Below are 131,880 nucleotides of genomic sequence, written 5' to 3'. Positions count from 1 at the left end.
GTTCTGTCGAATTTTCCGCCACTTTTTTTATATTTGATAGAACTGCCGTACTTCTACGAATCATATAATCGTAAAAAAAAACCGACAAATTCGCCATCCACATCAGTTTTTAAAGCAAAATGCGTAACAACAATCGTGCACTTCATTTTGAGCGGCCATTCTAATAAGCGACACGTCGACGGAAAGTTTTCTTAATTCTGTTTAAATCTTTGTTTATATCAATTTCTGTAACCGCTTTTCTAATCAATTGCGTACTATGGACTGTGAAGCATTAATATTACGTTTTATTTAATCTGAAAATGCTAATTTAAATCAATAATTGCCGTTGGTAAACTACTGGAACACGAATTGAATGATTTTCCAGTAATATACCATTTGGTCTACAACTGGTGATTTAGCTTTTTGATATTTTTTTTCTTTTTTCTCTTACATGTAGGTTTACTTTATGTTGCAATAAGATATTATAACAAAAAGAATACCATTATTCACAATGTTCCAGTTGTAGACCAGTGGTTTACTACTGGTAGTATCCGTACCACGGATTTATTCCAGTAACTGACCACCTACATTTTTTTATACACAATGCCACCGAAAAGAACATTTTTTAACTATAAGGAGAAAAATGTGTTAAAAGCGATAAATGAAATAAATAAAGGTGCAAAAATTTGAGAAATATGTCAAAAATACAACATACCCCACACTACGGTCATAAATAAAATAAAGTTAATACAATAATAAATAATATTTTTTTCCGAAGTACTTTCATGGTTTTCTATTTATTTTAATTTATTTTATATTAATTTTTTGATTCATGTTAATTCATAAATATTGTGTTATAACTATGACACTTGTGTAAGTGATACAAATTTTTGTTAATTATCTAGTTCTTAAACTAGTTAACAACATTATGAGCCTTGTAGCATTTAAATATTACTTGAAACTTGTAAACTGATTAAAAGTTGTGATGATTACTACATAAAAAGGAGTGGTTCACTATTGGCTCAACGTCTGGTCTACTGCTGGTACAGTCTGGTCAACCTTAGGCACATTGCGATTTTCCACATTTATTGTTAAATAACCAAAAACGTAACAGCTATTAAGAAAATTTGAATAAGCTACATGATTCTATGGTAGACAAGGAGTATGTAATCCTTTTTTTTGCAATGATTGTTGTAATAATTGAGTCACAATATCAAAATTACTTTCAAAATGTCGCTTAATTGGTTTGTTACTGGTGCAGTCACCCTACCTGTTCATTTCTCACTTAAGAAGATTCTAACCGACATAAATCATTAAACAAAACAGGCACACATGCCCATTGTAATTATTTTGCCGATGGCCGAAAGAATATACGACGATTAATCCAATTAAAACCTCAAAACGCGTGGCGATTAGAGAGGCACGCTTGCGGACCACGCGGTGAAACAACTGCCGTGTGCGTTGCGCGTAGCCGGGTGCAAGGCAGGTACGCAGCGATATCACGCGTCAGTCGAACAAAAAAATTGTATATACACAAACGTACTGATAAACACATTGTTGAGAAGATGAAACTAAACATTCACAATGTTGAATTACACATACACGAAATTTACTTTTACTTTCAATATTTCTCGGCATACGAAAAGAACTTATTGGTTTTGGGATGTAATAAGATTGAGTCTTCGTAAAAGTTTACTATATACCTTAATTAATTAAATAATTGGTGTTCACAACACTACTAATTTAACTAATTTAAATATTCACTGCAAGATAAAGTATTAAAATCGGAAAAATAAAAGGAGAAAAGAAATCATAACAAAAAAATGCATTAAGAGATGCTTACGACGTGCTTATTCACACACATACACATAAGTATAAAATTATAAACAACAACATATTACAGCATTAAGATATAGCAATTAATACATTGATATCTTTTATATCAATAAAACACCATAATGAATTATATTGCATATTGACATTTACTTTGTGGCACCTGATATGGTACAAACATGGAAAAGTGCCAGCCGACGGCACCGCACACAACCCCGCGACAATGACGATTTACATACATTTCACAGACTTTAATTAATTCTCAAACTAATAAACGAATCAACGGGACTACATAATTTTGAATGCAGAAGAACAATGCGAGCTGAGAATAAGATTTTAAAGCGAAACTAAAAAAACATCCGTCAGCACGCGACAATTTAGACGACGATTACGGTATATCGTCACACGCGACTAAAGATTTGTTGGTTGCTATCTCTTTTAGTTTAAGAGATATTAATATTTGAAAATCGTCGAAAAAAAGTATCACGCACCCCCCCTTGGCAATTTTTTTCTTAAGAATTAAAATTTCATCTCTCAGATTTCCATTTTCACTATACTATCTGATAGAGAATAGTCCGTAGATTAAGACGCTGCGATCAGATCTTAAATATCTCTTTTAGTTTACGAGATATTCGCGATTGAATAAAATGGGCAAAAATTGATAAATGTCACTTTTTAGCACTTTTAGTTGCGTTTTTCGACCTTTTACTGTAAGAAATATAATTATTTTAGATTTTTATCTGATAGAGAATTTTCCAATCTTTCATAATCAACAATTCGTTGGTAGCTATCTCTTTTAGTTTAAGAGATATTAATATTTGAAAATCGTCGAAAAAAAGTATCAAGCACCCCCCCTTGGCAATTTTTTTCTTAAGAATTAAAATTTCATCTCTCAGATTTCCATTTTCACTATCCTATTTGATAGAGAATAGTCCGTAGATTAAGACGCTGCGATCAGATCTTAAATATCTCTTTTAGTTTACAAGATATTCGCGATTGAATAAAATGGGCAAAAATTGATAAATGTCACTTTTTAGCACTTTTAGTCGCGTTTTTCGACCTTTTACTGTTAGAAATATAATTATTTTATATTTTTATCTGATAGAGAATTTTCCAATCTTTCATAATCAACAATTCGTTGGTAGCTATCTCTTTTAGTTTAAGAGATATTAATATTTGAAAATCGTCGAAAAAAAGTATCAAGCACCCCCCCTTGGCAATTTTTTTCTTAAGAATTAAAATTTCATCTCTCAGATTTCCATTTTAACTATCCTATCTTATAGAGAATAGTCCGTAGATTAAGACGCTGCGATCAGATCTTAAATATCTCTTTTAGTTTACGAGATATTCGCGATTGAATAAAATGGGCAAAAATTGATAAATGTCACTTTTTAGCACTTTTAGTCGCGTTTTTCGACCTTTTACTGTAGGAAATATAATTATTTTATATTTTTATCTGATAGAGAATTTTCCAATCTTTCATAATCAACAATTCGTTGGTAGCTATCTCTTTTAGTTTAAGAGATATTAATATTTGAAAATCGTCGAAAAAAAGTATCAAGCACCCCCCCTTGGCAATTTTTTTCTTAAGAATTAAAATTTCATCTCTCAGATTTCCATTTTAACTATCCTATCTTATAGAGAATAGTCCGTAGATTAAGACGCTGCGATCAGATCTTAAATATCTCTTTTAGTTTACGAGATATTCGCGATTGAATAAAATGGGCAAAAATTGATAAATGTCACTTTTTAGCACTTTTAGTCGCGTTTTTCGACCTTTTACTGTAGGAAATATAATTATTTTATATTTTTATCTGATAGAGAATTTTCCAATCTTTCATAATCAACAATTCGTTGGTAGCTATCTCTTTTAGTTTAAGAGATATTAATTTTTGAAAATCGTCGAAAAAAAGTATCAAGCACCCCCCCTTGGCAATTTTTTCTTAAGAATTAAAATTTCATCTCTCAGATTTCCATTTTAACTATCCTATCTTATAGAGAATAGTCCGTAGATTAAGACGCTGCGATCAGATCTTAAATATCTCTTTTAGTTTACGAGATATTCGCGATTGAATAAAATGGACAAAAATTGATAAATGTCACTTTTTAGCACTTTTAATCGCGTTTTTCAACCTTTTATTGTAGGAAATATAATTATTTTATATTTTTATCTGATAGAGAAATTTCCAATCTTTCATAATCAACAATTCGTTGGTAGCTATCTCTTTTAGTTTAAGAGATATTAATATTTGAAAATCGTCGAAAAAAAGTATCAAGCACCCCCCCTTGGCAATTTTTTTCTTAAGAATTAAAATTTCATCTCTCAGATTTCCATTTTAACTATCCTATCTTATAGAGAATAGTCCGTAGATTAAGACGCTGCGATCAGATCTTAAATATCTCTTTTAGTTTACGAGATATTCGCGATTGAATAAAATGGGCAAAAATTGATAAATGTCACTTTTTAGCACTTTTAGTCGCGTTTTTCGACCTTTTACTGTAGGAAATATAATTATTTTATATTTTTATCTGATAGAGAATTTTCCAATCTTTCATAATCAACAATTCGTTGGTAGCTATCTCTTTTAGTTTAAGAGATATTAATTTTTGAAAATCGTCGAAAAAAAGTAGCAAGCACCCCCCCTTGGCAATTTTTTTCTTAAGAATTAAAATTTCATCTCTCAGATTTCCATTTTAACTATCCTATCTTATAGAGAATAGTCCGTAGATTAAGACGCTGCGATCAGATCTTAAATATCTCTTTTAGTTTACGAGATATTCGCGATTGAATAAAATGGGCAAAAATTGATAAATGTCACTTTTTAGCACTTTTAGTCGCGTTTTTCGACCTTTTACTGTTAGAAATATAATTATTTTATATTTTTATCTGATAGAGAATTTTCCAATCTTTCATAATCAACAATTCGTTGGTAGCTATCTCTTTTAGTTTAAGAGATATTAATTTTTGAAAATCGTCGAAAAAAAGTATCAAGCACCCCCCCTTGGCAATTTTTTCTTAAGAATTAAAATTTCATCTCTCAGATTTCCATTTTAACTATCCTATCTTATAGAGAATAGTCCGTAGATTAAGACGCTGCGATCAGATCTTAAATATCTCTTTTAGTTTACGAGATATTCGCGATTGAATAAAATGGGCAAAAATTGATAAATGTCACTTTTTAGCACTTTTAGTCGCGTTTTTCGACCTTTTACTGTAGGAAATATAATTATTTTATATTTTTATCTGATAGAGAATTTTCCAATCTTTCATAATCAACAATTCGTTGGTAGCTATCTCTTTTAGTTTAAGAGATATTAATATTTGAAAATCGTCGAAAAAAAGTATCAAGCACCCCCCCTTGGCAATTTTTTTCTTAAGAATTAAAATTTCATCTCTCAGATTTCCATTTTCACTATCCTATTTGATAGAGAATAGTCCGTAGATTAAGACGCTGCGATCAGATCTTAAATATCTCTTTTAGTTTACGAGATATTCGCGATTGAATAAAATGGGCAAAAATTGATAAATGTCACTTTTTAGCACTTTTAGTCGCGTTTTTCGACCTTTTACTGTAAGAAATATAATTATTTTATATTTTTATCTGATAGAGAATTTTCCAATCTTTCATAATCAACAATTCGTTGGTAGCTATCTCTTTTAGTTTAAGAGATATTAATTTTTGAAAATCGTCGAAAAAAAGTATCAAGCACCCCCCCTTGGCAATTTTTTTCTTAAGAATTAAAATTTTATCTCTCAGATTTCCATTTTCACTATCCTATCTGATAGAGAATAATCCGTAGATTAAGACGCTGCGATCAGATCTTAAATATCTCTTTTAGTTTACGAGATATTCGCGATTGAATAAAATGGGCAAAAATTGATAAATGTCACTTTTTAGCACTTTTAGTCGCGTTTTTCGACCTTTTACTGTAGAAAATATAATTATTTTATATTTTTATCTGATAGAGAATTTTCCAATCTTTCATAATCAACAATTCGTTGGTAGCTATCTCTTTTAGTTTAAGAGATATTAATTTTTGAAAATCGTCGAAAAAAAGTATCAAGCACCCCCCCTTGGCAATTTTTTCTTATGAATGAAAATTTTCATCTCTCAGATTTCCGTTTTAACTATCCTATCTGATAGAGAATAGTCCGTAGATTAAGACGCTGCGATCAGATCTTAAATATCTCTTTTAGTTTACGAGATATTCGCGATTGAATAAAATGGGCAAAAATTGATAAATGTCACTTTTTAGCACTTTTAGTCGCGTTTTTCGACCTTTTACTGTAGGAAATATAATTATTTTATATTTTTATCTGATAGAGAATTTTCCAATCTTTCATAATCAACAATTCGTTGGTAGCTATCTCTTTTAGTTTAAGAGATATTAATATTTGAAAATCGTCGAAAAAAAGTATCAAGCACCCCCCCTTGGCAATTTTTTTCTTATGAATTAAAATTTCATCTCTCAGATTTCCATTTTCACTATCCTATTTGATAGAGAATAGTCCGTAGATTAAGACGCTGCGATCAGATCTTAAATATCTCTTTTAGTTTACAAGATATTCGCGTTTGAATAAAATGGGCAAAAATTGATAAATGTCACTTTTTAGCACTTTTAGTCGCGTTTTTCGACCTTTTACTGTTAGAAATATAATTATTTTATATTTTTATCTGATAGAGAATTTTCCAATCTTTCATAATCAACAATTCGTTGGTAGCTATCTCTTTTAGTTTAAGTGATATTAATTTTGAAAATCGTCGAAAAAAGTATCAAGCACCCCCCCTTGGCAATTTTTTTCTTAAGAATTTAAATTTCATCTCTCAGATTTCCATTTTAACTATCCTATCTTATAGAGAATAGTCCGTAGATTAAGACGCTGCGATCAGATCTTAAATATCTCTTTTAGTTTACAAGATATTCGCGTTTGAATAAAATGGGCAAAAATTGATAAATGTCACTTTTCAGCACTTTTAGTCGCGTTTTTCGACCTTTTACTGTTAGAAATATAATTATTTTATATTTTTATCTGATAGAGAATTTTCCAATCTTTCATAATCAACAATTCGTTGGTAGCTATCTCTTTTAGTTTAAGTGATATTAATATTTGAAAATCGTCGAAAAAAAAGTATCAAGCACCCCCCCTTGGCAATTTTTTTTTTAAGAATTAAAATTTCATCTCTCAGATTTCTATTTTCACTATCCTATCTGATAGAAAATAGTCCGTAGATTAAGACGCTGCGATCAGATCATAAATATCTCTTTTAGTTTACGAGATATTCGCGATTGAATAAAATGGACAAAAATTGATAAATGTTACTTTTCAGCACTTTTTGTCGCGTTTTTCGACCTTTTACTGTTAGAAATATAATTATTTTATATTTTTATCTGATAGAGAATTTTCCAATCTTTCATAATCAACAATTCGTTGGTAGCTATCTCTTTTAGTTTAAGAGATATTAATTTTTGAAAATCGTCGAAAAAAAGTATCAAGCACCCCCCCTTGGCAATTTTTTCTTAAGAATTAAAATTTCATCTCTCAGATTTCCATTTTAACTATCCTATCTGATAGAAAATAGTCCGTAGATTAAGACGCTGCGATCAGATCTTAAATATCTCTTTTAGTTTACGAGATATTCGCGATTGAATAAAATGGGCAAAAATTGATAAATGTCACTTTTTAGCACTTTTAGTCGCGTTTTTCGACCTTTTACTGTTAGAAATATAATTATTTTATATTTTTATCTGATAGAGAATTTTCCAATCTTTCATAATCAACAATTCGTTGGTAGCTATCTCTTTTAGTTTAAGTGATATTAATATTTGAAAATCGTCGAAAAAAAGTATCAAGCACCCCCCCTTGGCAATTTTTTTCTTAAGAATTAAAATTTCATCTCTCAGATTTCCATTTTAACTATCCTATCTTATAGAGAATAGTCCGTAGATTAAGACGCTGCGATCAGATCTTAAATATCTCTTTTAGTTTACGAGATATTCGCGATTGAATAAAATGGGCAAAAATTGATAAATGTCACTTTTTAGCACTTTTAGTCGCGTTTTTCGACCTTTTACTGTAAGAAATATAATTATTTTATATTTTTATCTGATAGAGAATTTTCCAATCTTTCATAATCAACAATTCGTTGGTAGCTATCTCTTTTAGTTTAAGTGATATTAATATTTGAAAATCGTCGAAAAAAAGTATCAAGCACCCCCCCTTGGCAATTTTTTTCTTAAGAATTAAAATTTCATCTCTCAGATTTCTATTTTCACTATCCTATCTGATAGAAAATAGTCCGTAGATTAAGACGCTGCGATCAGATCTTAAATATCTCTTTTAGTTTACGAGATATTCGCGATTGAATAAAATGGGCAAAAATTGATAAATGTCACTTTTTAGCACTTTTAGTCGCGTTTTTCGACCTTTTACTGTAAGAAATATAATTATTTTATATTTTTATCTGATAGAGAATTTTCCAATCTTTCATAATCAACAATTCGTTGGTAGCTATCTCTTTTAGTTTAAGTGATATTAATATTTGAAAATCGTCGAAAAAAAGTATCAAGCACCCCCCCTTGGCAATTTTTTTCTTAAGAATTAAAATTTCATCTCTCAGATTTCTATTTTCACTATCCTATCTGATAGAAAATAGTCCGTAGATTAAGACGCTGCGATCAGATCTTAAATATCTCTTTTAGTTTACGAGATATTCGCGATTGAATAAAATGGGCAAAAATTGATAAATGTCACTTTTTAGCACTTTTAGTCGCGTTTTTCGACCTTTTACTGTAAGAAATATAATTATTTTAGATTTTTATCTGATAGAGAATTTTCCAATCTTTCATAATCAACAATTCGTTGGTAGCTATCTCTTTTAGTTTAAGAGATATTAATTTTTGAAAATAGTAGAAAAAAAGTATCATTGCCCATTTTTCCAATGAATTAAAATTTCATCTCTTCGATATCCACTCTAACTAGCTTATTTGATAGAAAATTGTTCGTAGATTAAGACTCTGCGATTCGTTTCTTTCTATCTCTATCATATTAAAGTTTTTAATCATTATAATACGTCCTAGACTCTTAACAATGTGTTAATTTTGTGCAAAAGTTGATCATGGAAGGAAATATCACTTTGCCTGGAAAATACATCATATATCTTGTACCAATGGAGCAAATCACAACATCTTGTGCTCATATGATACTATGAGTTCCTTAATAACTAACACATTTTCTAACCCTTTCAACCTTCTACAAGTGTTCTAAAAATGCCTTGCAAATCGATATTATTTTCACATTTCAAAAAGTTGGCTGAGATAACAGCCTGTATCTTGTGAACTAATACACATTTAGTGCGTTTCTAAAGACCATGTTATAGTTTAAGGAACAGCTCTGAATGTTAAGTTTCAGTTTTGACAAAGTTGAAATCAATTAATCAAACTAACTTTTTTGTGGAGTTCTGCATTCAAATACATTTAGATGATTAATTTACTGATGTATCTATTATTTTGAATAATAATTGATTGTTTCGGAGCAAAAAACATACAAATGCAAATGACATAACTTGGTTAAAGGGCCGGCGAGAGCCAGCGTGGACTCCTGAGAAAATCCGCGGGCCCCGGCAATCGTTAATTTTTCGCTAATTTTTTTGTGTTTGCGTTTTAAGAGCGATCAGCCGGGCCCGGGGAATTTACCTCAGTTGACCCCACCCCGCTCTCAACGGCCATGCAGGTAGGTAGTACGTGATAAATAGAAAACTATAAACGGCAAATGTAAATTTGACCGTAACATATAATTGAATTATAAACTTACCAGTGTACAGCTTATCGGCTCAACGAATGCTGTAACTAAATGAAAATATAAATTAAAACAAAAATATTTCATACAATTGAATTATGTTATAATTAACAATCAACAATAAAATAAACAATGCTGCAAAAACAATGCAGTGCTGTTTAGTTAAAAAAATACATACACGAGCCTGATGGATCTTTCTTAATGATGAGAATCAAAATAGGGGCGATATATATCCGATAAATTTGGTAACCGACACAAAACACAACGCCGAGTGAAGAATGTTATCAAATCCATTATCACGTGACTTGTAATATACAGAACAAACGCGATCAAAAACCGGCATTTCCGAACATTAAACAAATTACTATAGTCGCAAAGTACAAATACATAGTCGATTGATCTTCGTGTATAACACAAATTTAGAATATTGAAGTCCGAATAAACGATATAAGTCTCTCAAAACACGACTGGATTAACTAGCGACCGGTACGAAACTGGCTGCAATCCGCCGATAGTGCATGCCGAAACTGCGTAAACAACGACGGGACAGTATACGATAAGAAAGCAAGAGATACGCAAAGACACGCGACCTTGTGCGCGAATTTGCAATAGGCACATTACCTGTGATCTAAACTAAACTAGACTTCACTGCATGCTGCACGTTGATGCGGCGCTAGGAGACAGCGCGCGGAACACATGCGTTAAAAACGTTATTTACACCGAATCGAAGATAACAGCATTACATACAAAACAATTCTCGTTCTTCCACGTTTGTCGATAAATATAAAAATAAGCCGTATAACTCAATTTTATGATTTTTAGTGCATCCTAGTGCCATCTATGAATGCGACAGATACTAGTTCCACAATTTACACTATTATAATCAATAATTAATGTTTCCATGTGTTTCCACTTTTGTATGCAGTACATATAGTCAATTAATGAATAATGTCACCAAAACTCATAACTATTTCTTCTCGAGAGTACTTGGATAATATTTCTGCACCTGCCATTTTTGCAAGAGTAATATTGCACCCTAATTTATCTAACCTTCCTTGCAGTGAGCACAAGAGGAAACTCTCATCATAGCCATATTTGCTATGACTATAGCTGTAGACATTCTGGAGTCTCGTATTGCATTCACGTTAGTTGCATTCGTTAGCCCAGCCGCCCCCTCCGACATTTTGCAATATCACGTGCGATGTGTTGATGTGCAGACGCTCTTGTTCTTGCACACCCTTGCACACGATGCTCATGCCCACTCGCTCGTGCTCACCGAATTTCATTGTTTGAAGCCAACGCATTGTTTTCTATTACGAGTACAATTTACTGTTCGCTGATGATAAAATATAATATGGCCGCTCCGACACCAGGCACTACTACTACTAGTTCTCCTGGTGCATTATTGCATGCGTGGTGGGAGTGCTGTAATACACAGCATTGTATTTAATACTAGGGGATGTTTAATATCAGGAACACTGCGAATGTGTACTGTGTGGTGTTCGTGTGGTACTACCTGTTTCAAATTGGTGGAAATTGTTGGAATTTCAGGCTTGTGTTTGTGGGAACGTAGCATAAACAGAGGATTTGCTAGCATATTATGTTTGTTACCACGGCAAATATGACGGTTATGAATCAATTAGTACGCAAATTGGTGATACGAAATTCATTGTTTGCTCGCTGTTCCCGGTAACTGTTTACTATCCAATGCATCCATTGCGTCAAACATCATATGTGCGACGTACAATTTTCAACAAAACTAATACCGAATGAAAATAAATACTTTTTTAACGAATTTCATTTTGTAAATAAAAATATATGCAATTTTTAGAATTAAAGCAAACACAAATTAATAAAAACTCTGAATTTACATTGAACAAACTATAAATTCATAAACCTCACAAAACTTACATTACCATGAATATAAAAACAAAAAAATTAGTTGAAATAATTCAATGTATGATTGCTAAGTGCCAACAACAAGAATTTCCTATAATAGAAATCATTTTTCTATTTTTCATATAACTTTTTATTTAAATCACTAAATTCAACTTGTTATATTCCCGACAGCTGCAAATGAATTAATTTATTCGCTTTGAGTAATTTGCTACGGATGTAAGCACACGCGGGTTGGGGGGCGGCATCTTTTAAACTGGTTAGTGTCGTTCATAACTCAAACAAACCGAACGAAGAAGGTAGAACTGCTGGTCCCATCCATGAAATAAGAAACAGAGGGAAACAAAATTGTACAAACGCTCCGAGGCTGTGTGCGCGCCTACAACGAGGGTAAATCTATTTAGTGCGTGTTGCAAATATGAGGGTTGTAAAGATACACAAACACCGCTGAGATAAACACCAGGTTCACTGAAGAAGTAACTAAATTTGGACGTGCAACAGACCTAAAAACGTGAACATCAAAAAGAATCACCCTCATAATTAATTAATCGTCCCTTGATGATGATATTAAATAAGTAGAGAAAAATAAATTTTATGCTTATGGGAACACACTGTATATCAATAACTAAACAGCGCAAAATTACCATCTGCTTCGTGTCCTGCTAGTTTATGTGGCGCGCGTATCCCAGACTAAACAAATTGTACCACCCTTCGTCATCGCCTTTTGCCCAACGTTAGAGGAAGAAAGCGAAATTGTATATTGTCTAGCCGGAGATTCTAGGGGCTTTATTCGTGTCTGGCTGGTGCAAATGGTGGTGGATACAAGGATAACGACTCTCGCACGCGCTATACGCACCTCGGACGTATAGTGGCAAGATGGTAAGACTATCTCCTTTTGGGGCTGTAGAGGGTCGGGCCCTGCTTGCTCTAGATATAAGATATTCACGCAAACGCAAGAAACGATAAGATGTGAACTGATAAAGTTCCCTCGGGCCTGCTAGCAGCCTGTGCGCGGTTGGGTACTAACAAACTGTCCGAAACCACAGAATACATACTCCCTGTGTTCGCAGGCTTCAACAGTGCTCAGCAAATCAACACCCTCCCGACAGACAAGCCACGCAAAGCCTGATGTGATGTACGCCTCCTAACTTTTACGGCTTTCAGCGTGTAAAGATAGAAGTTGAAGACTTGAAGAGATGGACGTGGCGGTTGGCGTTAATGCAATTGCTTCTTTCGCAATATGATTGTGTCAATAGACCACGAGCAGTGAACGAACCATGTCAATATTGTTTCCGTATTTTATAAAGAAGCGCGCTGTACTTCTTTGATAAAATCATCGAACTCCGGAAGAAAGCAAAATATTTTTATTATTAATAAAAGTCAATAAGGAACCACCACGAGTGGACGTCAAATATTGACAGCAAGAGGGCAACCAGGGCAAGAGGTTAAACTAATTATTATCATCTCCCAGAGGAAAAAAATGTGAATTCCGAAATTCAGAACTAAAGTCTGTTTTTTCAACTAATTATATCACATCAATGCTACAATATGTCTATAATTTTCTAAGAAATTCCCCAAATTAATTTTCTTCAAGGACATTCCCACCCCCCGAATCATCCTTTTCATTTCTGTTTAACTTTCCCTTTCCCTTGTTGAGTCTCGTTTTAATTCCGGCCTCAGTGCGTTCACTGCTTCGACTGCTTCATTCCAAGCGAGCATTGCTCGTTTTCTTGTTCTTTAATCGCTGAAACTCCGAGAAAGCCCTGGCAGCAAATGGAATATCAGGCGTCGTCTCAAAGTCTGAATGTTGGAATGTCTGAATGTGTCTACTGTTACTCTCCGGGGCTTCGCGAAAAGGAGATGAGGAGCTCTAAGCATATATCTTCCGAATTCACTCAAATATCCACTCGTTTAAAACGTTTAAAACGAATTAATCCAATTTTACTCGGCGACTCTACGAGGGGGCGGTCGAGTTTCCTTTGATCGTCGCGGAATTTCCAGCTCTTCAGCGCAACCAACCAACCATCCAACGAACGAGCGTCGCGATGCGTTAAATGCCAAAGTAGGTATTTAGAGTAACATGGAAAATCTCTTTAAATTCGCATCTTAGAGCGGTTAAAATAGAATTAAATAAATAAATACCGTTAAAGTTTTAATTAATTTCGGACAAGTTTTAGGGTTTAAAACTAGTTGTAAACTCCGACCGACTGGTGGTTCCCCACATTTTGCAATAAATAAACCGAAAACATGAAATATAAGATATCAAACACATAAAGTGCAACTTGTGCATAATAAAAATCCACACAATTCACATTATTTAATGGCCCGTTAAGAGAACGAGATTAAAAAGGGAGAAAGAGACTTCCATATGCAGACCAACAACATACTCATATTTGTACAAAGTAGAATGTGCAGAAATAGAATGGAATTCTCATCGATTCAACAAAACAACTTGCAGACGCGGCGACAAGGGCTTTGTGCATGCAACATTAAACATTTCGCTGCCGACGTGATTGAGCTATCACGAAATGACATAGCGGCTGCAACTGCAATCGCGATTATGCGCAAATGTAATGAAATATTGTCACGGCTTTCGCTCCACTCACGCGCTCGTATTCTATTTTATCCCCAGCGTCGACGTTGTGCGAAAGTATAATAACTGTAATAAGTAACATCGTCCGTGCGAATAGCAACTACAACTACAAATATACATCAATTCATACGTGTAATACACCATACGGTCGCATACTTTAACAGTTATTCCATTATCCAGTGAATAGTTGGCGGCCGGTCAAACTGAGGGTTGATATTTCTCAATTACTGCATTCCCCTCGAATGTCCGCGGCTGCATTTCGACGCGTTTCGGTTAATTCCGACGCTGGTACTGGTGTTATTGTTATCGTATAACACCATAACTATATTTGCATTCACGGCTGTTTGGGTCTTGTGCGATTTACTCGTTTGTTTGTGGGATTGTCGAGGGGGTGCTTGTTTGTTTGTTTGCGTTGTGACTTCGGTGGACTTTTGCCGCGATTCTGCATTGGCGAGACAAATCGACGGGCGATTTATGTTCATGACTTCTTGTTTGTGTTGCATTGTTATGTTGTGTTTATTGCTTCGAGGCGAGGTTTCGAGCATTCGCTCTGATAAATATTATCGGAAATATAAAGTCACACAACAAACAAATCCTTGAATATAATATATAGTTCCATGTCATTGTTAGAGTAAGAAATGTTTTAGATTGTCGGTTATTGCAAGATTTTATAGAACAAAAATTGAATATTATTTCAAAACGCATGAGTACTGCTATCTGATGGTGTATTAAATAAATATTTAACTAAATTTTGATCCTTTTGGTATTGGTAGTGCCATCTGTGAAGCCGCAGACAAACCTAACTCCCTCCAAGTAAAGATGACTACATTTAAAATTGTGAAACAACTCCTATTTCTGTATAAACTTATTTATAAAGCTGTTTAATTGATGACAATAAATTTATTATATCTCTTTCAAAAGAGATTTAAACATTTTAATTATTATATTTCAAATTATAAGCTATTTTGACTTTATGTACTCAAAGTTGCCTATAATAGAATCCCTAACGTAATAAAATGAGCTACTCGGAGAGTAGCTGCAGCATGTCATTGTCAAACGTCATTTAACATTATTTGACAAACCTGTAAGCAGCTGTTTTGTGTTGACATCGTGTTGAAATCGCCTGTTACGTTCGAAAATTGCACGTTAATGAATCTTCGGTTGATCGCCCTATTCCTACAAGTTGCCGTCGACATCTACAGTACATGTAAGTTCATTTCTTTACTTTCAATGTGCATGTCCTTTTATATAACCTTAACTACGACTTAATTTGTGCAATTCTGTGTCAATTGTGCAATTACACAGAGGTGTATTATTAGAAAATTAATATATGCAATGATATTACAAGAATATTTGGAACAAGAATAATTTTCATTAAAAATCTATTTGATTGTCGTATTATCCCTTCGCGATTTTAATCAGTTTCCCATTCTCGTGTTAAATTTTTGAAATTTGAATTATAAGAGGTTAGTTACTTTCGTATTTGCCTCAAGATCGGTGGCAAATGTGACAAGCGCCTCCGTTCAACATTTGCATATTTTGAGGTCGCGCCGGTTATGGTCAGAATTTCGATCGTACCCGCCGATTGCATAAATACACGTCCATTGTTATGGAAGTGTAGCAGGGCCCGCCGGCCGGCGGCCGCACGAGCGGCATGCTACGGAATTCAGGAACTCCGGGCGCCCGGAATGCCCGTTCCGATCTCCAAATGATCCTTATCACACAAGATAGCGCCCCGAGAGATTGCAAGCATGCTACCCATTGTCAGGAAAATTGCGCATTTCTTTTCGGTCGCATTGCGATGACGTTGATGGACTCATGACAGTTGACAGTAATGATATGACATAGGATGACCACTAGCGGCATCCACATTTCAATAGCTTTCATTTGCAATTTATTTCGAAGATGTTGCAAGATATTCGGATATCATTGGCTATGCGCTTATTCTTTGTTATGGCTCATTAATTAAGGCTTGTGATTCGGAGTTGATGCGATCATCTTGTCAACTCGATACGTATCACACACTTGCACGCATTAGACGTGCATTGTCATCGGCATTGAATTGTAAATTATTGCAACACGTTCCGATTGATTATAACAAAGCACCATTTATGGTGCGCACAAATATTCTTATGTGTGACGCTGCATGAGGCCTTGTGTACGAGTATGCTCGCGATCACATCGTATGTGCACACATTGTTATTCATATTTACAATCAATCCGGCTGATCATCGGGCTGGTCTCGCCGTCGGCCAGCGTTTGACGCGCGTTGACGCTCGAAATCAATACGAACTCAAACTCGAAATACGAATAAAAAGGTGTACGAGTTGTCCGCATACTTAAGCTCGTTAATATTCCATTCAGACCGCGACGAGCTCATCACAGTGCGAACTATTGTTGTAAAAATTGTTCTATTGTTATGGCAGAATATCCTTCAACGCTCTACTCCTAAACCAGGCATTTGTAAACAGAAACATAAACCATTCTACAATTTCGTCTTTTACGTATTATCTCTTTTGGTTTGTGGATCTAACTGGACATATGCAGCCTCAGTGTCACTGCACACATTTATTCTAATTAAGGTCTTATTAACGATTCATCACATGCTTAAACGAGCCGTATGTTGAAGCACATTAAGTTCTTAAGTACGTTCATGAAGGCACCCAAGAAATGGTGCACAGTTGTGCACCAATTGAGCGTTTCTTGCCCACAATGTTCATATATATTCGTGCAGCCGCTACGGGCACGGTGCATAATTTTATTCATCATGTGCGCCATGCTTGGTTATACTGGTCAAACTCGGCTCTTAAGTGACCAAGTTTTTCGACGTGACTTGGCCGCTGTCATTTTTTGTCTGTGTGGTTGTTTTTTTTCGCTCAGGCCGAATAAAATTAACTGCTACACATTTCCGAGGCGAAGAGACGCCAAAGACATTGAAGAGCTTCAACGCGCACAAAGCGCGCCTGGTGCACTTACAATTCTTCAATCTTGCGCACGCATTCGTTATTTGGCCATTTGCTGGGGCTCGCGTCGCTCGCGGCATTCTCATGCTTATTAAACAGCCTGTAACCATAATGGCCCCGTCTGGTAGTAAACTGGCTCGCTCGAGGGCTCCACCGAAGACTCGCTTGCGCACCTAGATCGCGCGCGTTGACTGCTCCGAGACAAGAAGGAAATGCCTCGCACACAAGTTTGAACATCCTTTCGTTATTACGATTATCACGCGTTATTACAGCTGAGCATACGGGGTGTTTACAAATTCAGTCTGTCATCTACAGGCACCACAGATATGCACTGCAATTTCATGCACGTAGTTGTAGGTTTTCGGCTTCGCCGCTTGAGTGAGCGAGTTATGCGATGATATTATGACGCCTCGTACAATTGGTTTTTTCACGTCGGCGGTCGTTTCGCGCTCGCTGTACTCATGCATATTTTGCGAGCGTATTTTATTTAGAAGTGCATGCTCATGTTCTTGTTCACTTACAGGCCATCTTCGAGAATGTGGCATATTTACGTAAATTCGTGCCATTTACGCGCATTTCATCCCATCAAACCGAAACATTCTCTTCTCATACACTTCGCATGAGAACCAATATGGACATAGACATTTTTGCAAAAAAATTTTAATAACATTAAACAAGAAAACAATCAAGATGGTTTTGGTAGTGGTGTTACTAATTCAGATCCGCATCGTCTCGACAGCCTCTTTATGGGCATTTAAACGACTCTGGGTTGAAAATGTGCCTCGTTTGTGTTTGTGTCAGGTGAACAATTGCGTAGGAGTATGTTAGTTATTGAATCGCTCCGAGCATTAAACCAGTAAGACTATGAGCGCGGAATCACGCAGCCCAGCCATCTGAAAATTCTATTTTAGTTTGATGCGAGGAACGCTCGTAGTACGAAGAGTTTCGGACGGCGGGCGCTCACGACACGCCGCACGAACAATTCAACAATTTGTATTTTATTATAAATGTAAATGCGTATAAATGCATTGCCATCGCGGATAAAATAAGCACACTCGAGGCGATGTATTTATATCCAACAAGTGATTCTCTCAATGATTAATGGATATTTCATAGACTCATATGAATGAAACCTGTTATTGCAGTGTGTGAAATTGGTCTTTGACATCGCGCTAAATACTTAGTGTATTTTTGATTAGGTCTATGTTTTAGGGTTGTAGTAATTGCAATTAGTGGTTTTCTTGACCGTACAAGTTTGGAAACTTTATACTCACTAGTATTATCGATTGCTATTAGCGAGACGCCTCGATTACACATTTGCGGCTTGTGGGCGGTAGCAAAGCACCTTTGAGACGACGTAATTTCTTGGTGAACCGTGTCGGACCTGAGCGGTCAGTGTCTCATTACTGAGGGTGGTCCCAAGAAAGGCAACCCTTCACCGCCTTCAGCATCGGTCAGCTCAAGGTGAAATTTGCTTACAAACTTCCTATGTTTCAGGAGGAAGCAAAAGCTCCGAACCACTTAATACAGGATGTTTGATAAATTATGTTGATGGTAATAAATCTTTTACGCGAAATTTATAGTTGACTGATGTGATATAATGTGTAGGAGAAAGTGTGAAGTAAAAAAGTCTCATTTTGCTTTTCGGTTTTTAGTACGACATTGTGCTAACATTGGTCTAACACCTTCCGGGTGCCCGCTGGCAAGGCGAAACGGTTTTCAACGGCTACCCGCCTCCGTGGTCTTATCTGGACTTGAATAATTCAAACTGTTCGTGTAATGCCCCGGGTAACAGTTGTGGTAATGTTTCGGTTTAAGTAGCCGAACGCCACCGCCGAGCAGCGGTAGCCGGTGGTCATCCATTTCCTTCGTCTTTCCCTAAGGACAACCGGGATTTGCGCGCTGGCTGGACATCACTCCAGCGCGCTTACATCCTTCCCGTCCAAGAGGAAAACGATCGTATTAAATTTCCCCATCGGCTGTGAGCATCATGCGAAGTAGTTTGCATCACCTGTCAGCTGCGCTGATGGGGTTGGACGCGAAGGGTGCGTCTTTCGGATGTCCGACGCGAGATCACAATGAGAAATTGTTTAAGATTATCTGCGTAATGTCGAGCCGAACGTTTATGAATTGCTTTTGAAATTGTTACAATTTGTTTTCGTCTTAGCAAAACCCAAATGTCTTAGGGGGTGAAACATTGAGATGTCGACATTGATACCGAAATGTTTTGCATGCATTCATTATTTGCATTGTGGGAACCTTGAGCGATGCACAATTCGCAGTTAGAGAATCGGTCGGCCTGCGCGATTATGTAAAGCGGAACGTCGGCACGTTTGTTTGGAAATCAATTGACACGCCATGACTTCGGCTTTGACTTTGGTCACGTTTGTGTTTCAGTGCCGAATAAACAGCGTACCAATTACAACAAAGGTTCAAAACAACAAGTGTAGAAAAAGTAATTTCAAGCCATTATCGTCATACAATAAAACAATTAATCAGTAAAGTGATACATTAGTTTAAGGAATGCGGCACGCATTTGTCGAATTAGTAAACGCCATCCAAGCGTATTTAAATGTCGTCGAGACGACTAGAATAATTTATCAGAATCGTTTCTAGGTACACATCTCGGGAATTCGAGAATTATTTGAATTTTATGAAATCGTTAGGTCGGAACGATAGTATCGCGTTACATATTAATAATCATCGTTCCACTGATTAATTTTTAGGTGTAGCCATACACGGAACATATCTTGATGATTCTACGCGCATTCTCAGGACTGCTGTTGTCCGATAAAATGTGGTCTCAGGCAGAATAATCCGCGATCGCACGCTCAACTTTATAACCCATTCATAAATGTGTATTAATATGAAGAGACGAAAGGAAAAACGTGTAGCATTAAAACGCACCGTTGTAATAAACGTACGCTTAAGTACACACGCACGTAAGTGTAGGTACTCACATGCGTTAAAAGTCCTCATGGAAAGAAAAGTGAACCCGCCGAAAGATACGCAACTAATTAAATTATGCTTTAATAATACGCGCTACGAGCGTAGAATTTATTTCGGTAATAAATATATAAAATAAACGATTTTTGAGCGGCCGAGCACGCACAGGTTCTTGTGTGTTTTACATTGTTGTTAATTCTCAGTTTACAATAGTAATAAAATGTTTAATGGCTCGGTGCGTTCTAGGTCTAGGCGGGTACGAAATTACTTTTACAGGATGATGTGTGTGCACTTGTAGCCGCCTGGTAGTTGCATTATTTAACATCAGAGTGTAAAAAATAATAAAGTAATTTAATTGTTTGGACAATGTAATTAATTATCGTTGAATATATTTATCGTTTTATTTACGAATTTTAATTGCGCATCACTCTAACAAATTAAAACATTGTTTTATTGAGGATATTTCTAATTTACTGTTAATTTTGTGAGTGAAATCGTATTGTGACGGTAATTTATTGATGCTCATTGATTTTAAATAATAGTTAAAATCTCGCTTGAATCGTTTCTATAGCGTGTGTCTAGCTGTGGAGGAAATTATTAATGACATCTATTTATTATTAAATTATTTATTAATCGTCGATGGATTGCAGTTATTAATTATTGTAATTTGAATATTGGAGATTTCCGTCTTTGGAACTTCAGTGATAATTAAATATTCAAATGAATCCCACGGCGACGTTGATCGCCTATTCAAAATATTTTTGCCCACTTGTTTCTATTCACATAATTAATTAATGATCATCTGTGGTAGTAACGTACAAGAGTTTTCTGACGTCTGACAAGTTGTCAATTAAGTACTAGCATAGATGATTGCAAATTTGGTCGCAAAACATTTTTACCATAAGTGAATTAAAAATGATTTATACTCTACTGTTTTCTTACTGGGAGTTTAAAGAAGCTAAATTTAAAACAATACTTGTGTTTGCCCGATGGCAATTCGCGCAAGACGAGAAGATTCTCGGAGGTGTGATTTTATTTATTGTTTGTACGCTGCATATAAGGAATAATATAGTTATGTTTATTACTTCATTAAACATTCGGCGTCGGGCGAAGGCGTCGCCTGCGCATCCCAACCAGCGCGGATGGTAACACAACGAGACACCGAAAGAAGACAAATCGCTCTTTAAAACGAGTACGAAATGTGTGTAGTGATGCGCGAGCACTCACAACCAATCCGGCGGACGACTTGGGAATCCAATAACAATAAATATGAATTATGATTGACACGAAACACTGACATGCTGTACGTCGTACACCTCCTAGCTGCACAACTATGACCATCTTACAGTTTTACGCTGCGGTATTTGGGAAGTAGCTTAGAATTTAGAAAAACAAATAGAATTTCTCTACAAGACAACAATTATCATCAATCTTACAAAGTGGCAGATTCGCACACCTACGTCTATAAATTAACATGCTCATAATTTCATACGTTGTTTCTTCACCGTTCATACGTGCAACTTATCTTTGTTGAGTGTAATCGCAAATTCACAATTGCGAATTTAAATTTGATGCTTACAGCTCTCGAATTCCGCGGACTGTCGGTACCTGGGGGCTGAATGAATAAATAATCGCCGCGGCGGTTAATTAATCGAACACACATTCGATTTATGTGCTCGCGCGCTCGCGACTTTCCGATTTGTATGCTGCGGCGTGCGCGCACTGGGACACGATTCGCTGACAAACGAGTTGTGAAATTCGCGTTGGCGTTCATGCGCAAAGCGAAGCGTTTCCGTAAAACTTGTACAAAATAAACAAAACAACAACAAAAAATTTCAACCAAATATAAAAGTTAAATCAGTATAACTAGCACCACCTATGAATCTCTCATGTAATTATCAGTCAACTTATTAGAACTGTTAGTATACATACTCATATTCCCTGAAACAGGAAGAGTAAAACTTCTTTGATGAGACTTTTAAAACTTTTCGAATGATTTGTGTGCGCCTCAGCCCGGATGGCGTCCGCACGCGATGTGTTTTATAATCGAGCGTGAAGGAAGCTCGCGGGTGGTATTAGAATATACACGGACCCGCTTTATTTTATTGACAAGCGTGCGGAAAGTGTGAGGAGGCAATCAAAAATGTTGATCCGACGATGGCGCGTGGTTTATTGGCTCATTGGGCCGTCGGTGTGATTGATGTGTGCTCACACGAGCGAATGTTTCACGTTTTAATTGCCCGTGTGGCGAATCACTAGGGCGGGCGGTATTGTAAAGTGATTTATGAAAAATGTACACCTTTGAGGAAGTAACTTTGCTCTCGCACTCCACCGAGTGTTGCAGTAATTAACACTGAAGTTAATTTATAGTAAAATTAAATTTTTATACCAAAACAAGTAAAATTTGATTGATTTTATGTATGTCTTTGAGTTGTATATAAAATACATTGTAAATGTTATATAAAATTGTCTGCTAATTTACTGTTTGCAGCGCCTCCCCGTCCGCACATTTGATTTGCACCAATAAAAGATGATATACTGTTGGTGTGTTACATATTTCATGGCGGCGTGTGTAAATTTCGCGTCGTGTGCTCGCGGCATACGAGCAATCCTGCTCTCCACACATCGACACACCGGTTTTATAGTCCTTCTCGTGGACCGCGGCCGCTGCACACACATCGATGGTAATGCCGCATTATACGCGTACTTACTCATAGTTAGTTAAGTTACTAAACGTTGTAAATTGCTGACTCTACTCTTTCTCTCCTCCTGCTTAAAGCTAAGAATCAAGCAGAATGAAGAAAAATAAAATAAAAAACGCCTCGTTAGTTGACCATCTCGAAATATTTACGTTCTTGCCTGATCATTTTCTTCGCTGTTTTTCCTCGTATAAATACACAACATGTTTACAACCTTAGACTAATTAAAAATGCCAAATTGTGATCTTTTGTTGCATGCCGAGCAGACTTGAAAAAACGTGCGCATTTGATTGAAAATTAACCATAGAATTGCGTATCGTTTAACCGTAATTAGATATTATCTATCGAGAACAATCGACAATTACGGCTTCCCATGGCCTTATACGACTGCGGACGGCTGGCCTCCTGCTCCACCTTCTCGACATTTCTTCTTTTCTCATTTCGCGTTTCGTGCGCGCGCGATCGCCGCCGCTACTCTCTTCTTCTTCGGATAATTATAATTACCTCGCTTCTACCAAATTATTATAGTTTTCGCTCACGAATATCACAACCTGCGTCTAGCGCTAGTTTTCCGCGGCCGCGTGGTAATCAGTAATAGCTCCATTATATTTCTCTCCAATGATCATTATAATAATAATATTGCAGTCAATGAAGTTTTCTGCTGTCGGACGCGCGACCGACAGACCAGCTGGTTTGTGGGTGAGATGCGCGCTATGGCTTTGCAGAAAAGTATCACTCTTGCGCGCGCCCGGTCGTCGCTAATTATAGTACGTGCAATCTGATGTTCAGGTCCCAACTACAGTTAGGCATGTGCGCGTTTCATGGCGAAAAGTTTCAAATGCGCGAGCATCCAGCGCAAGTAGGGCTCTCGCTCACAGTCGGAGGTATCGGCGCGCATTCGAAATGCCGTTCGTAATTCTACCACAACGTCTCTTCTGCAGCCGAAACCAATCACGGCCTTCTGCGGTGGAGACTCGTGAGTGAGATCTTATTCTGCGGCGGCCGAGCAAGGCAGCTACTCCACATTTCACCGACGTGGTTACGATTTTTTCGCGCTGCTGTACCATTGGTTTCACCATTATGGGAAACTAGCAGATAGTCGCTTAAAATGTCTCGAATTCGAGCACTAACACTAGCTTCAGCTACAAATTAGTTCGATGCTCACTCGCAATTTACCTTCGATGATGTTATCATCAGCTTTATGGTGTTTTTATGTTGAAACTAAAGTTGCAATTTAATGCGGCGCAGAATCGGAACCAATTGATTGGATGCAAGCAATTTCACACATTTCACACATCTATGTGTGATAATATAATCGTTTTACAAACTTCAATATTGTTCGATGGTATCTATGTGTACTATCGACACTCGATACGGTATTATTAAATTTTCTCACATAATCGTTCGTGTTTGGCGTCGATTTTATGCTCGTGCGGCTATCGTAAAGTGTAACTGATAGACACCCACGGCCCGGCCGAGGAAACACGTCGTCTAATGAATGGTCATCGCGAAATATCGCCTGCATGGCTTCAATTTCATCTTCCCGATAGGCTTCCACGCTGATGCCTAAGGTGCTTAGATGCTAGATTTAGATGGCTATAAACATGCAGATCGCGATTCTTTTTTTTGCACCGCGTTTGTTTGTTTTTATACCACCTACTGACATGTGAAGCGCATTCCAAACATCTCCAACGGCGTAGAAATTCACGCAAACAATGCTGTAATAAAAATATTTTTATGTGTGCTTTATAGCAAATCATTAACATTTATTTTCATATTTTGTGAATTCGTCTTGTCTTAGCCGCTTTCGATTTTGAGCTAGATCAGACTGATCAGTACTTTGAAGCTTCTTGTAAGTGATGGAAGGCGTTTTGTTCGGCGTTAGATTGAAGTATTTATCATGCTCTCGTTTGACCATCGAGTGTTTGCTCTCGGCGTAATCTCAAGTACAGATCGGGTGGCAGCAGCCATCCTGTGATTCATTGCCGAAGGGATACAAATGGGATAAGACTGTCGGAGAAACCGCTTAATAATCGCCTTCTCCTCGCCACTTCGCCGGCGATAAGAAATTTTCTTCAGCCAGTCACAACTTTTCGACTTGAGAATTGTTTTGAATGCAACACACCAAGGTAACTGTTTAAGTGTTTAACTGCGCGTACGCGAGTCATGAATTGAATGAGGCGCGCTTTAATCGTTTAATTTATTTCGGTGCGTGGGCAATGCGAACGCCACGCCGCGTCGCGAGCGAATATCTGTGACGGGGCAATTAAAACCGAGTAACGAATTAATCCGTGGAGCCGCACGCATCCGAGGAGCAATAAAAATACGATTGTAAACTCGAGGGAATCACCATTCAAACAGGGCACACACAAGATACACACACAAGTCGTAAATTCCAAACACACATTCTTCCACAACGCATCATAATACAAACATTTTTATGCGTTAATATCTTCACCGATGATGATGATACTAAAATAGCAAAATTTAGCATTTTGACTTAAGTTGTGTGGAGATAATTGGTTCCACGCATTGTTTTTGAGCGCTGCGGTAGAAATGTATGGCTAAGTGCAATGAGTGTTTGTGATGGACGGGCCGTAGTCAAAGGTGTCAGAACCGTTTTCTTCAGATGAGCTACAAACACATCAGGCGCAGCTGAAGTAAGCTCATCTAGCCGGCGCTCGACATGACATACGAACATATTTGTTGCACGTGTATACACATGAGTTGCGCTCATGCCTAATAAGTTGTAACGAGTTTTTTACGAAAATAGCAGCGCGAATAATTTCGCGCCAACTTGTAGGGATTTTATCGGAAACTGTTAAATTTCTAAGGAAGTTTGCTTATTAAGGATGTGCAGGCAATTAAAATTTGCGTCGATGCGCGGATGTGTGAAGAGGAGCGAAATAATGAAGCGATCCGTAATTGGACACCTTTCAACTTGTTACACGTTCGCAAGTGCATGTGCGAAGCGCATCGCCTCATCATCATCATCGGCCGTAATGATCATCATCGCGTTTCGTTTCGCCAGTTTCGACTAGTTTTTGCAAAGTGCCACATTGTGACCGCTGCTGCGCTAGGCGGTGAATCACAGCGCTTTGGCCAGTCCATCAGTTTGCAGCCGCAGCCAGCAGGTTGGCGTACACACGACCGCGAATTAAAACATAGTTACTTCATTTATTTATGCATCCTCGGCGAGAATCTCCCGCTCTCGAGTCATGGCATGCATATATGAGCATATGCGATGCATTATTATCATGTGAGTCATAAAATTTTATATAGCCGGGCATCGACCACAGGCTCCTCGGCCGGTTTAATCAAACGTGCGATCTGCAAAGCTGCAATGCGACTAGAAGACCGAAGCTCACAACAAGATATAATTTAATGAGATGACGTCATTATGCTGGAACTAGACTAGCAGAAACTATGGGGGTTGTATTGTTTGATCTTGTTCTGGTTGTTGTCATGCGTAGCGCGCGGTAGCAGCTTTCCAAGTGTCGAAAATAGAAGGTGGCAGGCGAGAACGCACATAAAACATACCGAATGGAAATGCAGGAGAATGGAGGTTGGACGCTGGCTACCAGTGTACGCGCATGGTGAGCATCCGGCTCCGGCATCCGTGATAATTCACTGAAACCACTAAATCACCAAAGTCCACAACGGAAAAACGAAGGACAACGAAAACATAATCGATTGGTTTGTGTACTTATGCGCTCGACGCACTCGCCGGTTGTTGTTGTCGGTTGTTCATTGCCTACTTGCTGGTGCGAACGAATCGAAGCATTTTCGAATGCAATAAGCAATAAATCACCGCATCGTCGAGTCGATAGGCTGGTTGGTAGGCATATTGGGCTTATTGGCTTCCATTTCCATTTCGAAAACGAAGCAAAGCGCAATGCAGCGCATCAACGCGTTTGGTTAACCGCGGCGATTACATTCCGACTCGAAACTCAAACAAACTCATCTTCACCCAACGCGAGGCGAGAGAGATGATGCGCTTAACAAGCTGTAAAAGGTGTGAATTTGCTTACACGCGCCTCAATAATGGACAACAAAAAAATGATTTACCGCAAACGCGGTGAACCTGGCCCGGATTAGGAAAAGCTCCGGCTTTTAAGCTCGCGTTGTTGCACGTGCAATCGACGAGGAAGTCAGCAAAGAAGTCTAAACATAGCCCTCGCCAATTGGACGAGCACGATCAAGACATTAATATTTCATATTGTTGCCAATGTGAGAATTGGCAATTGAATCGAACGATAGATGAGGTTATGTACACTACACACTGCACACGTAGCAAAACATCGCCGCAAAAGAAATAAATGGGAAAAATTTGATAAAGAACTCAGCGCGAATAAATCACAATCAGTAATTTCGACTCGCACAATAAATCTGAGCCGGCCGACCCCGATAACGAATTTATATATTACCCACCCGAAAAGTGTGTTGTGGGTTTCCGTTTCATTACCATGTCAAGCATTTCAACGCCGATCTTCATCTTTAAAAATGTTGACATTGGTGTAAAAATGTGCACCGATTAAGTTATCACCACAGCGCACATTCACGCCGAGTTGTGTGCAAAATGTGATTTACGGATTGTAATGATCATGAATTAATTACATTCATCTTGCGGCATGAATCTTCATGTGTAATTTAAAAAGCTGATTATTTCCTATTTCGCAATCGGTTTTATACGCGCGAACCGCGAACAAATAACGAATGACATACCGGTCGAAAGATTTATGGTGTGTCGTCGGCGTTTCACTAACAAATAAATTCGTTTCTTCCCGCTTATAAGTTATACTCTCTTCCATATCCATATATCACAAATATGGGAATGAATACATAAATAAATAAATAGTCATCTAGTCGTAGAGCAGCGAAATAAATACTGAAATGTGAAATACTCAAATTTGAGATTGAAATAAAAAAAAAACATACATACCGCTGTGATTTAGTGCGCATTGTGTTAGTTTTTTGCGAATTTTATTAATTTTTAGCCCACCTGGTCGGACATCTAATTTTACGGTTGTTCATCGTCTGTATTGTGAATAACATCTTTAAAATATCTTAAAATATCTAAGGATATAATTAATTTCGAACTGTAAACTGCAATTTCGCTGGCTTTTCTCCAACAACTCAAACTGAAAGCACTAATTCCAATCGCGCGAAAATCACGACTCAAATTTAAGACTCGCAAGCGCGGTTTCTGCTCGTCGTCCACTTTTCTAGTTTCTTCCTCAACATGCCCAACATACCTTTAACCGCGCGCCTAATTAAAATAATAACTTTCATTATGCGCTAGCGCCGAAATAAATATTTGTTTATGTTGCGCCTGTCGATTATCTATTTTATTATGGTCACGACGTTCGTTACTCACTCGCACAGGCCGGCGTTGTTCCGCGCGCCATCGTCCGCCCTTCGTCCCGCGAGCGTCCCTGGATATTTATAGTTTTGGCGCAAACCGCAAAGGAGGAAATTGCCTCGGATCATAACTAACTGCGCGCCCGAAGAATGAGCCTCGTTGTTGTTGTTGTTACTGTTGTTGTTGGTTGTTGCAGTTGCGCGCGACCCCAAAGCCAAGTGCAATGATGTGCGCGCATTGTACGCGCACACATAATTGAGTGCTTAGGATAGACACTTACGTAATTAAAGTCGTATTTTGTGGCGATTTATTCCGCGTCGATTGTAGTTTACTATCGTTCGCCAGTGGGCACGTTTAGAATTATGTTGATTGTGATTTTGAGATGAAGAAAGTTTTTTCTGTGTTGCTTCAAAGATTTCCATCGGTTTTATCCGTGAAGTTCGTAGTAGTTGACAAGAGCAAGATGATATCGAATGAGTTATCGCATCGGTCCGGAACATTCTTCGAGTGCGAAATAGTTTTATATATGCATGCGAAACCGAACGGGACATTCTTCGCGTCTTCGCGTTTTACCTTGCTTTATATTCAACATGTCGTCGGTTTAGTTTTATTCGGATCTTTGAAATTGCGCGCTTCTTTTTTGCGCGCGCGCCGTTTTACACACTCCCGAGCGCATGTTACAAGTAGCATTAACAATAATATGTTCACGTATAATACGATAAATTGTGGCGCTGGCTGTGGTGTGCGCACATTTTTGTAACCGCCTCTTTTAACACCTATTGCCAGCACGACGATAATAATCATGTAGTTCTTTGTGAGCAAGCCAGCAAGCAAGTCTGCAGCAGTGAGCAACTTTTATTTCTCCACATGCGCTCGCGCTGCGCTCTCGTATTTATCGTCGCACGCGGTACGTGTATATAAATATCACTGAGCATGCGCGCTAGCGCAAGGCGACAATAAGAAATCGTCGAATGCACAATAATTTCAACATTTTCGTGTGCGGCTCGTCGTCGTCGCGCAACATGCCACCGTTTTTCCTCCAGGCCGAGCGCGAAATTTATACCCGCCTGTGCATGCGATACGTTATGCTGTCCTTTTTACTCCTGCGCGACATTTTGGCTTCCTGAAACACAGCGCACCCGCGCCGAGGACAGGTAAACAAATGCTTTATGAGCGGTGTGCGCCAGAAGAAGGAAATAATATGTAAATGCATCAGCGGAATAATAATGCGCGCATTGCGCGCTCGATCTGAATTCGTTCGATTTATATTCGCTCATGCCACCCGTACGTGTTGTTTTGGTGCACTTGGGGCGATCCACGGACGACATGAATTGATGTCGTGAACGACGAGTTGACTACTCCGGACCGGGACTTTGTTTGTTTCTTGCTTATGCCTGTGTTTTCTTTTTATACATTCCATCGTCGGCGATATTAATTATTGATATGATTCTGTGCATAATCGCGAAAAGTACGGCGATATTAATTGAAACATGGTAAACGTGATGGCGGAGTCAACATCCCCACATATTCCGAGCACGATTTAACTTTGTTTAATTTAGCGTTTCAACGATTACACGCGATGGGCGCATTAATCCGACGCGTTGCGCTCGAAATATTTATTTATATCAGCAGTTACAATTAATCGGCTGTTATTTATCACTTTAATGGCACTTACGTTTAAAATTGTATAAATACTCGGCACGTTTATGCACATGCACTCATCTGTTGACTGGACTTGTCTCTTGACGTGATTCGCCTCATAATAAAGTCATAAATTAATTACTTATGTTCATTTTTATCGCTGGATAAAAGTCTTAGCCAGGAAGTAGAGGTCAGTGCTATTAGCAACCAGAGGGCGTTGAGTCAGGTTAAGATCTTTGGGAAAGTTGCAGATCTTACCGCATAATACGCGCGCTAACTAAGAAAAATTCAACACTCCCTCTTTTGCATTGTTATTAACCGATGCGCTATCGGTTGCTCATATCACTATCAGCCATCGCTAAACGGTCTGCGAGAGCTATGCACTTTAGCGCAACGTACGCCTGACTAATCTCCTCAACTTATTTGTCACTTGCAACGTAACATCATTAATCAGCACCACCCAACATTGCGGATTTAAGCTTTAAGCACTACTCGTATTTGAAATTTTCTATTTTCTATTATGTTAGATACATTTACATCGGACATTTTGGAAGAAATAAATCTCGATTGTAGTTTCACTTAGCAAAGGAATGAATAATTAGTTTCCGCATACCTTGCGCATAATTTAACATAAGAATTTCGAATAAAATGCTGAAAATTTTCCAAAATTCCTAAACTATAAGTCGTAATCAAGTGACATCTAAATCAATGTCAACGTTTTTCTGCTGCCTCATAACTGATTAATTTCGACAAACAAAAATAAAATTATCACGTTGATAAACAAATCTGGAATCGTCCAAGGCGTGCGTACGATCGTAAAATGAAAAAATTATCATTTCAAGATAAAATGTTCAAGGAAACGCGTTAAATCTTCATAACTATTTTTATCTCGTTTTTTATTCGATTTTTTTATTGTTGTTTTCTTCTCTTCACACCGCTACTAAACTGGGCTGGGTCTTTGGAAAGCATCAACCGAAACGGATAGGTTACGGGCGTAACTAAGTAAACGATATGCCATATAATTGTTTTATCGTCGGGCGAACACGATTTGTCAATGCGATTATCCGTGTGAGAAATGAGAGACATTCGATATCGGGTTACAACGAGTTTCCAAATCATCTCTGTGAATGATATGAATGAAGCTTTTATTGCTTTTTTACCAACATCCCAACGATTTTCGTTATTTTATCTTTTAGTTTTCTTTCGAATGGAATATTTAATTATTGAATTACTTCATTCGGACGAAGGTGAAGATGAAGAATCGCCGAGGTGAAAGCATTGTATGTTTTAGTTACGTGGAGGCAGCTTCCAAGCATGTCCGACACGTGCTTGTTATAATTTATAACGCATGTAAATGAAAATGATCAAAACGCTAAACAAACTACCAAAATTCGGACGGCAGGTCAATAAGAACGATTTGTTACTCACAACAACAATAAATCACAAACGCAGCCAGTTATTCATTGGACGGTATAAATATTGCCATAAAACGTGCGCATATATTTCTTTATTACCATCAAATGTAATTATAATATTTTAATGCGTGGCTAACTAACGATGGCCGGCAACAAAATAAAAAAATATATATGAAAAAGTCGGGATGCTGGATAGAGAAACAAGTGGACGTCGGTTGGACGTCTTGTCTGTGCCGCTATGGAAGCAATATTCATGTATCTATGTCATTTATAATAATGATTACACTATAGATGGAGATTATGCCGTGTACATTGCTGCGTGCGTTGAAATCGCCATAAATAAAATTCATCGGATCCATATTTGTAAACTTTTTATAGGCGACTCAGCATACATCTCTACTGATAACGAATTTATTGTGCTTTATGGAAATGCATCGTTTGATTTATTCAACTGTTTTCCTATGATAATTCAACAAAACGCTTAAATGCGTTTTTAATTCGTCGGATTACAGCGATAATGATAATAAATTTGTTTTATTGATCAAGACGATTCACCACACGAAATGTTTAAGCTATTATGTTACAAAATTGTAGTTTATGCGTTTTTTTTTTCGTTCGAGCGCGACGGATGCGCAGTCATCGATGCCATCCAAGTCAACCATCATTTACACTACAAAGGAAAAACTCGCAGCGGTCATAGATTGTCACGATAGGTTTTTAAACCACCAATGTTATGTATATTTGTCAATGCATGTAACAGTAGTTAACAACTCATGCTGATGCCACTGAGTAAAAAATAAAAATAAAAATGAAAGATGGATGAGTATGAATGAACAAACAAACTACGACTATTCGAGGGAATATTCGTTGAACGCACGGAAGTTGACTTTACATTTATTTTTTTCGATGGTTATCTTTTTGGGTACAAAGGTAAATTATGTTAATTTTCATTTTTATACCAAAGAGTAGATTTAGAGATAACTCATAATGTTGAGTTTAATGATTATTGATTAGAAATGAAATATTTTTGTTAATTTGTCATGAAAATGCGTAAAATGCTTGAAAAATTAAGAAAAACATCGAATATTTTCAATAACTACAAACTTCCCATGATGATTCATCAATAATTATTTAGTTTGTTCTAAATTTACTTGATTTTGATGCATACAGCTACTGCACAGCTAAATATAACTTCATAAGAGTGCAGAATTTTCGTAGATGCTTAACTCTCCGGCAGTTTATTTTAGGGAAAAACGTCTAATGGCAATACAGTTTCATGTTTTTCACAGCGGCGCGGATCTCGCCAGCTCGTCGGTTCGCAATCTCGGTAATTTATGGTGCATGTAACGCATGTTATATAGCCTGGTGCTGGTGAGGCGGTGCGGCGTATAAGGAAATTGTTCGCCGGCCACGCCGCGTTATAGAATAACGAGAATAGGTTAGGACAGTTTTCCGTGTCTCTCTCATTGCGGCAGTTGGTGCGCCGCTCGAAAGAAGAAAACGAAAAAAAAAACGCGCCACGCAGAGCCACATAACACATAAAATCCGGCGGGGCTGGAGCTGGTACTGATGCCGTATAATATGGAATTCAGAATTTATTGATAGATAATGGTGGAATCTTGTACGCGATGCATAATTACGCGTACTAAAACGTAATTAATACACGTTATATTGCGAGATGCATACAGCGGTGAACTTAAACTGAAAGAAATATTTTACATCGTTTTTGAGCTCTCGCACAGCGTTCAATAATGATTTTAAATGTTTGATTATTACATTCGCCATTCGTCATACGATTTAAAATTTAAATACTCAGCTTTTATGCATCAATCATTCGCGCGATTCGTGAAATGGTGAAACACACACATTGGGGGCTCACGCGGGCGCCGCGCATTCGCCGATATGAACCCGTTCCGAAAACGGTAACCGGTGCCGGCCGGCCGGCTGATATCTCTCTGCCCACATAAACTCAAATTCAGGCTGCGGCTCAAGCTCAACCAGCTCAACTCTCAAGCTCCGACGGCGCCCACCGCCACCACACCGTGTTGCTCCTCGCGGTTAGTCAGTCGATCGACGAACACCGCGTTGTGCGCACCACTGCTGCCGAAGCGAGCAGGTAGTTGTTTGCGGGCGGGTTATATACGTAGAAAGCTCGAGAAAGCACGCGTCGCACGCTCTCAGCTGTTAGCGACGCACGAGCTACGAGCACGTGTACTCGTACCATTCATTTAAGCTTCGATTATGTAGTTTAATAGCCAGATTTTTCAACTTTTCAAGAAGAAATTTTGTGTTTAAGTGTCGCAAAAACTTTGAAAACATCCAACAAATATTTTGTAATCAACTTCAACGTATCAAGTAAGTTATCACTATTGAATATTTAATGTTGATTATAAATCTGCAAGTAATTTTATTCCAATGTGCGTAGTTATTGAATAAATCAACAAAAACTAAGATAAAACATACCACCATCAACCACTTGTAAACAAAGTTTTATTAGCGCTGTGGCATGCGTGCACAACCCAGTTAAACAATGAAAATGAACGACCGCGAGTAGAAGCAATTGCCGCAAACATCGGTGATGACTCGTACTTACCACTCGTGAGTTGAACAACAAGACGACGTGTGATGCGGCCGTCTACGACGTCTGCCCGTCGGTATCATATATATGTGCTCGTAATTTAACGCTACTGGTTCCCCTCGGCGACAGTCCAATAACATGTGCATTACAGTCAATTAAACGCACGCAGCCGCGCACTCACACACCGCACTGGAAATTAAAACCGAAAATTTTATCAGAAATAATCGAAAAAGAGCTGGAAAAAATTTACAATTGAAATCGCATCGATAAATCTACATAAAACGGCGTGAATTCGAAAAAAAAAAACACGCGCCACAACATAAAATTATGCTAATTTCGATTCTTTGTAACCGCCGTGATTCTTCAACTTTTCACGACATCGCGCGCTTTCCGTGACATTAACGCACACACAGCGCCGGTAGTTGTCGGGCTGCATCCGCTAATGTATGCAAATTCGAAATTCAAATTCAAATTATTCCATTTTCGAAATTCAACCGCTTGTATATGTATATTGTAATATTTGGATCGAATACGCACATAACCTGTTCGCGAGCCTAATACGTGCGTGGACAATGGTCGATAAGACACATTCGCGTTCATAAGTTTTAAGTCGGTATAAAATGGTCATAAATGCCATTTGAACATCGATAAAAAACCTGGGTGTAGCATTTATATTCTGTTTAAGATTACTATTACTATTTTAGCGCTTTCTACCTGTGAGACTGATTAGAAGAGATCAAAACGTCCCATAAAAGTGGCCAGTCTCGACAGATATCGATTTGTAATGGCATTCTAGTACTCACATAGCAGCATATCTTAGTTTGTTATTTTTTTCCTCTGCTGCAACCTGCTTCTTCATCATTCCCAAGACCTGCTGGTCTCGGAGAGTTGTGGGATGGTCGCACTGCCAGTTGCAAGGACCACACACATTCAAGCCAAAAATTTTACACGATTTATAATCATTCGCATATAAATTTCCGTCTAATCTCTCTTTTGCGTTTGTGGAAATTTTGAATCATCCAGAATATTAATGTTTATGACACATCTACAGTTTATTTCACTGATAAGTGCTATCAGTCTTGTTTACGCGTTTTTATCCGCGTGTAAATAGGTTAATACTGAGCGCCAGTGGTGTCTATCATAGTCTATTAGATGAATAGCAGCAATTAATTACGCGGCGATCGTTTGAAACTTCCATTCAATGTGGAAGCGAAGATTAGGCGCTTATTCATTAAGCGCAAAGAATGAGAAGAATGCGTACGCTGTGTTCGATGTTTGGACCTTTAATGCGCATCGTGTTGTGTTGAAGCGTCGGGGAAGTATTTGCAATGTTTCTTCCTGCTGATATGTACGCGGCGCACACACAAACACAGCGAACATACGCGTGCTTGTTAATTTTTTTTCGAACGCATTTACGACACGCTCGCCTTCGATTCCGGCCTTTAACGTCAATTCTTTTAAACACCGAACATGTAATTTAGACGTTATTTACGACGCGCAGACACTAAACGTCTTTCGAAATCTGCTAATTAGATGGTTAATTACTTTTATATACCTTAACACTTGCTTTTTGATGGGTGTATTTGCCTAGTGTTGTGTTTACCATACTTGCGTTTGTTTAACTTGCAATTATAACTTGACCTTAATGGTTTAATGTCTGTTTTAAATTTAAACAAAATACATTTGAAATTTTAGAAAAATGTCGAAATTTATTTAAATGGGCTGTAACTTTCTATGAAACAATGTTACTAATTAAAACTTGATATTGTTCGATACATAATTTAATTTTGAATAAATTTGCAAAGAAATGACTTAAATTCAATTGTAACTTTTCGTGTAATTGCTTAAAAACTGCAAGAATTCAATAATCTGCACCATATGCGCGCGACGCGACGAGAAATCTTAAATAAATTTTTATCTCATGTGAAATAAACTGGCTGGATGTTGAAGGTATGAATGTAAATGATTTTAATTAATAACCTCGTCGCGCATAACACAATAAATTCCAATAACTTAATAATAAAGCGTCGACCGTAAATTTCGTGCGCCGTGTGCGATGCTCCTTCGACGTCTTGTGATGCTTCGCATCTCATAAAGGAATTTTAACTCGACTTGCACACACAACAACACAACCCCGGCACCAGAACGCGCATAAAGCTTCGAACGACGACGACGCACGTAAACCATACACATATTATTATCATTATTACAATGAAAAGCGCAGGCATGTGGGTTCCATCTTCTCCACCCATCAGCGGCCTAATAAAATATAGTAATTTGCTGCGCAAGAAAAGAGAGATTCGGTAACGCACGCACCCAGCACACACTCGTCACCGTCTGTGACAAATTCAACAAGTGGAATATTGTGATGCTGGAGCTGGCAATGACTTGTGCACTGTTTTATTTTACACGCGCTTGTGTCTACTTGGTTCACACGACGTTCAAACAGCATGAAATTATAGTTCAATAGGAACAAACTATGCGCACTATGCAACATTGTAGCGCATCGCAGCGACACGCCGCGAAGATGCCGATGCAGGAGAAAAACGAAAGCTTTGAAACACCCAGCGAATGAAAAAGCGAACAACTGAACGAAGTGTGTACACGTACATCGAACAACCTGCGTCTCTGTAATAAACGCTTGAATAATATTTAGCATCGCGGCCGCGTATTATCAGCTTAGATTTTTCTAACGAAAGAAAAAAAAATCACACACGCATATTGCATCTTCATATATGCTGGAGCATTGTCTAAGAAATGCGCGTTGGGTACCTCCTTGGTCCGTGGCGGGACCTATTATAATCCGCCATAAAGTCCAAGATTTGTGGATTATTATGTTGCGAACGTTATGGGCGTTATCGACGCGGCGCGATCTCGGCCGTAACCCGTTAGATTAATCTTCGCATTGCGGCGCGTACTTTTCTTTTAATTTTTAATTTAATTATCATCACACCACTAAAAAGTCATGTTTAGTTCGTTTTGCTTGGCGCGTAAATATCTCTCGCCGTCCCTATTGGCGCTATCGATTAATATACGACGCTATAAACAAACAGAACTCATCACGAAGTTTAAAGATATCCTCAACAAAGCGCTTTGCAACAAAAGTTACGAAAATATTTTCGTTATTTAATGCTATGAATTGTATTCGTCGAACGCGCGCCTAATGACTTGGTTGCGCGTGTTGTTTTCGTTTCTTTTCTTCTCCCGAATAATATTTCAAAGACGTCAATACACATCGTGGAAATGAATGATGCTTTGTACGCCTGGTCTACTAGTTGCTCTCTAGCCGGTCTCTCTAGCCCATATGGGACGTTTCCAACTGTCGGTCCCATTAAGCCCCCAGCACGCGCCCATTGTTCCTACAACTCAATCGAAACGGTGCCGCGCCGCATGCCGAAGCGTGCTGGACATTTGCCTGTCAATCAACTACAATACGTGTGAATGTGGACTAAATCTACACGTGACCAGTTGGTAATTTCAAACAGTTGACGAAAAAATCGCTAAGGAATCTTGTATAATTGCTTAGAGTAATGTTAAACTTAATGGTTATGTGCGAGGATGGGCTGAGAACGCGCCCAGCCCACCGAAGCCAGTAATAACGACGCTAATTACAAGTCGACTTGATTTAATTAGCCTTCAAATGTATCATAACATGTTACCGATAATTACCACTCAATTATCAAGCAATGTTGTGCGCTGTAGGAGGAAACTTGTGTAAATTATAGGAGATCATGAACATCATTAGCGGTAATATAATCATTTTCTTCGAAAAAAATGTTTAAAACTTGCAGTTTTTCATACTTAAAAAATATTGTCACTCTTGTCACCTGATTAAGATGATTTATGCAATGAACCGGAATTTAATCTGCTGAATTTAGCACGCGTCCGAAATTAATTGCATTTTTCTATATCCGCGTGTGGGCTGGAAAGCTACAGCGCTTTCGTCCGCATTGTTAGCAACGTGTGAACAAACTCGCGCACGCTCGCGCCGTTTATAGCTGTTTGTTATTCATTTGCTATTCGCATTTGTAATTTTCAATTAGTCTTGACGTGCGGAATAATTAATCGTACTTTCGTTTGTGTATCGCGAGTGCGTTCTCGAAGTGCACATTTATCAATCTTGCGTCGTCGTGGTCGGCGCGCGTCTCCCGCGGAATATCTTCACACCCTATAAGCGATAAAATAGAGAAGATGGACGCGACACTCCCACATTTAACTGTTCAATGATGATGACGAGAGGCGCGCGAGGCTTAGTTATTCGCGCGCGACCGCCTGATGAATCCTCTGCCCGACTGATTAATCTACACTTACAGCTTATTGAACTCGCGTATGTACTTATACATTATTCTTTCTCACGTTTTGTTATAATTCCGTCGTGTGTACTTCATGAATTGTGTACGGCTACTGTAAGAGACAAATATCAACCGTCCAACAGTCGTGCTGTGGACATTAAAGCCTGTTGTTAATTTTTCATCTCGAGTTCTACATGAAAGAGTAGTCTCTGTACTCTCATTGTTTTCGTGTATTTCATTTGGACATTTAGTCGTGCTTTCATTGATTTGCTTTTATTGCCAACCGCAATGTCTGATCTCATTTCTTTTTCGTTTGAATTATTACAGTCACGAGATGATTTTCCAAATGATTGTCCACCACATTGTTATAACGCTTATCTTCAACTTGTTGCAACCACAGCTTCCAATTGCGTAGTATTTCTGTTGTAAGATGTCTGCGGATGATTTTCACAGCTCGTGTTTCAGTTTTATTTCTCGTCGAAGTGACCTAACAATTGTTCTTGGACCAGAAGCCTTCTGCAAACTGGTTAGATCGGAACGATTGGTCATGTTTACTTGTTTGCTGCGCCATGGTGAGAATAACAACCGATTGGTGTCGATAAGCTCAGCCGGATCAAAGTGGCATCTCCATTCTGCACACCTCGTTTCACTGCCATTACATTACCAACGCGTCGTGTTGATAGTTTAACGTCTACCTTCTCCGTTCGTGATCAATTCTCAAATCTATTAGTTCTAACAACTCAAAAAATAGTGAAACCTCTTTCGAAAATAAATTTATACTTGGTTGAATTTGTCCTGTCATTAACATGAGTGAGTTTAATTGTTCGCAAATGTAAATATTGGAGAGTCGAGATAAAATCGCGTCATGTTTACGAGTTGTTTAAAGTTGCGTGCGTAAATTGAGATAATTGCACCCGCAGATGAATAAATCGCCTTTGTGCCTACACTTCAACTTACCACAACTCATTTCCATTTCAAATCAATTTCGTTTTTCCGCAATCGCACGTATGTGGTGGTGTTATTAGAGTGAAGAGTTGGAAGATGAGAGCGAGTTTATCCGTCGACCATCGCGGACGTAAGATACTAATACAATAAAATATTATAAGTACCGCGGCTGTAACTAACGGACCGGCGTATCGATAGATCGATCTCGCCCGAGGAAGAAGAAGAAACGCAAACGTCGACGTCGACGGATTTTTCCGCGATATTAATTGCGAACGTAATTAAACGGTGCGGGCCATGCTCGAGAGACGAGCAGCGGCAGCCGTAGCGCAAAATGATGCGCTTTTCATATCATAAAGCACCGGCGTAACGGCCGGCCGCGATCGTTAAATTAATCTAATAGAGATGCGATTTGCTTCTTCAAATTAATTTGCCAAGGCTTGTATGCTCGAAATGCAATGCGCGCGCTGATGTTGTTAAACAGACAAGTTCCGGGTTCTCATCACTTTTTTTCCGTTCTATACAAGTAAATAAACTAATAGTGATCTCCCTCGGCGAAATAATAGTGGCTAATGTTTAGTCATTCTGCAACTTATTTGAATGAAATGATGGCGATGAGTTGTCGTTTGTTTATTCGAAACAAATCGCTGGCGCGCCGCAACTCGATACAGATTTATCAACGATCAGACTTGTTTGTGACATTATCGAAAACAGGACTCACTCGAGCAATAAATTGATCGGCGCGGTTGCGAGAAATTATGCGGCGGGGCAGTCGCGAGAACGCTTTAGTTATTGTTCTAATCGGATAATATCTTTTTCCGAACGGTTGCTTCTTCTCGGGCACATCACGGTGCGAAGCGCGAATGCTTGTTAAACAAGGCCTCATCGAAGCAACCTACACGGAATTATACCCCGATTATATTAGATGGCTATTGCGCCCGATGCATTGTGCGGTGTTTTTCTCGTGTCGTCCGCGTTGGGAAAACCGATCGCGATGGCGATTGCGATCTCGCGAGATACAAGTCGTGATTTCCGAGCCCGAACGCGCGCCGCCTAGGTATCTAAATCGAGATAAAGTAGGTCGATAAATTCGAAGTTCGAAGCTTCGATTCCGATTTCGTGATGGTCTGCGAGCCCATAATGCATTCGCTTATTCGTCGCGTCGTGTCCACGAACCGCACTGATTCTCTTGTGTTCATTTGTTATATGGCCATCAAGTCCAAGTCCAGAAAAACAAAGCCAATAATTAGCCTTTCAGAAAGCCATTTTTCCTTCGTCATTATTTAAATCTTCATATGTCTTGCTTCGGGCTCGTCTTGTTAGAAACGGGTTCGATAACAATACCAGTACTACCAAACCACCTGTTGGCACATTCCGAGCTTTTGTCACCGAACAAAGCCATTGCTTTCCTTTGGATTTCCTGTGCCGTATGTGCACACGAGAGACCAATTAGTTTTTGTTACTAATTATGAGTATTCTATTTCACGCATTTCAACCTAACGACGAACAGATTGTGCAAATTACAGAGAACTCTATTTAAAACGTAATTTTAAGCTATTTTTACACGATAAACGTCAGAGAGTTATGCCAGAGTATTAACTGCGAAGATAATCGCCTATACTAAACCGTAGATTGAGTTGATAAACTTTGACGATGTGTTGGACATTTTCAGCGCACAACTGGCGAGTTATTAAAATAATTACTTGTGCGTTAAACTATTTAAAATGAAGCTTTGTCAATTATCGCCGCTTTCAACTTGTAATACAGAATTTTCGCATATCCTGGCGCCTTCTGTTCAAAATCTTCTGTTTAAAATCACCTGTCAACCTACTTTGTGTTCAGTTATGTTGTTTTTACTGTTTAGCTAAAAGTTTCCCACGATATTTATCCAACACCCAAGCAGGAATTAGTCAAAAAGATGCAGAGCGTTCAACTTTCTACGAATTTGTTATTCACGCGCATCGTACAAATTGCGTTTTATCACTGAATGATTTCCAACACTCTCGCGGACGCTCATTCCGCATTTCATTGAAGCCAACTTAAAAAGCTCTCTGAATGAGAACACACACAACGCGTACGTACGTACGGACAAGGATGATGCGTGCGTAAAACTTGTTTGCTCGCCTCTAATCTCGTAAGCAGCTTTCGCGCCCGGCGTCGACGACTCAAAACGCCTCTAATGGCGTGTTTAAATCAACAATAAAAATGTAAATTACGAAATCATTACACGATAATCGAATTAGTAACGTTCAATAACACTCCACGCGCGCGTCGCGTCGAGGAGAAATGTAAAACGGACACGAAGCCATCAATAAATTTCCGCTCCAAGGAGGAGTTTAAATATTCATTCATTGGTCGGATTAGATTCTTTTTAATAAAACGCTTGTGATATGTAAATATCACGACACAAAACACTATATAAGTGGATGGTGATAGTCACGCATAGTTAAACCTTTTTTACTTTGCATGGTTGTTGTTAGCGAGGCGCGACGGTGTACCAACAAGCGCGTTGATCTGTTGATCTGTGAACATATTCACATGTTGATAAATCCCTGTAAGAAATGTAACGCCAATGTTGCATAGGTTTTTGTGGCGCGCCACGCCGACGGAATGTTAAATCCTGGCGTGCAACGCAAAGGACTTGATGGATCGCGGCGTGCCTGGTCGGCAGTTGTTCGACATGGCGCGCGCGAACCGAACACCGACACGATATCCATTGATGGGACGTTTGAATGGTGCGCGCGTCGTTGCGTCAACGTCAAAACACATGCATTATGTATGTGTACATCTCTTTGTGTTACCTGCAATTGTATGCAGGTATTTAGGCTTTTACCTGAAGAGATATTTTCATTTAGAGTTTATTTTTTATGTTGAATTATTACCCAATAATCGATTTTCTAATATAATCGCATTTGATAAATGCATGTACCGAGTGCGTTTTGCTAGCGCGCTGCAAGCCAATTAGAAGTTTACCGCGTGAACTTCAAAGTTCAGTTATCGGCGAAGCTAGCCGGAATTTTCGTCCCATCCCGCCGCGCGTAACATGACGATAAGTTATGTTACAACAGCAGCCAGAGTGCTGCGCTCTTACTTGCCGCCGAGCCGGGCGGCGGCGGCGTGATGATTTAAACGCTTAGCAACGGATAGTCCCGATAATATGCGAACGCATTGGTTTATAAGTTGCGAAGAGATAACGATATAATTAAACGCCACGCACACATACACCACCGTGTGCACACGAATAACAACTCGACCGGCCCGTTATTAATTATTGCTCGTAGACAGATAAATTGTTTACGAGGCCATCGCGACCATTGCGTTCTCTCCTGCAAGATGTTCACGCTTATATGTATACCGGGATTTTAAGGATGTTGTTATTTATTAATTTATTTCTTGTTTAAAATTTCTATTTAAAATTTTAAATGCTTCGGCTTGCTGCAGGAATGTTTACTGGATTGAATTTATTTGCAATTCTAATCAAATTCAAATATTGCACATGTTGGCTACTGAATAAATCGTTTCGACGTCGTTCGCGCGCTCGGTTTGTTGCTCGTTAATAATATTTACGACCATTTGTGGCGCTTTATTATGTATTTGCACACAAACGTCAATATTATGTATATTAAATTATTAACACTACTTCTGTGCGTTGGCACATTCTTCGTAACCGATATTTTGATTCGTTAATTTGCACGAATTGATTGATTTATCAGCGGTTTTTTAACTTCTTAGAAAGTGCTATGAGCGTTAAACTTTTATTTACATCGTTAAATACTGCCAGTAATCGGTAATAATGATGATAAGTTGAGTTAAATATAGCATGATGAATATTTGCTACAAATATCAATATCAATGTGATTAAAATATTCTCACATACGATAAATAATTAATATCGTGTGTTGCGATGTTGATTTATTGCTTACCCCACACGAGTTCATTTTTATTAATATTTATGATGTTTACTGCGAAATATTTGGAGATAGTTTCAGCCGGTTGTTGTAAAATTTCATAAAGGCGTGGTACTTCAATGGGCGGTATGCGAACCATCCGTGTAAAACTTTTAATTAATTTCATTTCGACGTATTGTTGCCACGAACAAGCGAATTTGCTTGATTGTGTGCACCGCGTTCGATAATCGCGAAATGGCGTAATTAATGGATTCATCGCATACGCGGCACGCACCGTGCAAGATTAATGGTCTCCGGCTGTTGTTGTTGATTGCAATCATTTTGATATCGCGTGGCGTATAATTATCGCCGCCCGATTGATGTGTTGAAATATTTTTTCACTCAAAACTTTTCATTTCGCAACTGCCGCAAAAATTAAATAGCCACAAGGTATAATTTTGCTACACTGCATTAGATTTTGCACCCACGCTAAGACACTTGAGGTGAGTGCTTGTAAGTACACTAAACGCAAGAAGTGCGAGAGCGCAGTTGAGATTTCATGGCGTTTCGTGGCTCCGGGTAACATTTAAAAGGTGCAGGTTAATATTCACTTTACTCCATCAACCTGACAGATATAACGTATAATGGCAATTTATCACCGCGCGCGCGCGCGCATTGCGTGCGGTGCGATATTGATACCTGGATATCCGGTTTTGATTATTCGCTATTTAAAAAGTGACACGCCCATTAATACACGTTCATGAGATGGATAGTCCCGGACGATATTTATTGATTAATGTTAGGTACCGACTATACGCTCCGATTGAATTTTTTTCAGATCGCCAGTATGGAAATTCACTCTTGTGGCGTGAAAAATGAACGCTAATTATTCAATATTTAATAACATCAAATAATGACACGGTTTGAATTTCGATTACCAGCGATTACATCGGACGTTGATTTAGCGTCGATATCATTCAATATCGAATTTAATATCGCCAGACAAAGAATGCGGCTGCTGGTGGTGTGGCAATTTGACAAGTTCGAGACTACCGCAATCCCCATCCGGTGAGAGGTGGTGTGGTGGGATCTGTTATGTATAACCCCGGCGAGATATTTAAGACGTGCCGGCAATAAATTAACTCGTCATGATTAATTCGTTCGTGAATGCATCGCAACGTGCATTATATGCGATGTGCTCCGAGACGCCCGGAACGGTCCGCCAATTTGTCTTTACGCTGAGCAGTTAATAACCCGCGCGCCTCAATTGCCCGCAAACTGTAAAACTGCTAAGCTGGCAAGCACGAGCACGGGGAGTGTTTGTGCGCGAAATGTAGGCGCGGATATGCTCGCAAATTATACACATTTGAAAAAATCTGCCGTAAATGAGTACATTCTCATTCATTGAACCTCAAAACATTAATTTATTATTAAGTTATGCGTGCACGTCGCGAATCTTACGAACCTTACAAGTTATCTGACTAATTCAATGCATTACTATTCATTATACTATATTATGTTTATATTATTTAGATTTAAAATTGCTTAATTGAGAATCACAGCGTGACCTGTTGATGAACCTGTTTCAGAGTTAAAACAAATGCGCATTGTCATACAATAACTTGGATATTTTAGTGATAATCTTCTAGTATTTTAGATTTTTTCGACATCTCTCTATCGGTTCCTATTCCTACACAATCCGGTTACTTGGGAATTGTTTGCTGTGTCGCCGCAGCTGGACGTCCACGTCTACGAATCGGGGAGATTTTAATTTGTTACTTATTTACATTCACTGCGCGCGCGCGCACGTAGAATATTATTATATTACGTATTCGACTTCTTGTTGTGTGGAAGCGAAGCACGAACAAATGATGTACACACAACGCGCAACCTATCAACCTACCAGGTAGTAGGTAGGTAGGTAGTTGGTAAAATACTTCGTGTATTTACGATGATTATTAATAATCATCGTTTAGTGTTTATTCACGATTAATGTGGAATTTGCCATTGGACAAGTTATCGCGATGTAAAAATTATTACGGAAATTGTGGTATTGTTGCAAATGAGTGGTATTATTAGCACGCTAATGGAATCAGAAGTTTATGGCATACATAATGCGTGCTAATACGGCTAAAATGTTCGATTCGTTCCGCGAGAGTGCGCCCGATTGCAAAAAGCTAAAAATTTTCAGCGCTGGGCCGGAGCGCAGTGAAGTTTTCTTCTCCCGCAATAAATCGACGAGCAATAAAATGCGGATATTGGATTTTCTCCCGGCGCTTTATGATAAATCACTTAATGCCATTCTAATCCCGCTGTTCGGCGGTAAGACAATGTTAATTTATTCATGCCCGTCGGTCATGATAAATGGAGTGTCCGAGCGCCAACCGCGCAGACTCTAACGTTGTCTTGCAGCACGCAGGTGGATTGGATTATAAGCGGCTATTAACTTTATTTCAATGCGATGCAATTTTGCGAAGCGTTCATTTTTCTACAGCAAAAACAACTTTTCACATAATTTAATATGTCCGCGAACAAAATCTAATAAATTTCAAACTGTTTTACAGCATGGTGCTCGTGTTGAACGGCGTGCTGCAGAAGGAGTGTCCGCCGGACACGCGCTCGCTGTACCACGCGCATCCGGTTTATCGGGACACCGCCGCTCAGCTGCTTGCCATCCCCAATAAAGTCATCGGTCCGGTGGGACTCCTGTACGTTCAACAGCGTGAACTAGCCGCCACTGTACCAATGGACAGTAAGTTTCACAAATTGCATCTTTTTTTATTAAAAAACCGGAAGTGGTTAAAATGTGATTCTTAACACTGATTTTTATAGAGAGTGTCAGTATACTTGGATCCGACGATACCACCACATGCATAATCGTCGTTGTGAGGCATTCCGGTAAGTGTAAATAATAAATTCATGATGAAAAGAAAATTTACGATGCCATTAAAAAATACTATAGAATTTTCGTTTATGCGCTATAAAAATATGATCGCCAGCGTGAAATTGATTGCGATTTATTTCTGTGGTCAGTACCAGTCCATTGTTTGTCTGATAAACTGCAATGAATGTTTTTTAACACCCTGAAAAGTATTACTAGGTGCTGATTTGTGTACCACATAAATATCGTTTAAAGCTTGAGTTATATTATGAGCTTTTAAAGTGCTTTTGAAAAGTGACCCTTGAATTATGCTCACTTTTCTACATAGATAAAATATCCTCCACCTTTTCGAGTCAAACCGATGATTATTGATTCTGCAATCAATTTTATTGCCCGAGACAATAGAGCACGCACAAATATTCCGCACTCGAGGTTAAAACACAACCGGCGTGGATTATAAAGCTCGCACGCTGCGTGAAAGATGAAAGCGGAACAATGCAGCGCGCCGATGAAAATAATAATATAATAATAACGAGCGCAGCGGGCGAAGCGTATGGGATGTCGTCGCGAACCCAGAATTAAATCTAATTTTATTTCGCATACCTTGCCGATGCTAACATTATAATAATAATACCTGCAAGTGCAGCGTGGAATTTTCGAAATTGTTTCAAAATACGACTACTCGCGAGAATATTGCATGTGACAATATCGCGGTGCATTAAATTGAGTGATGTAAATGTTAGGCAATTAATGCTGTAATTGAATTTTAGGTTCCGGAGCAGTAGCGTTAGCGCACTTGGATGGAAATGGTACTGATGAGGCAGTGTCCACGATGGTGCAGCGCGTCCAGGAGCTGGCCCTCGGCTATCCCGAGGGACGCATCGAGCTGCAGCTTGTCGGCGGCTACAGTGACCCGCATCACTACTCCGAAGAGCTCTTCTACAACATCATGAGTAAGTTACGACCGAAAGTTTAAGTCCGCTCAAAGTGAATAATGCTTTATTAGCTTGAGATAGCCCCAAGTTCGAAACGCGGAAATTGTAGATATTCATTTGACCGTTCGGCCTTTAAAAGGGCCGTTCTATTAGGCAGATCATTTGTGCGCGAGGAATTTACAGTTTACAACTTTGGCACAACTTGGGATTAATCTTGCCGAATGCAGGCGTCACAAGCAATGCAGTTGATTTATGTACCAGTTAGAAGAATTTAAATATTTCCTTAGTACCAAATCTAGGTTTAGGCTTGGTTGTGTTATGATGGATGTAGAAATATAGTTGATATTTAGTAGGACGAATTCGTGTTGCTAATATTCTCATGATTGTGGCTGCATTTTACAGCATCCTTCCACAAGCAGCCGGTGGAGATCGACCTGACGCTGGCGTGCATCGGCGAGTTGAATACGACGATACGCGGCGGTATACTCTGGCCGATGATCTACGGCGTCGGCGTGAACGTCAAGACGGGCGAAATATTTCCGGCCACGTTTCCCGACAAGGGCCCTGATCTTCCACTCCGCTGCGCCAAGTTTCTCACTGGCGTCACACAAGTAAGCTATTTCCTCATCTCTCCTCGCACGCAAGTCCTTAGAGATAATCTAAATGCGTCGACTTTTAGGTGTTGGACATTTATGACAGCAATTTGGGCCTCTTGCGAATCGGGCCCTTCAACTACGAGCCGCTGCGTGGCGTAGACCTGTGGCTGGAGCAGTCTGACGACTTTATTCTGCAGCACCTCTCGACTTCGCCCGAAGTTGAACCGCCACACTTTGTTATGCAGGTAATAATGATTGTAATAAACCGACTTTACAACTTCATCATCAATATCAATTTCAGATTCGCGCCACATTAAAGTACATCCAAGATAATCAGTTTCCAGCTGTGACTGTCTTCAGGGATAATCGTCCGCATTATTACAGGCGGGACGAGCATTCGGGAACGTGGCAACCTGTTCGGTACTGAGATATCGTAGCAAGAAAGAAACCACACACAGAAACACACAGTGAAACCTTGAATTGTTTCAGCTTACTTTAAAAATATATACGTACGATACGAACAGATTTATTGATATTGTTAGTAGAAATCTTTAAATGTACATAGAACGTTTATATATTTTGTGTTGGACCACGAGAGCGTAAGTGAGAAGGCCGGATAATTGTTACATGAAATTTGTGATTTTACACTTCTCAACATTATACATAACATTAGTTAGGTACATTTTTATATTGCGTGTGTCTCCTTCATATTAAACTGGTGATTGTATCATCATTTGCATCACAATATCACAAATCTATGTGCGAGATACCGACAGAGCGTTTACTTTCGAATTTTGAATGCGAATACACCTTGTTTTTGAATGTTTATAAGTGCATAGTTACAAGTTACAATTTACAATGTAAGTCATATTTTATTGTTGTTTAGAGCATTTTGTTAATTTGGGTTGTTGATTATAATTGAACGATGAATAAATATTTCATTGCTTAGCCATGAATTACTTATTTCTCTACGTTGTATCTCTATATTTGACTATTTTTCTGCGATAATCTCTTCGACAGAAATCATTTCAATTCTTTTACTGTACAATCAATTTAAAATTTGTATTAACTACTACTTTCTACTTCTAAGTCTTGTACTACAAGAAGTTTTCAATTATTCCATGTGTAAATAAGCTTTCATTTCTTTTATTAGTATATTTTATTAGTTTTGCCATAGTTTTAACGGTTTTTTCATTTTTTATGCTGTGATTGTTAATACTTGTAAGGTTACCATGAATTATATCTTCGAATTCTTTGCGCATCACATGATTTATAACAATTGTGCTTGTTTGAGGACTTACCTACACCACACGAATTCATGTTCTTGGTGACATCAACTTGTTTCTTGATAATATCGTCTAATTAAGTCTTAATTTTAATAAAACCGACGCGCACTTCACTTATCACTTCTAACACATTTGCCGCCAAATTTGATGCAACGCTACAATCAGGCAGTACCAACTGCACGTGTTGTACTAGCACGTACCAACTGTTCTTTTTGTTTCTTAAAAAACGCGTGCATTTTTAAATATTCAAATAACAAAACATGTTTGTTCTGTGCTATTACAAGCGACAAACACTACACAGATATATTGATTTAAGCTTCACTCTTCAAATAAACATTGAATGTACCTGTACATGACCTAGTGTGCATTTCACAATCACGTTTAGGACCAACGTGATGACAATTGGTAGTGAACTTTGTTTGTTAAAGCTGCACAAATGCGCAATTGGAATAGAATAGGTCGAAATTGAAATACGGAAATATACGCGTCCTCAAACAACAAACAAGCGGTAACCAGCAACCGCAGGCAATTCCATTTGAATCTCATTTTATCCATCAAACTGCAAAAATCTAATTTACGCCCACAATTCCCACAAAAACTATTTAATTTAACCCCGATCACAAACTCAAAATTGGATAATTTTGATGGCGCAAAAGTTAAAAGTTAACCGAACTAAATTGTGAATTGTTTTCGGGTTTATTCCGGAAAGTTTATTTTTGTATTTAACTCGAGTGTCCAAAGTTCGCGCGCTCGGCGAATTTTTGCCCGTATTGGAAGTTGTTAATTAGTCGGCGTTTCTTGCCGAGAAGTGCGAACACTTCGGGAGTAATTTTTGCATAACTTGAACGCGCGTATCTGATAAAACTTGTGCAGCGATACGGCACGTTTGCTTGAATGTTATCTTTCGATCGAACAAGCCAGTGGAGGAATTTTCGTCGACGTTGAGACCAAACATTTTAATTAATGCACCAAAAATAGCTGAAGTGAGTTTGTTTTACATTCGTGTACAATTAAAAGCGTGAGTATCTTGTTAAAAATCTACGTGACACCATTTTTCTAAATTGTAAATGTTATTTTCGCAAGATTCCAACGATTTTGCCCAAAATAAGTCATTAATGTATTTATAGTAGCAATTTGGTCGTAACGTTTGACTTATCGAACCAACAAAACGACACTTAATGGATCGTAAACTGAAACGAAATAGCTTTGCAATATTCGCAAAAAAATCTATACAAGTGACGAGTAATAAAATGCAATGATGGCTTCCGTCGAGCGGATGTGAGGACAGACGATCAATGCAAATAGCGCACGTTGACAAAACACGCTGCTATAAAACGTGGTAGATCTAAGCACAATTTGTAAGCAAGTGAAGTAATGAAATTGATAACAAAAGAGAGAAAGTACGTACACAGGAAGTCACAAAACGGCCATCCTTGTGGTGTAGTGACGTTTTCCGGTTTTTGTAGTACTGCAATGCAGGTGGTAAAGTCGAAAAGATAATAAAAGCAAATGGAAATGCAAACAAACATTGCCAGAAAGCAACCAGAAAGGAAAAACAAGTGTTTACTAAACAAATATACTCAAATATAGATTTTTATAAAAATTAAACCACAAACCACAACAACATAAAAATCGACCTTTCTAGTCAAGCTTGAATTTATGTCGAAGACTAATTAGTCTATTGATTTTTTAGATAAACAAAGTCGCTAATGAATGAATAACTAAAAAAAAACACGTCTTGATTTTCTTTCAAAGCTAATATTTAGATAACGTCTGAAATTATTACAATAACTTTAGAATTTTGTTCAAGATAAAACATCCTGACATTTATTATAACTCCCACAAGAGTTTGTGATTTACATATTAAATTCTATAGAAAAACGCCTAAAATCTTGACATTTTTTGTACATAATGAAATATTAATTAGCAACCTCCTGTATAGGTGACCTTTTAGTTACATTTAAAATAGGTATTAAAGTTGCGATCACAAAGTAATCAAACTGAGACGTGTTCGCGACGTCCTTGCGAATTGCTAACCAGCCGAACGAGCGCAAATTAAACAACTCGCAATTAAATGCGTTGCTATTCCAGCAATTCGCCAAACGCAAATTAGAATCGCTAGAGCTAGCAATTAGACTGCGGCCGTGTGCACACGTCGAAGTTATGCGCCGGCAATCGATCGAAATTGTTGCAATTTGCACATTTCGTCGCGATCGTGCGTAGAGAGAAGTCTCGGCACGTGTTTTACATAAACGCCGCCCTTGGAGAGGTCCGAGAGGTGGAGGCGCTGGGCATTCACGCTCATTGCACACTTCACGCGCACACCGTCTGGTAAATGATCGATGTTTTTCACCAGATGGTCAAAACTTAACTTAAAATAAATTAATAGTGCTGATATTTATGTATGCGAGACGTATAAACAATGTAAGCGACAACCACAAGGTAATAGTCTATAAAACCAGGTAATAAACGTACGCGTAACGTGAATTCAGTTAAAATAGCGCAGAAAATTAAATTCGCTTCGGGAATGAATATTCAAACATTAACAAACAGCGCTACACCACCTCAAATGCTTTTTGATGCCTACGTGTTGCAGGAATAGTACACCTGCAATAACATCAATTCCTCTCACGCTCAAAGGCTAGTTCTTTGAAATTCAAACTTAAAATATTCGTACAACTTCCTAGTATTTTTAATTCGGGCAATCTGGGGAATTCGTAGAAATTTTTGTTAATAAAGGCGCTGACTAGGAAAATAATTAAAGTGCACAGGGTCAGAATACACGAATAAGTTGCTTCTTTGATGTTGAGTCAGAAATCGTGCGTGTCTTGTCGCCAAAACGCCATTAACATTGCGCACCTTCAAGACTCTAGGGGTTCAAGACGTTCGCTTTGTGCAATATTACGTTCTGGATTGTTTTCTTCTTTTGCCGCTTCGTCGAACGCCGGCGAGATCAAAGCAAAACTCTTATTTGCAAACTGCGCAAATAAATTCTATACATATCAACTACATTGTTAATTTTTACATAAATAAATGACATTGATTACATCAGTCATTTGCAATGGTTGGATCTAAATTCTGCGCCCTGGAGATTGGTTTTCACTTAACTCAATTTACTGAAAGCATTTCAAACGTGATTGAACAGCTGAACAGTTGCATTCCGCCCTCAATTTGATTATTATCGAACTCGACTTGGCGACTGGGTACAATTAAACGTATTATCATTATAGATAACCACATGCTACGACTGTAAATTGATTTATTTCTTCAATTCCAACACAGAATAAGTAAATGGAAAGTTTTACTTTGTATCGTTGTTTAATGCACTTTTAGACGTAGACAGTTTTTCGATAAAAACCTTCATCAAATTCCCTTGCTGTTTGTCGAATCGTATCTTATGAAACACTATGTTCACTATATTTTCTGTTCGGGTGGTGTTTTCGCTTGTCTGCGTTTTGTTTTAGAAAAAGTTTTTAACTATGTTCAAATTGGTCCGCAATGAAATTTCTAAAAGGTCACTCACAAACGAAAAAATACCTCGTGCGATTTAATATTACACGTCAAGTATGCCTTTAGCTCCCACTGAGGTCAAACGTCTGAGCTTTTTGAGCTTTTTTTTGAAAAGCATAATTTAAAACACCCGTCTGCCCGTCGGCTTGTTGTTGTATTGTTTGTGCCAGTTTTTCCACATTTGATAACGACTCGCCTCATTATTGAACATGTAATATGGCATGTTTGCAAATGTGGAAAACAGCGTCGCGTGTGTGATGCTCAGAAATATCTTCATACCTGCACGCGCCGACGGCGAACGGCGAGAGGGAGAGATGATGTGCCCGTCTGTTTTGCGTGGAAATTTCATACCGAATGCGAATGTTGGCCCGCGGCGCAAGCGGGCGCTTGAGCTTTCGGCTGGCAAAAGCTGTGAGCCTGCTGCTCTCGCGCGCTCGGGGGTGCGCTCTCGTCAGTTGTGCTTTTGCTGCGAGTAGAATAGCACTGGCTCGGAGAGCTGCTCTCGCATCGTGTGCTCGTTTCATCCCTTTCGCGCGCGCGCTTTTCAAAAAAACATACAAAAAACACAAACTTTGCGGCGTTCTTTTTGCCACCAGCGATAACATACTCTAATTGAATGTTCAAACATTAAAAATCGTCATGTAAGTACTTTTCAACCAATCAATAAGCTTCTACGTAACAAATAGCACGTGTATTCAGAAATGTCACTTGCAAATGTTTACGCCTGCAGCAGACAAGAAAAGTGAACGCAATCGCAGACGGAAATTGCTTTAAGAAAAACCACCAGCAAGGATTTAATAACACGCGTCTTATGCATAATATAAACGTCCAAACAAAAATGTGGGACGTTTGATGTGCCGTAAAAGGTTTCTACCTTTCTGAAGCAATCTCGACGAAGGGTTTTTTCTTTTTTTTTTCATCCCCTAGAGGCGGGTTACCTGTATTGCACTGAATATAAACCACATCGCACGTTTAAGTACTGAATATTTAACTAAACATAAAGCTTGCAATAATTCACACCGCAAACGTCTGAGATGCGTTAGAAAACAACAAAACAATGTTTATAGCATTTTTTTACGGGCTAGAGCGAGTAAACGAAAGAAATCTTTGAAAGGATGTGTTAATAATGAACAAGAGCGAACATTAATCACGCAGAGTTTGTTCCTCAAGTTTCTTTCTGTCTGTCTTTGGTTCTACTTTGTTTGGTTGCGTTTATTTTTCCAAGTTTTCGCGAGAAAGTGCTACTAAAACAGTTAGGGCACGCTATAAAACACTCCTTTGACAGTTATCTATAAATAAAGCGTCTCATACCATGGATTAGGTTCCAAAGAATTTTCTTGCGAAAACTTTTTGAAACACACATAAATATAATCTTTAGGTTTGTATATGATTGCATCTTTTTTCTGCTTATATGAAATTTCTCCAGCGTTAAAAAGGTTTTTCAGTATCGTGTTGTTACGATGAGTTATGTGAGCTTGGTTATTTTATTTTAATTCGACATTTAAGGGTCACGTTTCACGCACATCCCTAAAAGTGTGCTTTGAATTTCGTGCGCGTAAAGTTACGCAAAGTATGCGAATGTCGGTGGGTTTTATTGCTGTTTGAAATTTTCATTACGTGACAATATTTTCATAAATATTTCATATTTTACGCAAATAATCGGATGAAATCAAAAACAATAACTGGTTGTTGAAATATCACTGGTTTCAAAATTCACAATCAATTGATTTTGGTAAAATGTTGAAAATTTTGTTGAATTTTTACCAATCGAATTTATAGTCTGTGGAAATGCAAACAAATTAAAAATCCGCGAGTGAAAATAACAAGTGAAAATCCCATGTGCACCGGATTGCGCTCCAGTGCTTCTCGACACGTAGTCAGAGTCCGATTTCGAACGTGTTCGATGTGCAATTCCAATGCGAATGCGTAAAAGATCCAATACCTAAAAAAACACGCTTGTCATACTCGGTAACACTTACAAAATTTTCAACCAGAACTGTGGTTGTGTATTTTGTTTGCAAATCTCCAACGCGATGAAATTCCATGAATTCAGAATCATATTTTCAATTTGCGAAAACCATTTTCGGGAATGGACATCCATACCCATGTTCGCAATAATATCGTCGGCCTGCGACACAGTTTGCACAGTCCGCAGTAAGTAATAACTGCTTACTCGCTTTGGCGCAAACTTTGTAACTCGGAGGTTTCCATTTCTAGATTTCGATATTTCGATGGGAGTTGTGTCCAATCGAAGTCCCAGAACGCTCAAATGAATTGCTTTTGATTTTGCAAAACCTTTTTGTGGTCGGTTTGGGTTTCTAGGTTACATTTAATGATAATTTATGTTAACCATCGCCTAGACAGGCGTAGTTTTTGTTGACGCAGACGTTTTTTCCGAAATCTTGCACTAAAGGCGTCGAAGATGAACGTTGAATTATTCATGAACACCGGCAACACCGTCATATCCTTCCTAATTGTTTTAAAAATAGTCCCAGCTGAATTTCGCGCTGATCTAATAAAGCGCACAAAATGCTTTTGTTCAATTTTCAAGATTTACAAGCTAAGATTTAATTTTATTACAAAGAAAATAATTCTGAATATATTTATATTTTATACCAAAGCAGTATTTTTGTACCAATAAGTTTTGATGAATATTTGCTTTATTAAATTACGCGCAAAGTGGAGCAGCGCTATAGAAGAATGTAAATATCTGCGTGTGCAAACTGCAGCTTGAGAACAAAGGCGTTGGATTAAAAAAATCATCGTCGCCACTCTAACCTCCCTCGCCTGCTCTTAACTCTTACTGCTGACTTATTTCGCGGTCTAGAGTGCCGCCTGTGATGACGCTGGCGACGACAAGTCGGAATGCGTATATCGATTCGGATGTTTCTACCGTATACTCAGCTGCGCCACGCGATGAAGAGTGCATTGTACTCGCCGATATCGTTTTAACCCCATCTTCACCCCGATTTTCGTTGCGGCGTGTCCTCTTTCTCAACCTAGTTTCGATGATTTATCCCCTGTTTTCATTTTAGGCCACGCAACAAACACACCAACACCGCTGTGCATGAAAGAGGGTTGGCGACGGCGCCGGGCTCCAGAACCGTGAAACAAAGCAATTATGTTCGCGTTTAACTAGCGCATCGTCTGCCGCCCCACATGCGAGTCAAAGACTTGAAAAAGTTCACAAAAACAGGCGCCGGACGCCAGCAATTGGAAGACAACGGAAGCCGGAAGCTCGCGTTAATGAATTATCCTCGACTTAGGAGGAGGGTTGAATGTTAAAGTCATGAAAAGCCATGAAAATAGGTCAGGTTAATAGCCCGCAAACTACTAAAAACGATTAGTTTTTTTACGAAAAAAATGTGTTATTCTACACACTAGACACGCTAAAAAATCACTTTATCAGAAATATGGTGGTCTTAATGGTGTCGGATGACTAAAGCATGTTCGACTTCGACCAAATATGGGAATCACGTTCGGTAAGAAAGCTGTTTTCGGATTTCACCACTCCTGGAGCTCAAAAATACACAGCTTCGGTGATTTATTGCCTAACAAAGTGAAATACACGGGGCGCTTGCTGAATCCGAAATTTGTAGGCGGATTGCAATCCTGCCAGCAGGATTGGTTCAACTCTATTGACCTCTGCAAGCTTTTACTTTAGTTAGACTTTCTGATCACTTCAACATTCCTTTGATCTTTTTTTTTTAATTACTCGCCCGGAGTTTTGTCATTTCCTCTCCAAGAAAACACCGAATTTTATCTACAACATCTAGGTCATTTGTCTTGTCTTGTGTAGTATAAAAATAAAAACTTGCAACGCCGACAAATCGGAAACGTCGCTCCAAATCGCAACAGTAAAACTAACAGTTAATTACTTGCGTCAGCTCGATAAAATGCGTCTGGCTTGGTCCGGAAAAGCAAAGCGACAGCAGGCCCGCAGAAGGATAACGACGATGCGACGCGAATGAAGCGTAACGAATCCAGAGGTCTGCACTTTTGGGATGCTCACTTCCAGAAAGCAGAATTACGAGCACCGCAATAAAAAAGAACGTTTGCAAAGACCATCAAACGAAGATGGTTGGCAGACAGGCGTAGAAGATATGAACGGATATGAGGCAAGGACCTCGTAAAGACAAAATCGGTTGCACGCGCTACTTATTGTCATGAAAACGACGCAGAAAATGAGTTCTCGCATGTGCTTCAAGACACATTAGAAAACTCACAACGACATTAAACAGAAAAGAGAGTTTTGACACATTGTAAACTTAAAAGTTAATTATGAACTACTTTAACATCGTGGACATTTTAGAAGTAGGTCAGGATTCGTTCCAGTTATAAGTGAAAAACAAGTTTAAAGTTATGCATTTTAGCAAGAAGCGGTTGAAATGTCAAATAACAAAGTTTTTGGGAACATTTATGACAGAACTTTCGAAAAACTTGGGCAATATTTCATTTTAAAGTTGTTTATTATTGTCTGTGGAACAGTGTGACTTAATTGAGTTAATCAAGTTAATCGCTCGGTCCAGACTCTTGTTGAACAAATTGCCTGTGAAAAACGTGCGCCGCTAATTCAAATGGATCACGAGGAGCGATTAAACGCGCCCATAATGTATGAATTCGGCGATATGCACGAACGACGCAACGCGCGCAGATACGTAATCCCGAGCGATTATATTATAACGTTATAATGCCGCGCGTAATTATATAATCCATTAAGACATCAGCGCTGATGCTCGCGACCCGCCGTCGCGATCCAGTCTAAAGCCGAAATTGCCCTCGCAACATTGTTCCAACATTGTGAACGTCATGTTTGCATCACGGGCGCCGTCGCCAAATATTAACCTAATCAAATTTAGTAGTCTTCGCGCACAATAAAAAACAATCAAGAATCCATTAAGTCATCAGACGCAAGGCAATTATAGTATCGATAAAGTTTCATGTATCATCATATATTTATTTTATTGCATGTTGTAAATAAATTGACACATGGAGTGACATCTTGTGAGTACAATGGGTACCGTTTTTATCTTTCTAGAGTGAAAACATGTTTTAACTGGTTATAAACACGTTAATTCACTTCCTTTTTGTGCGAATTGTCGGAATATGATTGGGTATTAATTCCGGTCGATTATGAACTGCTGTCGATGCCTGTGCACATTGGCTGTTATCATTTTTACGCACCGTTTGCGTTCGATGCGATGCTCAATCGTTCGCGAGCGTGCAACGCACGAACGACTCGTGTCACGTTTCACCGCCGTCATCGTCGCGCAAATACTTTGTGTCTATTTGAATTGATTTTCAAATCCGATACGGTACTGCCCTAAATAACCGGAGGGCGGATAAGTGTGCAAACACAAACAATGTGACCCACTTCACTTTTTCGATCTGTTTTTTATCGTTAAAAAACATGTCATGTGGGTTTTTTCATTTCATTTTTATACAATTTTTTTTAGTTGAATATGTATTTGTTTTCAGAATGTGTACACATGATTGTTTTCATAAACTTTAAGTTTTCCAATACTCAACAACTCCGCAGTATGTTACCTTGATGGTCGTTGATTAAATCGACGAAGTTGACGAAACTTGCATGGCGTATTGTTGGTGTTGCCCGCTTGTGTATAGAATACATTCTATTGCTGTACCAATTACTTGCGCAGACTGTTAACAAGCAAAACGCTCCGATAGTTACCAACTCGCCAAACTTCTCACCGCAATTCTGCCATTTTGCTCCCGCAAAACACACACGGAGCGCACATGCCCGGCAATAACCACCCTCACGGCCATCTTGTAGACCGGATCTTACATTACGTTACATTATCACTCGAGCATGTCTCGCCTGGAGGACAAATACTTAGATGCGAACTTGGACGACTTCCGGCTCATCTAATTAATTTTTATTTTTTACTTTTGTGTTTTTTTTTCTCTCTAATGAACACTTCACTATATTTTATACCCGCTTTAGAAGAAAAAAAGAATCGTCCTTTATACCAAGTCCAATTTGTGTTTGAATTCAGTGATGCAGAAAGATTGATATCGCACAAAACAAACATTCGTCATAAAAAAATATCTCGCGTGGTTTGTAGTTCGAGAGCAATCACCAGAAATGTTTTCCTACGCTGCCCCGACTGCTTGGGGATGGTTATAAATATTTTTTGTTAGTTATGTTAGTTACGACGCAGCGGCGCAGAGATGGAAAACAAGATGAGGAAATTGGAAAACGTTGCAGCTACTCGCCGTCGCGTCGCTTTGATGCGCGCGCGGCGGTATGAATGTTGAGGAAATGAAAATTGAGACTGATTTATTTCGCAACAGGGTTGGCACGCATTCGCAATTATTCAACGAATGCACTTGGCAGCTGCGCGTCGCGACAAACCAGCCAACAACGATGGCATAAATTTTCACTAAGGTTTCAATTAAATTGATAATTGGGCCATTAATCACCAACGAAATTGATTAACGCACGTTATATTCAGATTATTCCTAGCATTTGATTCAATTAGACGTAATATAAAAATACGGCGCCAAATTTTCAAAAGGTGAGCTTTCCACGCCACAGAAAACGAATATTTATTGTTCTGCTCTCGAACGTGACCTAATGCATTTAGGAAACCATCAGCTGCACAGAATTACGAATTCTCAATAAAGAGCTTACCTGATTCAAACAGTTAAACCCAAATAATTATTAGTTTTAGTTTAAATAAAATATTAATAACAAAACACTTAGTACTGGATTAAATTACTCGGCTTTCAACTATACTAAATTAATCAAACTAAAACAGGATTTTCAGATTAAACGCTTAATATTTTCGTCCGAATTAATGAAAAACAAAAACATAATTAGTGCAAAATTAATCAAACGTGTATCTAATTATTGAATATTGAACGAGTTACATACACAGTGCAATATACACAAAGGCTGTTAATCATATTATACCTATACCGGTAGATAATTGCACAAATTGAATAAAATTGCAAATTCGTGCAGATATTTAATTAAATGAATATTTTAATTTTGTTTTATTTTTGTCAACCGCAGTTTATACCCAATTTTTTGCTAAAAACAAGCACAAACTGTTGTCTTGGACAAGAATAAAATAAAACAATTACTAGATGACGGCAGAAGCTTCCTCGATATCCTGAAATGATGGATGGTTGCAACCTGATTGTAATTTGAGCCTGCCTCAACAAAACAAAGCGAAGAATACCGACATTGAGACCGGAGACATACACAGACAACATGATGGAAGAGTAGAGTAGTTTATAAAGAATGAAGAAGGAAAAAGGATCTCGTAAAGACTATAAAAGCGCATTATCATTCGATCGAGTTATTTCATGCTATGGATTTTCCATTTGTCCCCTTTTATCGTGCGCGGCGGCGTGACAGCGTCAGCCGGCGATCGGAAAATTGACGGCGAACTGAAGCCAATCATCAAAACTACCCCTAAGACGTATTGAGCTGTCGTCCTCTCGACTTTCAATTATTTATCCAGTCTCGGAAATATATCCAACACAGACTGTACAAATGTAACTGTAAATACTCGTAGATACGGTGAAACGGCGAGAAATTGAATTTCCAAAGATTTTAATAAATACCTAATCTAGACATGTATGTGTTTACGAGAACTTGTCTGCAAGGACGATTGAGTTCATCTACGTTCACACAGGCAAACAAACAGGGATCGATTGCATTTGCCTTCGATCAGGTATTCGCAGTATTACACTCAGTTATTGAGCTGCTGCGCTTAAAGTGCTCAACATATTTATCCTCACGGACGTAGAAGCTACAGGAAACCTCACGGAATCGAGCTCATAACGATGCGTATACATCTCTGACAGAGAGCAACATGGTAACACCAAGCAGACGTGTTACACGACGCCGACAAGTTAAACAACGAAACCGACAAAGTCGAACACTGTGCCTTTACACCTTTGTGTAGTGCCTGCACGTCCTTGTACGAGAAGCCGTGCGACGTATACATCAATACCTCTTGTATTGTCAGAATACCGACGAGTAGATAAATATTCCAATGGAAAAGCATAAATTTACGCAGTTTTGTTTAAAATATGAGGTAATTTCGTACGCTATTGAATACCCCTTGAATCTGATCTTCCCATTCTGCACTCATGTTATGCTGGAAGACTAATAAAAATGTTGAATAATATTCTTTTACTTTTAATGGTTTTCCGCATTTATAGCGTCGTAAATTAATTGTACAAACGGAAAATGAAAGCTGACAAGCATTGAAAGATGTGCCGCACCCATATTAATAATAAAATACATTCATAATAAATTGCACAGGACTGTCATCCGCTTGTCAATTAGTAGAAACGCCGAGCTGAACACTATTTTATTCACATCACGTGCAGGAATACTGCAACTGCGTGTGGAACTGAACTGAAAGGCTGCACATTTGCGGGCGCACACGAATAAACAAATTAAATGCACAATCTGCACTCAATGTTTACTTGTCATTATAATTTAGAACTAAAAATCTGCGTACAATCGCCGGTCGAATAACAACTCCAGCGGGATAAATCAATATTGACATAAACATGTTTTGTATGTTTTATAGGAGCCATTCTGTTGCAATAATAGATGAATGTTGACGCACTGAGAGTTTTAAAATGAAACTTGATTTAGTTAATATAAAGTTCATAAATCGCTCAGCCTTGATTTAAGTTTAAGATTAAGTTTCAGTTGTAAGTTTAAAGGAAAACTATTATAAGCAGTGAAAGTGGTGTGGTGAGTGCGGTTAATGGACGCAACGGGCGCGAAAACGAAGGCCTGACATTTACGGAATTGCTTCTGTTTGCATTCACGCTTTGTGTGAATCGTTAGGGCGTGAATCTCAATTTCGCGGATGCTCACGTGCTGAAATTGAACCTCTGGAGAAGCGCGTGCGTGTGTATAAACCCTGCAGCTTATATAGATGGCACTACATGACAACACCTGCAATTCTTAGCCGGGTTGCCTAAGTAATTACATCGAGGTAAAACTAGCTGCCTACACCACACATATTCTTATTTGCATCATCCACGTCGTACATGTTAGTAGCTGTAGAACTTAATCAGCAATAACCCGTGTGCACGAAACGGGCGCTAAAATCGCATCGAATCATGGAAGCAATTACGCGTCTTCGCAAATTACTTTACCTGCGCTCGCGCGTTAATTGCGTTGATTGTGCTCGTGTTAATGCACACCCCTGTTTCTATCAAAACAGGCCATAAACGCGAAACATTCACGTCGAAACTAATTAAGCGTGATTCGTTCGGGGAAAAGAATAAATTGAATAAATTCGGCGTACTGGAACCGCCTTGAAGGTTGAACATCAACAAAAGCCTGGATTATTATCCCAAAAATAAAATCAATTATTTTCGACTTTGGAAATTTGTGCAATAATGAACGAAAATCTAAGCGCGCGTTGTACTTATTGGAAAAAATTAATCTCCGGTTCTGCGTTGAGAGCAGATTCGTATTAGAACACGGTCCATCAGGAGTAAGTCGAGAAGTTAAACGAAAGAAAATGCGAATTTAAAAGTGAACATCATTTTGCAAACGCAAACTTTTCTTTGAAATTCATTTTTCTCATTACCCAGTTGGAAAGTTTCGAGCTTATCAATTTTATTAACACAAATTTTCAAATTACCTACTCAATTTACTTGTCTAAGTTAGGGGAAAGAATATTAATTTCATATTTGTTAAGCTCAAATAACTCAAGGTTTCGATTTGGTACAAAAGAACCCTGGGTTTGCCGGACAACTCGCAAGGGACATTTTCGAGCACCGTTTTGGCGCGTTTACATCCTCGGCCCAATGATCAAACACAAGTACTGCCTACCTGGATGTTGGGGATGTTGGGCGTGCGCTCGGGCGGAAGTCCAAAGTGATATGATACACGTAGAGGGAGCTGCCGCGGTATATTAATTACACACGAGCTGTAGTGAACAATTTCCCTTCGGCCTTTCCATCAGTGAGATGACAAACTGGCAAAAACCCTCACAAAATGTGAAAAACATTTCATTTCAATAAGTAACATTTTTTCCTACGTGCAAAAACAAACATAATACATTTTCATTAAATCAAAACCAAAATGAATTTACAATATTAGCATGTAAATAAAATCGCAACTCTACCCTTATGACACGTAACGAGTAAACGCGTAGGTTACCACCTTTTTCTACCCCTATTCATATTTTACATTCGCAGCGCCCGGAGCTTTTCACTCGTTGTTTTTTATGTTGCGCTTATTTTCGCTGTATTTATCGAGCGAATAATAATATTATGCATACGCTGTTGCCGTCGTCAGTGTTGTCATGTCTGTGTGCTACGCTGCGAACGTATTTTTCCACTCATGTATTTTACCAGTACATGATCACACCGCAGCGTTTTATACATTTTCTTCGCGTGGAAATTATGCACGAATGCCAACGTGCGTTAACGCTGTGAGCATTGTGCGACAGTGTCACTTTAATAAACTCATAAAATCTGTATGAAACATTTTATTCATGATAAAAATATGCAAGAGAAAATCCCACGCAAAAATGTTAGAAAAATACTCTTTAAAACACATTATGCTGTAAAATTAATCGAAGCTTGCAGTATCTTATGCGTTTTAAGCTTGGTAAGCTTGGTAATATATAACAATTAGGTAAGTGCACGGTGCTTAGCGTAGAACGACGTCTTAGATATATAAACACATTACTGCAATGTGCATACATTTGTGTGAGTAGCGTTGGGCGTCATTTGGCAGTCTACAAGTGTGGTGTTTCCGAGTTACCGCAAGCTGCTCACCGTCATAAACCGCCTCCCGCGACAGCCGAGTTAAACGCGCTTCCTTGATTTACGCCGCTAAAATGATGCCAGTGGTGCGGGTTTTCACTCGGTCGAGGGTAAACATGAAAGACAAGCTCAAGTACAGCAATCAAGCACACGGCCCTCCCCATTTACCACCAAACTCACTTCTTGATATCAGAATATTAAGTGTTGTATTGAAAATTTAATCAAATTCACTTTACATATTGACATGCAGGTAATAATAACATCTCGTTTCACATTATTCAAAAATGATGTTAATTTTAATAAAAATGAGAAAAATAAATCATTCATAATCGGAATAATGTTAAGCAAATTATTTTTGTTTTTAAAAAAACTGGAGCGCATTTACAGGCGAAAATAAAACTTTCAAAAGTTTTGATCTTGATGAAATAGTTGCATGTGCAGTGACTGATAAATTACTAAGGGTACAAATAAAATTTTAACGCTTTCGTGAGTTTGGCAGTTGGCGTTCGTGCCGAGAATCGCAAAGAGTGAAATTTGAAGAATCCAGCTCGGTGCATTCCGGAGACAAGTTTTTGTAAAAGAATGCGCCAAGTACGTACTTCTCAAAGTACAAACAGTCTATATAAGTATCGTGCAGCAATTCAACATTCGGCATTCGCAGTTTTATTACCATTTCTTATGCACCATGAAATTATATTTTTCGTCTCGCAAACCACGTCTTCAAGCCATACCCATAATTTAACGTTTAATTAATTCTTCCACAAGTCAAATTTTCGAGACTCCTTTACGTAGGTATATGGTTTATGCATGCAAAGTTGGTTCAATTTTAATTTGAATTTGAATGTGAAATAAATCTACAGCTACACAATTCTCTGAATTATTAATGAAATTACAAACGTGTGACTGTGTGTTGTGCAGACGAGCTTAAAGAGCTTTGAAGGGCCAAAGTCAAAGCTTATTCCGTGTGTCCGTACAATAACTTGCTCGCTGGCATTGTAAACACGTTGTGGTCGTGAAGTAGGGAAAATTATGCCGGCCACGAAGCCGCAGGAAAGTCTCGTTAAATATAAATGAATCGAGAGGCGTTCGAGCGTTGCAAAACACTTCTCACGAAATTTCTCGTCGCTACCGCTGCTAGTTTGGTTGCCGACTACCGATTAAATTCATTTTTAATTAAATAATACACTAAAATCCAAGGTAAACCTCAAATTAAAACATTTAGTAATACCGGGAAATTCATTTCATTGAAAACTAATACTTTTGCTTTTTAAAACTTTGACTGCATTCGCTAAAATGTAAAATTTTCACATATTGAGTTTCAACAATTCGTTAGTGGGTATTATAAAAGTTTTCCGCTACGGATTCATATATGATTCAAAGAAGGAAAACACACAAACTTTGAATCATTAAAAGTTTAAAACAATGAGCTTATACGTTAGTAATATTCACCTAAATCCTCAAACGTTACAAAACGGTTGACCTGTTTTTCACGACGCACTCTAATCGGAGTTGAAGCTGGCGTTTACAATTCTAGGAAAACTGAATAAACGCAAAACGAAACGTTTGTAATATTCAGCAAAACCCTTAAATTCTGTGATCATCATTACAGCCATCACAAGTGAAGCGTAATTTCATCTTTTTTTCAGCACGTGCTGTTTGCACGAATGTTAAACAACTGACCGTTTCCACGTCGGCGCATTTTAAATGCAAATTCGAGTAGCAATTTAGCGAGCGGCGCAAACAGAGTGGAAAAACTAGAGTGCAGAATGAGCATCGAGTAAATTTGAAACAAGTGCAGTCAAACATTTAAAACATTCGAGGTTGTTTCGTCTATCATCAATTTATCCTAAATATGCATTGAACCAGCGAATGCTTTGTGTATTAATATTTAATTAAATATATTAGAGAGTGCCAAAAAGCACATAGGTACTAATTAATATCAAATATTTGTTGGCAACAATAGAAACAGGTATGTTTGTAGATGTAAACATACAAATTTAATCACATTTCTAACAAATGCCGAACTTCGATGTGCCTGCCAGCGGCAAGTATTGTTCCAACTGCTAATTGTAATATGCTTTCAATATAGCTAGGTACAGTTACACTCAAATGTAAACAATTGAAGTTGTACGTTAATAAATTAATATAAACTTATACACGAGATGCATTGTGTGCCATTCGAAAACAATTCTTGCGAAGCTGATTGTTTTCCTTGTGCAAGGATGCAGAAATGGGATTTCTAAAGGATAAATTCAAATATTCAGAGAAATATAAAATATAAAGCAGAAAATTTAAAAAAGTAGAAATATTAATTTTATTTAAACAAAGAAATCTTTTGATTTATTGCAAATTTTTGTTTTTCTGATTTTATAATATTAAATTATTCCTGTTTACGGCTGTTTGAACTTCCTGCTTAGGAAATGATGAAAATTAAATATATTAAGAAGCTCAGGTGGCGCCGTCACAAGTATCCATGGATACATCTAGACGTAATCATCGCTCCGGCAAAATAACGAAGTGAGAAACTTCATGTGTCGTAGATGAGTTTCTCCGAAAAGCTATGCAAAATAAAATATGCAGATTCAATGTTATTTCATTTTGCAATTCAGAATATCAAGAAACACGATCGATTGCACTTTAACAATATTTTTTTCTTCTTTGTGACGTTGAAGACATTCGTAGAACAATAACACACAGCATTACGTTGTCGTAATGGTTGATTCAGTTGCGTTTGTGTGAGCTTGCGTGCATAAAAGTTGCGACAATGTGCTGATGCAAGTGCACATGTTCTTAAGGCCGCCTGGGGAACCACAACAGCGACGAAAAACGTTCCGGGAGCTTTTACAGCCCGACGCCTCGTAATATGTGCACCAGTTAATGGTGTTTTTCTTTTAGCCCCCTTCGACCGTGTGCTCGTTTACTCTCGCAGTGAATTTTTTTCTTCATCCACTTCATACATACTTATAGCGAATTATTACGTTAGGATTATATCCCAAAACCCACCAACGGAGTGTGCTGTCTTTTTTTCATTGTAGGCGTCGCGGGTTATTGATTCAAGGCGATGGATTGCTTAATCCGAAGTAAAAGCCTGCTGTTCATCCAAAAAGAACAAGAAGAAAAAAAGTAAAGGAATTAACTGATAGACAATAGAAAAATTCAACAAGGATTATTACTACTTCTTTTTTTATTTAATCGTTGGTAATTAGTTAACAAATCCCAATGTAATTTTGACCTTAATACTGTTCAAATACTAAAAATTTCAGACAAAGTTTATTTAAAGCTTTGAGAGTAAAATCAGCAAAAGAAACCTTTTAAGTAATTAATTAATTAATGAAATCTATTAAGCTTGCATTGTTGAGAAAGCAGCATGCGATGTGCAAGCACAATGAAACTGAAAATTCCGGTTTGCACGCGGTTTGCTAAAATAAATTAGAAATTAATTGAATTTGCACGCCGGTATCCGATGCACATGGCGCACTGCGCTTAAATATTAATTATTTACAGATAGCACACGTCTTCGAAGAGTTGTGATTAATGAAGTCTCATAGTTTTCATTAAAACATAAATTTCAATTAAAATCGGTGGAATTTCAGTTTCAGTTAAATGAAGTACTTACTTTTAAATGCAATGCGGCGTTTTCATTGACCCGTGCGGTACATAATCCGGTTCCGGATGTTAATCCGCGTTCGTTTGACCTCATTTATTAAAATCCGTTCGCGCATCATTATTTGCTCGCGTAATTCGTAATTATAACGGTGTGGTGGATACGCGTGTGGTTCGGGTTGGTTTACGCTGATAACGCCAACGGCCATTACACACCAATGTGCTAACCTTCCTACCAACCATGTTATTTGGTAATACTGCTTGTGGAAAGCATTTTTTAGAGTAATTTTTAATTAAATCAGCTTTTCTGCTCTATTTAATGAACAAAAAATGCAAGTTTTTTATGTTTTCTCAGAATCTTCAATCTGGAGCAGTAATTTTTTAGTTTTTCAATACTGATACCTCTATAATTTTTTGATAAACATTTGTTATGGGCATTTTAGGACACTTCCTGTGAATTTACAAATTGGATAATGAATAGACCCTTTTGCAACCGGAGATATAGAGTGTTTTTGATTATAAATTCACGATAATTACAAAAATATCACTTTAAATGATTTCAAGTCTTTAAATTCACAAAACTCAAGAATAGTCTAGACAATTCGCTGATGGTCTAGAGATACGCGTAAACCAAACACATCTCAACCTTTACTTTTGCTAAATACATAACCCAAAGTTCAAAGTCATTGTCGTCGTTCCTCGACTCCACACCAGCTCATAATGGAATTATAACAGTGACAAAAGTAAATTAGCACAAAAAAGAGCATAATTCCACCCCTGAATTATGCATGGTACAAAACCACCACCTTCTGGCTGTATGGTTGAAGCCTAATTTCACATCATATTATAATTGTCTACAGAGAGATATACCTCTGAGCGCTAATAGAGCTGGAGACTTTAGCAAAGCCGACCGCGACGTCGACGGCGTAGTCATGTATTAAGGGATGAGGGTTGTGAGGACGAGACGGACGGATTTCCCCGTTGTGTTTGTGAAGCTGAGTGAACGATGCGATAATGTTCGCAATATGTATTCGCAATGCAATTTGTAATTCGCTTAGTTGATTCTGTGCGCACCGGCCTCGGAGTAATATAGTTTAATGAGCGACCGTGCACGTATACACCGCCCAACTAGTCCCAATTGCTCTGGTGGGCTTGTTCTCGCTACAATGTGTTTGCAAAGCAACGCTGTTCAAAATTCCAGAATTTTCATTGTGTTAAAACAATTTTTAGGTACTTTTTCAGTGTTTTTAGAATTTTTCATATTATAATTAGAAAGTGTTACAGTTTAATACATCCAGACACTTTATGTCTTAATTAGAATGTAATAATTTAATATTTAACATTTTTATGACCTAGACTTGAAGTTAATTACTGGATTCTTTTATATCTTTTTAATACTTCTACAGACACTCTCGGCGTCTCGACCAAAACTAATTCTTACCGAATTTTATTACTTTATCAATGTGACTTTGCGATTTGGACTAAAACACAATGGAAAATGATGTGACGAGAAATGTATTTTGCGTATATATGTGATTGTAGTTGACTTTTGACGTCAATGTCGACGTCGTCAAATCGAAACGGACGATGAGAGCCGTCCGAAGGGTTGAAGCAAACACACCTGATGATGCTAAATAAACACCGCGCTCGCAATTCTCAGCGTATCGCGACGAGAAAATCGCGATATTTCCGACAGCGAATCAATTCCCACACGTTTGCCTATTTATCTATTTATGTCTCCTACGCAAACTTTATTCAAGTTAACAAGAAAATGTTTATGGCACTTATCAGCGAATGGAGTTTTATAGCTGAAATTTTTCAACGAAAACATAAAAGCCAATTATATTTTAATCATCAGTGATGTTCACATTGGAAAGCTTTCATTTTAAAAGTTTCGCCCTTAACATCGACCAGTTAAAACTCTGCCCTATAGTGGTGTGCATAAAATGTTTCAAGTTTACGTGCACTTTTTAATGAACTTTATTATACAATATTGTATTGTAACAAAAAACCATAAACATGTTCAGCGTTCTCTAAAAGCTCATAACAAAATGGAATAAAATACCCTTCATTGTTGGTTGTATTACGTTCGCAAACGAAAATTCATACTCGCTTCACTTCAACATAATGTTATAAAAACATTATTAATTTAAATTTTGTGGAGAGCTGTGATTTGAAAATATTTACATTCTACATTTCCTGGCAGGTAATTTATTTTTGCGCAGCGTGTTTGCGTAACGCAAATAATGAGTTATTATACGCATGCATAATAACGCCGTGGAGCGTTCGCCACTTTGTAAAGTTGATCAACTCGTCGTTAGATGCAGGTTAGAAAGGTCGAGGAGTTGGAGCGGCATGTTTCGCGGCGTTCAATCATCGCCGCCGCGTCGTGCAAAGGCAGGCGCGGTGGGTGGAGAGAGAATAAGTGGAAATTTAGTCGTTGTCAAATTAACGGCGTAACGAGATTGCCGTTCGTCTTTGGGGCGCGCGTCGATGCTTCGACAAGCATCTCGTCCTTAACATGCTCCGTCGCCCCCTCTGGCCCAAGTCGTTGTTTGTGTCTGATCGACTGGCGCTAACTGAATAACGTGCGGGCTGCCCGCGCGCCCGTTATTAATAATAATAACCCGGGGCGTATCTGCAAGTGATATGCTTCGAACGTGACGAGCTCGCAAAGGATCTTAAACTCTGAAGGTATGAGGTTTGAAGGTTACCTGTGTGGAAATGTTGGTTTTGTACAAATTTCACGGGTTAATTGAAGGTGATCAGTTATATTATCCAGCATAAAATATAGAACGCCCGGTATTTAACCTATAAATTCCGCTATTTGATAAGCGAAAAGTCCTTAATTGTTTTTTACAATAAAAAAAGTTTTAAGTTCTAAAACAGCCCAAAGACTTTGGAACAAAGGAAAATAGTTTAAATGTATTTTTAACCGGCAAACACAAAGTTTCTATCCTTTCTTCCTTCCTGAATTGAAGAGTAGGTACAAAACTGCAGAGCAAACACATCAGCAGTGACTAAAAAAGTTTTAACTGGAAACGAAACTTGTCCGCACACGTTTCACTAGTGTTGAACGAAATCATCGAGATATAAGTTCTAAGATATGCTAAATTCTTTTTCTATTGTTACAGATCCGTACAGATCAATCGGTGAGGATTAATATAACAACGAAACTCTTAGGCAGTGATCAACCAATTGCAAATCAACATCTTGATGTGATTGCCAATTAAATTTCCACGTCTCGCGCCCAATTAAAGTGAGCAGTGAACTAATCACCGGCAGTGCGCATTTCTTCGTATCCAGCTGCAGTGTAAGCAGCAATTAAGTTTTGTGATTGAACTTCAGGTTCAGGCATCACAAAACGGGTGTCTAAGTTTTATTGGTGTGTGTGTGTGCGCGCACAAGCTCGCGATCGTTTGCATAAATGAATAACAACGGCACAACGATGTCTGACTATGAACGCATCCGCCTGGTGATTCTAGGCGGTGCAGGTGTTGGCAAAAGCTGCATTGTCAAGCGTTTTCTTACCAATACCTACTCGGATAAGTACCGCAGTACAGTCGAGGACTTATACAACCGTGAATATGATCTTGGGCACATGACTCTGAAGGTGGATATATTGGATACGGCTGGAGATATGCAGTTTCCTGCAATGCGGCGATTGTGTATGGCTACCGCGCATGCGTTTTTGTTGGTTTACGCTGTCACATCAGCGCCATCTTTTACATGCGTCAAGCAGTGTTTTGAGGAAATTCGGGAAGCGCGGGCTGATTTTCAAGAAATACCGATTGTCGTCGCTGGAAATAAGCTGGATCTTACTTCTACACACAGAGAGGTTAGGATTGAAGATGTCAGCGAGTGGGTTTTCTGTGAATTACCAAAATTGAGGTTAGTTAATGTAATATTTCCTAACCCGGGTACAATTAATCAAATTATTTTATCTTTACAGAGTAAAAGTGTTGGAATGCTCTGCTAAAGATGATATTAACATCAAAGAAATTTTCCGTACTTTCCTCACCCTCTCCCGGATACTTCCCCGAGACGCCGACGACAGTGGCGGGTTGAAAAGAAGATCGAGCGCATATTTATCTTCATCCAAAGGTAACCGTCGGACGGTGAGTCCTGCACCTGATCGCGCTGGAGGCGAAAGCAGCGGTAGTCAAGAACCGTCACGAGCCAAGCCACGCTCCAGGTCGCTGATACGACGCGCTAGTCGTAAGACTAAACAGCAGATTCGTGATGCACACAGCGCCGTCGAAGAGTGCAACGTTTCGTAGACAGCGACACACTGCACATGCGCCCTAGCCCAAAACAAGAAAACGCCCCGACCACGTTTGCTCCATCGATGACGCTTACTCGTTTATTAAGCTACACGTGTACAAGAAAATTACAGTAAATTAACTTAGCGCTAAGTAAGCAGTAAGTAAGTAAGTACCTACACGTAATACTCGTTAGGAATTTAGGGTATAAGAGGGTGAAAGTTAGCTGCCTGACAAACAAGATTAAAATTTTCGAACAAAAAACACAACACAGAAATAATTTTGCCGCGGAAGAAAATCATTAAAAACTTTTCCAGAATAAATATTCTTAGAAATGATCTCGAAAAATGCTGCAAACAAAGTGCATGCGGAAGTAATCAGAGTGAACAACTTAAATGGCGCACTTACATCAGACGCGAATGAGAATTAAGGTAAAACTTGAGAAAAAGCAAGCAATTCTTTTGTTTTCTTTTAAAGCTTTGAGAAAAGTCGTTAGTAAGCCTGAGTGGCATCGCGAGGCATGAACAAAAGTGCATTGTGGATTGTCATTAATTTTTATTAGTATTCCTACGTCTTTAATGGTAATATTTTAGTTTGAAGCTTTTAGAGCGAAAATTGCTTGCTATAAACGACTTTTTTCCTCAAACGCAGCAAGATGTGTCAAGTGACGAAAACGAATTGACTTTTTTTCCATCGCGACCTTTACTTTTGTAAATTTTTTACTTCATGCGACATTTTCATCTCAATTCTTTTTGTAAGACGTCAAAAATTAATTCAGGAACTTTTTGCGGCTTCAGTTCACCGCAGGCATTTATTGGAACAAAACGAATCGATGAAAATAAGTATAAGTGGTATCAGGTTTGGAAGCGTAGCGAAAACAAAACGTTGGTAAACACACCTCGGTTTTATTTGCGCACAAATTCGACGAGGCGAAAGAAAACACGCAAGATTACGCTACGTCGTTGTTCACACTGATACTACAACCTAATCGGATCAATCGTAGCGTGCGCAACCAACATCTCTATTATTATCTAGAATTACTGATATCGGCGATTACATTCGTGCGCACTTGGTATTTGGAGCATTCACTAAAACCACCTAAACTGTAATCAGGAACCAAATCAAGAACGATAGCACTATTGTTATTTAAACACAAAGAAATTAGAGTATTGCATAATCGTGTGAACGACGCTCATCGCTAAATTTAAATCTGTGACTTAGTGCGAATAACATTAATGTGTTAACTTGCATTAGTGTACAATAAATATTTAAATATAGAAAGATTTAGTTCAATATGAGTATATAACCAAAATTCAAAGATTAAAGTTAAATATTTTGTAAATATAAAAATTATAATCATGTTGAAACTAACTTTTAACATGTAGAAATCCAGAAATTACATGATTATGAATATAAATAGCAACCACGTACGTCCAGTTTAAAGATAACATTTTAATTAATTAATTTTTTATGATTATTTTTACAGAGGAGATTCGTTAAGACTAACAAGGAAAAGAAAAGTTAAAAAATTCACTCATAACATAACCTAACTTGAGTTAACCTAACTTTAAAGTGTTACAATTGACGAATCTCCTTCACTTTTGAAGGCTTTCATTACAAAGCTTTATGATCTGTCTGTAGGTGCATATTGTACATAGTAGTGGTTACAATAATTAATGTAAACTATAAATATTCACTTATTATCCTTGATTTGTACTTACAAACCATAATAATCTACACAAATTGCAAGTAACTGGTAGGAATTGATTTGTATTAAACTATAACACTTAAACTAATAACTATAACACAAAACACACACATAGAAACGAATTTTCTCTTGGTGTGACCTTTATCAATATATAATCAACTAATAGAAGCGATTTGTTTTCGATGTACATTGATTTGCAAGTAAATACTTGAATAATAATCAAAATGAAAGGCTTCAATTCGCCGAATAAGTTAAGCTAAACTTTAATTCTTGTTTTAGCGTAGTCTTTAGCCCATAGCGCAATATAAACTAATCTAATATATTAATGATAGAGTGTGTTCTGTTGTTGATGAAAATCAATTAAGATGAATCACGTTCAGTCGCTTGCAACATGAGGAAAAAAAACTTTGCGTGCATTGAGTAAATGAGTAGATACGTAATAAGTTTATAAGGGAATGAATGTGAGCGAGCGAGCACGTAGCGTGGCGTTTAGCTCCCGCCTGGAGCATAGGGCGGTTTCCCTTGACGCTTATTAATAAATCTTTATGACTGTCCCGCATTTCTAATTATCGCGAGTGAATGCGGCACGTACGCAGTAAGAAAGCGCTTCTTTGAATTTGCCAATCAAAGCGAAAAACACTGAATTCAAACTGGAAATTTCCAACTTTCGACATAATTACGTTAGGCGTGTGCAAATGTTTACGCTGAAATTTAATTTCATGACTTTTCGGTTTTGGAAATGTGTTTATCGCAACAATTTCAAAGAAACACACAAGTTGAAATCTTATAATTTACTCATAACATCAAAAGACATCACAATTATGACTGTTTAACACGATAACCATATCAATATCAATGGTAACTATCGAAAATGATGGAATTTTCAAAATAATTAAGTGTTTACACCCAAAAATATCCGAATTATCGATGTCAAACAATCAAAAATAACGAAATACTTTAGTCGGTGTTATAACAAGCACTTAACAGCTGTAGATGTGCAGATTTGATGTGAACAAGTTACCAGCAAACCTCCCCTGACTATAATACTGCACTTTAATGTGTTAATAACTCTTAATCAAGGCGTTGATCAAGTATAAAGCGTATGCAAAGTATAAAAAAAAACGAATTAAATGTAACCCGGAACCACATTTTTATATGTGTAAGAATTTTATATATTGCGTCAAGTCCCAAATCAAATTCGATGGTGGATATTTTATATGAATTTAATAAAAAAGATTCCTACATGAGGCGTACTCGTATTTAGTTCTGTAGCGTTTAGCGAGTTAAAAATGTAAACGTTAGTTGAAAAAAAAAACAAGCAAAAAACAAAATAAGGAGAACGAGATTGAACAAAAACAAAAAATTTAATGGTGTATAAGGTGTGGCGTTGATATTGACGATGTATTAACATAAAATACGCTTAAATATATTATAAAAATTGTTTATACATAATTTACGAGTATTATATACCTTATATTAATACCTGTATATGATAGTAATTTATATCGATATAAAGTATTATAAATATAAATGTAAATTTAGCAGGGTGTATCACCGACTGAGAGTGTCTTTAATTTTGTTACAGTATTTTTATTTGTGTTGTGAAATCAAAACAAAAAAAAATCTGCATATTTAAGGAAATAGTTTTGAAATCAATGTTTGAGTTGTGGTATAAGTGCCGAGCGCGTCATTCCATCGTTACCAAATAGTCGTGAATAAAGTATTATACGCATGGAATATATTTATAATAAATTAAATCAAACATAACATTGTATAATCGATGAAAGACGCCAAGTGATGATAAATAAAAATAAAATTATATAAAAATCAAAACAATTTCGAGGTTAATCGAATATTTTTCGTTTACTTTTTGTGGTGCACAAGTTCAAAGCATTCCATTACATCTCAAGGAGCGTTGCAGTTATTTACCCTGTGCTAGTTTTTTTTTTTGCTTTACGTTTACCTTCAGACCTCACCGTTCATTTGTAGCGAACTTCTCGAACTGTGATGGCGATGATAATGGAAATCTTTGTGGGTAACATGTAACATGGTAACAGTGCAAGTTTAGGTTTAGATGTTTGGAAAGCTGGCGCACAGAAAACCTCTTTGTGCAGGCAAAGCACAGTCGTATGCGTGCGCGAGTATTGAGTTTTCCGCTTCTCGGCTTTCAGTGCGCGCTTTTCGGCGCCGGCTTGGAAATCAAATTTTCGAATATTTCACCCCGAGTTGCGGCACGTTTCGGCGGCAAGGTAAGATTATAAATAAACTTATGACTTGCAATACTGGCATGTACTTACTACGTGAACATCTTTAAAGAACATAAAATACTTGCAATTTTGTGGTGTATTACTTGAATGTTCCTAAAAATAACATATAATAAAAATTGTTTTGTTAATTCACTATTCGTTTCCTGTTAATGTATAGTCATAACATTTTATGAATGCTATTCAACGTTTCATTTATTTTTATTATCTCCCAAATGTAATTGTCACTGGATGCTATGAATTTGATGACATTATGCGGAACCGGCAGGTTATAACATACGTAATATTTTCAACATTCTACTGGATATAATAATAAATCATTTCATAATGTCGATAATGGCTATAAAATACTGTATAAAAGACTTCATAAATTGTTTATATGATATTTTATCGTAGGATTTTTATTTGTTTATTATGTTATGAAGCGGCACCTTCTCGTAAAAGGTAAACAAAGGTAATGTATCTTAAATTATAAGAATTTACTACTGAGTTCTTTGTCCATTTTTTATACGAATTATTTTATATAATAGAGAATTTCTCTTAGATTAAGAATCTCCAATCCGTTTCTTTGTATCGCTTTTTGTTTGCGAGATATACGCAATCAAAATATCGGTGAAAATACTCGTATTACTTCACAAAATATTTTTAATTAAAAAAAAACACAATTTAATTAATTGTTTATTGATTTTATTGATTTTTATCATTGTAATTATCTACTATTTACAATCAATTGATTAACCGAAGATACTCAGTATATAATTAATTCAAAAGTGTTATATGTTAGTTACCAGACCAATTTCTCACCAATATCTTCATTAAAATGTCAACTCCTCTTCAAAAATCGCTAAAACCAATATTAATTTTAACAAACTATTCTCTGTTATACGCATCTCCTTATAATAAAAAATTGAGATTAAAGAAAAACTATTTCAAAATACACATTAGCATAAAAGTATTAGTTTCACTAATTGTATTGTGGTATTATTTGAAAATACTAAGTGAATGGCCCTCTGCAGTCGCTAATTTAGTCCGTCGATCAAATTTTGATATGTTGATATTCGTCTATTTCTGCACTTGGGTTCACAGTATAAGAAAAAACACAAAATACAATGAGCTCATCGGAAAGTTTGAAAAATTCGACGCTGAACTTATTCTGCCAAAAGCGGCTTACAAGTCGATAAGAAGACAAACCCACTATTTCGGCCTTTTTATCATTAGTACATATATTCTCATCGCAGCTGAGTATACAGTCAATCAATTCAAATCATCCAAATATATTTTTGATGATTTTGGTATCTACGTCATTTATTGTGTTCCACTTTTTCCTCTAGCTGTAAATTTGGCAAATTTTGTAGTTTTTGTATCCACGCTACAAAAACAATTAGCATATATCAATGAACAATTAAAATTTCAAATGGATAAAACTGAAGTCAACATGATTCTTAATTTAAAGCTTTTAAGAGACATGTGTGCATTACACATGAAAATAAATGACATAGCGTTATTAATCAATGAAATATATGGGTTTAGTTTACTTGCAAATGTGACATTATTTTTCGTGCAGTTTTTGTCTGGTGGCTATATGTTGATATTCACGTTTAAGATGCCAACTGATGAAGGTGAATTGTATCAGTTGATAGGAACATCGTTTGTTTACAATTTTTCGCACGGTGTTACATTTGTATGGATGTGTTACTGCTGTGCACAAACAGTTAACGAAGTAAGTAAAATAAAATCAGCAACTAGGTAAATAAAAAAACTAAATAAAAATGTTTCAGTCCACTAAACTTGGCCAACAATTACATTCATTCTCTGGAGAAGAAAATGACCTAATACAGAAACAGATACAAATGTTTTCCCTGCAAATTCAACATGAAAGCATAGAATTTCGAGCTGCAGACTTTTCACTGTTAATTTCACGTTAATATTTTCCATTATTTGTGCTTTCACTAATTATATTATTATATTAATGCAGTTTTCATAAAAAAATATTACTTTAGGCAACACACACTTCACAAATTAGGTTAGGTCAATATAAATGCTGTCAAAAATAAAATTATATTGTAATTATAGTTAATTACACGCTTGTTATTCTTTGATGATGACATGTTAATCATTAACAACTTTAATCAATCAATAAAAACAAAACATCCACCTAAAACTAATAACCACGAGGTTCCGGCTTAGTTACTCAATATATTTTATAACAACATGTCTAACTCAACACTTTTTCGATCATCTATCAATCCAATGATAATTTTAACAAATTGTTCTTTACAACAAGCAACAAATTTAAAAACATTTATAAAACACAACAAAATATACTTGAAAATACATACTCTACTAAAATTTATACTTTTATCAATAATATTGTGGTTTTACTTGAAGATTCTATTAATTCATTATAATGTCTGGCCAACAACCGTCTCAAATGTTGTTAGAGAACTAAACTATGGAATGATAATGATTTGTTTCATTTGTATAAATGTACACAGTTTAAGAAAAAACTGTAAATATAATGAACTAGTTGATAGATTTGAAGAACTTGACATATCAATTAAACTTCCAAAGATGTACTACAACATAACTAAACGACAAATCAAATATTTTTTCGTTTTTCTTATTAGTACGTATGCATTACTTGCATTTGAAAAAATACTCAACGAAATGAACACCTTGAGATATTTTTATTATCCTGTTGACTTTTATGTTGTATTTTGCATTCCACTCTTTCCAAGCGCAATCAATTTATTAAACTTTTTAGTATTTGTGACTATGATAAAGGTACGACTTGAATACATCAACGAAACGTTAAGAATTAAATCACAAAATCAAGTGGATTTAAAAACTTTAAGAGACATGTGTGCACTACACATGAAATTAAACGAACTCACGATGTTAATAAATGATGTTTTCGGAATTAGTTTAGTAGCAAGTGTTGGGTTATTCTTCGTAGTGTTTTTATCAGGTGGCTACACGATTATATTTGCTTTTAAGACGTATGATGTTAATGGGGATATGTATCAGATGCTTCTAACATCAGTAGTGTATAATTATCCATACTTGTTTTTATTCTGGTGGATATGTTATTGTTGCAGACGTACAATTCAAGAGGTAAAATAATATTAACAGTAATAATCATATCTTTATATAAATACTTGCTTCTAGTATACTAAAGTTGGCCAACGTCTACATTCACTCTATACTGGAGAAGAATCGGATGTAATTCACGATCAGATACAAATATTTTCTCTGCAAATTCTGCATGAAAACATGGAATTCAGCGCTGCTGATTTTTTCACTGTGAATTTCACGTTGATTTTTGCTATTATTTGTGCTTTTACTAATTATCTCATAATATTAATGCAGTTTTCTTAAACTACAAGTTACGCAACACATTCTACATATGAAGATATTGTTAAAGGTTAAGGTTACGTTTTGTAATTATAGCTAATTAAATGCCTATGAACTTGAACTATTAATCTTTTTTTAATGTGATTAATATTTGTTTTACTAACCACCAACAATCGATTTTTATAAAGTGTGCGCTCCTAATTAATTTTTACCAATGCTGTGCGTAGTTTGGGGAAAATAATGTCTAAATCAACATATTTTCGATCATCAATAAAACCACTGATTATTTTAACAAATTGTTCTCTATTGCAAGCAACATATTTGAAAACTAGTCTCAAAAACAACGAAAAATACTATAAAATTTACATTTTTCTGAAAATTTTGGTGTTAATATTTGTGCTATTCTTTTATAGTAGAATTTTATTCGTTCTAAATATCCCTCGGCCGTCAATAATTGCCAACAATGTTCGTCAGTTGAATTTTTGTATGATAACAATGACTTATCTTTGCATATTCATAAACAACGTAAGAAAAAACACCAGATACAACGAGTTAATTGAAACTTTTGAAAATTTTGACAAAATATTAAATCTACCAAAGATATACTATAATAAAACTGTAAAACAAATTCAGTTTTTCATTGCATACATTACAAGCACTTATATTTTAATTGCAATTGAAAAATCAAGCAATAGTTTTTACTATTCAAACATATTTTACTATCCATATGAATTCTATATTGTTTATTGCGTTCCATTGTTTCCGAGCTCGGTCAGTATGTTAAACTTTTTAGTATTTGTTAGTATGATTCAAGTACGTCTGGGGTACATCAATGAAAAACTGAAAATCAATTCGGAAAACTGTGAATTTAACAATAATTTGACATTAAAATTGTTGAGAGATATGTGTGCGCTGCACATGAAACTAAACGACATCGCATTGTTAATTAATGACGTCTTTGGCATAAGTATAGTTGTAACTGTTGGAATGTACTTTATGCAATTAATGATAGGTGGATACACAATAGTTATGACTATCAATTCCGACATGGCTGCCAGCGATATGTATAGATTGTCTGCAGCATCAATTCTCTATAATTATCCATACATTACATTATTGTTTTGGATCTGTTATTGTTGTCGATGCACAGTGCGCCAAGTAATATAACTTTAACTTTAATAATAAAATCTTTGATTATTAAAGAAATATGTTTTAGTCTAATAAACTTGGTCAACATTTACACACACTTTACACCGGAGATGAAATTGATTCAATTCAAGAGCAGTTGCAAATATTTTCATTGCAAATTCTGCATGAAAACATGGAATTCACCGCTGGGGATTTTTTTACGATTGATTTTACATTGATCTTTGCAATTGTGTGCACTTTTACTAATTATCTCTTAATATTAATGCAATTTTCATAAAATTTAATTTGTCTACCTCATATATAATTTATTAATGTTGTTCTCCTTTTGTATAAAATTAATTACTTGCTGTTTAATCTTCTTTATTGACATACGAGTAAATATTTGTTTATGTCAACTGTTTGTCATTATTTCTACCACCAGAAATTTATTTTTCAGAAGTTGTTGAGTAGTTATTTAACAACAACAGTAAAATAATGTCTAAATTTTCGTTGTTTCGAAAGTCAATCAAACCAATAATAATTTTATCAAATTATTCTCTTCTAAATGCTAGTTATCTAAATAAGAGTCTTCAATACAACGAAAAAAGTTACAAAATTTTCATCTTCTTAAAAGTTCTAATAATAATATTAGTATTGTGGGCATATGGAAAAATTCTCATTTTTCAAAGCCTTCAATGGCCATCATCAGTTGCAAACATCATCGGTCAATGTAATTTTGCCATGATAACAATCAGCTACCTTTTTATATCCGTACAGAACTTGCAGAAAAACTCAAAATACAACATGTTAATTGAAACGTTTGAAAAACTCGACAAAAAGATGAATCTGCCGAAAAGATACTACAATGTAACACAAAGACAAATTAAGTATTTCATCGTGTACTTAATTAGTAGTTATATTTTTATTATAGTTGAGAAAATATTCAATGGCTTAGACCAGTCAAAATATTTTTACTATCCTTTAGAATTCTATGTAGTATTTTGTATTCCTTTGTTTCCAAGCTCTGTCTGCATGTTAAACGCAATGGTATTCGTCAGTATGATTCAAGTACGTCTGGAGTATATCAGCGAAAAACTCAGATTAATCAAATGGAATAATGAGTTTAACAGTAATTTGACTCTAACATTTTTAAGAGATATGTGTGTGTTGCATATGAAACTAAATGATATAACATTGTTAATTAATGAAGTGTTTGGCATCAGTATAATGGCAAATGTCGCGATGTATTTTGTGCAATTTGTATGTGGTGGATATACAATGGTATTTGCTTTTAAATCCATTACGGACACAACTGAAATGTATCAGTTGTGTCTTACATCAATTATTTATAATTATCCGTATCTTCCTTTATTTTTTTGGATCTGTTATTGTTGTCGCTGTACAATTCAAGAAGTAATATAACTTTATATTGATATAAATTGTTTATTAAAATACTTGTATGTTTTAGTCTACTAAAGTTGGTCAAAGGTTGCATTCACTTAATACTGGAGAAGAAATTGACTCAATTCAAGACCAGATCAAGACATTTTCACTGCAAGTACTGCACCAAAACATAGAATTTTCTGCTGGAGATTTTTTCACGATTAATTTCACATTAATATTTGCAATTATTTGTGCTTTTACTAATTATCTCATAATATTAATGCAATTTTCTTAATTTGTTTTGAATTGTGTTTAATTAATTTGCTTTTAATTTTTGTTATTGACATAAACACCGATATTAATCAATTGTGTACAATCTAAAACTCCATAGAATTATACCTTTTATTTTAATTAATTTTATACTCTACTATAAGTCAGTTAGTAAAAAACTAGAGTAAAATAATGTTTAAACCTTCACAAGTTCGAAAATGTATTAAGCCTATGATTATTTTAACAAATTGTTCACTATTACAAGCAACGTATTTAAAGGAACGTCTTCAAAAAAGTGATAATTATTACAAAATTTATGTTATTCTAAAATGTTTAATGCTAATATTAATAATATCAACATATCTACAAATTCTCTTGATTCAAGAAGTCGCAAATTCATCAGCAGTTGGCAGTGTTGTTCGTCAAGTGAGTTTTGGGATGATAATGACTAACTATCTCTGCATGTTTTTTCACAGTTTACGAAAAAACTTCAAATACAATGAACTGATTGACAAGTTTGTGGAATTTGATAAATTGATAAGCTTTGAAATAAAAGATTACGACGTTACAACGAAACAAATTTACTACTATATTGCTTTTCTATTGACTTGTTTCGTTTGTATTGTGTGTGAAAAATTGTTTAATGGTTTATACAATTCGAAATATTTTCATTATCCGTATGTTTATTATATTGTGTCTTGCAATGCACTGTTTAGTAGTTCTGTGAACTTGCTAAACTTTTTAGTATTTGTTAATATGGTTCAAATGCGATTAAAGTATATTAATGAAAAACTAAGAGTTTATAAACGGAAAAATGAATTTAACAATTCGCTGAAATTGAAGATATTAAGAGACTTGTGTGAATTTCATATGAAATTAAACGACATTGCATTGCTAGTCAATGATGTTTTTGGAATAAGTTTATTGACAACTATTGCATTGTATTTTATGCATTTTATATCTGGTAGCCATACATTAATATTTGTTTTTAAAATTCCAATAGCTACAAATGAAATGTATCAGTTGTTAATAACTTGTATGGTGTATAATTATCCGTATATTGTACAGTTCGTATGGATTTGTTATGGTTGTAGACATGCAGCTCAAGAAGTACTGGTTATTCCTTTGCAGTATCTGTAATAAATATTTTATCAGTTTATTTGTTTTAGTACAACAAAGTGGGCGAAAAATTACATTCACTAATTACTGGCAAAGAAAATGAAATACTTCACAATCAGATACAAATATTTTCACTACAAATTCAACATGAAAATATGGAATTTAAAGCTGCAGACTTTTTTACTGTTAATTTCCAATTGATATTTTCGTTTGTTTGTGCCCTCACTAATTATATTATTATATTAATGCAATTTTCTTAAAATAAATTAAATTATACAACTCATACAGCAAATTAAGCTATTATTAAAGGTTATGGTGTTATTTGACATACATTTAGTTAGGCAACACAAACTACAAACATCAAACGCAGTTTAGGTTATAATTGCAATAATGATTGATTCATTTTAAATACATCCATACAAACATCCAAACAAAAATATATTTTTCATTATAGTTATTTACTTTTGTATCTACTAATCGACTCTAATGAATCAATTGTCATTATGAACAATAAAGTCAGTTAAATAAAAACAAACAGTTATAGTTTAGTAATTCCAGGTGTTTTCTACAAAAATGTCTATTGATCCTAAACTGTTTCGCACAACAATTAAATCTATGATAATTTTAACAAATTTTTCATTAGTACACGCGACGAATTTAAAGAAACCTCTCAGAACCAATGAAATCTATTTTAAAATATATCTAATACTAAAATTAATACTTTTAATACTGGTTATATGGGCATACTCAAGAATACTATTTGTTCACTACAAAGTATGGCCAACAATAGTTGCAAATGTTGTTCGACAATTGAATTTTGGCATGATGCATTATTGTTATGTCTGTATATGGATACACAGTTTAAAAAAGAACTCAAAATACAACGAATTAATCGAAACTCTCGAAGAATTTGACGAAAATATTAAACTTAAAACGTCTTATTACAAGACAACAAGAAGACAAATATACCTTTTCATTGTATTTATTATTACTACTTATATTTGTATCGCTATCGAAAGGACTTTTAGTATAATGAAATCTTCAAATTATTTCTATTATCCATATGAGTTTTATATAGTGTATTGCATTCCACTATTTGCAATCGCTGTCAATTTATTAAACTTTTTAGTATTTGTTACAATAGTAAAAGTGCGTCTGGAGTACATCAAGGAGAACCTGAAAATGACGATAACTTTAAACCTTTTAAGAAATATGTGTTCCTTGCACATGAAATTAAATGACATCGTTTTATTAACCAATGAAGTGTTTGGAGTGAATTTAATCGCAATTACGGCAGTGTTCTTTGTACAATTTTTATCTGGCAGCTACACGATCGTATTTTCTTTCTTGATGTCAACTGGTATAACTGACATGTTGCAGTTGCTTCTCACATCTGCAGTTTTTAATTCTCCATATCTGATTTTATTATGGTGGATTAACTTTAACAACAAAATCGTTACATAAAATATATTTTTAGTCTATGAAACTTGGTCAGCATTTACATTCTCTCTGCACAGAAAATGAAATTGAATCAATTCAAGACCAGATTCGAATATTTTCACTGCAAATTCTGCATGGAAACCTGGAATTCACCGCTGGAGATTTTTTCACAATAAATTTCACATTGATTTTTGCTATTACTTGTACTTTGACAAATTATATCATTGTATTAATGCAGTTTTCCTAAAATATATAGCGATATGCAACACAAATAACAAATGATGATATTGTTTCAGGTTATGTAACACAAAAATCAGACGAATAAAGCTTTATTAATTATAATATTCATTTCAATTTACAATTGGCAGTTATGACTGATATTAAATACGTTTATTAACAATAATGGCACTTGATATTGGATATTGTATTACTTGTTATCTACAGCTAACCAATCGCGTTGGTTTGTTATTACCTGAGTTGAACTAATTTCATTTGCTAACTGGAGAGAATTTGTCAATAAGCCGAATAAAGTTAGCACATAGAACACATGCATTGTACTATTCTAAACCTAAACAATGATAGGTTCATTACATATTTGGCTTGGATGCAAAAGTTTGAATCCTACACTACTGGAGAATTCCATGAAGACATCCATTTCTGCTCCTTATAGAAAGAGTTATCAGCAAAGTTCTGATCCGTAAAATCATCCCTGTTGTTGTTATCATCGTCGATAACCATAAACGCAGTCATTCTATCAATCTGCTCATTGATACTTGCGTTTTTCGGTGGTTTCTCCCAACGTTTTCTATCAGAATAAGTAATATTGTATAATTTATGCGTTGGTATCGGAGATGTCGCTGGTGTATAAGCAAGATCTTCAACTTTTACACTATTACTGTATCGATTCCCGGTGCGATCTCGATGTTTCTTGTCTTCGTATTCACTTGAGGAGCCTTTGGCGAGTCTACTGGTCTTTCCAGACCGACTGAGGGATCTGGTCCGGCTGCTTCTGGGCGGCAGTGGGCTTGGCGATCGGCTGTTGAGACGAGAAGAACTACTCGAGCGGAATGTCTTTGGATGTTCGATTTTTGGACCAAAGAGTTGCGTTTCCAAAGTGTTGATCGATGGCATGCGGCGGGGTATACGCGAATTGGTACTACTAGAGTATGCGGTTTCTTCCGCTGTGGTAGTTGTGGTAGTGACAGTCGCTGAAGTTGACGTCGTTGGCGTCGCTATCGGAATCAAACTTTTACTCGCTGGTTTTGAATCGACGCTTGTTCTGAAATCGCAAATTGCAAACTTCCGTCATCATCAATTTACCTAAACAAAGAAATTAGTTTAGAGTTTGGATTAACGAGCATTGCATTCCAAGCCAAAGAAACCAATTGCAAATCGCAGTGAATAGTTGAAATCTATAGTGTCGTTAATCTAAACTCTAAAAAGAGTATGTAGGTATGTAGGTGTGTACATACGTGGTGTCATTTGTGGTCGTACTGGTAGTGGTGGTGGGTTCAACACCATTGACTTTTTTCTGGTCGACGTTCAATATCTCGAAAGCCCGCTTCGGGGGCAGGCTGGCAACGCCGGTCAAATTGTCCAGCGGGCGATGCTTGTGGTCAACGCGCTCGCGGATCAGGTAATTGACGTACGCTTTGCGATATTCCGGCTGGCATACGAAGTCGCCCTCCAATTTGAATTCCGGCTCGCGTTTCAGCGCGTCCGGCTTGCGATGGCCCGGATATTCGATATACGCGGCGCGCTTTTCCGTCATGTGATCCATCTGCAAATTGAACAAGTGTTCGCCCAGCGGAAACGAATTTGTAACGTATAGCTTTATTATAATGTGACAAGCGGACAACAAAAAATAAATTGAGTGTCGTATAATATTTTGCCACAACAAAAAAAAACAGATTAATGTGTGATGAACAAATTACAAAAAAAAGCTTCATACAAAATCATAAATTACTTAAAAACGCAATAAGGTAGGATTGTATTTTTTACCATTTTACCCTACAATATTTAATTATTTTATATTCTAATCTAATAGAGATTTTTTCAATCTTCCATAATCTGGAATTCGTTGGATTGTAGCGCTTTTAGTTTCGAAGATATTCACTAGCAAAAAACGTCGAAAAAAATCATCAAGCACCCCCATTTCCCATTTTTTCTTATAAATTAAAATTTCATATAACAGATTGCCGTTTTACCTATCTTATCTTATAAAGAATAGTCCGTAGATTAAAACGTTGCGATGCGATCCTAATTATCTCTTTTAGTTTACGAGATATTCGCGATTGAATAAAATGGCCAAAATTGAAAAATATCACTTTCTAGCACTTTTAGTCACGTTTTTTGACCTTTTGCCATTAGAAATATTATTATTCTGTATTTTTATCTGATAGAGAATTTTCCCATCTTTCATAACCAGCAATTCGTTGGTTGCTATCTCTTTTAGTTTCAAAGATATTATTTATTGAAAATCCTCGAAAACAAATATCAAGGACCCCCTTGGCAATTTTTTTCTTAAGAATGAAAATTTCATCTCTCAGATTTCCGTTTTAACTATCCTATCTTATAGAGAATAGTCTGTAGATTAAAACGCTGCGATCAGATCTTATTTATCTCTTTTAGTTTACGAGATATTTATTATTTAATAAAATGGGCAAAATTTGAAAAATGTCACTTTTTAGCACTTTTAGTCACGTTTTTTGACTTTTTGCCATTAGAAATATTATTATTCTGTATTCTTATCTGATAGAGAATTTTCCAATCTTTTATAATCAGCAATTTGTTGGTTGCTATCTCTTTTAGTTTCCGTTTTAACTATCCTATCTTATAGAAAATAGTCCGTAGATTAAGACGCTGCGACGCGATCCTAATTATCACTTTTAGTTTACGAGATATTCGCAATTGTAAAAAAATCATGTGTGCAGTTCACACGCGGTAGAAGTGAAACCTTCAGTACACTGCACTGCGAGAGAATGAGATGAAAGTAGTATCAGAAGTGAGATAATTTTAGGATTTATTTATTATAACATTGGGATCAAGTGTAAAAGTTATTTAATATTTTTCTGCCGGTATTCACGACATTTATCGGCATTAGTTTTTGGTATACTTGAAGATTGTTATTACAGTAGGTATGTTAAGAAAAAATTCAGAGTCAAGTGGCTTGTGGCAAGTTACGAAGCATCGCACAAAGAGGAGACGAAGATAATAGGAAACACTGTATATTTGTGTTCTCTTATTCTCTCGTAGGCTAAACCATATAATCGAATATGTTTGTCTCTCTTTAGTGTCGTTTCATTAATTTTGAAATCACAACGATTCTAAAGAAGTTTTTACTTCAAAAATGTCTACCTTTTAAATTAAATTAAATATTTTACATATGTTCAATAACTTTTGTAGCAAATGTAAATGTAATTATCAAGTTTAATTTGTCGCAGCATCGTTTAAATAATTGAATTTAAATTAATGTGTTTCAGAGGCAGCATGGCTGCGTGACATCAAAGTCAAGGAAAGTTTGCGATGTGCATACATTAGCGGTGGGTGAGTTTATGTTAAACTACCACATGGCTATACAACGTACTCGTACAACCTTGAGCCCCACTGGTGACAGAAACTTTCGCCATTTCAAGGTAAACGTTTTTTCTTGTGCACAATCAAATCAATATCACCTACTGTGCTAAATAAACTTTCGCTTACTTCGCAAACAAGCATACAAAAGGAACAATGTACTTACTTCACCCTCACTGGACAAATGCGTTTCCGGTTTACGAATTTTTCCCGGCCTTTGTCTCGGAAAATCGACAAAAGCGCGTCTGTACTCCGGATTTGTCTCCATGACTCCCTCACTACGTAGATTCGGTTCGACTCGTCGCCTACGCACGGGCGAACTAAAATTAGAAGTCTTGTAAAAATCCACGTACGCGTTCTTGTACTCCGGGCTCATGTCGAATTGTCCTTCGAGCTGAAGATTATGCGGTTTCCTGCCATCGCCACGCGTTGGCGGATGCTGCTGTTGATGTTCCACGAACGCGTGACGATTTTCCGTCATCGACTCAATCTCACCCTCGAGGTTTAAATTCTGTCCTCGTTTGAACGCCGTTGATCTTTCGATATTATGCGGAATAAATTTCTCTCTGTATTCTGCCCTACTCACTGGTTTATCATCACCAAGCAATAGCTTTCTATTAAATGCAGAGCCTCTGAGAAAAGGAATAGGCGGGTGTATTTGATGACTTATAAATTTTTCTTGATTCTCTGTCATGGAATCAAAAAAGCCATCAACTCGGAGGTTGTGTCTTGGTAGACTAGGTGAAGATCTTTCACTACCAGGATGATCCACATATTCATGTCGGTATTCAGGACTCATTCTTAAGTCACCTTCAAGACGAAGATTTGTTGAACGTTTTACCAATGGTGGTCGTATTTCAGAAGGATCAGTTGAATATGGTATAAATTGATCATGATTCTCGGTAGTTATATCCAAATCTCCTTCGAGACGTAGATTGGTTAACTTTTTGTACAACATCGGACGAGGTTGTACCTCGTATGCAGCGTATTGCTCACGGGTTTCAGTCTTTTTATTCTCCATCTCACCCTCAAGCCGTAGATTCGTATTGTGTCTAATCAGCGATCGGCGCTTTTCGAGCAAATATTTGATAAACTGCTCGGCCTTTTCGGTGGTTGGTGTAAAGTCGCCTTCGAGTTTTAAACTCGTCGAGCGGCGGATCGGCAACGTGCGGTCGACGGGTGCATGTTGGATGTACTGCGCACGGTTTTCCGATTTATGATTACCAAAGGATCTGAAAGTAGCCGGATCATCAATCACTACCCCAAACGAAATAAAAACGAGGCGAAACAAAACGCGATACTATACAAAGACGGGTTTAATTTAAAAAGGATTTGAGCCGCGCGAGGACCTCACCTGGCGCGACCAAGGGCCGACTGAGGGTAGTCTGGCCTCGTGGCGGCTAACGATACATGATGATGACGTGACCGCCACCGGCGAGAAAGTTGAACTACTTCTAAGTTGGGTGTGCGATTTGCATTTCGTTTTTATTTATGTGAAAATATCTGGAAGGTCCTACTATTTATGGTTAAATCGATATTTTGGGCTATAAAGAACCTATTTTGTATAAGAGAGTAAACATTAGCTAATTATAAAAAACGATCACTTTCATCAAGAAAATCTCATTTCCTTCGACTTTTCACGCCTTAAATATCCAATAACTAAAATTAAATTTCTTTTCATGGCGTAGAGTATGAAGCAAAAACATATTATGATCATTTATAATCTCCCTAATGACTATTATAGATTCAAAAAGAAAATTTAATAAGATTGAATCTCTGGTCGTTCTAATGGACGCATAAAGATTTATGAATGAAACCCCCTTTGGAGCGATATTTGCACGCGCGACCTACTAACCCACAAAGCGCCTAAAACTCCAACCGCCTCCGCTATTTCTTAATCAGTTGCGGCACCCACCGCGGCAGTAATTTAATTTTTGTGCATTGATATGCATTAAAGATTAAAAACTGATAATGGGATTTTTTGTTTTCTTTATTGTATATAGGTACATTCCGAGAAATGTAATTTTTAATGATTATACACGATCTCAACCTCGACCGAACAACTAAACAACTTGGAGGGTCGACTTGTGATTATTATCAACACGCCACACAACTATTTATTATAATAGATGAATAATCTGGATTATTATGCGTTGATTCTAATGGCGTGTTTCAATAAACGTTCTTTTGTTATAATAAAACCTACATTTAGAAATAGAAGAATACCTTGTTTAATGATATCTTGATTAATGTTATTTTCTTATTTTTATATAAACAAAGTTGGTGAGGTTAAGTTATTTATAAGTAAAACAGCGTGGGAAGTTTTTTAAGTTCTCTGATTTCCTAGAATTTCTTCCGCTTTGAATAACAGAATTACTATTAATATATTCGCAAAGTTTCAAAGAAAATAATTTATGATGAAAAGGGATTTTCTCTATAAAATTATATTATGTATGTAGATATAATACTAGGATTCTGAGCTCTTCACATAGTGAAGGTAGCATTAGCATTAGCGCCATCTGTGAGTGAGTATTCTAAGTAATATGTTGTCAAATCCAAAGAATGATTTTTAGTTTAAAATCTATTTTTTAACGTTAATCTATAAGGAAATAGGATGTAAAACGTTAAAAATGGCTGTGTTATACATGTGTAAATAAATTAAATGTATGTATTGCTGACAATACCACAAAATCCCACTGCTTACCCCAAATGATCCCCTTGACGAGGCATAGCGTCGAGTTGACGCTTGTATCGCCTGTAGGTGTTCAACGGCTGTGCCGCCGCGCGTTGTTCGATTGGAAATTCAATAAAAGATTCATGGTACTCGGGCTGCAGCTCGTTCCCGTCGGCGTCGTCGTCCTCCTCTTCGCCGATTCCGAGGTGATCGCCCGGTTTATTCGGTCTCGTCGGCGACAGATCCTGCAAGCAAATTACCATCAGGCCTCCGCTTCGGTGAGCGCATGAAAACACACGCCTCTACTCGCGAGGGAAACAAGTACTCAGGACCAGAGGTGAACGCAAAGGTCCTAAAAGAATCAAAACCGAGCGCTGGGAGCAAGGCATTGAGCAAAAAGTGCTTTAACTTTGCTGCTCGCAAAAGCAACCGAATGGAACTTTGTGCAAACATTTGTTCAAAGTCCCATTACATACGTTATATCAAAGCAACAGTTGACATTTTACATTCAAGTACATGTATTGAGGATTGAACTTAATTCAAAATACCTTCAGATCGTAAAGAAGGGCACTGCGGGTGTTGGCGTCGTAATAATCTCGAAATCGGCGACGATATTCACTTTTCAGTAGCTTGAAGTCACCAGTTTCAAGGGTCAAGTGATCCTTTTGTTGATTTTCAACTAAATTAATGTTATACACATTAATATTAGTGTTAGCAATATTTTTTTCTTAAAATAACAACCTGGAGCACGTTTTTTACGATAAAACCGCAGCTCATCGACGGTAAACCCCGGCGGGTAGCCGGAATTCCTCCAATCGCCCTTGTCAGCTGCCGTCGTGAGGTCTGGCTCCGATCGGAATTCACCGTCTACTCTGGAATAACAACAAACAAACCAGATTAATTAAACTTACAATTTTGGTTGGTTATAAAATCATTCCAATGTTGATCTATGTGAATGCGAATCAATTATTGAAGCCCATACATTATGCAGATGCATCAATCACAATTGACTTGCAATCGAATCTGATGGACTTTACTGGCACGAAAGGATCGTTAGGTGTCTTGAAGCTTTCATTTAGACAACGTCGAATTGGGGCACGCAGCAATAGCATTTAGAATTGAGTACAAGTGCATCCTTAGCATAAATAGCATTTGCAATGATTGCATTAATTGGGAGACCAATAAGTCTACTCATGAGACCACTAAAAGTTATATTTACTTAAACATGCCACTAGATGGCGACACTTTTATAACCTATAAAATTACATTTCATTTTTTTGTCCTGTTTAAAGCAAAAACAACCCTGTTAATGTGTTTGTTCAAATTTTTTATGCACAGCAATTTGATCAAAAGCTTTGCAAGCTCTTTGAACAGTTTTGCAATTATAAACAAATATAAACCCCCCAAGCTATAAAAAAACGGCGTAACAGCGATCGTAAAACCCGTAAATCATGACTACTCGTAAACTACCCCATCGGGTCCAAGAGCGCCATATGACACAGCACACAGCACATCATGTCATTAAACAGTAAACTTTTTTTTTCCAAACATATTTCCTTCCGTTAAAGCAAAAAAATTACCCGCGTGTTTATTGAACACTGCACCGAAATTAGGTCATGCTAACATTTAATGTTTATATCTAATTATCACATTATCACTCATCATTATCAATGGGCGCTTGCATTTTTATACAATTTATTTCTATTATATTACACATTCGTGTTTTTTATTCGTAAAGTTAAATAACTCACTAACTTTGTCAGTGATGATAAGGGAATGTTTAAGTTGACGAAGGCAATCAATATCAGCTAATGATTGGGCACAGGGGTGCAATTCAGCGCGTCGGCATGCGAAACAAAATCGATTTTAATTTACCTGGAAAGCATTCGAAATCTAATCTTGATAAAGCTTCGCTAAAGTGTAATCGCCATAATCACTAATAATTTTTAATTGAACCAGCATTCAACACTTTAATCGGCTTCATTATTTATATTAAGCAAATTGAACATAATTCACCTAACACCTAAGGAAAGGGCAATAATAATATAGCTACAACTAAAAATATAACAGAAATTAGCCTTGAATTAGTTTAATTATAATCCATGCCATGTATTTCTCCATTGTACAACTTTAAATTGTTATAACTTTTTAATTTTTAATTGTTAATCAACATATTTGTGTGCCAGGATGTGGAATTTAATTATAAATAAATTTTTAAAATATGTATAATAATATTAAAAACAGTTTTTAAAAAATTTACGAAAAACTGTAACAATACTGTAACTGTAACAACTGTAAGATTGTAATTCAACATAACCTACAAATAAAATGAATGATGTATTGCCTACATTACATGTAAACTCCAATGATTATGGCTATAACACATGTAGATGTAATATTTCTTTTATATTTCCCTTGATTGAATTTTAATGTCAAGGTTAATAACTACTAACCTATGAAAATTATTAATGGATTACCTTTATAAATATGTATTATTTTTACCACACACAAGGTGATATCACTTGTTGATCTTTGTACTTTAAAGGTCTTGTTACGGTTAACAAGCCACAACCGATTACAACAACGTTGATCACCAAGCAAGGATGAAAACAAACTAAAATTCTGCTCATATAGCAAACAAATTTTGCAGTTTGCACTGATCGCATGTCAATTTATTCCATTCCTTTACCCTTCAGTCCCTTAACGCGTCAGCTCGGTGCCTGGTACGCTCTGCTACAACTCCTTATCAATTCGCGAAATGTTTTCTCTTTTTTATTTTCCTTCCCTACCCTTCCCTACATCAATACCACAGCTTACAGTCCGTATGCATAAAATAACAGCGTTTTTCAATCTACAAACCTAGATACTAACCCAAACTTGGAAGTAAACCCTTGCTGAAAAATAAAAACATCGGTTTTGGCATCCACATTCAAATACGGTTTGAAAGTAGGGTAACCCTAAGCAGACGGCTGGCTATTTTGTATTTTTCATAAATCCAGTACTCTAGGGGTGGATAAAAGGTACAAACATACGATTCCACACTGACACAACCAGCTCATGATATATCGCATGCAATGTTTTGCAACGTTTGGCAAACCGTCGCCATATGAGAGCAAGAAGGACGAATGAAGGATAACTGTGTGCTAAACAGTTAAACCAACAACGGGGCACAAACAGTGAATAGTGAATAGCGTGACTGATTTAAGGAATTGCCGGGTGTAATGTATACAACTCGCCTCAAAATCTGATCACGTTTGACGGTGACGTCTCGACCATCGCTATGACCCCCTAACCTAATTTGCAACACCATCTAAACACTTACAACTGCCATTAATTCTAATTCTAGGGTTGGCGAGCGTTTAATTATACTGGAATGGTTTAAATTGTTCAACTTTGATTGTGAATAACCTCAAACTCAAATTGTAATTTGCACCAAATCAAGACATAACCAAGTTTGGTGTATTATAGCGTCAGTAATGGATTTAATCAAAACATATTATTCATCTGTTACATAACCTACAAAACACTATTTAAATAGCCATTATCTTCAATCTAATGTAACCTGTAATTAAAAATTAAATAAATTTGTAATCGATAAAGGTTAATCATTAACCTAACGGGCGTTGGCCTTGTCCTTGAAACTTTCAATTTCCTCTTCGTTGCGTACACCAATCAACAATCCGCAACCCGCACGTGTACGCCACCTCAAACGGTAAGTTACATCAAAGGCAGGCGACGAAAACGAAATTATTAAAGGTTACAAAACCATAAATATATTATGTGATATTATGTGAGATTTAATATTAAAGCAAAAATTTAATAAAATACTCAATGATTCAATTGTATTAAATTTCCAATTTGAAAAAACAATTAATTTTAACAAATCAATAATTGAGCGGAAAAACAAACAGAACATATTTAATTGTTTGTGTAATTAAATTTATTATTTAGACAGGTGTTTTTATTTGTATTTACTTTGTGAAATGTTTTTTATGGACTGTTTTCAATGAATATTATTTTATTCATTTACACCTACAGCTGCCTACTACATTCGCATAAATACGAAATGGTATAGATTTCATCAATTGTTATCACTGCGAGTCGTGACGCACGGTTTGCAATTGGCTGGGATATTCGAAACCTGCAAGTGTTTAATTTCCACCCTCCAGATGTAATTAACCTTCGAAATCGAATTGAATTCATTTTCGAAATGGATGCTCTGATTTTATTTCTGTGCGAAATGGTGAAATTCATGTTGATAAATTTTATATAACCATATATTAATTGAATTTGTTTAGCTAGAATTTTACCACCATAATTCGATCATTATTAAACTATTTTATTCTCATGCATTATTTATATATGTTCATGTACATGAACTTGATGGAATGTAAATGACTCTAATGATACGTTTAATCTATTCTACGAAATACGTGAGTAGGTTATCGTTCGCTTGATTATTGAATCCGTGGAAGTTGTCTACCAGTGTTCATTGTCCTTGTTTTCAGCATGTTTCAGACATTTAACATTATTTATTTAATACATTTTTGTACAAATCGCGGTTTAACATGTTTATTTATGCTTATAATTCCACCAAAATTATAATATACATAACTTAAAGCGTAATTTACCAGTAGCAAAAAGAAAATTTCAAAATTAATTATTTATCTTTCAGTTAATTAACTTTAAAGTGCAAATATCGAATTAAAAATTTATCTTGTGGACATTACAAGCGCCTGAGCGTATGCAACCTTAATGACTGTTAAAATCTTTGGTGTTTCTTTTAATTTTTAATGATTCTTATGCAAAATCTACTTTATAGTGTATAAAACATTCATGAAATATTTCTCCTTTGTTAGTTGCGGCGATAAAAAGTTTATTACTTACAAATTCGTTCGTTAACGTGCGAAACAACGGCAATTTCCCAACATAATTCGTACGCAATTTAGGAATTATTTTCTCCTCGCTGCCGCCTTTGTGGAATTTGCACTTTATTGCATTTACCTAGCCGCCTAGTATTATACATAACACAGTATGCATAGTGTATACGTGGATCACTAAAATCAGAGATTAGGGTCGCTGATTAAATTGAAATACCCTTGACTTATTAACAGGCGATTTATTCCACGCATTAAATTGCGGTCGGGGTCCACACAGAGGCGTTTTGCAACTTTGTGCAAATTTCGAAATTGCGCACTCTCGACTAGTCTGGAATTTGTATTTGAAATCAATTATCATAGATTTGATTGTAGTTTAATCAGTTTATTGCAGAACTGTTGCACTCAAAGCATACGAAATTACTAGAGAACAAACGCAGCACGTCAAATTAATTACTAACAATTATAATAACATGAAACAGAAGCATATAACACTTTGTGTTGATAATTATTGCATTAATTGTTTGTTAGTAATTTGGAGGTTTGAGGACGTTAATGTACTCTTAGTATTAGTATACTGCTATTGTAAACAGCAAGTCAACGTGGGGATGTAGCTCAGTGGTAGAGCGTTCGCTTTGCATGTGAAAGGCCCCGGGTTCGATCCCCGGCATCTCCAAAACTCTTTTATGTTTTTTTTTACCTTTTTATTGCTATTTACCTTTTTTGCGGCAATTTTATTACTTTTCAAGCGCGATAATGCCTCTTTATTACTTACCCCTTCATTTCGTAACTTGTGAATGCGTACACTTATCTCGTTCACCTTGAGAGATCCATTATGCGTTAACAACTTAATTTCTTATGGTTTTACTTGCACCCGCGCGAATCGGGCGCTGATAATTTTCGTAATTTTCGCTCCGAGTTTTTCATTGTGGCGAGCGCGGTCGCGTGTTGACCAGCGACTGCTTGCAAGTTTATCCAAGTTTTCGTTGCCGTTGCGCTGGTCACGACGTTGTATCGTTGGTTACGCGCGTTACAATTCATTTAGTCGGTGGGTGGGTGAACGGAATTAGTTACTAGTGAATAAAGGTAGTGGTAGTTTCACGTTTCACATTTCACATTGGCTTGCGTGTGGCCAAGTGTGACTAGGGCAAGCATTACATAGTTTTTCACTTTGGTACACTACTTTTAATCGTTTATCCTTCAATTCGTCTTTTAATAGTTTTTATTGATATCTATTTATTTTTATACTACGTGCGCAGTAAGTTAAGTTAAATTATTAGCTATTAGCCACTCCCACAACACCTTTAACCTCAATCGTACGCTTTAATAATGTCTTTTAAAACTGTCATGGTTTATTAAATTTAATTTTTACAAATGCACATTAATTTTAATCACTGAAATATTTTTCAAACACGGTCTATGCTTAGAAATGTCAATTGACTCTTACAATCATCGGCTTCCTTGAGTGATTATCAAGAGAATTTCTCTCATCATACATACTTGAAAGAATTTGTAGTAACATGTCGTAAGATTGCGTTGGGAGAGTTTCCCTGAGACAGTTGAGTAGATGTCCAGGATCTGCACATACTGAAATTGCGTGTGCAAAATGAACAATGGCTTCTTCCCATTTCTCACAGAGCATCAGTTTTTCGGCAACTTGTATCTCGTTGATAATCATCGCTTCCCGAAACTGCGGATCAATTGTCGCCGGAGAGATTTCATAATATGGTATCTGTTCCTTTCGTAGTTTAGTGCGCTTCTCCCGCAAACGTTTCTTTAAATTTGCATTCTTGTACCTTTCCCTGTCGTAGTAGAAGCAGACGGACAATATGGTCGCTCCGAATAATAAACAAATGATGCCGATTGCACGTTGCATAATGAAATAACTTTACTTTTAAATGTTGTAAATTTGATTTGTTGCGCACCGTGTTTTACTTTAGGTATTCGTTACATTTGCTTCATGACTTGACATTTTTTTCTAATAATTTTTTGGAGGATGTGATTGACATATCCTTCAAAAATAATAATTGCATTTCAAATGTTGTTTTTGTTGTTGAAATTTTAAATTAATAAATTTAGTGCTTCTGTTATATGCAACCTGTAGATGTGGTGTATTAAGTGTTGCCTACGTTAAATCTTTAATTCATTGTTGTGTTAACAGCTGAGTTCTGCCACCTGAATGTTAATCAGATTTTATCTATTTAATTATGATATAATTCGTAAACGTTGATAAAGTGCGTGCGGTGGTGCATGCTCGGTGCACAATATGAGTAAAAACTTGCAATCTCCGACCAAGTTAACCGAATTCGCACCGTTACAAGCCGAGGAAAAACAGGACACAGTTGGACAATTGTTTTCAAGAATATTCAGCTTTGGAAAATCTACTTTGCGGCCGGAACAAGCCACATCATCAGCTGAAAATGCCGATAATATATCACAAGAGTCTTTACCGGCTTGGGCAACCCTTGAAAGGGATGAAGCAAGTGACACAGTGGTGTATGAAGTGGATGTTGCTGAAGGAAGAAGTTTGCCCAGTGTACTCAAACGAATAAGTAATTTATTAGTACTTAAAAGCAATGTAGGTATTATTTAAGAATATGTCTCCATTAAAATGTCTATAGGTTTGATCTAACAATTTCATTTCCTTAGAATTTTCAAGCATATTCTGACTCAGAGTTAAAACAATATTGGATGCCTGATTCAGTGAGTAAAGAATGTTATGAATGCTGTGAAAAGTTTACTACATTTAGAAGAAAGCATCACTGCAGAGTTTGTGGGCAAATATTCTGTTCATCTTGCTGTAATCAGCAAATACCAGGAAAAATATTTGGTTGCACAGGTAATAGATTTGTGATAAACATCTAGTTCAATCAGTAACTAACATTTAAAATGCATTTTAAGGGGATTTAAGAGTTTGTACCTACTGTTGCAAAGTAGTTCTATCTTACCTGCAATCAAACGATATCGGATCGGATTTAACTGCAGATTTACGAGCGTTGCAAGAAAATTTACAATCGAAATACGGCGATATTTCATCTTCTTCCTCACCAAGCCAAAGCACCTTGTCTCCTAGTAGCGGAATAAATGAAACAGTCGCGGATAAAACTAATACAGTTAAGAGGAAGATATCAGTGGGATATCAAGAGGAAAAGTTTGCATCAGGCAGGTAAAGAATCACAATTTTACAGCCGATATTGCAACTTTTAAAGATAATATTTTATTAAAGAGGATCAAGTTCTTATCTAACATCTGAAGAAAAATGTCGAGCATTACAAAACTCCGCATCTCTGCGGAATCTGTACGAAGAAATATGTCGGCCGAATGGCGGAATCTCACTCAGGAAACAACGCTATCGTTTAAGAACATATATTAATACCTTTCTAGGCTCTGAATTAGTTGAGTGGTTAATTTATCAACAGAAAGCCAATACAAGGTATAATATATCCCATTTTTGTAAAATGTTGGTTGATATTTATATTTTTAAAGAGTTCAAGCGGCAGCATTTTGCCAGGCCCTTCTAGATGGTGGCTACATAATTTGCTTAGCAGATTCGCCATTTTTCATCGACGGAAACTCACCCTATAAAATAGGCGTCGTATCCTCACCGGAAGTGCCTCCAAATACGCAGAATTTCGAAGCGTCCATACAAGACGAACCGACTTGGGTACAAAATATCCCTCAGGACACAACCAATACAGGTGATTCAGTTGTGACCAATAAACGGTTGCGAATGATGCTAATTTTATTGTCATATTGAAGTTTATCGTTGTTTACTCAGCGTGTAAACAATCGATAACAATCGTATCGCTTTACGAAACTGCAACGAACTGGTCGTGACCAGACGATTAGTCTACATTGCCTACACCCCCACCATCATAACAAGATCTTTTCAGCGCAATGTTATTGTTCACTCACCGTTTCAAAGTCGTTTCGTGCGGTTCACTTAAAATGAAGTTTATACGCTCGTTTTCACTCACACATCTTTATAAATCTTGTAATTTTACTAAAATTTTATATTTTTAACAATAATAATTTGATTTTATATAATTATAGATTCAGAAGGTGAACAAATCTCCCCAACAACACCACATGTATCTGCCAGAATAACTTCTTCATCTTCTTACACACTTGATTTAAACGTTGGAGCAAATACGGTGTATTTATCAAAACCACCAGCTTTGATATCAAGCACTACAAGTGATGATTTTGAAGGAAATAATGATCCTAATAGAGTGGTTGAAAATGTGACGATACGAACATCGCAACAACATGAACGTGTGCCTGAAAGTGGCTGGCATATTGCCACACAACTTCGCGAAGAAAATGGCGAATCTGCTGCTTACAAACTTCTAACAACTGCTTTTGAACAACACGAAACTACTCTTGTGAAGCAGTTGTTAAGTGTGGTTGGTTTATCTCTAACTTGGAGTAACATTATAATGCCTTTGATTCATGAAATTGTGGATGTCATAAGACCAGGTAAGAAGAGTTATTATCCTTTGAATATTTTTACTTTATAAACAAATTTTAGATGTCAATCATAATGCTGAAGAATTAGATATTCGTAATTATATTCAATTTAAGAAATTAACGGGTGGTGCGCGGTCTGATTGTGAATTAGTTCGCGGTATTGTTTTCACGAAAAACGTAGCGCATAAAGCAATGTCTTGCCGTTTAGAAAATCCAAAAATATTATTGCTTGAATGCGCCATTGTCTACCAACGTACAGAAGGGCGTTTAATGTCATTGGATCCTGTATTGATGCAAGAACAACAGTTTCTTACGCATGTCGCTGATAGAATTTTAGCACTCAAACCAGACATTGTTTTGGTACATAGAAACATGTCGCGGTTAGCTCAGGATATTCTACGACAAAAAGGAGTAACTATTGTTCTAAACGTTAAACAAAGTGTACTGGAAAGAATCGCAAGATGTACGGATGCTGATTTAGTCTCTTCGATTGATGCGAGAATCAGTGCGCCAAGATTAGGCACTTGTAAAACTTTTATCTTAAAAACTTCGATACGGATCGAGGTGGTTGTAAAACCTTGATGTTTTTCGAAGGCCTATCCCAACCACATCTTGGTTCTACTGTTTTATTACGCGGTGCATCTAAAACAGAATTATTGGAGATAAAATCAGTTGCATCATTTTTACTCTTTGCTTGTTATAACTGGAGATTAGAGAAATCATTCCTAATGGACGAATTCGCCTATCCACGTGTGACAAAAGATGAATTCTTTGACGATAGCAAAGAAAATTCCCCTGTTTCACCCGTTCACGAATTGAGCAAACAACGACGTAAGATGATAGCAAGTAATATTCTGTTTGGAAGTAATGAGAGCGATACAGAGTATTTCAACTCTACAAAAGTTGATAAAGAGTTAAAAAACAAAGTGGTTGAAGAGAAGAAATCTATTACCGAGCCAATACAAGATTTTAGCGATCCACTACATTCGTACAACGTTGATGATGTTTTTAAAGAGAACACAACGCAAAAAATGTCCGTGGCTGATTTGCCGTTTTCGAATCAGTTCCGCAAAGCATTGGACGACACGATTCTATGCATTTCACCGTATTTAGTGTTTTCGGTGCCTTATCTGGAAACAGAAAATGGAAGAAAATGCAAACTAAGGAATTACTTTCCAACGCAGATCTATTACAGCGAACAGTTTATGAATAACAAGAAAAAGAAGTTGTCCAAAGATATGGATGTTTGTAATTTAGTTAAAAACGAAAAAAATGTAAGTATTATATTCTTCAATGTTATCGTTTATAATAATGCTTGAATTTATAGATGCGAGCACCGCATGAATTTGTTACCAAACCAATATCCGACAGTATAGATTCCAATGAAGTACAAACGTTACTCACACATTTCCGTGCATGTGGAGGGCGCCTACCAAAAAAACCTCTTTTAGATATTAAGCCAATTGAAGAGATAAACAAGGAGAAACGTCACGAGGATGTTTTGGATGTGTTGAATCCACGCAATCATCAACGTATGGCTGTGTTATTCTGTAGCTTTAGTAAGGAGTCGATTAATGCTCCTGCGTTTTGTGTCAATCCATGGTAAGTTTTTCTCTTTTGAATTTATTTAATTGATTATTGATTGTGTGACTTTAAAGGGTTGTTTATATGGCATTTTACGGTCAGAACGATATTCCTCTTGGTTGTTTCCTAATGCGTTATTGTTTCTCGCCACAATACCATTGTCAGTCAAAGTGTGAAACACCTATGTTAAAGCATGTGCGTAAATTTGTTCACTATACCGGATGTGTGAGCATCACACTCAATCATATTGAGACTCTTTCCAAAGAAGAAGATATCATCATGTGGAGCTGGTGCAGTAAGTGCCAACAAGTCTCGCCAATGATCAAGATGTCGGTGGATACTTGGTCGTTTTCATTCGCCAAATACTTAGAATTACGTTTTCATGGCGGTTTATACTCGCGGCGTGGAAATTCTCAGTGTCAACACAGTTTACATCATGATCATCATCAGTATTTTACTTATAAGAACACAGTCGCTTCATTTCGATACACATCGATTGATTTATGGGAAATATCTCTTCCTCCTACGATTTTACAAATTAACTATGATAAAGAAAAACAACAACAGGAATTGATGGACGCAATTAAATCAATGGCGCAGAATGGTCATGAAATGTATTCGATCATTCAAGATAAACTTGAACTTTTGCCCAGTGAGCATGACATTAGAGACACTTATAAAGATTTGTTAGCGAAGGAGCAATTGATGTTCAAGCAAAAGATTGAAGAGATTCAGATGAAGTTGACGTCGCCGACAATTGAAAATAAAAACCTGAATGATGATGTAAATACTCAAAGCGCAATGTGGAAGATTCACGATGGTGTTGTTCGAATTAAACGATTTATTGTGGAGGCTGTTGATCAGTGGAACTTGAAACTATCTGAAAGTATTACGCACAAAAAGGAGGATAAGAAAAAGGATAAAACAAGCTCGCAAGAATTAGATAGTCCTAATACATCAACAGAAAGCAAAAATGCACCCATCGATGTGGAGTCTGAAGTTTTATTGAGAAGTACTAAAAGAAATCGTAGTTTAGATAAACCTGAAGATGAAGACATCTCTTCATCACCACGAGGTCACCATCGATCTCAATCAGATGGGACTGTTCTCAACCAAATTGAAGATATTCAAGATGGCCGCCGGGAATCTGAAAAGAAATCGGTCAAAACTCTGTTTTCATTGTTTTCAAGCGCGCCTTTTACACCAATAACTAATCCGTTTAATAATGACGATCATTATTCACTACCAAGTGGGCTTTACGCTCCAATAGCTGTCTACGTATCCGAACCAAGTTCTATGATAGCTTACGCGTTGAATTCACTTGATTACAAGAAACAATTTGATGATTTAATCGGAAAGAAAAGCAATGAGCAATCTCCGAGCCCCCTGAGTAAACGTAGAAGTAATAGTGATAAATCCGAAGACTTATCATTATCTACAGACAAATCTTCATCGATTAAAATGTTCTTTAGGAGTAAAGATAGTAAATCTGATCTGTTAGCATCTACAAGCACTAATGCCGACTCGCAAGTTACAAATGAAAGTCCACCATTGGAAAAATCATCCGAAAATAACAAAAACAATAAGATCGAAGTACAATTCGAAGACAATACCTGTAAATTTTTATGTTGTGTATATCATGCTGAAAAGTTTACTGCGTTACGGAAATTAATTTTACCAGAAGGCGAAGAAGCATACATTCGATCATTATCACGGTGTGTTCCGTGGGATGCACGCGGTGGTAAGTCTGGATCGACGTTTAGGAAAACGATGGACGATCGGTTTATTATCAAGGCAATGCCACAGAAGGAAATTCATCTGTTCCTGGAGTCTGCGCAAAATTATTTCGCGTATATGACAAAATGTTTTACTAGTGGGCAACCCACACTTTTAGGAAAAATAGTCGGCATTTATCAGATTGTTTATAAGAATACATTAACTAATGCGACACTTCGGACCTTTTTGCTGGTGATGGAGAACTTGTTTTACAATCGTGTGGTAACACAGAAGTTTGATTTGAAGGGTTCGATGCGGAATAGATTGGTTAATCCGGATAATCAAGATGGCGAGATTGTTTTATTAGATGAAAATTTACTCAAAAGTAAGTTGATTACCAGAATTTATTATAGACTTCAGTCTAATCATATTTTTTTAATTCTTTTAGTGACATGCGAAAATCCTTTGTATATTCATCCGCATTCCAAATCTGTTTTAACTGCAGCGATTCAAAACGATACAGAGTTTTTATCGAACCAATGTGTAATGGATTATTCTCTACTAGTTGGTTTAGATTCAGAGAAGAAAGAATTGGTTCTTGGAATAATTGGTAAATACATTCAAGTATTAATGATTTTCATTCTAATTCTTTGTTGTATTATAGATTATATTCGAACGTTTACTTGGGATAAAAAATTGGAAACCATCGTGAAAAAAACTGGTATTCTTGGTGGCCAAGGCAAGTTACCAACTATAATGCCGCCTCAAGAGTATCAGAAGCGTTTTATTGAAGCAATGCACCGATATTTTCTCGAAGTTCCTGATCCCTGGGTCGGCATGGACCGAGGATTAGATACTTAACATTTTAACACATATAATTTATTGTACCATTTGTTGGTAGCTTTTATTCTTGTTACTGAAAACCCCTCTAATTTTAATAATATAAATGTATATTGTCATTGTATAATGTGTTATTCAAAGAATTTTAGCAATTTTTTGTAATAGTACAGATGTGAAATTTATCTCTGGTGGGGACTAATGATCAAAGTGCAAAGTCCAAACGTACAAACTTCGAAGCTAGCGCAAAGTGCACATAGATAGACAGGTTCTCAAGTGCATACAAGTTTTAACCTCCATTTTAAAACTTTAAAAACAAGTTATTTATCCGCTTTCTACGGTAAATTTATAACAAGATCCTGAATATAATACAAAATGTTGAAGTCTGTTCGAAAAATCGCTCCGCTTTACAATGGATTCCAACATATTCGGAATTCTTCTAAATTTGTGGATATTGCAGTTAGCAATCAAGGAATTGCAACTGTTACAATGCAAAGAAAGCCGGTAAACAGCCTGAATCTTGAACTGCTCACTCAGTTACATGAAGCTTTTGAACAAGTAGAGAATGACAATGCCAAGGGAATGATTTTAACTTCAGTAAGTATAATATTTAATGTTGTTCGTACTTGTTTATTCATTGTTATTCTTGGTTTGTTTGGGTAAACAGGGTTCAGATACAGTCTTCTCTGCTGGTTTAGACATTATGGAGATGTACAAACCAGACCAGGAAAGAGTCAAAAACTTCTGGTCCACTTTGCAAGACACTTGGTTGAAACTCTATGGTCTTAGCACACCTACATGTGCTGTTATCAATGGACACTCTCCAGCTGGTGGTTGTCTGCTTGCAATGAGCTGTGAATACAGAATTATGTCACAAAACTTCACAATTGGCTTAAATGAAACAAAGCTTGGCATTGTTGCACCTGAATGGTTTATTGCTTCCATGAGAAACACAATTTCAAACAGAGAGACTGAGCTAGCTTTAACTGCTGGCAGACTGTTTACAACTGATGAAGCTTTGAAAATTGGCCTTATTGATGAAGTGGCTACAAGCAAAGAGGATGGAATTGCAAAGAGTGCTAATTTCTTTAAGATGTTTGCTAAAGTTAATCCTCTTGCAAGACAGATGACTAAGACTGTTTGCAGGAAGAAGGATTTACAAGTATGTTCTAAAATGTAGATTTTATGTTTTACTAACTTTTGTTTCTAATTTGTGCAGCAATTAATTGATAACAAAGAAGAAGATCTTCAACAATTCTTATTCTTTGTCAATCAACCATTGGTCCAGAAAGGTTTGGATATGTACATTGAGGCTTTGAAGAAAAAGGCGAAGAATTAAACAGATAAGAACATTTAATTTCTATTTTCTACAAATCAATTGTAATTTCTTGAAGGACAACTTCTTTCTTAAAGTCTTCTCTTTGTATGTCAAGGTAATGCGTGATTTCCAGAACTTTTGCTCGGTTACGTGTTATTTCATTTCTAAAAGTGCAACAAATTAATATTTTAATTCTAAATAAATACAAATTTATTACTTTTGTAGATCATTCACCAGATTACTCAACCATAATCTTGCTCGTCGCATTAATCTATCTTCTCGGTTATCAATCGCCAATAAATGTGCGTCATGTGAAGCAACTATTGCATTACTCAGTACTTCACGATCTTCAAAATACTATAACTCAAATATTATTGGTGAAAAATAATTATTGAGTTTTAAATACTTACCGCTTCCGCTTCAGGCGGAATAATTGTTATATCAGGTGAAATGTTTAAAGATGTGTACAGTCTCATTAACATTTCACCTATTTGTTCGGTATAAGTCCCTTCAGCGCTGCGCATTAACGCAAACGTGCCTTGTGCCATCTCAATAAAGTTATTAATCATTTCTGTAAGAGATTGTTCGAAAACTTGATTGAGTTCCTCCATCTGTTCATATAAAATGACCTCCAGACTCATTAGAATCTTCCAGGTTGCTTTTACTTTGTCTTCATAGATTTTTTTATATTTAGCAACGTTTAGGTGGTAGTCTTGATAAGTTAGCTTCTTGTTTATATATAATTTCTTGTCGTCGTCAACCTGTTTATACATGCCTGCCTTTTGATCTTTGAATTCCTCCATCAGTTTCTATTTTAAAATGAAAATAAGCAAATTAGGTCTATTGCATACTAATGAACATGATAATATACTATGCTTTCTTGTTGATTATCATATTTAGCTCCTTCAGTGACTGCTGTAAATTCACCAACTTCTTCCTTGCGTAGTTTGTATTGTTCTTGTCCGCTTTCAAATATTTGCGTCGCTAGACTCATAAAAATTGATCTAAACTCATTGTAGTACTCTTGTGCTTCGTCATTGATTTTAGCGAAAACTCTACCATCAACATCGCTTTCAAACATTTGATTGAAGAGGTGACTTGTTCCTAAGAATTCCACAAAACTTTCTGAATGTAATTCTGCTTCGATTGCTTCGGCTTCAAGGCGTTCTTCACGTTCTCGTGTTACACTCTCCGCAGCTTCGACCTCTTTTATTTGTGATCTAAGAAAATTCAAGACAAAATTAAATAATTTAGTAGTATTTGTAGTATACTTACAAATATACTCCTTCACCACCAATCCGCTCAGTACTATCGATTAATTTATACTCGTAGTACAATATTTGTGGTAAAAACGTTGCTATATAAACTCGAAAATCTTCCTCTTCTGTAACTGGATTGCCAGCCATGTTAACTGACTTTAACTTTTTAAATCTTCTCAAATATAGCACCTGTAGTAATAATGTTTTATCTCTTAAGTTTTGTCTTGATAAATTGATGGTATATGCTTACATTTTTTCTATCAGTAATGTTATTACAGCCAATGCTAAAAATCATTAGTTCTTTCATATTATCCATGTTTTCAAGCGTAGTGATTCGATTGCTGAATAAATTAAACACTTCTAGTTTAACCAGTTCGTCCAAGTTCTCAATTTTTGATATTTTATTGAAGGAGATGTCTAAATGTCGGAGGTTTACAAGGGTGCCTAGTGCTTCTATCTTTTCGATAATATTATTGCTTAGTGTTAGTTCTGTTAGAGCTGGTAGCACCCACAAATGGTCAATTCGAAGAATATCTTTAATAATTATTATTAGTGTTGGCTGACGTTGTCGAATAATGAAGTTTCTTACTCATAAATTCAAGTCTTATGTGAAGAACTTCATCCCAAGGAATTCCTTCCTCTCGAGCTAAGCGGCCTAGTTCGCCTTTTAATCCTTGTTCTTCTAGACATTTAGCAATCATCAGGTGGTTGATTACTTGAGGTTCGCGATATTTGCAAGGATCCATTGTTTATTTTCAGATACAAATGTAAAATTTATATAAATAAAAATGAGTATAAACCAAGTATTGGCTCAAGCTGATTGATGAACTGAATATTGTTTAATCAATAGACTTATGTTTCCATGGTCTGTTTAATTGTTTTGTTTTTAGATTTACTCAATTCCTTTTTGTTTACTTGATAAAATAAAACAAAATGTTTTGTTTTGTTTGTAAACTTTTTGATTAATGTAAACATTTTCTTGTGCGCAAGTATTATTTAAATATCATCCATAATTTAATGAAGATTAACTACAAGCAGATGGCATAGTATGTTTATACGGGCAACTACTTAATTTATTTACTAATATTTTCTTAAAATAAGCAAATATTCAAATTTTAAATTTTAATTTTGTACTGCGCTTGCGCAAATATTTGCCGTTGATGTCATTTTTTGCGCGGAATGCTTTACTTGATAGTGTAGTGTTGAAGTGAACGCGTGCTTTTTAAAATCGTGCAAAATTTGCAAAAAGTACTTTTATTTTTGTCTATATTGCCATCCTATCGCACAGTATTAACATTCCTTGTGAGTATGGACAACATTATTTGTGTTGGTGAATGAAATAAAACTACTAACATTAAGTACATTTAATTTAAGTTTCACGGTGTTAACGTGTTCGCTACAGTTGGGTTTAACTGATATCAATAGTGATATGGTGTGATACTATGTTGTTATTGTTGTGATTCTATATGGTTGTTGTTGTGATGCTTGAGGTAGATGTTATTACAACACGTTGCTATTGAATCATTTAAACCATTTAAATTTAAAAGTGAATTTAACGCGAAGAATTGAACATTTACTGGCAAGTTAGGGGCAAGAAAATGCAAGCAGCCTAGTTTGGACAACTGATATCTAAGGTTAGTAAACTTCAGGGGTTTATTATTATTAAGTTTGAAGATATTTATCCAAGGCAATACTTTCTTCCATGTTCAGTATGCGTTATATAAAATGTTCAAAAATTAGACGCTCGAGACGCCATTTGCTATCGTTTAATAGTTACCGTATTCGCCGCATGAGGGCGGCAGCAGTATTAAATGCCCAAAATAAATGCGTGTAAATATTATCATCACTTGATCACAACAAAGTTGAAAGCGGAAATTAAATCTCAAAACATGAAATACAATGAAATGATGATTAATTTTAATTGTGGAATGCGAAATTAGAGCCCGGTAATGAACAAACCAATAACAAATCACTTCGTGTGGTAACTCACACACACGCCAGCGGCAAACGCCGCGGCAAATCGGCAATCAATCACTATCATCAATCTTCGGTCCGCGCTCCTCTGACTCCTTCGACGGTGTCTTATTGACGGCGACCGCGGCGACGCCAGGTGCCCCCGCAGCAAACCGCCGCTCCGTGATTGGCGTCGTTGTGGGAAACAAGCCGGCCGCAAACAATCGTAGTAGAAACGGCGTACACGATGCCTCCAGCGCCAGCCGTCGCGATTCGAACTCATCGGGCGACGCGGTCTGATTCTCCTCAATCCACTGGAGCGCTTCGTTGGTTCGCTCCTCTAGGAAATCCAATTCGGTGGGATTCAAGTGATTTTGCGATAATTCCTCACTAATCTGCAACGTATATTAGATTAATTACTTCAAGTTAATTAACTGAACAGCAATTTACAAATGTTTTGATCTGCATAATGTATTCTTGCAGTAGATTCTTCTTCTCGACGCGTTCACGAGCAATGTCATCATCAATACGGAACTGTTCAGCTTCGCTCACCATCTTCTCGATTTGTTCTTTTGTTAACCGTCCTCTGTCATTTGTTATCACGATTTTCTTATGTTTTCTTGAAGTGGTTTCTAAAGCGCTTACACTCAGGATACCATTGGTGTCAATATCAAAGGAAACTTCAATCTAAAACTCGCAAAAATTAACTTTTAGTTACGCCATCCATAAAATTTACTTGAGGTGTTCCTCTTGGGAGTGCTGGAATTCCAGTCAATTCAAACTTTCCCAATAAGTTGTTATCCTGGGTCAGGACGCGTTCTCCTTCGAAAATTTGAATCAACACTGTTGATTGACCATCAGCATACGTTGAAAATGTCTGGAAATACAATTCATTTATTATCTCATTCACTTTTAAACTGAAGTCTTTACTTTTGTTTCTCTTCTTGGTATTGTTGAGTTTCTGTCTATTAAAATAGACATCATACCACCCACAGTTTCGATTCCCAACGAAAGTGGGGTAACATCAAGCAGTAAAACATCTTTCACAGTCTCAGAATGGTCTCCAGACAAGATGGCGGCTTGTACTGCAGCACCATATGCCACAGCTTCATCAGGATTTATGCTTTTATTTAACGATTTACCGTTAAACATTTTAATTAACAAATCTTGAATTTTTGGTATTCTTGTTGATCCCCCGACCAAAACGATTTCATGAATCTAGAAAACCAACATTAAGAAATCATTTCAATATATTGGTAGGTTGTTTTACTTCGTTTTTATGTAGTTTAGCGTCTGACAATGCTTTCTCAACTGGATGAAGCGTCGCACGAAAAATGTCACCGCAAATCTCTTCAAACTTTGCCCTCGAAACAACTGCATAGAAATCGATGCCGTTGTAAAGCGAGTCGATTTCAATCGTCGCCTGGGTATTTGCAGAAAGCGATCTTTTTAATCTTTCAGCTGCTGTTTGCAGTCTATAAAATAAATTTTTAAGCGGATATTTATAAATTAATAAGTAAAGAGTTTGCCACCTTCTAAGTGATCGTTTATTCTGCTTCAAATCCAATTTTGTCTTCTTTTTAAACTCATCCGCAAAATATTGCACCATGCGAGTATCAACATCTTCACCTCCAAGATGAGTATCCCCCGATGTGGACATCACTTCAAAGATACCATCCGATAAGTTTAGGATGGACACATCAAATGTGCCACCACCCATGTCGAAAATCAACACGTTCTTCTCCGGATCTCCCTAGAATAAAATATGTTTAGGAAATCCCGGCGCTATTAATATAATTTTTTATTTCCGTACGACTTTATCTAAACCGTAGGCGATGGCAGCCGCTGTCGGCTCGTTGATAATGCGCTGCACGTCAAATCCGGCAATCGTTCCCGCATCCTTGGTGGCTTGTCGCTGCGAATCATTAAAATAGGCTGGCACAGTGATAACGGCGTTGCTGACGATGCAGCCGAGATATGTCTCGGCTATCTCTTTCATTTTTCCCAGCACCATCGAGGAGACTTCCTCAGCAAAGAAGCGTCGTGTTTCGTTACGGTATGTTACTTCAAACTTTGGCTTTCCTTCTTCTTGGACCACAGTAAAGGGATACATTTTTATATCGTTCTGAATCACTGGGTCATCAAAACGTCTTCCTATTAATCTCTTAGCGTCTGCAAACATTTAGAAATGCGAATAAGTGGATTCATATAAGAGATTTTAAATTAATGAACCATAAATAGTATTGGTTGGATTTTGTGCAATTTGCATCTTGGCAGCATCGCCGATCAAGCGCTCCGATTCGTTAAAGGCAACGCACGATGGTGTTGTGCGATTTCCTTGATCATTGGGTATAATTTCTACTTTTCCTGCTCGAAAAACTCCTGCACAAGAAAATGTAGTGCCCAAGTCAATCCCGATTGATACTCGTGACGCTGGCGGAGGTGTTGATGAGGATGACATTTTCTTGGGCATTTGTAACACTGGAATTTCTGTTTTTCAATCCAAAAGTTGAAATGAAATGATTTTATGATGTGATTATGATTATGTCATTCTGACAGAATGTAAGTAACTCAAAAAATGAATTTAGGTACTAGACCTACACGTCATTTATTTCTGTTAGCATATTTTTTGTTTGATCTTTTTTATTCGTGTATATTTTGCATAGGGGTGGGCTAATGAACGAAAATGAATCAGATCCAATTTGTCGCGTTCGCTCGTTTTTCAAAATTCGAAACAAATTTGAAAATTTGCATTCTATTTCGTTTATTCCATTTGCGTAATGCGATGGCGTGTAAATTGCGTTAACACTTTTATATGCTCGCAAAGTTTGGCGTGCTCACACCCCCGCAAGCGATGGTGGGAATGTTGAAAATGTGCAAAACAATCGCTCTTTTCGTTTGGTCCACTCGCTCGTTTACGCATCCGCGCATCAGGCGCGATATTCGTTTGAAGTCCACGCGCGCGGTGCGGCAGAATTTTAATTCAGATATTAATTACGCTCGCAGCTTTTTGTGCGCCACACGTTGCTGCCGCGCCGATGGGGATGATGATGATGATGTCGCGTGTGTGGCGCGTCGAAGTTATTTAAATATTAAAATATGTGCCACGTACGCGCGTACAAGGAAAGCGAGGCGCGTCAAAAGCACATCGGGAACGCAATTAGTCGATTCGGAAAGCGGACGTGCACGTGGAAAGTTTTATTTTAATTAAAAATGTCGCGTACGTGCGAAAAATAAAACTGTTACCACATAATTATTTTTGCTTTATTGGTTGACGTGTGGATTTGTTCAGAGATGTCGCTACTGTGTCAACAATCAGTTATTAGGCTTCTTAGCGCTTGCTTCTGGCGTTTTCGACTATTTATACTAATTAAGACCAATTAACGAGGTCGAAAGGGTGAAAGTTTCAAGGTTACTGTAGAAATGCCCTGCGCTTACATTTCGCATCTTTGTTTTGCGCGCTTTTGGATGAATGGCGTATATGCGAACGCAAAATGTAAGCCTGGACAGGGTTGCGCTCTGCTGGGTAATTGCTGGCTCGTTTTAATATCCTACCATCTACAGGGCGTACAAAACTGCTCTATCATTCAATTTGATTATAAAATGTTTGAATTTAATTCGGTCAACGTGAAAAATCTGGAAACAACCTGTGTGGTTAAAGCAGAATTTTTTTGACAGAACTTGGGCTAATGTACTTTTTTCCATTTTTAACGTATTTTCGGTAAGGTTTCGGTCCAAATTACGGATGCATGACTAAGCTTATACGTTGATGCGTTCTGGGGCAATGTGGAACGCGAATGTGCGTGAGTTTCGCATTGCTTGTCGCGTTTTTGCTGCGTTTTTATATTTTTTTCTGTGTGGGTTAATTTCACTTGTAAAAATCATTCATAAAAACATTAATTCAATGTTTTTCAACATAAATACTGGTTTAAAAAAGCTTTACGTGCTTATAATTACAAACATAATTGAGTCGAACAAAACGAGCACGTTTTTCTTTTTGTTCACGTACCTGCATACTTCGCCAATGAGCAAATTTGGTAATTCGACAATCAGCAATTCATTTCGTCGCAGTTTGTCAGGTTGATTCATTAGTGATTCATGACGGGATCACGTAGTTATTAGATGAAAGAAAATTGCACTTTGCTTCGCTTGAATCAATATTTAACTCTGAATGGGTTCAAGTTTGAGATAAGATATTGCGGCGCATAAAAGTGATTTTGAAATATTGCGCTACAAACAAGTTTCGTGAGAGTTTCTACAGTTTGTTTAAAGGGTTTTTACTTATCTTTATTGCTCTATTTTTTTGCGTTTGCCAGCGCTTGTGAATTCGTAAAATTTGTTTGAAAGCGCAAAGAGTAAATGCGCTGCAGTCGAGGCGCATTTATTTTACTAGTTTTGCTTTTATTTTTGACATCAACAATGGAACCTATTCTAACAAAATTTTTCTCCTTTTTACTCGTAATCTTGAAACTATTTTAAAACTACTTTTGCATTTTGTATTCTTGTATATTAAATTTGTATCGCTCGGTTTTTCTCAGATGTCTGGAATATTTATTTGCGTACACAAATCAAGTAGGTACGTTTTCCAATTTTCAGCATCTCCCTTCTTATTTTGTTTCAAAAAAATGTCCGATTTTACATTTTTCCGCGTTGCCACTACTTTTTTAACTATGTTTGCATAGAACTTTTCGTTAGGTTTGAAAAATTCTAAGTATATTGTGCTTTTCTGCACAAATCAAACGGGAAATCGGTGCACGACTCATGGAAATCGATGGCGCGAAATTCACGCTACGCGGAATATAAAATTCTGTGAAATTTTCGCCCGAAATGCGACGTTTTCGAAGCGTTTTATTGCATCAACTCGGCGTCGCGCCGACCCCGCTCACCCCGCTTGCTCACTCTGTTATTGTGCGAAAGCAAAGTAGAACCCTTCGACTCCGCCGAACTAGCGCCGCATTGTGCGCCGAACGAATGAAAGAATATTTATCTTTTGGCGTCCACATATCGAATTATAGATAGATAGGCGGAACTTTTTCCTGAAAGTTCCCATTCTTCTTTTGCTCGAACTCCGGCGAGCGTGTGCTCGTTGGACTCGCATTGTCTCTCGATTTTTCGCCATTTTCCCGCACTTCGTCGTGCTATATGTGTACACATTTCTTTTTTTGTGCCTGGGTTGTGATTTCTCTTTTGTCGACCGCAAAATCGACCGCGGGGGTGCGAGTTATATATAACTTTTATTAAATTATTTATCGTCGGTGATTTATATAAATTAAAAGCGCTCGATGCGCGCCCAGCATCTGAGACGGAAATAAAGTACAAAAGATGCATATAGGCGCTGTTCGAAATGTTGGAAGAAGAGACGCTTAATATTTGTCCCCGCTGTAGTCCTCCCTGCTATGTGAAAAATTACGCAAAAGTGTTCCGAAACGATAACAAATTGGGAAATATTCCAACTTTTCTTTCTCTCTTTCTTCCCACAACGTCTTTGGCGTTTTCCGTAGATTTTTCTCATCGAGCTCTGCAAATGCTTCGATATTATGTAATTTCCAGTGAAAAATGTTGATATTTCCGGGCTTAGCGCAAAATCTTTGCGTTTTGCTACGCAAAAAAGTTTTAAATTCTACAACCTAATTTCCCCAGATAGATAAAACGTCGTGTAAGAAGTATTCATCATCGTACCATCGTGCGGGCACTTCTAAGAGTTGAAGGTGAAAAAATGTGCTTGATTGATGCTTCCTCGTTTGTATCATTTCCAACTTTGCATTGAACTTTGAAGTTTGCAAAGTTTCTCATTGTCGTGCAAACTTGGCCGATGTGCCTAGGGCGTGCGCACATCTTCCAAGAGACGTGGCATCATCATCTATAATGACTTATCACTTATTATCATAAAAGTGTCACCGGTGTCTAATGCAACACATTTATTCCCGCCCAATTTACAATCTCAATTAGCCTATAATTTGCTTTTCGTTCATACACACGAAAATAATCAGTATTTGTAAATTTCATTTTGCGTATGAAAATTAGCCTTTTGTTTCAACTTGTTGAAAATAAATAGTGAATGACTCAATCAACTAAATTCGCACAAAACCATTTACCGCCTTTACCACCGACACAATATACTATTGTGACACTTTTTCGCTAAAAATTTCGTGGAATTGTTTATTGCGCCGAAACTCGTTTCAACCTAAACAAGCAATAGTCTGTCCTTTGTGTGTAGGTACTTCATATGTGTCAATATTAAAAATATTTGTAAATATTTGATACTGTTTCTGTTTGGCGATGAATAATAATGAATAACATCCATTTGGCGTTCGTCGCGCCATAACGTTAACAAACGACGATAAAAAATTTGTCGGAATGTGTAAATCATAAATATTGTCTGTGTGGATATTTCCACGAACCACCGCCGGGTTGATTCAATGCAAAACTGTCGACTTTTCAGTTTGCCGAAAGTTTGAAGTTTTTTTTTATTTAAAAATTTAAACTTGTGTTAACTTTGCGAGTGTCCTTCGCTTGGGCAGCGATTAAATTTCCATATTTCCATTAAAATGCTACCTTCGCGCGAGCGCGCGCGCCAGTTTCCGAGTGCTCGTGCATGCAATCTAATATAATTTAATGCAAATTTCGGTGTCCATTAACTCGACTATTAATAGTTACGCCGACATTCGGAGACGTTCTTGCTCGCCCTGTTCGCATTTCCGCTCCCGAATCTCATCTCGAGAGTGGCGTTAGTTTAGCGCGCGGGCGACGGCTACAAGATCGTTTGTTGTTCTTGAAACACGAGTGTCTGAAATACAACGTGCACCTTTGACGCTTCATCGTCCAGACACGGCAGTGAATAATTATATATTAACTTTACGGATTGCCGTCGCTCACTTTCGGCGGTTTGGGTTTCGCAATGCGACTCTAGCTGCACCACTACAAGCGGCGTCGCCGGAGAGCATTAGCTCCCCGCGATGTCGGCGGTGTCGGGTTGTCGCATGGCGTGCTTATGCTTACTGTCCTGACGGTTTTCGGGGTGGATATTAGCCCCGCGCGTACCATCATCGTTATTATTATATGCGACGCTTAAGAAGCGCGACGTGACGCCCCGCCGAGGATTAATCCGAGCGGCGGGCGCGCACACACTCCGGGTCATTACCGGCGACTTCTTGAATGACAAATGCATCTATTGCATGCCCTACAGCATACCGCTGAAGTTGTCGAGGGCTAATCGCCTTTGCCGGATGTATTTAACTTAATATTTCATCTTGATTGCGCCGGAATCTTGGCGCAACTAAAATTGGAAATTCTGATCTTCATTACTATGCACCCACCTAGACAATTCAACAACAACAAATAATAATTATTTATTTGAGTGCGCGACACGTATCTTATTGTTTCGTTGAGGATGCGTCAACATTCTGGCATTGTGAAAACTGAAACAAAAAGCCAAAACGTGTTCATAGAAAATTATTAATTAAACTCAGGTCCGCATTTATCACTCGAGTCTCGTTTGCGTGTCACGTGTTGTTGCTGGAAGATCAGACGTCTTCCGAAACAATAGTTATTGTCACACTCGGTGGTGAAAGCGCATTACTCTCGGTTAGTTAGTTTTCGGCGTGTAGACGCAACGAAAACGCAATTCAAAGCAAACGCACGTCGCAAACACACACAATCACATAGACTGCGAAAACCTGGTCTTTGGTAGGCGCGCAGAAATTGTCTATTCCGAGCATGAGTGTTGCATTGTTTTAACGAAGATATCGCCGGTTTCTAATTCGATGAAACGCAACAATACATGCTTGATTAACGTCGGCCTCGGCATGCCGCGCTCGGACTATAAATAGGCAACCATCTCATTCAACTACCTCCAGACTACAGGACTACACTAATTGAAGCTTAATCTAGTTGGGTTTTAAATAAATTATTAGTTAATTTAGTATTTTACGGTGACTAAAAACCCTACACACTAATTTACTATCGTAATCATCAATCTCGGTTTGGTATTGTGTCGAGTCGGGTTTTTCTTTTTGCGAGTTCAGTTTCAGTCAACGGTTTGAGCGTTTCTGGCAGGATTAAGTGGTTGCCGCCAACTTTGTCATAACTCTAATGCGCGCTCGCGAGTGTGTCGCGCGCGCGCGTGCGACGATGAAAACTTTGAGACGTTAATCCGTTCGCCTCGCGGGCGAACTTCGCCCGGCATATCAGCATCGATACTCGGCGCGTCGTTTTCCCCTAAATATATTTCGGCGTCTCCTTGATTGTAATTACCGACACCCTTCCGCTCGCCCACCCTCTTCACTAGCTCTCACGGCGAAATGGTGTTAGTGGCACGGAGCACGTACTCCCCCATCCGATATTGCTCGATGCGGCGCATATATATCGAACCATTCACGAGAGGGAAATATTACTCGCAGCGTGTGGATTAGGTTTCGAAACAATTTGCGGAAACGAGCCAGGGACGCCAAACTAACTTCAAGCGCCTCACGTCTTGTGTGTGTGCGCTTTGTACACATTATAATAATACGTAATTCTATCAAATTTAACTTATTTAAGACGAACCACGCATGCTTTCATCCCCTCGTCGTGTCGCTGGTGATATTAGCGCACCTCAATCTCGACCCGCATCGACCGCATGCGTGTGCGCTGATAAAGTTGGATGTTTTAGATTTTCTGTAATTTTGCCAAACACACATCGCACGTGTGCGGTTAATATTAATTACGCCCTACCGAACAGACGTTAACTTTTAATGGCAGAGTGAAAGCTTTGGGCGGCCATCTTGTTTACATTTCATTCATATTCAATCGGCGTTTCGACCGAGTGGACGACTGCTCTATATCTCTATAATTAGATCGTAAAAGTTATTTTAATGGTGCTCATATTAACATATTCGCTCGTTCCATGCGCCGCTTGTTTTACGTTTTTATGTGTCATTCGGGTGTCGTATTCGGGTGTGCGTTGGGTTTTACAATTCCGGGGCATTTTTTCTACATTCAACACTGAGGGCCGTGTAATAGCTTGTTTGCTCGTAGATCAAATAGATAGTTAAAAGTTAATTTAATTCTAAAGGTGTTTTAAGCTAAATTTAATTATGTCAACTATTGATTTATCTCTAGTTCTCTCAAAAGTTTACCGAAAAAGTTGATTTTTGTTTGAAATTGTTCGGAAAAAGTTACGCGTTTTGAATTTGGGCGGGCGCGTGTTTAATAAAGACTCGGGAGTGTTAATGGGCTGTTTTGAAGTCACGCACGCCGCCACCAGCCGCGCTCGAGTGGCGGCGGCGGCGTCTTTGCGCAGAAGGAAGCCGAACGCGAGCGCAAAGCTGTCATTCCGGCTAATTCGGTGTGATTAATAAGGTAAGAATTTGACGCAACTTGTTCGTAACGAGCGGCAACACGCGGCGACCTTGAAACCCTCGAACATTTCACAAACTTCAGCATTAATTTCAATCCGAAACCCCACCGGCTCAACTTTCGACGTACGCCAACAGAAAAAATTAGTTTTATTTTCTTTTAATAGCGGAATGTAAACAGACTTTGCTTATTATCAAAGCACCCTTATTGCGCAGCGTTATCAAGCGGGCGTATCTCCTCCACACGAAGGAAAACAATAAAACGCGCGAAACAAAAGGCGTCGATTACAAAAAAAAATGGAGCGAAGTGGATGGCGTTTGTAAGAAGCGACCGCAAATAAGGGTGGTTCGTGAAGAGCGCACTCAAGTGGCGCACATATTGTGCACGGGCTCGCGCTCATAATTGAAAATTATGCAATGCGATGTGCCATTTCGTCGCCGCTAGTGTACACACTAGACGTCTCACTAACTTGGGGTGGTTTTAATTACGCTCACAAACAGAAAAATTGCCCCTTATCACTTAGGGTGGTCTTCAATTAATTTCAAGATAAGTTAAGTACCTATGAACAAAACAATCTACGGTTTATTTCATTCACATTAAATTTAATATTAAATATCTGCCAAATTGAATATTAAATAACTATTGTTTACCTTTCACACCATGACCTTGTAGTAAACAAATATAGAGGAAATTTTATCATCTTTAATTATTTGATATCGGATTATTGCATTTCCGATAAGAAATGTCGTATTTATAAGTAAACAACTCTCAAATAACATTTTTGAGCAAACGCTTAACTTAGTTCATTGAATCTCCATTAGATGGCGCGGTGTGTTCTACTCTAGTGTAATATTCACAATTTTTAATCAAAATTTACTCAAGATTGGGTTTAATCAAAATATAATATAGTCCTCACGTCGAATTGCAAATTTGCGCGCAGTGTTTTCGCATATTTCCGCCAAAGTTTCATTTGCATTCGAGCGCGTTTTTCGCCCGCCATCCAATCGGTAAATGTTGATTGCGGTCTCTTGCGCACACACACACAATAAAAAAATTAAATTACACTCATATCCGTGCGCCCGCGCCACCACGTCGCATTAATGCAAAATTTAATTGCTAATCCATTGTATATCGATTGTGGTCGACATCCTCACAGTCATACAGTTGCAGGACGTCGCAATCACGCTGCGATTTTTATTGGCGCGTGATTCATGAATTTGCGTACGCTAATAAAACTTGTATGTTTTTATTTTTGTTTTGGGTTTTTTCCTTTTCTGTATTAATTTGAGCCTTGTAGGTTTTATTATGACGTGAATATGGAGTGTATTTCCAACATTTCGGGGTAGTTTGGCGTGATGTGAAGAGAAACTGATGATGGCACATGCGAAGAGCGCGAACCGCGGTCAATATCAGTTTTTATCGCCATCATCGCCACCCTCACATCGATTAGAGTGAAAATTCGCGCGTTGCTGGAATTCAAAACTCACACCAACATCAAATATCCAATAATACTGTATTTATGTGAATATCACTGCAGTTATTTTTATATATCACCCACTTTCGTGACTAGCTCGGTATTAGTCAGCCTCGATTAATTAATCTAATAATTTTATGCGAGCAATGTTGTCGTCCGGCTACGTCATAGAAAGATTTTAATTATCTCATTCCAAATGTTATAGATGCGCACAAAACGCATGCCGCTTTGTGAATCGTTTCATTTCGTTTCGATGTGTGCTGGTGCGTTATATCAATTTGGATAAATTTCATCAACGTTTTCCGCGTCGATATTAATTTCGAAACTTTAATAACTACACATGTCAAACATTTGATCAGCGCGCGTATAAATACTGCACTAGTTGTAATTCCGGAGGATTGAGGAAATGCTATCTGGTAAATTTTTAAATTACTACTAGAAGCAATATTTTTTTACGATATTTGTAAAATAAACTGCTTGAAAATGTTAGCAACCTGCGCGGAGGCGCAGCGAGGAGATTTCCGGCGTCGTTGTTATGATTATCCGCGATCCACGCTTCCTGCGGGATGAAATTTACTCGTGCCTGAAGCAAACAGTATACGCGCATTTTAAACCTAAGCAAAATATTTAATTTTAATTAATTAATCAACGAGTCTATCGTAAATTTTCAATTTTATTCTCAAAAATGTTATTAAATAAGGAACAAAATGAAGTTTAATGATGAATCGGTTTAATAATATTCAATGCTTACGCTGTAAATATAACTTTTGTAAAGTTGAGCGTACTGTGTATAACTATTGTTGTTGTTTTGTTTGTTAGATTGTGAAGTTGATTATGAAAAATAACGCATATCAGAGATTCTACTCTCTGGAGCGCTAGACGAGTGAGTTTAGCCGGGTCCTCTCGCGCATCGCGCTTCGCGCTGACGATCGAATCGTACGCGTCGCGCACGTAGCGTCGTCCAGCGGCCGCGGCGTCAACCATCCAACGCGCACATTCCTCGCGCGCTCGAACGCGAAGTGGAAGTCGTTGCCGAAGCCGAACGCGCGCAAACGCTCGAGCGTCGGACTCGCCGCGTCGTACCGTTGACTAGCTCGCGCGCCGCTCGCCGGCAGTCTTGCCACGAAGGCCGTACTGCACACTAGTGTGTACCCTCTTTTCACGCTCTCCGACGTCGGCGTCCCGCTCGCTGTGAGCGCATTGCCGCTGTGTGTGCATCCCTTCGTTTTCGCGTCGCACCGCTAATTGCGCGAAATCGCCGATCACTTCCATTCGGTAAAACGCGACGATCCGCCGCTGATTGATGAATAAAAATATATTTATCTCGCCGCGCGATAAGAATAACTTTCAAAATCGAGAGCACACTCACTCATTGTTTTGTTGTCGGTAAATCGTTTCAAATGCATCGTGGTGCTGTGCGTCTGCCATCGGATACCATCATACACTCTGGGATTATCAACATTCAGTGCGACCGGTGGAAAAAATTGTGCATTGTGTACCTTCTCTGACTTCGCAACATTCGCAACATTATTCTTATTAGATATTATTATACAACAACAGTTTTGATAGTGCGCATTGAGGCGCACATGTTTGGTTGCCATCGACAACGTAAACAACGCGTCGTCATAGAAACCATTTGTTTCTAAACCGGCTGCCGCGACGCATCTTTCTCGGACGCTGGATGGATGTAAATAAATAGTAACATGCCCAGGCAACGTGGGCAACGCGACGTGTGACTTCTTGCGTGGTGTTCGAGTGGTGCATGTGTGAGTGCGTGCGCCGCAAGAAAGTTTCGTGCGCGTTTCGAAATCGTATTCAAATGGAAATTCAACTCTGAGGCAACGGTCTCTCGAATCGGTCAGAGCCGTTGCACACACACACATACACACGCCAAAAGCCCGCGCGCACGTACTCCGATGTGTTAATCTACGTTGTTTTTCCTTCTCGTCTATTCGATGTATCTCTCGATGTGTTGTTGTTGTCTTCGCTGAAATCTTGTTCGATCGATCATCGAGCATCGTCGTCGCTACATGTGTGTCAGTGCGCCGTTGTTCCCTCCGGATCAGTGGAAGTAATTTGCGCGACAGGATTCGCAAAAGCGCAAACATGGATGATATACTACCCAGCGTGAACATTTTTCGCGAGCTGCAGGACATCCACGACACCGGCTACTTCTCGGCGCGGCCGTCGCTGGACGACTATTGGCAACAGGTAAACAAAACACACGCTCTTGTGTTGTTGTGTATATGTGTGTGGGGAAATGCGTGAATGAGTGCGTCCCGGCGTTCGGTGTTTCCGCCAGTGCGTGCGAGTTGAGGTTTGTATCGATCGCCGCAGTCGGTCCGGCCGCCGCTGAGAGCATCGCTCGCGTTCATCATCTTTCATTCATTTCGATTCGCCGGGCATGGGAAGTTCAGTTAGGCGGCGAGCGCTAGAATATAACGGTGTCGTGCAGTAAACGCTGGAATGTCTTATGCCGCTGCGGCGAATGCGAAGGATGATGCCAGCAGCGATGCGCGCCGCAGATAAGACAAGAGCAGAAAACGCGACCGGAAAGTGTCGGAATTGAACAGATGTTCGCTTTCAAGGACAAATTGACGTCGCTTCCACGAGGGGGCATTATGGTTTCAAGCAATTCGAGCACGTTCACTTTATATTACAAAACAAAAGAAACGAAAAATCAGGTTAACTGATTGCTTCGCAAATTTTAGGATTTGTAGTTTTCGTTGTTGCGAATTAAAACATTGTGATGCATCAGCATCAACAAATTAATTGAGAGCGTTCGTTCGCCTCGCGCAACATTTTGCGTATTACGCGCACATAGTCATTCTGTTTGATCGCGATGATCATGATGGAAGCGCGAGCGGCGACGCTTTATATGCCGCGTTTGTTGTGTTATCAACAGACGCGAATGTCGCATTGCTAAGCCCCGTTGAATGTTGAATGCGCGCAGTGATGAAAACGCAGCGGCAGCAGGTACACCACTGTGCGAACTATAGCGACATTGCTCATACTGAAAACTAGGGAAAAAGGAACGCTAGGGTGGACTGCTGGGCTTTTGCTGCGTTTGTTGAATCGTTTTGCCGGACGCGCACACGCTCACCGAACGCATTCGGACGAACGGACACGAAATTGAATTTATTTTCTCTTCGCCCACATACAGCATGTTCAGACAAAAAAAAGCAGAGCGCACACATTCACACGCATACTTCCTAGTTGTGAAGCTAAATGTATGCAAATGCTTGTTGTTTAGTAAGTTGTTTTCTCTCGGCCGGGTGATTTAGGTGTGATTTGTGATTTTATTAAAATTTAAGCTTTCGGCCGTTTTGTGTGGATGTGCGATAGACGCCGCTTGTCGGTTGAACGCTTGCACGGTAGAGTAATTTACATTCACGCCTGGTTTTCCCACGCGTTCGTATTTTTTCACGAGGCATGCTGCGAGTCATGAGTCCGCGCTGTGCATCGCACGAGCTTTTCTGTTCCATTTATTTTGCGCTTGCTTGCGCGCAGGGGTCCGTTGTTTGGATACAGAACTTCAAATATTATTCGTGGTTTGTTTTTCCTGAAATTTCATTCAAATATTGCTTCTGTTTAAAGCAAAAAAAAAACAATTCAAAAAGACAAGTGTGTGTGAAGCGTTGTGGAAAAATTGCGTAGTAAAGGGTTGTCTAAATTTAGCACTCGGGTATACTACGGGAAGCCATTACGTGTACGCGTGCTTTCTTGTGCTGAGCAGTAGCGTCTTCATTTATCTTGCATTTATGCCCTGGAAACAAAAACAAAACAAACGAACACAAACAAAAATCAACAATGAAAGTTACGCTGGTTGCGCTCAACTGCCCGGAGAAGGATACGAATTATTAAATGCTCTTGTCGTGGCTGAGGGAATGTGTGTCAGTGGTGCAAGTTTGAAGTGGTTTTCGAGGGTGCAATGCAGCCTGCAGGTGGTGGGATGGTGCTGGTACTGTAACACGCTTTGATATAACTGCAAATTGCGCGCACGTCAGTTCATCATTGTTGCATTAATCGCCTCTCGTTACGAGTCATTTGCTTTCGGTTTCGTTGCATTGCAGGTACGCCATACGCTGGCATTTATTGCGTGCGGTTGTATAGCTTTTTTTTGCTGCCGGTTTTTTTTTGTACGGCGCCTGGCTGGCTGCACTTGTGGTCTGAAGAGAGTAATAAGTGCGCAACGATGCGGCAGCGCGACAACGCCGACAACCCTTCTCGCGGGGATGAAGTGAAGCGTTCATTCTTTGCATCTTGTGTTCGCTTAGGGAGGGACTGAGGAAGCGTGTCGCGTTGGGGTTCGCCGAGAGCCGAGCTAAGCTAAACCAGTTATGAAAATAATAACACTTGTTCTCGCTACGCACGCACCCAGTGACCTATTTCTACAATGTGTGTTAATAAGGCAATGAAAGTTAAAAGTTATGCGTTGGAATACTTTTTTGAATCGTTTAGTTTTATGTTTCGAGGTTAAATTTGTGCAGTTTGGTGCATTTGCACTCTTCGCGCACAATGAGCTCGTTTTCCTTTGTGCAATTCAGTATGGGGGGTGAGAATTAATCGCGCGCATGCACAAATCGAAAAGGCAAATCAGCTGCCGCCAACATGCGAAAAAAAGCGAGTTGCGAAACAAGAGAAATTTGCAGCGCACCAAAAAAAGCTTTTGCATTAGTTTCGCGTACGATTTCGCGAATTTGTATACGCGTGCACAAAAAACCACTTATGCGTGTGTTGCGGACCGTCGGACGCACCGAATGATAATTCCAATTGCCATTTGCATAAACGCAGCACATATAAAACGCACGCATTTGCATTCACCACGTCGTTTTCGGTGCATTAGCAAACAGATACGCGGAATGTTTAACAACGCGTATGTGCTAGGGGAGCGCAGCGACAAACAAAAAGTGTGGAATTATTGCTTCGCATTTCCAATGCGCGGGGGTAATATTTGCAAATTGCAGCGCAGTTGGACGCGACGCGAAAAGTTCACCCATACTGCCCGCAGCCCCGGACGAATCGCGACCAGAAAGAGGAGAAATTAATTCGCGAAAGCGCCAATTATGCAAAACGCTTCCACTATTAGCTTCGGCAAAATAAATAACAAAACACACACGCAGCTATTTTTAGTTCTAGGTAAGCATTCACAGCGGTATCTTTATCCTACATTTGAGTCACATCTATTGTTATTTCATTTCATTAATTATTAATTAATTTAGTCATTTTCAACTGGGGGAATAAAATGAAAAACGTAATTTTAAGAGAATTACGATCGAACTGGTGATAAACAAGTCGAAATGTGACACGAACGCGAAAGCATCTAGCTTTATAGCGCGGACATTAATGTGAAATGTAAATGAACATCGACCAGTTTTGCTATTTGTGTCAAAAACTACGGTGATGTCATGCTCGCGGCCTGCATCGTATTCATTAGCATTTAGAAAAATACATCCAACTAACTAAACTTGTCTTGTTTGGTAGTGTTGTATCTACAAAATTATGATAATTTTATTTTGAAAATCTCTCATTGCATACAATGATTAAAATTAAAAAGTTTAGAGCCGAAAGTGCTTCTTAGGAATGTCATGACACACTTTTTTGCTGCGAGTCTCTTGAAGAGCGTGGCTATCTATGCATTTGCTGGTTTTGGTTCGGTTTGCTCAACTAACGAACTATTCATACGAATTTTCTACATGACACACACGCATACTCGCACGTAGATTCATCCTACGTTGTATTTTTTGTTTCGCTTGCGTTTGCACCAGCGCCTTTTCATTATGCAGTAATAAATTCTGTTTAAAACACCAGTCACGATTTAATAATAAATAAGGCAAGGCAGAGCAAAAAGAAAACACGTTTTGTACATCTGAGCGCACTCGAAAATGTTTAAAATTAAAAATGTTTGCGAATGACAAATTTGTTTTGTTTTTCGCGAGTTTTTACGCGCGCGCGCTCAAAATTTGTATATTTGTGTTTGTTTTATGTTTTATTTCTGGTATGTGGAGTACCGAATGTGTGCGCGAGATGTGTGTTAACAGCGGGGCACAGTTTCGCTCGCTCGTCGCGAACGTGTCGCTTTAATTGTGCGAAATTTCCGACGACGAGCTCGTAGAAACTTGGAGAGCGCTTTTGTGAAAACGTGCATAATGCACTTGTATGTCGCGCCGCAGCCAGCGTGCAGCGCTTTTGAATTCGTGAACGCCGGTCGCGCGCGCAAAATTCAGAATTTGTTAATTATGTTTGTTAAACTTGTTCAAATGTTGTTGTATGTTTGCACAGAAGCCGGTACGTGATTGAGGTCTCCCGGCGTACAAGCAGAACGTGTCAAAATGGCGCCGCTTTCTAGCATTTTCTGTTTGCTTTGTGTCCACTTTTTCTAAATTTCCGCTTTTCACATGCATCGGTTGCGATTTAGCGCTGAATTATGTTTCAAGTTTTTTTTTGATCTTGTCTAGGCATTAAATGCTGATTTTTTTCACGTTCATTGCCGCTTTGAAAAGCGTATTTTTCGTTGCGCTGAGATTGTAAGCGCTAGTAAACGTTTTTTGTAAGATGTCTTACGTCTTAAAGGAGTCGTAAAAATGCACGGCTTTAAAACGCGAATAAAATTCGCCGGCACCCGGTAATTCGGTAATTCGGATGATCTTTGCTGCCGCTGTAACATTTCGGCGGTTTAGTGCACTTGTTCACCAGACACATAAAATACTTATTACCGAAATTCATTCTTTACTTCGTGTTAATAACGCATTCTTTGTGATTTTTTTGCGGTAGAATATTATGCCGTAATCTAAATTGTTCTAGAATTAAATAGTTTTAATTAGTTTGCAACCGCAAACATTGTTAACTCAGCTTGTTATCAACTTGCGAGTTGCGGTGACGTGCGGTGGTCGCCAGTCGAAATTCAAAGAAATTGCTCATAAAAGCGACGAGCGCATTAAATACGTAACCGCGCTACCAACACGCACGCACCGATCGCATGCGAATCGCAAAAGTAATGAGTAAATAGTCGCGCGCTGTGTGTGCTCTCATTGCTGCTCGCCTCGGGGCGACGCGCGACGTGCATTTCGCGTTATATAAAATGCACCATTAAAACTCCGCAAATATGCGAGCCACAATGCGAGCATGACTCACACTCACGCTCGCCATTCTCGTTTTCATTCGCTGCGGCAGTGAGCTCGTGATCCGATATAAACATTATAAACACAACATTTAAACAACCAGCAGCCGTGAATATGTTTCATACTCGGCGCATACTACGATGAATAAACACCAAGTGCAAACTGCACGCAAAGTTTAAATACAGGAGCGTATTTATATTTGTATTTAACAATTTCCATTAATTAATTAATTAAGCAAATTCTTTCAGCGTAGTATAACACACACTTTTAACTTATTTCATAATTTATTAGCTATTGCTTGGCTATAGTCAATTAATTTCCTAGTATGGTTTCCCAGCATAATAATAGTAATTTCATCGTCGTATTAATAATTGCTCTTAATGGGCGAAGCAATCATGCTGCTTTAAAATCATGCCAAACACTCGGCGCGCTGGAAATGTGAATGTGTGCTGAATACCGGAATGGCATTTTTTTATTCATTCTTCTGCAAACGAACGCGCACGCATTCAATTCGCTTATCGTCGCACGGTTTATAACGTGCGATTACGTTTTATTGTTGAATTGTGTCGAAATGCGTTAAGATTGCGCGTCTGGTCTATTCATATACATAGGTACTACACTTTGGTTCAGACAACAAACCCGGCCATACGCTTTCAGACTTTGTTACTCACAGTTCGGTTCTATTCAAACTTGTAGAATGACTGCAAAAGTTTCAAAACTCCAGTAATTTCGGAATCACGATTGTGTTGATTCAGATAACGTAATATTTTTCAGTTTTACTTTATTCGAAACTCATCACCCGGCAGTGGGCAGTGTTTTTGTTATTGTTGTGTTGTTGTTTTTTATATCTCGCTAGACGAGAGCCGTGAACTTGCTGCCATCGAGCGTATCGCGATTCGTTTGTGCACACACAAAACGCACGCACACATTTTTAGACGCGCCAGCGTCATGTTCAGCGACACAAAACGACAAAACGGTTATTTATACACGTGCGTATGTGTGCATGCGCCCGCGACGTATTTAGATGCACATTAATCGCGCATTAAGCGTGCGCGTTTATTTCGAGATCGGAATGAATTTTAAAGTTGATGTAGTCGAACGCCGCTTGTAATCGGTGTTAAAAGCTAGTTTAGTAACGCGCTTAAGTCATCTGTCACGTATGCTTAACACAAATTGGAAAGTCGTGTTGGCAGTAAAAATACGAAAATGATTTTAAAGGCAAAAAATCAAATGAGAATATAATTGTTTCGGCTTTTATTTTGGTAGATATCTATAATTATTGTGTTTTTGCTACTAAATCAATCCGTGAGTCATGATAAAATTAATTATTAACTATAATTAATTAACTGTTATTATCGCTTGATGTGCTTCACACTTTTTGGTTCATAATTCATTAAATATCCATGAAAATAAAGTCGTAAACGTTTGGAGGAGCAAAACACTATAATGATAAATTTATTTCATTCCCCAGACACATTTATCTACTGAATCAGTTTATGCGACGACGCGCACTGCACTTTATTTCTTCTTCGCCTTCTTTAGGTGTAAATTATGCGTCGGGAAATTGCATTTCATGATGCGGCCACGACCACACACAATGACTCCGGCTTTTACTATATTCTAACCTTAAAACGAATGATTACATCACGAAATTTACGAGCACCCACCACGACATTTTGATCCGTTCGTAATAATCTTCATATTTCACCTTTAACACCACAGAGAGACATCAACTAAATAAATTTCTTCAATATTGTTGAGGGGAGTGATCTCTCGAGAAAATTCTCGATGCGTTATGACTTTCCAATGAAGTCATTGTGATGCGCACGTTTGATTTTTTTGTTGTTGTAAGTTGGATTGGTTTATGTGAAATGCAATTTTACGACTTTGGATGAGCTTGCTTGTGCATCGCTATTAAAAATCGAACCTTCCATTCATATTCTTTACTGCATCTCGTAAAATGCACACACATTTTAATGCATGTTTTGCATCTCATTGTTTTTCACTCCGGCACAAAATATTTAAAACACTGCAGTAAACATCGAATGGATGTGAATGTTTGCAGCGCTTTATGTCTTCATATTTGCACAAAATAATGCGAAATGGATAGAAACGAAGTTACTTTGTTCGAGCACTAGTTGTTTTTTATTGTGTTTTATTTTGTTTCGTTGTTTTATGTCAGTGGGTATATTTTTTACGCGCGCATGTTTACACTTTACGGGGTGCAAACATTCTTTATATGACTTTATTAAGTTTAACTATCCTGCGCCGCAATGCGTCGCTGAGGAGCAGACCTGCGATGCGCTGTTTGTTTATCGCTTTTTTACGACAACGTGTATTATAAACATTTCTTCGTTAAGTGCAACATAAATAATAGTAGCTATCTTAGCTCTACGCTTTGCAAAAAGTGGTTACAGGTGAAGGTATTAAATTCGTTATTAAAAAATCACTCTTTGAGCATTTATTTACTTAATGTTTAATTCTGGTGGCTTTCCGTACGTTTTCGTGTAAACTAGCGTTATATTCGCGCGCTGACTCAGCGCTAAACTAAACTTTACTTTGTGTGCTCTTCCTCACTTCTCTCCAGCAACATTGTACGCTGTGAGTTGTAAAAACAGAAGCTAATAATAGTAATTTATACCAATTTAATTTCAACACTACCAACTCTAAACATTGAATGTCAGACCCCTGACAGTTCTTCCACAATCAAATATTATAAATACCCGCGTGAGTAAACACTCGTCTCAAATATGAAATTTAATCATATTGTTTATACACTTATACAGTACACTTGTGACTTGGTTGAGATACTCGTATGCTCACAGTACGCTTACGGTACGCCAGACTCATTACGTTTAACATTAATAATGCGTAAACGTTAACGTAATGTTGTGTACACTTTGCTGGTCATGTGTTGTTCGTCGGCTTGCGAACAATTCATTCTCACGTTGTTAGATTGCTCCGCCGGAGAGTCGCCTGGTCGCATGCGATTACACAATGGCGATGCCACCTACGCGCGCGCGCTGGCTCGAATTTCTGATTGCGATTGCCGCGATAAGAATGCAATTAGTTTCGAGATAACTCGTGACGCGACGCACAACTACACATAGCAAACGTGTTGCATGGCAATCATGTGTATTATGTGTGTTATATAAGGTTTTGTAACCTAGTAAGGTAATTAACACGTTTATCATACATTTTTGTTTGGACAAAAACTGAAATATTTTGTCTGAGGGCAGTTTATCTATGATATAGAATCAGAATAATCGATATTATTCGTATTGTTATTTTGTTTTGTTGAAATAATGATTTCATATTATATGTTTTGCTCAAATTATTTTTTGTGCTATATTTAGCGTTAGCTTGCGTTGGGAGGCTTTTTAAGGCGATAAAATCTATAAGTGGATTTTCGATTTTCATGAATATCAAAAATCCGGTGGCGTCAATTCGCAGCGAACTTTCGCTTCCCTATTTCCGCGACGAGAATCATCCCCGCCGAGGTTAAAGCCACTTAATTCAAAGTGCACCTCAACTTCTTAACGCCGGCAAGAAACACTTAATGCTTTAATACGGGGCATGCACACGTTCAGCCCCTCCATACAGTCATCCCCCCAAAAAATCATTTTATTTTTAAGACTTTAGCGGCGCAAAAATATGCGGATGCTTAAAAATGAAGTTTTTGCTTAAATTTTTATCTAAATATTGACATATTTTATATTTTATGCGCAATGTATAGATGTCGTTGGTAAAATCTGTATAGTCGGTATAAATTCCTATTAGTCCGGTAGGAATATAGCTTTGAGGCTTTTTTGTGGACAAAAGGTGGCAAAAAGTAAAAGAAGTTTTTAATATCCGCCGCCGTGCTGTCTTGCGAGGCCTTCTTGAGGAGCGCGCGCTCCTCTTTTGTTTTTGTCTTGTCTGGACGCTCGTCGACTTCTGAGAGCGAGCGTTGGTGCGAGCGCTTATTCTAATTATAAATGCAATTTAATTTATTTTAATTAGGATATTATTCACCGATCTCTCGCTCGCTTTGCCTCGGTGCTTGTTCTTCGCGTTTGCGCTTTGCTTATTCCTCTTCGTATCTTCATATTTTCTGTTGATTTTTTCGCCTTGTTGTGCTTCTTCCCTGCTTGTCGCTTCAAATAACTTAATTTAAAGCGCCTTGAGTACACGAGAAAAAAGTCTATTTGAAAAGCCTAATTATGTTCGTTTGTTTGTTTCAGGTACGTTTGAACATGATACGATTTTCAATTGTTTTACGAGTAAACATCACTCTTTATTAAACATCGACAACACGGCTAAGGTAAAAGTTTTTTTTACTTGATGTGCGTTGTTTTTTGTGGATATTCGTTCGTTCGGTGTTGATTAAAGTTGATTAACACTGGCTGAACAAAAGAAATGCGCTGGCGGGTGTTTATCATTGGGCGGTTATCGTAAAAACGTTAAAACAAATGCGCTGTCGTTAGTGTCGTGGACAGAGAGATAATTTTAATTGATTATAATGAATTTATACTCTTGTCGTGAACCATTGAGCATTATCTCGTTGAGATAACTAATTGAGAACTTGAATTATACAAAATGTGCCTTTTTCGGTATTTTCTTGAGGGTGATACACTTGATTCACTTGATAAATATATAAACAGCATTGTTCTGGTTGGATTTATGCACCATTTCAAAATTAGCTCCCTTTACTAGGTGTTTCCAAGCTTTCTCTTTGGCGTTTTCGGCAGCGAGTAAACTCTAATTAAATTTCGACTGCATCCACGACGCTCTTTGGACTCTACTAAGGGGTTGTAACGGTCGCGGCTACGGTCGTGTCGGGAAGGCAGAAACGCCGCAACTTTGTCGGGCGCTATCTTCACCTCCGGCTTCGTTCGCAAGGTGCCAACAGGGTGCGCTTCTTATAATTAAAACACTTCGACCATCCTGCCATCCAGCGACTGGCAATTAACTTTGTTTTTAAGTAATTCTATTCATTTCATATTTGCTTCGGTAGTAATCCTGTAGTAGAAAGTAAAATGTCATTGCAAAAAAAAGCAAAAAATTAATTTTTTCTTTGTAGTGTCGCAGTTTGGTTCGCTTTTGTTTCAGATTTAAGTACGTAGTATATGCGCAACGATTCGCATTTACTACGACAGTACACCATTGGGGTAAACGTACAGCAGTGCATCGTGTGCGCTAATTAAATATTTATACCGCCTTGCTCAACGATTCCACCACGCACTGCGCTCACTTCCATTCTCGGTGTTGCAGTCGGTAGCAATGCGCCGCGCGCGCGCCATTTGCACCGGTTTTCAGATATCACATCGCCGACACCAACGTGGTACTTTATTTATCGGCGTGTGCACATCCCGCTGCTTACTATTTGCCTTTCTTTTTTTCTCTCCTACGCTCGGCACATTTTATTTCCACTAAACTAAACCCGCGCAAACCAAACCTGCTGCTGGTTGCTGGTTGCACCGGATTCGCGGCAATGAAATTACAATGCGGACTACAACCTACAACGTATACCGTTACCTTTTTATTCGTCCGCATGCTGTTGCTTTGTATTACGTATTACTGAATTGAGTAGTAAAATGTGTAGTATTCTGACGTGGAGTGAGGGAAAATCGATGGTAGCCTTGAATTGTGTTTTTCTTTGAACAGTTGTGCATTACACGCAGACAGGTAATGAAGGACGACAATGGCTCAGGCGCCTAATGCTGCCTGGTGTAAGTAAAGTACCTATACTTATACTTGTACGTTGAACTTTACGGGCAACTCTGCGATCGCTTCAAACGAAATTGATTGCCTTTCATGTTTTATTAGCGCTAAGTTTGTAAGTAAGTATAGATTGCGTCGCCCGGAGTGTAATTGCAAGGAAGCTCGCGGTTTTGTTCGTAGGTTATTACAATTAAGGCGAATGCGTTTGGTGTTTTTGGTTTTTGAAAGGAAGTCGAGTAATTAGCTCGTGAACAGCCGCAAGTTGAAAAACAGTACAAAACCGTATATCCCGACGTTGTTACCACCACGAAGTGTGTGTGTGTGTTCAACCAAATTTCCGCTTTGACACCAACTTATAAAACTATTAATTTTTTTGGTTTTTATCGTTGGAATTTACACGAATTAAATCTGGAACACTTTCGGAATTGTGCTTTTAAATGTCTATTTTTGGCGTCAAGGACGGCGATATTCTGATGCTGTTGTATGCATCATGTAACGGCATCCGTAGTTCTCTCGCCAGCAGTTCAATGCCAATGTGAAACACGATGATGAATACAGATGCGCGGCTCGCTCGTCGCAGACAACACACTGATCTCGGTAATCACCAAAATTGACCGGAAACGCGTTCAGATACGACCGG

The 131,880-nt window shown here is 37.6% G+C and overlaps 8 protein-coding genes and 1 non-coding gene across 10 annotated transcripts; 6 read left to right on the top strand and 3 right to left on the bottom strand.

The window, feature by feature from the left end:
• The first annotated feature begins 15,162 nt into the window (after window positions 1–15,162).
• On the top strand, window positions 15,163–48,184 carry Ntan1 (N-terminal amidohydrolase 1). Of its 2 annotated transcripts, none has more exons than XM_065305135.1 (7): window positions 15,163–15,306; window positions 45,389–45,576; window positions 45,657–45,722; window positions 46,476–46,658; window positions 47,043–47,251; window positions 47,320–47,481; window positions 47,538–48,184. In XM_065305135.1, the coding sequence occupies exons 2-7, from the start codon at window positions 45,390–45,392 to the stop codon at window positions 47,661–47,663; spliced, it is 933 nt and encodes a 310-aa protein (XP_065161207.1). In that variant the 5' UTR covers window positions 15,163–15,306; window position 45,389; the 3' UTR covers window positions 47,664–48,184. The 2 variants fall into 2 exon arrangements, with proteins under 2 accessions (XP_065161207.1, XP_065161206.1); XM_065305134.1 differs by lacking the exon at window positions 15,163–15,306 and adding an exon at window positions 33,175–33,480.
• A 4,321-nt stretch (window positions 48,185–52,505) lies between these two features.
• Window positions 52,506–74,223, top strand: LOC135794347 (GTP-binding protein Di-Ras2). The gene is made up of 3 exons (XM_065305579.1): window positions 52,506–52,673; window positions 69,552–70,308; window positions 70,370–74,223. The coding sequence occupies exons 2-3, from the start codon at window positions 69,845–69,847 to the stop codon at window positions 70,695–70,697; spliced, it is 792 nt and encodes a 263-aa protein (XP_065161651.1). The 5' UTR covers window positions 52,506–52,673; window positions 69,552–69,844; the 3' UTR covers window positions 70,698–74,223.
• Window positions 74,224–80,177: 5,954 nt separating this feature from the next.
• Window positions 80,178–80,811, top strand: LOC135794674 (putative gustatory receptor 2a). The gene is made up of 2 exons (XM_065306022.1): window positions 80,178–80,546; window positions 80,602–80,811. The coding sequence occupies exons 1-2, from the start codon at window positions 80,178–80,180 to the stop codon at window positions 80,809–80,811; spliced, it is 579 nt and encodes a 192-aa protein (XP_065162094.1).
• A 2,895-nt stretch (window positions 80,812–83,706) lies between these two features.
• On the bottom strand, window positions 83,707–95,410 carry LOC135793659 (uncharacterized). Its single transcript, XM_065304693.1, has 7 exons — window positions 95,245–95,410; window positions 90,334–90,464; window positions 90,141–90,271; window positions 89,623–89,837; window positions 87,085–88,150; window positions 84,818–85,125; window positions 83,707–84,624 (listed from the first exon to the last, which is right to left on the bottom strand). Exons 1-7 carry the CDS (start codon window positions 95,250–95,252, stop codon window positions 83,967–83,969), a joined length of 2,517 nt encoding a protein of 838 aa, XP_065160765.1. The 5' UTR covers window positions 95,253–95,410; the 3' UTR covers window positions 83,707–83,966.
• Window positions 95,074–95,145, top strand: TRNAA-UGC (transfer RNA alanine (anticodon UGC)). Its single transcript has one exon. It is a non-coding gene; the product is annotated as a tRNA-Ala (tRNA).
• Window positions 95,411–96,601: 1,191 nt separating the features above from the next.
• On the top strand, window positions 96,602–103,206 carry fab1 (fab1 kinase). The gene is given in 12 exon segments (XM_065304255.1): window positions 96,602–97,047; window positions 97,119–97,308; window positions 97,371–97,635; window positions 97,696–97,902; window positions 97,956–98,167; window positions 98,523–98,948; window positions 99,001–99,468; window positions 99,471–100,213; window positions 100,267–100,541; window positions 100,598–102,624; window positions 102,688–102,849; window positions 102,904–103,206. Coding segments are annotated over 12 exon segments (5,484 nt in total). The 5' UTR covers window positions 96,602–96,735; the 3' UTR covers window positions 103,101–103,206.
• A 101-nt stretch (window positions 103,207–103,307) lies between these two features.
• Window positions 103,308–104,618, top strand: LOC135793341 (enoyl-CoA delta isomerase 1, mitochondrial-like). Its single transcript, XM_065304258.1, has 3 exons — window positions 103,308–103,673; window positions 103,744–104,238; window positions 104,296–104,618. The coding sequence occupies exons 1-3, from the start codon at window positions 103,452–103,454 to the stop codon at window positions 104,413–104,415; spliced, it is 837 nt and encodes a 278-aa protein (XP_065160330.1). The 5' UTR covers window positions 103,308–103,451; the 3' UTR covers window positions 104,416–104,618.
• On the bottom strand, window positions 104,412–106,520 carry LOC135793340 (dynein regulatory complex subunit 3-like). Its single transcript, XM_065304256.1, has 7 exons — window positions 106,243–106,520; window positions 105,904–106,187; window positions 105,670–105,842; window positions 105,266–105,614; window positions 104,805–105,203; window positions 104,612–104,751; window positions 104,412–104,558 (listed from the first exon to the last, which is right to left on the bottom strand). The coding sequence occupies exons 1-7, from the start codon at window positions 106,397–106,399 to the stop codon at window positions 104,444–104,446; spliced, it is 1,617 nt and encodes a 538-aa protein (XP_065160328.1). The 5' UTR covers window positions 106,400–106,520; the 3' UTR covers window positions 104,412–104,443.
• A 1,028-nt stretch (window positions 106,521–107,548) lies between these two features.
• Window positions 107,549–110,171, bottom strand: LOC135794976 (heat shock cognate 71 kDa protein-like). Its single transcript, XM_065306514.1, has 8 exons — window positions 109,839–110,171; window positions 109,420–109,778; window positions 109,139–109,359; window positions 108,877–109,081; window positions 108,537–108,824; window positions 108,343–108,483; window positions 108,057–108,293; window positions 107,549–108,001 (listed from the first exon to the last, which is right to left on the bottom strand). The coding sequence occupies exons 1-8, from the start codon at window positions 110,077–110,079 to the stop codon at window positions 107,681–107,683; spliced, it is 2,013 nt and encodes a 670-aa protein (XP_065162586.1). The 5' UTR covers window positions 110,080–110,171; the 3' UTR covers window positions 107,549–107,680.
• Between the last annotated feature and the right edge of the window lie 21,709 nt (window positions 110,172–131,880).

Source organism: Atheta coriaria, unplaced genomic scaffold (assembly GCF_025399875.1).
Source record: "Atheta coriaria isolate IRGN ID8LTWV9N9 unplaced genomic scaffold, Caltech_Dcor_3.1 hic_scaffold_6_pilon, whole genome shotgun sequence".
In the NCBI taxonomy this organism is placed as follows: domain Eukaryota; kingdom Metazoa; phylum Arthropoda; class Insecta; order Coleoptera; family Staphylinidae; genus Dalotia; species Dalotia coriaria.
The sequence above is the reverse complement of the archived record's forward strand: the minus strand, read 5'-3'. Positions and strand labels throughout refer to the sequence as shown.

Bases quoted from the DNA above. Each gene is read 5' to 3' on its own strand.
- LOC135793659 (XM_065304693.1), bottom strand. The intron at 90,272-90,333 runs GTTGTTATTTTA...ACATTAATTTAG, and splicing joins TCGTAAAAAACGTGCTCCAG to TTGAAAATCAACAAAAGGAT. The intron at 84,625-84,817 runs GTATGTACACAC...TTGCGATTTCAG, and splicing joins ACGACCACAAATGACACCAC to AACAAGCGTCGATTCAAAAC.
- LOC135794674 (XM_065306022.1), top strand. From the start codon at position 80,178: ATGGTATTCGTCAGTATGATTCAAGTACGTCTGGAGTATATCAGCGAA. The intron at 80,547-80,601 runs GTAATATAACTT...TGTATGTTTTAG, and splicing joins GTCGCTGTACAATTCAAGAA to TCTACTAAAGTTGGTCAAAG.
- LOC135793340 (XM_065304256.1), bottom strand. From the start codon at position 106,399: ATGGATCCTTGCAAATATCGCGAACCTCAAGTAATCAACCACCTGATG. The intron at 104,752-104,804 runs GTAAGTATTTAA...TTTGAGTTATAG, and splicing joins TTCCGCCTGAAGCGGAAGCG to TATTTTGAAGATCGTGAAGT. The intron at 104,559-104,611 runs GTAATAAATTTG...TTGCACTTTTAG, and splicing joins CTGGTGAATGATCTACAAAA to AAATGAAATAACACGTAACC.
- LOC135794976 (XM_065306514.1), bottom strand. From the start codon at position 110,079: ATGCCCAAGAAAATGTCATCCTCATCAACACCTCCGCCAGCGTCACGA. The intron at 109,360-109,419 runs GTACGGAAATAA...ATTTTATTCTAG, and splicing joins CCTACGGTTTAGATAAAGTC to GGAGATCCGGAGAAGAACGT. The intron at 108,294-108,342 runs GTAAATTTTATG...TGCGAGTTTTAG, and splicing joins TCCCAAGAGGAACACCTCAA to ATTGAAGTTTCCTTTGATAT.
- Ntan1 (XM_065305135.1), top strand. From the start codon at position 45,390: ATGGTGCTCGTGTTGAACGGCGTGCTGCAGAAGGAGTGTCCGCCGGAC. The intron at 45,723-46,475 runs GTAAGTGTAAAT...ATTGAATTTTAG, and splicing joins CGTCGTTGTGAGGCATTCCG to GTTCCGGAGCAGTAGCGTTA. The intron at 47,482-47,537 runs GTAATAATGATT...TATCAATTTCAG, and splicing joins CGCCACACTTTGTTATGCAG to ATTCGCGCCACATTAAAGTA.
- LOC135794347 (XM_065305579.1), top strand. From the start codon at position 69,845: ATGAATAACAACGGCACAACGATGTCTGACTATGAACGCATCCGCCTG. The intron at 70,309-70,369 runs GTTAGTTAATGT...TTATCTTTACAG, and splicing joins TGTGAATTACCAAAATTGAG to AGTAAAAGTGTTGGAATGCT.
- LOC135793341 (XM_065304258.1), top strand. From the start codon at position 103,452: ATGTTGAAGTCTGTTCGAAAAATCGCTCCGCTTTACAATGGATTCCAA. The intron at 103,674-103,743 runs GTAAGTATAATA...TTGGGTAAACAG, and splicing joins AGGGAATGATTTTAACTTCA to GGTTCAGATACAGTCTTCTC. The intron at 104,239-104,295 runs GTATGTTCTAAA...TAATTTGTGCAG, and splicing joins GCAGGAAGAAGGATTTACAA to CAATTAATTGATAACAAAGA.